The 127,934-nt window shown below is 35.4% G+C and overlaps 14 protein-coding genes, 1 long non-coding RNA gene and 2 other non-coding genes across 23 annotated transcripts; 11 read left to right on the plus strand and 6 right to left on the minus strand.

Annotated features, from left to right (window-relative positions):
* The first annotated feature begins 10,262 nt into the window (after window positions 1-10,262).
* Window positions 10,263-10,368, plus strand: LOC116107551. Its single transcript, XR_004124482.1, has one exon. It is a non-coding gene; the product is annotated as a small nucleolar RNA R71 (small nucleolar RNA).
* Window positions 10,369-17,325: 6,957 nt separating this feature from the next.
* Window positions 17,326-18,432, plus strand: LOC116107542. Its single transcript, XR_004124478.1, has 4 exons — window positions 17,326-17,793; window positions 17,865-17,956; window positions 18,059-18,179; window positions 18,261-18,432. It is a non-coding gene; the product is annotated as an uncharacterized LOC116107542 (long non-coding RNA).
* Window positions 18,433-19,848: 1,416 nt separating this feature from the next.
* On the plus strand, window positions 19,849-22,106 carry LOC116107502 (nascent polypeptide-associated complex subunit beta-like). The gene is made up of 6 exons (XM_031393769.1): window positions 19,849-19,976; window positions 20,698-20,765; window positions 21,240-21,388; window positions 21,486-21,542; window positions 21,774-21,812; window positions 21,912-22,106. The coding sequence occupies exons 2-6, from the start codon at window positions 20,698-20,700 to the stop codon at window positions 22,082-22,084; spliced, it is 486 nt and encodes a 161-aa protein (XP_031249629.1). The 5' UTR covers window positions 19,849-19,976; the 3' UTR covers window positions 22,085-22,106.
* A 4,409-nt stretch (window positions 22,107-26,515) lies between these two features.
* On the plus strand, window positions 26,516-28,647 carry LOC116107444 (zinc finger BED domain-containing protein RICESLEEPER 1-like). Its single transcript, XM_031393719.1, has 3 exons — window positions 26,516-27,457; window positions 27,578-28,525; window positions 28,639-28,647. The coding sequence occupies exons 1-3, from the start codon at window positions 26,516-26,518 to the stop codon at window positions 28,645-28,647; spliced, it is 1,899 nt and encodes a 632-aa protein (XP_031249579.1).
* Window positions 28,648-39,662: 11,015 nt separating this feature from the next.
* Window positions 39,663-40,550, plus strand: LOC116107539 (protein LURP-one-related 17-like). Its single transcript, XM_031393812.1, has 2 exons — window positions 39,663-39,963; window positions 40,061-40,550. Exons 1-2 carry the CDS (start codon window positions 39,700-39,702, stop codon window positions 40,439-40,441), a joined length of 645 nt encoding a protein of 214 aa, XP_031249672.1. The 5' UTR covers window positions 39,663-39,699; the 3' UTR covers window positions 40,442-40,550.
* Window positions 40,551-40,722: 172 nt separating this feature from the next.
* Window positions 40,723-40,795, minus strand: TRNAA-AGC. The gene has a single exon. It is a non-coding gene; the product is annotated as a tRNA-Ala (tRNA).
* Window positions 40,796-42,094: 1,299 nt separating this feature from the next.
* LOC116107497 lies at window positions 42,095-47,397 on the minus strand. Of its 3 annotated transcripts, XM_031393763.1 has the most exons (8): window positions 46,872-47,397; window positions 46,332-46,606; window positions 45,899-45,950; window positions 45,210-45,365; window positions 44,558-44,898; window positions 43,697-44,168; window positions 43,386-43,418; window positions 42,095-42,883 (listed from the first exon to the last, which is right to left on the minus strand). In XM_031393763.1, exons 1-8 carry the CDS (start codon window positions 47,050-47,052, stop codon window positions 42,363-42,365), a joined length of 2,031 nt encoding a protein of 676 aa, XP_031249623.1. In that variant the 5' UTR covers window positions 47,053-47,397; the 3' UTR covers window positions 42,095-42,362. The 3 variants fall into 3 exon arrangements, with proteins under 3 accessions (XP_031249623.1, XP_031249622.1, XP_031249624.1); XM_031393762.1 differs by lacking the exon at window positions 45,899-45,950 and having other exon boundaries at window positions 46,280-46,606; window positions 46,872-47,396; XM_031393764.1 differs by lacking the exons at window positions 46,332-46,606; window positions 46,872-47,397 and having other exon boundaries at window positions 45,899-45,995.
* Window positions 47,398-49,989: 2,592 nt separating this feature from the next.
* LOC116107475 (serine/threonine-protein phosphatase PP1) lies at window positions 49,990-54,649 on the plus strand. Its single transcript, XM_031393738.1, has 4 exons — window positions 49,990-50,435; window positions 52,609-53,168; window positions 53,411-53,623; window positions 54,225-54,649. The coding sequence occupies exons 1-4, from the start codon at window positions 50,258-50,260 to the stop codon at window positions 54,234-54,236; spliced, it is 963 nt and encodes a 320-aa protein (XP_031249598.1). The 5' UTR covers window positions 49,990-50,257; the 3' UTR covers window positions 54,237-54,649.
* Window positions 54,650-57,203: 2,554 nt separating this feature from the next.
* LOC116107438 (E4 SUMO-protein ligase PIAL2) lies at window positions 57,204-66,201 on the plus strand. Its single transcript, XM_031393711.1, is given in 16 exon segments — window positions 57,204-57,417; window positions 58,163-58,235; window positions 58,410-58,475; window positions 59,368-59,433; window positions 59,528-59,610; window positions 60,235-60,286; window positions 60,642-60,710; window positions 61,353-61,420; window positions 61,504-61,552; window positions 61,661-61,745; window positions 61,832-61,933; window positions 62,654-62,705; window positions 63,328-63,379; window positions 63,700-63,816; window positions 63,899-64,852; window positions 65,116-66,201. Coding segments are annotated over 16 exon segments (2,865 nt in total). The 5' UTR covers window positions 57,204-57,235; the 3' UTR covers window positions 65,911-66,201.
* Window positions 66,202-66,523: 322 nt separating this feature from the next.
* On the minus strand, window positions 66,524-69,900 carry LOC116107496 (protein SGT1 homolog A-like). Its single transcript, XM_031393761.1, has 10 exons — window positions 69,648-69,900; window positions 69,486-69,555; window positions 69,047-69,171; window positions 68,829-68,922; window positions 68,540-68,636; window positions 68,320-68,385; window positions 67,780-67,918; window positions 67,521-67,603; window positions 67,229-67,333; window positions 66,524-66,798 (listed from the first exon to the last, which is right to left on the minus strand). The coding sequence occupies exons 1-10, from the start codon at window positions 69,805-69,807 to the stop codon at window positions 66,697-66,699; spliced, it is 1,041 nt and encodes a 346-aa protein (XP_031249621.1). The 5' UTR covers window positions 69,808-69,900; the 3' UTR covers window positions 66,524-66,696.
* Window positions 69,901-76,944: 7,044 nt separating this feature from the next.
* LOC116107439 lies at window positions 76,945-83,986 on the plus strand. 2 transcript variants are annotated; one of them, XM_031393713.1, is made up of 9 exons: window positions 76,954-77,276; window positions 77,437-80,070; window positions 80,161-80,264; window positions 80,374-80,443; window positions 80,596-81,408; window positions 81,791-81,993; window positions 82,144-82,267; window positions 82,576-82,782; window positions 83,210-83,986. In XM_031393713.1, the coding sequence occupies exons 1-9, from the start codon at window positions 77,115-77,117 to the stop codon at window positions 83,351-83,353; spliced, it is 4,461 nt and encodes a 1,486-aa protein (XP_031249573.1). In that variant the 5' UTR covers window positions 76,954-77,114; the 3' UTR covers window positions 83,354-83,986. The 2 variants fall into 2 exon arrangements, 1 of the variants encoding a protein (XP_031249573.1); XR_004124467.1 differs by lacking the exons at window positions 82,576-82,782; window positions 83,210-83,986 and having other exon boundaries at window positions 76,945-77,276; window positions 81,783-81,993.
* A 2,515-nt stretch (window positions 83,987-86,501) lies between these two features.
* Window positions 86,502-88,981, plus strand: LOC116107440 (endoglucanase 20-like). Its single transcript, XM_031393714.1, has 8 exons — window positions 86,502-86,727; window positions 86,904-87,116; window positions 87,212-87,412; window positions 87,499-87,576; window positions 87,671-87,823; window positions 87,909-88,017; window positions 88,125-88,291; window positions 88,397-88,981. Exons 1-8 carry the CDS (start codon window positions 86,503-86,505, stop codon window positions 88,793-88,795), a joined length of 1,545 nt encoding a protein of 514 aa, XP_031249574.1. The 5' UTR covers window position 86,502; the 3' UTR covers window positions 88,796-88,981.
* A 4,507-nt stretch (window positions 88,982-93,488) lies between these two features.
* On the minus strand, window positions 93,489-94,922 carry LOC116107519 (WRKY transcription factor 22-like). 2 transcript variants are annotated; one of them, XM_031393791.1, is made up of 3 exons: window positions 94,498-94,922; window positions 94,290-94,403; window positions 93,489-94,188 (listed from the first exon to the last, which is right to left on the minus strand). In XM_031393791.1, the coding sequence occupies exons 1-3, from the start codon at window positions 94,842-94,844 to the stop codon at window positions 93,774-93,776; spliced, it is 876 nt and encodes a 291-aa protein (XP_031249651.1). In that variant the 5' UTR covers window positions 94,845-94,922; the 3' UTR covers window positions 93,489-93,773. The 2 variants fall into 2 exon arrangements, with proteins under 2 accessions (XP_031249651.1, XP_031249650.1); XM_031393790.1 differs by having other exon boundaries at window positions 94,290-94,406.
* A 6,394-nt stretch (window positions 94,923-101,316) lies between these two features.
* LOC116107516 (endoglucanase-like) lies at window positions 101,317-103,690 on the plus strand. Its single transcript, XM_031393788.1, has 8 exons — window positions 101,317-101,424; window positions 101,602-101,814; window positions 101,910-102,110; window positions 102,197-102,274; window positions 102,369-102,521; window positions 102,607-102,715; window positions 102,823-102,989; window positions 103,106-103,690. The coding sequence occupies exons 2-8, from the start codon at window positions 101,659-101,661 to the stop codon at window positions 103,502-103,504; spliced, it is 1,263 nt and encodes a 420-aa protein (XP_031249648.1). The 5' UTR covers window positions 101,317-101,424; window positions 101,602-101,658; the 3' UTR covers window positions 103,505-103,690.
* A 4,724-nt stretch (window positions 103,691-108,414) lies between these two features.
* LOC116107521 (WRKY transcription factor 22-like) lies at window positions 108,415-109,747 on the minus strand. 2 transcript variants are annotated; one of them, XM_031393795.1, is made up of 3 exons: window positions 109,246-109,747; window positions 109,038-109,151; window positions 108,415-108,936 (listed from the first exon to the last, which is right to left on the minus strand). In XM_031393795.1, exons 1-3 carry the CDS (start codon window positions 109,590-109,592, stop codon window positions 108,522-108,524), a joined length of 876 nt encoding a protein of 291 aa, XP_031249655.1. In that variant the 5' UTR covers window positions 109,593-109,747; the 3' UTR covers window positions 108,415-108,521. The 2 variants fall into 2 exon arrangements, with proteins under 2 accessions (XP_031249655.1, XP_031249654.1); XM_031393794.1 differs by having other exon boundaries at window positions 109,038-109,154.
* A 1,705-nt stretch (window positions 109,748-111,452) lies between these two features.
* LOC116107427 (meiotic recombination protein SPO11-2) lies at window positions 111,453-114,689 on the plus strand. 2 transcript variants are annotated; one of them, XM_031393702.1, is made up of 11 exons: window positions 111,453-111,582; window positions 111,647-111,730; window positions 111,951-112,080; window positions 112,170-112,307; window positions 112,382-112,470; window positions 113,486-113,614; window positions 113,713-113,807; window positions 113,940-114,002; window positions 114,080-114,156; window positions 114,245-114,377; window positions 114,536-114,689. In XM_031393702.1, exons 1-11 carry the CDS (start codon window positions 111,502-111,504, stop codon window positions 114,687-114,689), a joined length of 1,173 nt encoding a protein of 390 aa, XP_031249562.1. In that variant the 5' UTR covers window positions 111,453-111,501. The 2 variants fall into 2 exon arrangements, with proteins under 2 accessions (XP_031249562.1, XP_031249563.1); XM_031393703.1 differs by having other exon boundaries at window positions 114,245-114,372; window positions 114,555-114,689.
* Window positions 114,690-114,984: 295 nt separating this feature from the next.
* On the minus strand, window positions 114,985-118,939 carry LOC116107491. Its single transcript, XM_031393755.1, has 10 exons — window positions 118,766-118,939; window positions 118,592-118,676; window positions 118,273-118,353; window positions 117,980-118,070; window positions 117,812-117,878; window positions 117,511-117,607; window positions 116,667-116,848; window positions 116,123-116,365; window positions 115,937-116,053; window positions 114,985-115,355 (listed from the first exon to the last, which is right to left on the minus strand). The coding sequence occupies exons 1-10, from the start codon at window positions 118,841-118,843 to the stop codon at window positions 115,290-115,292; spliced, it is 1,107 nt and encodes a 368-aa protein (XP_031249615.1). The 5' UTR covers window positions 118,844-118,939; the 3' UTR covers window positions 114,985-115,289.
* Between the last annotated feature and the right edge of the window lie 8,995 nt (window positions 118,940-127,934).

Here is a 127,934-nt window from a genome sequence, read left to right on the forward strand (position 1 = left end):
AAGTCAATTAATATATTATTATATATATATATATATAATTATAATATATATATTATATATATAATAAATATATATATATATATTTAATATATATATAATATAATATCAATTAACATTTACAATAATGATAATTTAAATGTGTGTGAACACATATTTAACGTAATTTCACTTATTTAATTTTTCTAACAAATTAAATAAAGGCTACGACCTCAGCAAATTTAATTGCACTGTGAAATTACCAAATACCCTTTCGCCTTAAAAAAAGAAAACGCCCTTCTTCTTCTTGCATCTTAAATTGTCTTCTAGGTGTTGACCCTTAGGCTCCTCATCATATCGGCACTGTAAGAGTATTGCGATTAACACCAATTATCGTCTCACTAATACACAGACCAAGATTGGCCCCAGCAAGGCATCATGGCCACCCGATAGATTCGGATTCAACAAAGTAGCTCCCTGTCAACGATATGGTTACTGTGCAATCGATCCTTTCATCATTCGTTATCTCGACGAGACGAAGGCATAGAAATATTGTCAACCTTCGGTTACCTCGATATTTTATTCAGTTTCTAGACCAATAACCCGTATTATAAACTGGATAGAGCAACACTCATCCCACTGTGGCCACAGTTTTAGTGTCATTGCCATATACTGAATTGCGCCGTGAGATAACTTTCTCCCGTACCCGGAGTGATAAATCCTCTGTCAATCCACCAAGTCTTGATACACTCCTTGATGCAGCCAATCACCACCGTATTGACCTCTAAAAGAACTGCGTTAGGCTAGTGTCAAACTACACCATCGTGCACAAGGCGCTCCGGTGATCTCAAGTCTAAGGATCACATGCACCACCATTCGTTAGAGATTGTTCCATAGACACTGGGGTTACCATCCATATGAATCCTCTGGTGGGTCAGTCCTGAACTTGCTGTGGTGTAATCGCCTACAACAAACACCCATGTGTTGCACCAGGTTGTCACCAAACAACCTTGACAAGTGGATCAGTCATGTCCTTTCGACAGGGTCGTTCAACACTATGATAGCCTTATCGTATTATCTGTGCCCTTAGTTCAAATAATACTGGGCTACGGAATGTTTCTAGAATGGCCACCATATGTGCTCATAGGGTTCTCACTATCAAGATTTGAAACACTTGATACCCTCGTCACGGTTCTACCATTCTAAGGACATATATCAATACATATTGCAATAATAATGATTTACGCGATATAGAATAAAATGTCTTTTATTGATTAATGAACATTATTACAAAGAGTCAATTCTACAATAATTGATTGGCTCTAGGGCATCTACTCTAACAATAACTAAATTAAGCAAACAAATAATGTGAAGAACTTTACAGTATTAAAGAAGTTAGGGTACAGATTTCCCCCTACTTATGCTTGACAACTACTCTTAATACTTGTTTGTGCTATGAATGGGTAGGATTCTTCTCACAGGCCAATTATCCTTATTCAGGCATAATATTCAACTTAATACAAATCCCTATTCGATTACTCTAAAATTAAGAAGCATAAATTCATCAATCCCTTACAACTAATTCTCCCTATTCGGTTATGAATTTGGTCGACCACAAATTAATCCTAGAATCTCTATTTGATTACTTCAAGTTTTAATATACTATGCAATGTTATTCCAATAAAACAATTATGAATATGAATTAAGCAATAAACCCTGACTTCTCTATTCCAAACATCATCAAGGTAATTGAATCAATCCAACATTCATAAAGCATTAAACCTAAGCTCTTGCACAAATTCATAAACATAAATTTGGTATTAAGAATAAAAATTTTCAAAACATAATTAGGGTTCCATCCTCCCCTGACAAAAGAGATTTAGTCCATCCTAGGAACAAAGAAATAAACAGTGAAGAAAGAAACATATTCAAACTTGAAAATAAACAAAAATCAAACTCTTAAATCTGATCTTCAGTCTTCAAGCCCCAAGAATATGTCTTCTCCTCTAAAAAATATGCAAAATTCGTTCCTTTTCAATTAATCTCAATCATACTTAAATACCCTAAAGAGTCCTAAGTGAAAAATGAAAGCAAAATTGACAAAAATGCCCTAATAGTTTCCGCCATTGCCGTGGCCGTGGCAAAATTTAAGTCACCATAGCCTAGGCCGTGGTTCTCTCTGTCCTCTTAGTTGTATCTTAATTCCACCACCATGGCCATGGTGAACCACCAAGGCATGGCCATGGCCTTCAAGAATGTTAGGTAATCTCAATTTCTTCAAGCTTTAAGTCCCAATTTTATTCCAATGCTCAAATCTATTCAATCAAAGCCTTAAAAACACAAAAGCTATCCAAATCAATAACTAACCATTCATATCTCCAACTTAACAAAAACTAACATCAAAAAAAATAAAACAAACAAGAAATTAACTAAACTAATATCAAAACAACCCTAAAAACACCCAAATTATGCAACTTGTCAACTCCCCCAAACTTAATCCTTTGCTTGTCCTTGAATAAAGAAAATATCAGAAAAACAAACTCAACAATCATCAAGGATTTGTGGCATTCCAAAATCAAGGAAAGAAGGCAAACATGCTTTAAATAAGACTCATGCATCCAAACATACAACCTAGCTAGTTGTGCAACTCTAATCTTTCCCCAACCCAATCATGCCTCACCAAGACTTTATACTTAACCCCCTACTTATTTTATTTTTTTATTTTTTTCATAGGCTTCCTTAGATTGTCACATCACCTTTTTACGCAAATGCACACCATTTGTGATGGTTGTCCTTGGTTACTTAGTAATGTCACAACACCTAAAGTGTTTTGCATACTCATAGTTAAACATGGAGCTCATGAATACTCCTGGTTACTGAGCAACTCGAAACAGCAGAGTAGTTCATTAAAAAATAAACAAATAAGCATAGTCAATTTATTTTAAAACTGCATATTCAAGTTTTTTTTTTTTTTTTTCTATTTATTAAGGGAGTGAAGACAAGTTTCAGCTACTACACAACAAAGTCAAGTAATGAACCAAATTTTGAACAACCATCTAGAATCACATACTCTTCAATATTCCTAAAGATATGAGCATGTCTGAGTCCTTTCAATGACTTGATACTACCACGACTCCAAATGATTACAAAGTTCATAACAAAAAGCAATTTTTGGGGATATCACAAATTTTCACTTGGAATTGTATCAAAAGCACAAGCATAATAACCACCATGCAACAAATTCAAAATAAAACAAAATACAAACCAAAAAACACACAAATAAAATAAACACTTCCTTAAAAATGCACACCAAACCAAAGAAACACCAACCATCAACAACGCAACACAAACCAGACTGCCCACACCCCCAAACTTAAAGAATGCAATGTTCTCAATACATGAAAAACAAAGAGAAAAAAATAATGAAAATAAGAGATAGGAACTTCCCTTAAATGATTTTTTTTTTAACATGGCCACGGCTGTGTAACATACCACAAGTTACCTCGTGTGGAATGCTGGAATTCTTCAATCTTTTTATCCTTTAACATGGCCACGACTGTGTAAAATGACACGGGATATCCCATGTTGAATTCTACTTAAAGCTTTCTTTTTCTTCTATGACTTAAGTTTTTTCCAAACTTGTTCCTTGTTCTGACGATAGCAAAATAAAAACAAAAACAAAATTAAAATGCATCAAAGAATTGGAAAAAAAAATTGCAAAAAATTTAGCAAATAAAAATAAAATAATTGTACAAGAGAAAGAAAAAAATATAGTTCTAATTTAATGTCGTTAGCTTGACTTTCTCCGCTCCATTAAAAAAAAAAACTGGACAAACGCGGTGTTTGATCGAACCGTCCTCCAACATAGTGCTTCAAATGGTATCCATTAACTTTAAATGTCTCACTTGTCTTTCCATGGCGGATCTCAATTGCGCCAAAAGGTGTTACTTGAATTACCTCATATGGACCTATTCATCTTGACTTCAGCTTTCCCAGGAAAAGACGAAGATGACTATTATAAAGAAGAACTTGTTGTCCCAACTTGAAATCCTTTTTTACAATGTGCTTGTCATGCCATTTCTTTGTCTTCTCCTTGTACAAACTAGCACTCTCGTATGCCCAATGACAAAATTCATCTAGCTCACTCACTTGCAAAAGACTTTTAGCACCTACACTTTGCACATCAAAATTCAAAAATTTAGTAGCCCAATAAGCTTTGTGCTCTAACTCTACCGACAGTTGACATGCTTTTCCAAATACTAACCCATAAGGTAATGTAACTATAGGTGTTTTAAAGGATGTCATGTATGCCCACAAAGCATCTTCTAACTCTGTCACCCAATCTTTTCTAGAGGCACTAACAATCTTTTCTAAAATGCATTTTAGCAATCTATTAGAGACCTCTACTTGACCACTGGTTTGGGCATGGTAGGGAGTGGCTATCTTGTGTGTGACTCCATATTTCTTTAAGCGTGCATTAAATTGGTGGTTACAAAAAAGCTTCCCACTATCACTAATGATTGCCCTAAGAGTTTCATATCTAGTGAAAACATTCCGCTTAAGGAATCGGAGTACTATTCTAGAATCATAGTTTTGGTGGCAATTGCCTTCATCCATTTAGAAACGTAATCTACTGCCACAAGTATAAAAGTGCTCTCATACTATGATGGAAACGGTCCCATGAAATCAATACCCCAAATATAAAAAATTTCACATACCAATATATTATTTAAAGGCATCTCATCTTTCTTAGAAATATTACTCGTTCTTTGGCAACAATCACAAGAGGATACATACCTTTGAGCATCTTGAAACAAAGTGGGTCAATGACAACCTAATCATAAGACTTTTGTCATGTGCGATTTGCCATGAAATGCCCTCCAGTTTCTTTATCATGACAATGACTCAAAATATCTCCAATCTCTTCTTCTGGCACACATTTTCTAACAACTTGATCTGCACATAGTTTGTACAAGTAAGGGTCTTCCCACAAATAATATTTGACTTTAGTCAAAAATTTCTTCTTTTGCTGGAATATAAAATGCTTTGGGATCTAGCCTCCTACAAGAAAATTAGCCAAATTAGCTAACCATGGAGATTTAGAAAAGGAAGAGTTAAGAGATAGAGTCTACTCATCAGGAAATTCTGAAGTAATATCTCCCTCTTCAAGGATTGAATTATCTAGTCGGGATAAATGATCAGCAACTTAATTTTTTGTCCCCTTTCGATCTTTAATCTCTAAATTAAACTTTGAAGTAGAAGGACCCATCTAATAAGGTGTGGTTTGTCATCCTTCTTAACAAAGAGATGTCATAGAGCTGAGTGATCTGTGTAGACTATGGATTTCGTGCCTATGAGGCATGATCTAAACTTCTCAAATGCGAAAACCATTGATACAAATTCCTTCTCGGTTGTTGTGTAGTTCAGTTGTGGACCATTTAAGGTATGACTGGCATAGAATATGATCTGAAACATTTTGTCTTTCCTTTTACCCAAGGCGACGCCAATGGCATAGTCACTCATATCACACATACTTTCAAATGGGCTATTCCAATCCGGTGCGACCACTATTGGTGCTATCACTAGCTTCTCCTTTAGCAAATTAAAGGCCTGCAAACATTCAGAATCAAAGTTAAATTTTACATCCTTGGCAAAAAGATTAGATAAAGGTTTTGCAATTTTTGAGAAATCTTTAATGGATCTTCTATAAAATCTGGCATGGCCAAGGAAACTTTTGACTATTTAAACTATCACTGGATGAGATAATTTTTCAATCACTTCCACTTTTGCTTTATCAACCTCAATCCCTCACTCAGAGATCATGTGTCCAAGCATGATACCTTCTTGTACCATAAAATGGCACTTCTCCTAATTCAGCACAAGATTTGATTCCTCACAACACTGTAAAACTAATGAAAGATTATGCAAACAAGATTCAAAGGTTAGTCCATACAACGTAAAATCATTCATGAAAATTTCCACAAATATTTCACTCATGTCAGAGAAAACCGCCATCATGCAGCGTTGGAAAGCAGCCGGTGCATTACATAAACCAAATGGCATACATCGATAAGCAAACATGCCATAAGGACAAGTAAATGTTGTTTTCTCTTGCTCCTCTGAAGCAATAGGAATTTGATAATAACCAAAGTAACCATCAAGAAAATAATAAAATTTATTACCCACTAATTTCTCTAACATCTTATCAATAAATGGTAATGGGAAATGGTCTTTCCTGGTGGCAGAATTTAATTTTCTATAGTCTATACACACAAACCATCTAGTTACCATCCTAGTGGGATAAGCTCATTATCTTCATTTCTTCACTATAGTCATTCCCCCTTTCTTAGGCACTACTTGCACGGGACTAACCCAATTACTATAAAAGATAGGATAAATAATACCTGCATCAAGTAGTTTTACTGCTTCCTTTCTTACCACTTATTGCATGGTAGGATTTAATCTCCTTTGTGGTTATATTGTTGGCCTGAAATTTTCTTCCATGAGGATCTTATGCATGTAGATAGAAGGGCTTATTCCCTTGATATCAGCAATTGTCCATCCTATAGCCTTCTTGTGCTTCCTCAGAATGTCTAGCAGTGACTTCTTGTTAGGAAACGATCATACATGGCAGCGGAAACAAAAATTATTTAAACATTATAGATCGTTCCTTTGAACCAAGATCAGGGCACAAATTTACAGTTTATACAACATATTAAATCTGCAATAAAGCAGTTCAAGGTTAAGAAACCATACCCACGTTTGGAGGCTCCTCCAATTTGTCCCAGAATGGGTTTTGCTGCCGACCCAAGTGTAGGATCAAACCAATGTAGTCCACACGAAGACAACCTAAAGGAACTAAAGAGGTATTTGCTAGATCCTCTTTAGCCTTTAAGAACCAAGATGAAAAATCAAATGAAATATTTTCTTCAAGCAAAAGAAATTTGGCGTGAGAGAGAGAAGAAAAAGCGCTTGAATATTTTGCTTTCAATGAATGAATGAACTAACTTAAACAATTCACAAAGTGTTGCACTTATATACTACACACTTTGCCCTATTCCATCATGGAATGGGCTTGGGCTCCAACCCAAACACCCCTTGTATCCAATCAGCCCCTTTAAGATATTTTAATTTTAATTATTATTGTTATTTCAATTAAATCCAATTAATATATATATATATATATTTCATATATTAACATTTAACAATAACAATAATTTATTTAAATATATGCGAACACATATTTAAATATAATTTCACTTATTTAATTTAATTAACAAATTAAATAAAGGCTACGACCTCAACAAACTTAATTGCACTGTGAAATTACCAAAAGACCCTTTCCCCTAAAAAGACGAAAATGCCCTTCTTACAAACTGGTTCTTAACTTATCTTCTATGTGTGTGACCCGTAGGCTCCTTATCATACCGGTAGTGTGCAGTATCGCGATTAACACCAATTAATCGTCTCACTACACACAGACTAAGATTGGCCTCTAGCAAGGCATCATGGCCACCTGATAGATTCGGATTCAGCGAAATAGCTACCTGTCAATGGTATGGTTACCGTACAATCTAATCCTTTCATCAAGTGTTATCTCGATGAGACCGAGGCATAGAAATAGTGTCAACCTCAGTTACTCTTGATATGTATGTATTCAGTTACTAGACCAATGACCTGAATAATAATCTGGATAGAGCAACAACTCAATCCCACTGTGGCCACAATTTTAGTGTCACTGCCATTTACTAAATTGCGTTGTGAGATAACTTCTCCCGTACCCGGGAGTGATGAATCCTCTGTATATCAACCATAGTGTTGATACAATTCTTGATGTAGCCAATCACCACCGTATTGACAGCTCTGAATAGAACTACGTTAGGCTAGTGTCAAACTACACCAATCGGTGGACAAGGCGCTCTGGTGATCTCAAATCTAAGGATCACATGTACCACCATTCGTTAGAGGATTTGTTCCATAGAAACTAGGGTTACCATCTATATAGAATCCTCTGGTGGGTCAGTCCAGTGAACTTGGCTACAGCAAGCACCCATGTGCTGCACCAGGTTATCACCAAACAACCTTGACAAGTGAGATCAGTCACTGTCTTTCAACAGAGTTGTTCAACACTATGATAGTCTTACCATATTGTCTGTGCCCTTACTTCATAACAATACTGGGGCTATATACGTTTCTAGAATGGCCACCATATGTGCTCATAGGGTTCTCACTATCAAGATTTGAAACATTTGATACCCTCGTCACGGTTCTACCATTCTAAGGACATATATCAATACATACAATGATGATTTACGTGATATAGAATAAAATGCCTTTTATTGATCAATGAACATTATTACAAAGAGTCAATTCTACAATACTTGATTGGCTCTAGGGCATCTACTCTAACATTCTCCTCCAAATCTGTCAAAGATGCAAAAATAATCACAGGGTAAGCATCTTTATCTAGAAAAACATATTTCAAATGTGAAGGAAGAGGTTTAAGTTCAAGTTTATGAGCCTCATTAGGAGTTTATGCAAATCCTTCTTACCTCCATATTACTATTAGTCAGAGATTCCTTCTCTGACACTTCAAATTTTTCTCTCAAGCACGAGTCTTCATCTTCTATTGTGCTCGACTCCATTAGAAATCTCTCCAAAGAATCCTTTTGCAGAACTTCTTCTTTGTGATCACCTACAATCTCACCAAAATTGTCAAAGTGAGAACAAGATTCAATATAAAATGCAGCAGGACTTTTCATCGCTTTATGGACATCAAACACTATTACCTCATCTTTTAGTCTCAAGATTGATTTTCCTCGTTGCACATCTATCAGAACACGAGTTGTTGCAAAAAATGGACATCCCAAAATTAGAGGCACCTCACGGTCCTCCTCCATATCAAGAACTATGAAGTCCACCAGAAAGATAAACTTGTCGACCTTTAACAAAATGTCTTCAACAATGCCTTTAGGTCGCTTGATTGATCTATCAGCAAGCAGGAGTGACATGTTTGTTTCTTTCACTTCTCCAAGTCCTAGCTTCCTAAAAATTGATAAAGGCATTAAATTAATACTAGCACCTAAATCACACAATGCTTTATCAAAGAATGAATCTCCTAATGCACAAGGTATAGTAAAACCCCCTGGATCTCTTAGTTTAGGAGGTAATTTATTTTGTAGTATGGCACTGCATTCTTCAGTGAGCATAACTGTCCCATGCTCCTCGATCTTTTGTTTGTTAGAAAGGATGTCTTTTAAGAACTTCACATAGCTAGGCATCTATACTAAGGCTTCAGCAAATGGAATATATATCTAAAAACTTTGAAATTGTTGATCCAGTTTATCATTTCTAACTCTATCGGGATAAAGAAATTCAGATACATCTTTTTCAGCAACAACAAAGTCATAATTTGATGTACCTTTTCCTTTATCTCTTGCAATTTCCTTTACCTTAGTCTCTATCTCTTTTTCTGAATTCACGTTCTTTTCTTCAATAGAGACTAGTAACTTAGCTTCACTTTCCACCCTCTTTTGTGATTCTTCTTCACCAATCACCTTTCCATCCCTCAAGGTTATGGCCTTGCATTACTCCTTTGGGTTCTTTTCTGTGTCACTCTGTAAATGCCCTCGCTGTCTACCCAAAATGATATTGGTCAACTGGCCAATTTAAGCCTCTAAATTCTTGATGGAAGCCTCCTAATTCTGAATTCTTGTCTCTGTAGTACTTAGGAACTTCGCCATCATCTCCTTTAAATTTGATTTCTTCTCTTGAGATTGGAAACCTAACGGTGGAGGATTCACTTGATTGTTGTTACTCCAAGAGAAATTTGGGTGATTCCTCCACCCTGGATTATATGTTTCACTGTATGGATTGTTATTAGGCCTGCAAAAATTTGAAACATTGTTAGCTTGATTAGACATAGAATTAAGAGCAAACATGTTACCTGACTGACACTCATGGTTAGGGTGATCTTCACCACAAAAATCACACACAAAAGCAACTATAGCAAGTTTTTGCATTTGAAGTCCATCAATCTTCTTATTCAACATTTGCATTTGTGTTGCCAAAGCTGTGATAGCATCTATGTTATGAACACTTGACGTTCTTATCACAGGCTACCTCTCTTGTAGCCATTGATAGGAATTTGAAGCCATTTCCTCCAATAATTCATAAGCTTGGTCTGGTGTCTTCTTACCTAAAGTACCACCCGTAACAACATTAATCATATTCTGAACTTCACTATTAAGACCATTATAAAACGCTGGACTTGCAGCCAAACCAATAATTCATGGTGGGGGCATCTCTAAAGCATGTCCTTGAACCTTTCCCATGCTTTGTATAATGACTTTGCATCCACCTGCACAAACATAGTAATATCATTACACAACTATTTAGTCTATGTAGGAGGAAAATACCTACTTAGGAATTTTTGTGTCATCTGTTACTAGGTTGCAATCGAGCCTGCTGATAATGAGGTCAACCAATTCTTAGCTTGTAAAACCCCTCCCCAGTCAGGTACCCTCTAAATATCCCTCAATGAGAATCTAGAGAATTCATGTCTGAGGAACGAGCTGTATTTAGAAAACTTGTGCAAGAATAATAATAATGTCTGAAACATTACTGTAAGATGTACCGCAGGATCAAAATTTGTCCCTTCAAAGATAAAAATAAACACGTAGCCTAAAATAAAGTGGGTTGAACGACAGTTTGATAATGAACACGTAGCTTGATAGTTATGATGGAGTTAGAGCCCTAGGATTCTTTGTAGATAGTTAGATTTAGATTTACTTTAATGTTGTTTATGTGTTTTTCTTTATTTCATTCTTGTTACTTTTATTAAGGCATAGTTTCTAGGATCGCAAGAGCATCTCCAGTCTCTGTGGAATCGACCCTTACTCGTGCACTATGCTACGATTGTGACTCGTGCACTTGCGAAGGATTAAACTTTATATCTATCAAGGGGGCCAGTTAAATTTTTGTTGGACAAAAACCTGTAAAAAGGATTACTGGACACTCAAAGCTGCTAAGTGGCAGAAAGTGTTAAGAAACGATCAAGTCATGGCAGCGGAAAACAAAAATTATTTACAACATGGATTGTTCCTTCGAACCAAGATCAGGGCACAAATTTACAGTTTATACATTATATTAAAATCTGCAGAAAAATCAGTTTAGAGTTAAGAAATCATATGCACGTTTGGAGGCTCCTCCAACTTGTCTCTGAATGGATTTCGCTACCGACCCAAGGTAGGATTGAACTGTTAGAGTAGATGCCCTAGAGCCAATCAATTATTGTAGAATTGACTCTTTGTAATAATGCTCATTAATCAATAATAAAAGGCATTTTATCCTATATCGCGTAAATCATGATTATTGCAATATGTATTGATATATGTCCTTAGAATGGTAGAACTGTGACGAGAGTATCAAGTGTTTCAAATCTTGATAGTGAGAACCCTATGAGCACATATGGTGGCCATTCTAGAAACGTCCGTAGCCCAGTATTATTCTAAAGTAAGGGCACAGATAATACGGTAAGGCTATTATAGTGTTGAATGACCTTGTCGAAAGGCAGTGACTGATCTCACTTGTTAAGGTTGTTTGGTGACAACCTGGTGCAACACATGGGTGCTTGTTGTAGGCGGATACACCGCAGCAAGTTCACTGGACTGACCCACCAGAGGATTCCATATGGATGGTAACCCCAGTGTCTATGGAACAAATCCTCTAACGAATGGTGGTGCATTATCTTTAGACTTAAGATCACCATAGCGCCTTGTGCACCGATTGGTACAGTTTGACACTAGCCTAATGCAGTTCTATTCAGAGTTTTCAATACGGTGGTGATTGGCTGCATCGAGGAGTGTATCAAGACTATGGTGGATTGACAGAGGATTCATCACTCCCGGTACGGGAGAAGTTATCTCAAGGCGTAATTCAGTATATGCATGACACTAAAACTGTGGCCACAGTGGGATTGAGTTTTTGCTTTATCCATTATAATACGGGTCATGATCCAGAAACTTAATATATAATATCGAGAGTAACTGGGGTTGACACTATTTCTATGCCTTCATCTCGTCGAGATAACGTATGATGAAAGGATCAATTGTGCGGTAACCATTCGTTGATAGGTAGCTCTTTGCTAATCCGAATCTATCGGTGGCCATGATGCCTTGCTAGGGGCCAATCTTGTCTGTGCATAAGTGAGACGATTAATTGGTGTTAACGCGATACTAACACTACCGGTATGATGAGGGTCTATGGGTCCCACATATGAAGATAATTTAAGAGCCAAGAAGAAAGAAAGGCGTTTTCGTCTTTTTGGGCGAAAGGGTATTTTGGTAATTTCACGGTGCAATTAAATTTGCTGAGGTCGTAACCTTTATTTAATTTGTAGAAAAATTAAATAAGTGAAATTCCGTTTAAAATTTGTTCGCATATATTTAAATAAATTATCATATATATATATATATATATATATATTATTATATATATATATATATATATATATATATATTAAATATATATATAATTGATTTAATTGAAATAATGATGAAATAAATAAAATATCTAATTTGGGAGTGTTTGGCAACATGGGGTGTTTGGGTTGGAGCCCAAGCCCATCCCATGTGGGAATAGGGTATGAGGTTTTACTATAAAAGAAAAATGTTCATTTGTAAAACCTTAACCTTTTAGCTCATTTGTGATTGTAAAACCAAAAACACAGCAGCCCCATTTTTACTCTCACTCTCACGCCATTTTCACCTTTTGATTGAAAAATCAAATACTTCTTTCTTCTTGATTTCTTAAGGCCAAGGAGGATCTAGCAAATCCCTCATTGGTTCTTGGTGGTTGTCTTCGTGTGGACTTCTTGGTTCGATCCTATACTTGGATCGGTAGCAAACACGTTCAGAGACAATATTGGTAGAGCCTCCAACGTGGGTATGAATCTAAACTTTAGATTTATTTTATTTTCTGTAGATTCTTGATATTATACATAAACTGTAAAATTTGTGCCTTGATTTTGGGCTTTAAGGAACGATCTACGGATGTATAAAATTTTTGTTTTCCGTTGTGCAACTGGGTCGTTTCCTAACATGAACCAATGTAGTCTATACGAAAATAACCCCAAGGAACTAAAGAGGGATTTGCTAGATCCTCTTTAGCCTTAAGAACCAAGAACAAAATCAAAAGATATTTGATTCAACCCAAAGAGACAAACTGGCGTAGGAAGAAGAAAAGGGGGCTGGAATTTTAAGCTTAATGATTGAAAGAATTAATTTTTTAAATTCACAAAGTGTTGCACTTATATAGTGCATACTTTGCCCTATTCCATTATGGAATGGACTTGGGCACCAACCCAAACGCCCCTTGTATCCAAACAGCCCCATTTAGATATTTTAATTTTAATTATCAGTATCTCAGTTAAATTCAATTAATATATATAATATTAACATTTAACAATAATGATAATTTATTTAAATATATACGAACACATATTTAAACGTAATCTCACTTGTTTAATTTTAATATCAAATTAAATAAAGGCTACGACCTCAGCAAATTTAATTGCACTGTGAAATTATCAAAATACCCTTTCCCCGAAAAAGACGAAAATGTCGTTCTTATAAACTGGTTCTTAAATTATCTTCTATGTGTGTGACCCGTAGGCTCCTTATCATACTGGTAGTGTGTAGTATCGCGATTAACACCAATTAATCGTCTCACTACACACAGACCAAGATTGGCCCCTAGCAAGGCATCATGGCCACTCGATAGATTCGGATTCAGTGAAGTAGCTACCTGTCAACGATATGGTTACCATACAATCCAATCCTTTTAACGAGACCAAGGCATAGAAATAATGTCAACCTCAGTTACTCTCGATATGTATGTATTCAGTTACTGGACCAATGACCGGAATTATAAACTGGATAGAGCAACAACTCAATCCCACTGTGTCCATAGTTTTAGTGTCATTGTCATTTACTGAATTGCGCCATGAGATAACTTCCCCCATACCCGGGAGTGATGAATCCTCTGTCGATCCACCATAGTCTTGATACACTCCTTGATGCAGCCAATCACTACCGTATTGACAGCTCTAAATAGAACTGCATTGGGCTAGTGTCAAACTGCACCAATCGGTGCACAAGGCGCTCCGGTGATCTCAAGTCTAAGGATCACATGCACCACCATTCGTTAGAGGATTTTTTCCATAGACACTGGGGTTACCATCCATATGGAATCCTCTGGTGGGTCAGTCCAGTGAACTTGCCTACAGCAAGCACCCATATGTTGCACTAGGTTGTCACCAAACAATCTTGACAAGTGAGATCAGTCACTACCTTTCGACAGGGTCGTTCAACACTATGATAGCCTTACCATATTATTTGTGCCCTTACTTCAGAATAATACTAGGGCTACGGACGTTTCTAGAATGGCCACCATATGTGCTCATAGGGTTCTCACTATTAAGATTTGAAACATGATACCCTCATCACGGTTCTACCATTCTAAGGACATATATCAATATATTCAATGATGATTTACATGATATAGAATAAAATATCTTTTATTGATCAATGAACATTATGACAAAGAGCCAATTCTACAGTAATTGATTCGCTCTAGGACACCTACTCTAACAGAAAGCAAGAATACTAGTAAAAAATATTTGATAGATGCGAATGCAACTATAATTTTTGGTGCAAGAAAGTTTCATTGAAGTGGTAGTAGTCTCTAATAAATTGTACATGATTCTATCAAACGACTATTCAATTGTTGAATCTCAAATGAACTTGTATTGGATACATAAATTTTGAATTTACTGCAAGTGAAGGAGAGTTCCATAGCTAATGCTATATTATCTTAAAATGAAATCAAAAGCAATTTAAACCATTCACAAATCACAGCCTTTCAACTCCTTTTGTCTCAACATGTTTCTTTTCATTTTTCTGAAGAAAAACAATTGACCCCCTTGATTTAAACAACCAGGTTGCAGGCCCTCAACTTTCACAAGTAAATTCCTCAGAAGTCAAAGTCTTTTAGACTGATTGCTTTTTGCTTCATAAAAGGATTGACTCCTATTTATCTATTCACACTATTTATCAGTCATTCACCAAAGTTAAAAGGGTCTGTTTGGTTCGAGGTCATATAAGAATACAGGGATAACCTTCATTTAATTTTTAAAATTTCCTTATCTGGTTTGCAAGCAATAAAATATTACGGATATCATTTATTGCAAATAGTGTTTACTGTTGGCTAAACAGAGGGTAATCAGATACCCTCTCCAGGAGCTGTTATTAAAGGATTACCAAGTAATATTTTTATACCTATTTTGCCTTTAATTAAATACAATTTTGGGCACAATTGCCCTCAAATGTATACTAACTAACTATTAGCCTAGGCCCCCTACTTTGAGAATTTAGCTAAAACACCCTATCTACAAAAAAGTTTAAAGGTTAACAAAATACCCCCAACCACCCAGGACCATCGCCGACCGCCGACAGACAATTGTCGTAATGGCGCACAACCAGCGGGATCTGGTCGGTCGTGCGCTAATAAGGTCATTTCCAACCATGGATATGTGATCCATGGCCAGAAACGACCAGATCTGGTCGGAAACAACCTTACCGACGCACGATCGGTTAGATCCCGTCGGTCGTGCGCCATTACAGTGATTGCCAATGGTGGTGGTTGGTTGTCGGCAGTGGCTTAGAGTGGGTGGAGGTGACTTTGCTATAAATTAAAGTTTTGTATGGTTCGACTGTTTTAGCAAAATTTCAAATGTAGTGGTTAAAAGAAATAATTCAAAGAATAACGATAAAAATAATATTATATTAATATTTAAAAATGACGAAAAGTTTAAAAATCTATTTAATATATCCACTCATTTATCCTTCTAATCAAATATATTAATATAACCTAGTCACCAATATATTGAACCAACTAAACACACCCAAAGGATTATATTAAAAGGAGAATGTATTAATTTAAAGGAAAATGATAGAGTTACCGAAAAATATACACCGAATTTGTGCACCGAATGACGTGATAAAACCCTGACCGTTGATTAATATTAACTGATAATAAATCAACGGTTAGGATTTAGTCACGTCATTCGGTGCACAAATTCGGTACACACCCGTTGATAATCGTGGAATTACTCTAATTTAAAAGCCGAAGATTACCCTCCATTCCACATAGAGTGAGAAAGTGGCAATGGAGGAGTGTGTATTGGAGCTTCCATTAGCGAAGCAGCAGGAAAATTCGATCTAGAAACAGCAGGAAAATTCGATCTCGAAACAGCAGTCTGCAGCCATGGCTGTTCATGTTATCTCCCAGTCATTGGGACCCACTCACAGAGTCCCTCACTCGTCCTCTCCATCTCACTGTCCACTCAAACTCTCCTCCTCCGTCAATCACAGTCACCATTTCTCAACCCCGCCAAGACCCGCATTCTCTCCGAATCAAACTCCACAAAACCCCATCTGGCTCGCTCTCTAAGCACCAGCAAGATGCGTTGGTGCGTCAAGTTGCGAGAATGCTGCGCTTGTCGGAGAGTGATGAGAGGAATGTGAAAGAGTTCAAAAGGGTTGCTTCAGAAGTAGGTGAAGGCTGTGATTTTGTGAAGGATTTCAGTGGAAGAGTGTTTAGGTCTCCTACTTTGTTTAAAGATATGGTCAAGTGCATGCTCCTTTGCAATTGCCAGTTAGTTTCTATGCTCTGTTTCGAGGATTGTTTTTTGCTTATATAATGTTTGATAAAATGCTTCAGCCAGTTAAAGTTGCTTTGAATTTTATTTTATGTGCTATAGGCATTGCAACTATGCTTGCAAATTGTTCTGAATGTTTCTAATCGTGAATTTTTTTTTTTTTTTACGTTTTGTGATGGAGTATAAAAGCGTTGAAGCTTAGATTTTTGGTTAGAGTAGATGTTGAGAGCTTACAGAAACAAAATGTTGACAATATTAGCGTGTTTTGTGCAGAGAAAAATGAAAATTTACAACTTACGGAGTTAAAGATTATCTTTTTTGTGCTCTTAGACTACATGTTGGTATTCTTCTTGATTTTTAACAAAAAGTTGGTAAACTATATATTTAAATTTTAACAGGTGGCCGAGGACTTTGAGCATGGCTAGGGTACTTTGTGAGCTTCAGTTTGAGTTGCAGCATTGTTCATTCAGTAGCTCGGTTGCTGAAGTTAAGCAGGAGGATTACATTCCGAAGACACCAGCAGGAAAAGATTTGAAGAGGAGGAGGAAATTGTCGAAAGTTTCCACCTCATTAACTAACAAATTTGAGAGGTTAAAGCAAACTTGGAATAAGATTTGGATTCGAAACTGAATTGTGTTAGAAAATCAGAAGAGAATTTGAACCCAAGCTTTCCTCAGGATGACATTGAAGATGATTCATGTGCAGCGCATGAGCTGTCTACAAGTGATTTGTGTTTAGTGTCTGATCTTTAGTCTAAAGGGAAAGAAACATATGCTAGTGATAGGATTGGTAATTTTCCGAGTCTAGGAGAACTAGCAAATATTGATGAAAGTTTTCTGGCAAAGCGCTGCAATCTTGGCTACAGAGCAGGTCGTATAATAAAACTTGTCCTGGCTATTGTTGAAGGCAGGATTCAGTTAGAACAACTTGAAGAAATTTGCAGTAGTGAAGCAAGTTTAGCCAGCTATGATAAGCTGACTAAACAGTTGAGCAAGATTGATGGATTTGGTCCATTTACATGTGCCAATGTGCTTGTATGCATGGGAATTTACCATGTGATTCCATCAGATTCCTAAACAATCAGGCATTTAAAGCAGGTAATGTTTTGTTTCTCCTTTATGCATTGTGTGAAATTTTGTTTGGTATATCTGACAGTTTGCTAATGCAGGTCCATAAAAGAAATTGTACCATTAAAACAGTTCAAAATGACGTTAAAATGAACTATGGAAAGTATGCACCATTTCAGTTCTTGGCATACTGGTACAACATCTGAAATTCAGCTATTCTTTGATTTGCTCCTTTGATTCTCTGATTTGACCAAACCTGTCAATAGTATTCTCACTTGATCTTTTATGTGATTAGGTCAGAAGTATGGCACTTCTACGAGGGAAGGTTTGGGAAGCTAAGTGAAATGCCTTACTCCAGTTACAAACTTATAACAGCCAGTAATATGAGAACCTAAAAAACCAGAAAGTTAAGAGGGGTAAGACGTCCAGATCAACAGTGGCTTGATATCAACTACAATGGCAAAACCACGCTAAAAGATTGCTATTTATTTCTGCAGCTTCTATATATCTTTTGATGTGGAAACCATTCAGGCTTCAGCTATGGACTCCGGACTCTGCAGGCTGCAGGATGTGCTCAATTTCTTTGACTACCTCGCACATAGAGCTGTTGGTTCCCAGTTCCTGTACACACATCATTGCCAGTGTCCAAACTGATGGCAGGGATCAAGAATCTTTGATATATCGCAGTCATCAACTCTCTTAACATGTAGATTCCGAGTTCTATCGGATTTCATCAAATGCAAAGCTATAATCATCAATGTCTATTGTTAATTATCGAGTGGTGAAATATTTTGGATTCGAGTAGCGCTAATCATCAAATGCAAACTTTGTCAGCTTATCAAGTTTGATAGTTTGTCTTCTTGACATGATTATAGAAAAAAGTTGGTTTTTTAGGATTTGTTAACAATCTAAGTAAAATCGTATGATCGGACTCTGTAGTTTGCTTCCACAAAGTATGTCCAAAAATTAAACACCTTAATTGAATTATTAACACCTAATTAATAATTACAGTACTATTTGCTTAAGTTTTTAGGGTCTTTTTTATTAAGTTTAATACATTAACTAAATCCACAACATTATTAACCCCTAATTATAGCATTCTTTGCTTTAGACTAGACCTTGTTCAATTGGCAACGTTATCAATTGGGATGGGCATAAAACCTCGCCCAACAGGGACCTGCCCCGAACGGGGTAGGGTTTCTCCGAATCATTCTGGATTTGGGCCGGGATCGGGCTCAAAATCAGTCCCGAATTTCAAGAATGGGTCGGGGTCGGGATAGGTCTTGCCTCGCCCCGCCCCGGCTCGACCTCATTTTATCCCCGCCCCGAAATCCCTAGCCCGACCCATATATATATATATATATATATATATATAAAATATGTTAATGCTATGAAATAAAAGTTATACATTATACATTATACATTATATATGGTATATAAATATAATGTATATAACATATATATGTGTAATATGTACATATTATAATATATTATCAATTTAGTATGATGGTCTTTATGTTTAATGTGTACATTATAGATTTAATTTCTTTTTGAATAGTATATTATAATTTGGAAAAAATAGCAATAAGGATATAAAAAGACACAAAATTACAAAACCGCCAAACGGGGAATTCGGGAAATCCCCGTTTGGAGAACGGGCTTTATTCAGCGATTCTCCGCATGGACTACGGGTCGGGATGAGGGAATCCCTTTGAGCTTTTGGGTTAGGGCCAGAGACAGGGCACCCCGGCCCCACCCCGGCCTATGCCCATCCCTAATTATCAACTAGTTTTTACTATTAGATTCTTGGTCAGTCGGATTACTATTGAATCCAACGGTGGAGATTTGTGCCCTGGTACGTTACTGGCCTTATCAACTCCGGTAAGGTTTATGTTTTTTAATCGCCTCGTCCTGGAAAAAAGAAGTTAAAGAGCCGGATCGATTTGATCTATACCCAACTAAAATCGAACGGCAGAGGATGAGTTCACAGTTCAATAAAGCCAGCCAAACGCCATTAAGATTACGCCACGTGGATAACCTCACGACGAATCTTGACCGTCGGATTATAACTCATGTACAAGTACTCTGAGAAAGCTTTTTTATATCGAAGCAAAGCTAAACCAAAACCTTAAGCGCCGCCTGCGAACAAAAGAAGCCAAGTTCTCTCTGTTCTTCTCTTATCTTCTCCTTCCCCACTCAAAACCCTAGCCAAGGTAGTCCTAAAACACGTCTTTTTCTCTGTTCCCTTCTGGGTCTTCTTGTTTTTTCTCCTATATTCTAAAGACTATTTCTCTCTTATTCATTTATTCTTCGTTCTTGACTTTTTTTATGCTTTTTTGATTTTTGGTTTATGGGTTTGCTTTGTTATTCGTTTGTTATATTGTTAAGTTGTTTTCTATTGGATCCCTTTTGTAATTGTTGTTAATATATTTGCTTGTTTGAGCTAGGGTTTTTTTGGTTATTTTGTGGGATTAATTATGCGGGTTTGAGTTGAAATATATAGTAATGTTTTTGCACCATTGTGGATAACGAGTATTGCTCCTCTGCTTCAACTGCGCCCTTATTGTTACTCCTGGAACTGTTGTTAATTTGTTTTGGGATTAGGTTTTTTTAATTCAGCTGAAATCATTTATTGGTACTCTGTTTTGGCTCATATTTTGATATCTCGATATGTGCATGCTTATATGAATTTCATTTTTTGTTCCGTTCAGCTTACACTGATTATGTTTTGTCTTGTAGTGTTTATTGTGTGAACTTAAAACTCTTGCAATTATATTTAGGCCGCGTTTGGTTCTTGACACCTCGATTTTGTGGAGTTTTTAGCATCCTTTGCCTTTTGTTTTTCTATAGAGTCTTGATGTTTTGTTTTAGGTTTGCGTTGGCTGATTTTATCAATATATTTCGTTCTGATTGTTTTCTATCATGTTTATGCAGATGAATGTTGAGAGGCTAATGAAGATGGCTGGTGCAGTTCGCACCGGTGGAAAGGGTAGCATGAGAAGGTGTGGAAGTTTACCTTGCATTGAATTAATTGTGTGGTGTTAGTGTAACAATTTGTTTTCAATTAGGTTGATAACTAGATTATTGTTGTATTTTTTTGTTTGCTTTTGGGCCTTCATGATTGTTTTTATGCATCTTGTCCTCAAGTATCCAGTTTCAGTTTCTAGCCAAAAAACTTAATGTTTGAAATAAGGTTCTTTATTTATGATAAACTTAGTGTTTTGGGTAGTATAATTAAGAAATGTCCATGAGTGGATATGCTAACATGAGGCAGAAGAAACCAATACTTTGTGTAGTGCTTTATTTCCTTTGTAAAGATTCTGCACCTTTTGTTGCCTGTGGTCAGTGTGTGTGTTTAACTGTGTACTGATGAATTAGTTTTGCTTTCATTTGGAGAAGTGTTAGTTTCGTCATTAAGGTTGGGTTGTACTTGAAGTAAACTCTTTTTCTTTCTTAACATACTCTTTCACCCACAGAAAGAAGAAAGCTGTCCACAAGACAACCACCACTGATGACAAAAGACTTCAGAGCACCTTGAAGAGAATAGGAGTGAATGCTATTCCTGCAATTGAGGAAGTTAACATTTTCAAGGATGACGTAGTTATTCAGTTCATAAACCCCAAAGGTAAAGCCTATGTAAACACAAGTTATAAGCCTTTTATCTGTTAAATAAATTATAATCCTCTTTTTCAGACTTAATAACTTTTTTTCCCTATATTCAGTTCAAGCTTCCATTGCTGCCAATACATGGGTTGTTAGTGGCTCTCCGCAAACCAAGAGTAAGCTTATCTTTCATTTTTTATTTGGAAGAAAATCTATAATATATAAAACTGTGTCTACTTACTAAGAATTTGGTTCTGTCACAAAGTTATTTTGTATTTTTTTGGTTAATGTCTTTGAGCTATCCATAAAATATTGATTATCCTGGGTATTCTGTATTTGGGTTTTTGTTAAATTCTGATAAGTGTAATGTCATGAGAATTAACTTGTGGTTTTTTTCCATTTAACAGAGTTGCAGGATATTCTCCCAGGAATTATTAACCAATTGGGTATGTATTTTGTGTTGTTTTTTTCTCCTGAACAATTGATCAGTCAGTTAATTTGTGACTGGTGGCTGAACAACATTTTTGCTTTCAAATCATTTTCAGGACCAGATAACTTGGACAACTTGAGGAAGCTGGCAGAGCAGTTCCAGAAGCAATCGCCTGCTGCCGGTGCTGGTGCTGTCAACAATCACGAGGAAGATGATGATGAGGTCCCAGAGCTTGTGGCCGGTGAGACCTTTGAAGCTGCCGCAGAGGAGAAAACTGCTGCCTCTTAAGAGTTTTTTTTGTTTTTGTTTTTGTTTTTTTTTTTTGGTTTTTTTAAGACGGACTTTGGGTTATTCTATATATTTTCTATGTTTTTTCTTTTTTTTGGTGTTTCGAGTTTTAAGTTTTAACTTTGTGATGTTTAATCAGATGCTTCTTGTGACACTGGGTATTGTCCAATTTAATGTTTTGGTCCAAAGAAACTTCACTCTTTCTGGGAGTTGCTATTTTTGTTTGAACCTAGCAACAAGGTTACCCTAATTTACCAGGTTTAGCTTGAAGCCATTGCATGAGTAGAATTATTTTTGTAATAAACTTAAAATAAATCTACTCTATTCCCTCTTAAACTCTTAATCACTATTAGGGGTGCAGTCGAACCGAGTAGCTCGTGAGCTACTTGGGATCGACTCATGACGAACTCAGGCTCGATTCGTCGAAAATTGAGTAGTTTACGAGTTCGAGCTCATCTTTAAGCTCATGAAAAATGTCAAGCTTTTTGGGTTTGATTCGAACTACTCGCGAACTTTTGAAAAACTCAAGACGTCATTCGAGTAGGAGAGCTTGTGAGATCGATCAATTTGTTTTAGCTCGCGTATTCAGATTTGCCTTAAAATCTGAAACAAAGATATTCAGTTGTAAAATCCTTAAAACAAAGACCTTCTCCCTTCAATTGTATTTCACCTCTGTCAAATAACACTGTAAGATCTGAGACGCCATCGTTGTTCAGCCTTCATCCAACCTTCATTCAGCTACTACTGACCAGCGACCAGCCTTCAACTACTACTGTCCGTCGTCGTCTTCCCTTCTTCACTTCTATTACCCTGTTTGAGTTACAACTTCAAGGTGCAGCACGTATCAAAAGGTAGAAAACTTCCGTTACCATGAAATGATTAATGGTTGGTTACTATTGTGAATGATATGTTTGTTTCATTATTTATTGACTAGTAGACACAAGCAGTTCATGTGATTGAGATCATAACATTCACCTTTATAAAGTCATCGAAATTACACCTCCTCCCAAGAGCATTGGCGTTCGTTGCTTCCCTTCTGTAACTTCTCTCTAATCCATTTTTATGATTTATTTATGATTTACATGTGATTTTTAAATTCATCAAACACCTCTTAAAATCGACTGAATTTTGTTTGAAACTTTTCCCTTCGAATTAATTTATATAAAATCGACTGAATTTTGTTTGAAACTTTTCCCTTCGAATTAATNACACAATCACACAAAAACAAACACAAACACAAGGCTACAGGCTTCTACTGAAATATAACAATTACAGGAGAAAGAGGGTGTACTCACAGAGTCACAGATGGGAAACGAGATAAATCTGGCCGAAGTCTGGAGATCGCTAATTTCCCAAGGAGTCCGGAATCGAGTAGCAGAAGAGGGGGAATTCAGCGGCGCTGCGGCGGCAGACAGGAAATCAGGAATTTAGGTTTCAAGGTTTGGGCATTTGGCTGTTTGGATTTTGGATTTTGGAATTGGGTGTGCGCAATTTGTGGGTCCAATGGGTTTATATAGGCAAAGCTGTAAATATTTGAACATTTTCAGGGCAGTTTGTTAACAATTCAGATTTATTAATATCTTTTTTTTTTTAAATTATATAATAAATTTCTAAATAAAACCTAAAAGGAATTAATGGTTAGGGGCAAAAAAAAAAAAAAATATATATATATATATATAGTGCTGATTTATATAACATTTTATGTCAATTGTCATCTTTATATTATTTTATTATCTATATAAAATCGTAGCAATAATTTTTTTTTTTTTTAAAAGAAAGATATATTGTTCTAGTTAAACAAAAAGTACGACCAAACATAATTCATAAGAGATATTGTCATTTTTATGAGTTAGAGACACCATTTATTTGAGTAAAAATATTTGATCAAATATTTAAGGCAATATGAATGGTGATTTTAATAGACGTATTTGCATGTCTATATATAATCTATTTCAACAAAGTAAACATGTAATCAATTACTTTTAATATTAAAAAAATTAAATCTGCTCGGGGCAGGGCGGGTAAAACGCTCATCTTTACCGCTACTTTTATATTTTGGGAAAAAATATAGTCTTTCTCCTATTTGAAAGTATAAATTTGATTTTTAATTGAAATAGCAACAATGGACTTGACCTAATTAAATAATAATAAGGTCCATGGGTTTAAGCTAATTAAATAATAATAAGATCCACCATAACTAAGATTAAACAAATTATCATATTAATTAATCTTATAATTAGTAATGTATATAAATTATTTACATTTAAAAGATAAATTACATAAATTGTGATGAAGAAAATTAAATTCTACATATTTAAGAAAAATAATTTGAATAATATTTACATAGTGCGATTGTTACACAAACTATCTATAGTCTCATGTGATTCAATAAGTTCAATTTTTTATAAACAAACTTATATTGTGAATTAAATTGATACCTTGAGAACAGTTTATTAAATCACAAGGAGACGAGAGCCACTTAAATCCTATCATTGCTAAGCTCTGTAATGAATTCTTTTATTTCTTGTTCATAGACTGAACTTGCAAATTGATCTCCAACTTATTGATTACTGAGTTGAAACGTGTAGCAAGTGAGTACATGGAGTGGGCTGAGCATCAGACGCTCAAACGGATAGCAATATTTTGTTTTCATGAGTTCATATATCTATTTTTTTTTTAATCAATGTGTGGTTATAATAAGTTATTAAGTAGTTGAAGAAACATTTGTATAGGTTCATAAGAAAATTGAAGCGTTATATTCATAATAAAAGTCGACCAGAAGGTTCTATTGCAGAAGGGTATATTGTGGAAGAAAGTCTAATATTTTGCTCGAGATATTTAAATTGTATTGAAACTAAGTTTGATAAGTTGGGAAAAATTCTTTTAAGTTAGCTATTGGTTGAAGGTTCCAATTTATGATTGAGCTTAGCGGTGTGATTAACACTATGTTTGACAATAACTATTTAATTCATAAGTAAAAAAAGTATAATTACTCAGGGGATAAATTAGAATATCTATAGCTGCATACTATAAGGATTATAGCAAATTAATTTTCACATTCTTTATTTGCTACAAATTAAAATAATTTATAGCTAATACACACATACTAGCTATATATTTAAACTAGTAGCTAATAAGGATACTAAAATATTGTTACTACCATGAAAATAAAATTTGTATAGCTAGATACATTAATTAGCTACAAATTTAAATATTTTATAGCTAATGCACAAAAAATAGCTATATAGTTAAACTCGTAGCTAATAATGATACCATATGCCATGTACATAAAATGTTTATAGCTAAATACATTAATTAGTTACAAATTTCAATATTTTATAGCTAATGCACAAATAATAGCTATAGAGTTAAACTCGTAGCTAATAATGATACTATATGCTATGTAAATGAAATGTTTATAGCTAAATACATTAATTAGCTACAATGTTTTACTGTAGCTAATGCATTATAGCTAAATGACTAGTTATTGCCGCAATTTTAATAAGTTAAAGCAAAAGATGAATATTAGCTTCGAGGGAGAAAATCTTATCACTAAAATTATTTTAATTAGCTATAAATATTGACTTTTGTAGCTGTAAATATGTATTTGCTACATTTTTCCTTCTTGTAGCTAATTTTCGTAGCTATATGTGTATATTGTTGTAGTGCTTGTTTAAGTTGATTACAAATTTCTTTGTTTTCCTCTCTCTTTAGTTACGAATTATTCTGGGTTTATGTTGACTTTGCTGCGTATTTGGAAATTGGAAGATGGATGATATGAGTTGCATTAATTTTTGGAAGTTTGCAGAGAAGTTGTTATTTGTTTGATGAAATGCCTCTAAGAGAAGAGTTATTGCCAATATCACATGTTTGTTCAGCTGTTGCCTAAAATAAAATTGTTTTTGCTGTCAAGTTACAGAACAAATCACCTAATATTGTTTCAGTATTATTACTTTCATAATAGATTTGGGAAATGAGTAATGTATGTGCATGAGGTTAGTGTTGATAAAATATATGGAGCTACTTGTTGTGTTTGAGAACTAAATCCTCTGTTTATGAAGAAATCTGGTTATGACTGAAAATAAAAATCTCATATAAATGTCTCAGTGCAAAGCTGCAAAGGCCAGTGGTGAATGGTGATAGACTGTCTGGGATCATAATGACTTGTCTGAAAGAATTAAATAAACATAAATGGTCACACGTATCATAGATGTTAGTCAAAATGCTGCAATTTGACTACATATTATTAGCCTGTACTCTTATTTCACACACAAAGACATGAGAAAATTTTACGGAACAAGCTAAAACAATGTGCTGAATTAGTAACCATGTTATTCTATTCATCTATTGTATTAAAAGTTAACAAGTCAAAGTTAATTGATTTCGCATTTTGACTACATATTCTCTTTGCAGAGGGATTTGTTTATTCCAATGGAGCATCTGTCATTCATCCCCAATCCAACATACCCTTCCACTTCACAAATGCAACCAGAAGAAGATATCTTTGAAACCTGGTCTGATGACGATGCGACACCCACAGGCACACTCGGTGATGGTGTTGATACTTCTACCCCTAGTACTGAGGAGGAACAAGTTAATCCTTTTCAGAGGAAAAAACGACCAAAGACATCATCGGTTTGGAATGAATTTAAAGAGGTAGTTCTATCAGATGGTTCTACAAAGGGAGAGTGTATTCATTGTAAGGCAAAGCTTGCAATAACGGAGACCAAGATCACAATTCAGTTTGCAAGACATTTGAAATCATGTTTGAAGCGAATAGGTAGTCAGATGCAAACACAGTTGTTTTTTCGGCCACCCAGTTCAACGGATGATATCTCAATGCGATCTGCACTTGCATTTTCAGATGCCAAGTTTGATATGAATTTGATGCGGGAACTAGCTGCAAACTGGGTGCTCATGCATGAGCATTCATTTACAGTTGTGGAGGAGGAGGGTTTTAACATGATGCAAAAATGTGGTATGCCACTATGGGAGAATATAACGCGTACTGCTTTGAAACAACATTATATGACTGTATATGAGATACAAAAGAAGAAGTTGGTTAATCAGAAGCTTGAGTACATGGTTGTCACTGGACATGTTATTGATAATGATTGGAAGTTGCAGAAGCGTGTGCTCAATTTTGTTCATATACCGGCTCCTCGACCTGGTGTTGAGATTGCTGCTACTATTCATAAGTGTTTAATTGAATGGGGAATTGAGAACAAGGTGTTCAGTATCTCAGTTGACAATGCTTCAAGTAATGACGCGACAATCAAGATTTTGAAGTACAATTTGGGAAGAAACAAGAAGCTACTGTGTGGTGGGAAGTTGTTTCATGTGCGGTGCGCGGCACACATATTGAATCTCATGGTTTAGGATGGGCTTTCCCAGATTAAGCCCATCATTCAAGACATACGTGACTGTATTTTGTATGTCAAGCAATTAGAGACTAGAGCAATTATGTTTGTAGAGATTGTTCAAATGTTGCAGTTACCCAAACGGAAACTCATACTTGATTGCAAAACGAGGTGGAATTCTACTTATCAGATGTTGAAACTTGCAATTGATTACAGAGATGTGTTTCCAATGTTAGTTCAGTTGGATAATAACTTTACCTTTGCCCTAAAAGATGAAGATTGGGAAAATCTAAAGAAAGTGTGTGAGATTTTGGAAGCATTCAACTCGGCAACTAATGTCATATCGGGGAGTGAGTACCCCACTTCTAACTTATTTTTGCAAGAAATTGTTGACATAAAAGAGTTGCTAGATGAAAAGTGTTCTGATGATGATGATTTCATTCGGTCAATGGTGGGAAAGATGAAAGAAAAGTTTGACAAGTACTGGGGGGAATGCAATTTCGTAATGGCAATTGCAGCTGTATTGGTTCCGAGGATGAAAATGAGGATGTTGGAATTTGCCTACCCACAAATGTATCCTAATGAAGAAGCACAAGCCAAAATGGATGAAGTGCAAGATGCCTTGTATGAGCTTTATGAGGAATATGCAGCGAAAACTCAATCTGCCAATAGTGAACCACCTGTGCAAATCAGTCAAGTTCAACGAGACAATGTACAACGCCCTAAACATTCTAGTTCACGGTTCTGTCAATTTGTTAGGACAACTGAAACGATGCAACATGAGAAATCTGAGTTAGATCGTTATCTAGAGGAGAAATGTTTGTCATGGGACGAGGATAATACCTCATTTGATGCGTTACAGTGGTGGAAGGTAAATCAAACGAACTATCGCATTCTATCTAAGATGGCTCGTGAAATACTTGCTATTCCAAACATCACGGTTGCTTCAAAGGCAACTTTCAGTGCGGGGAGTCGAGTTATTAACACTTATCGATCATCGTTGTCTCTCGATACCTTGCAAATGCTACTCTGTGGTGGTGATTGGTGTCGCAATCTCTATGGATTCAAGAAAAGTTACAAAGTAAGTTTCATACNATACATCCCTAAACACAGCCCCTTGGTTCGCCCTTATCGGGCTACCCATAGGTGAGAAACTAGGGCATTTAATGAAAGCTTTGACTATTTATAATGTAGTACAACTAAGAAAACTAACAATTGGAATCAAATTCATATATATATATATCGACAGCTGGTCTTTATAACAACCTTATATATATATAGTCATTAATTATTTGATTAATTTGTTTTGAAGCTATTAAACTAACTTATACTAGTTTAGTTGAATTTAATACTAACAATGTGAAGATTACAGATGGGGTTTCTAGAACGAAAATGACTTGGCCCTAATTAACAAAGGAAACAATTAATTAACATAACAACATTACAATTCCAGAGAATATTGAAAGTGATCTGCATTATACTAATACGATAAATTAAATTGTATTCAAAATATGAACCTCTAGCAGCCAGGGCTGAACGTTTAAAATTGATGTAAAGTTTTTAAGTTCATGATTAAACTATATTGTTTGATTAATTCGTTCAAATCAAACGTGGTTTATATATATATATCACATTTGGAGTCGACCAGACCCGGTATTTCTTTCCAATCAGATATAACTTGTCCCGGAAGATATCTCTACAATATTCTAACTATTCTGGAGAAATTAAAGGAAGAAGAACAAAAGTTCATTGTCAACTTGACAGACATCATTCACCAACCGGACTAACTGATCAAATTTATTTGATTAATTAATGTCCACTGGATGGTAGCTGTTCCTCATACAAACTCAACAGTCCATTTCTTAAACAGATATTAACTCTGCTTATTAATAATTTACCAGTTACAGAGGAGATTACATAATCACTGATTCCTCCGATTTGGTAAAATCATTTTGGACCGCTGAGGAGCTTTCATGTGGGTTACTTCAATACATTCTAAAGATAATCTTCTTTAAGTCTCTACACCTTTTAACGATCTAGGGCAAGAAAGAAGAATGGATGGGCAAAGGTCTCAAAGTTCAAGCAGTTTACCCACCTGCTGAAGTTTTTATATTCTTCCACTCGGCCACCAAACTATTTCTGTTTGGGTTCTTCTGGTGCAAATCAATTGTGGCCATCAGCTTCAGGTCTTTACGTGACACATGGCTTGCATGCTTAATTGCCATTTGTATATGCTTTTAGAATGACGTGTCTCATCCTCATCAATATATACTCAAAACCACAGAGAATTTCAGCCACCATTAATTCTCTCCATCTTTACTTGAGTAGAGATTAGACTCCTTTCTCTGTAAAAACGTTTCCCATTCAACACGAGAAGACCATGTTGTAAAGCACTGAAGCACTAGTTTTGTTTGCTGAGAGTCAAATCTAATAGTTGTTATAAAATTCGTTTAAAAAATCATTTAAATCATATAAAAAAAATGTATTCAAAATGATAGGTTTTAGAATACAATTGTTGACCAGGAAATTAAAAATATTCAAAGAAATTAGGTCTAACTTATAATACACTTCATAATTAATTCCGTAACAAAATCTTTCTATATCAACTGTTGATTTCAAGTCATACAGTAAAAATTTGTTTGATAAATGAGGTTATAAAGGGCCAGGCAATCCTATCAACATGACAGATATCGAAGAACGAAAATAAAGACGTTCACGCATGGCAAAATAATATGACCCTAGCACATTTATATCGTGATGACTGTAGATATGCTTTTAAGTTTTAAAGGAGGATTTCGAGCATTTGATTCATTTCATTAAATTTTATTGAAAACTCCATTGACACATAAGGGAGCAACTGCAACAACCAACGCCTCATTTAAGCACTAGAATCGACAGAATTCCCTTTCATTTTCCTAAGGATTCACAGACAGATTAAATCCAACTAGATCTGATGTTCAATATAAGTGTCATTAAAAGAAGTGTTACTGATTGATGGACAGGTCAATTTGTCACTTCATATAGGCTAGCCAGGGAACATTACCCCTTCATTTAATCAGGGTATATTAATATAGATTAACGCCCATAATTATCAGAAATGAATATATTTTCATTTTCTTGAATTAGATTTGGAACAGTGAGATTGGTTTCTGATGAATAGTTAGGCTTCTAGAAGATGTTTTACGTATAAAGACCAGAGTTGCTATCCATGGGTCCGCCACCAAAGCTAAAGTCAATCACCCACCAACTCTTGTATCTGAATCACACTTGAAATGGGGTTTGTCTTTCATTAATGCCGCTGACAATTTCCTCCGCATGCAATCAGTTTTTGTTTTCTAGTATTTGTCCATTGGCCTCTCTAAAATGCAGTGGCTTTGATAATTACATTAGTCATTCCTTTCTTCTTGTAACTTTCCTCCAATAACACTATTATATATTCCCAATTTTTATATATATATATCTGGACCCATATACGTCCGAATAATGTGAGTTTTGATTTATAATTACCACTTATACATTAATATATTAAACTCGTTTTAAATGACTATTATTTTAAGAATTTTAGACTAATCTGGTTTATGGTATAGGCATATAGCAGCCTTAGAGATGTTCTGAAGTCGTTGGAATACAATATATTATATGTTTTTGTATATCTAGAATATTATATTATGGAACCCACTTGAATCATCAGCTTTCGGAGGGCATCTACTACAGTAAAATCTGAATAATACTTGGAAATTGGAATCGAATTGTGTAACACGTTCAGAAATTAGAACAAGTTAATTATATTCAAAAAGTAGGGGCCCTGAAGACAATATATACAAGAAAATGAGACATGCATGCCTCTTCACTATATTGAACTTTGAACGTCTAGCTAAAAAACATGAGAAGGACTTTGAGTCCTAGACGAAAAAAACTTTTATCGTTCAGTGGAAAATATATTTTTTTTGTTTGATCTTCAAAGCTGCAGTTGTTTTCAAAGTAAACTCCCTGTTTGATTTGGGTCCAATTTCTCTTAAACATATCTTGTTTCATGCGCTCCACAAGGTGTTTCTTTTTCATAAAGATCAATCATATGCGATGAAGAAAACTAAAGAATTTGATCAGGTCCAGAATTCAAAGGTTCAAAAATGCACCACATAAAAAGTTTCAGGCAAGGTATGCACCACGTCGTTGCCATGAGGTAAGCGAGTTCCACTAACAAAATAACCTTTGATTCCCTTACCACCATACCAACCATATAAATTCATTCTCTTTTTGACGTTTCCACAAGTGCTTCAGTCGCATCAAGACTAAAGATTTATAGCTTCATTTAGATCTTTCTTACAATGTTAATCGTTCAAGTTTAAGAAAATCCCATCTGTAATGTTAAAATCTTTGTAGTGGTTAAGAGTTTAGACCATAGAATTGATATTGATTTCATAACTTGTTTATTAGGTAAGAAAAAAATGTACATAGTAGAAAAAGATGTATCTATATATATATATATATAAAGCTGATTGCTTAGCCAGAAAGGAACTGTAGCCTTTCAATAGTAGAAAAAAATTAGACTTTTAGTTATGTGAATAATATCTTGAGTGATCAGAATATGCCAAATGATAATAATAATTGGTAGGGAGTTGATCGAAACAGAGAATGCTAGGACCCTCTAAGAAATTGACAAGTTTATTAGAAGAATGCACTACTGGTTCATGTCAACAGGCTGGTCATTGTCTCACCAGTTACAGCCATCAATTTTTCCCTTGGTAGTAGGTAGAGTTGGCTCCATTGAACCCAAAATAAGCTGTATTGACGACGGTTAGTTCGTCAATGGCATCACGTAAATGAATCAAACTGATTAATTCCATTTACTATATCTAATAAAGGGAAGCTTAATTTTCAATTTGCTGGTTCGTGGAGAGTAGGTAAAGACTGGTAAAAAATTCTAAGACAAGGTCACCCCATATCTCCTTGTTTATTTATGGAAACGTACTTGTTAAACTTAAACCCATCGAGGGTTTTAAGAGAAAAGTATGATCGAACTAGTTCCTTTTTGTGGACCAATATTCCTATTCTCGAATTCATGAATCTTGCTGAGTAGCATGAGATGCGGTTGGCTAAAAGCGTGTGCTTTGAATTCCTACTATCCTCATCCCTGTTTACACTGTACAAAGATGAGATGATGAACAGAAAATTATATCAGAGTTGATCGTTTGCTAATTCACATTTGAAGAAAAACAAAATAAAATCAAAAGGCTTCTCCTGCTAAATTGCTTCGACTTTACTTTTAATTTACACTTGCCGACTTTATTGGTATTGGATATAAATTATACCATACATTAGTCACTACGGTACTATATAGTTATTAGATATGGTATATACTTTTCTTAGCCTTAATATATTGTTTGTCTATGACGACTTATTCACAGTCAGCCCAATGTCTAATTAGGTTTAGAATTAGTTTACTAATATTTGGACCTGTGTCGGGTTAGATTCAGATAAACTCAAATGGGATTAGGTTTTTATTATGTATCTTTTGTAATATTGAAAAACTTAAGGTGAGAATAGAAAGAAGAGAGCATGAGTTATCGATACTGTTTATCTTTGTATAGTGTTTTATTATTATTTAATGTTTTTCTTGTATCGTGTTCAACAATAATATATGCTAAGTGAGTTTACAAATTAACAACCAATATGTATAATTATGCGACACAAACGTAGAATAATATATGGCTTTTTTTTGACTTTACACATTCCAATTAATAATCTCTGGAATATATATACATATTTAAGTGAAAATAGAAATCAGAAATGGCATTAAACAACGTCTAAAAGGAATTTAAAAGCTTCCTTTAATCATTTCGAAAGCAATACCAAAAGTAAATACATTGGACAAAGATATTGATCAGACAGCTTAATTTATGTTTAAGTACTATAAACAATCTTATCTATAATAATTCTTGCTTTGGTGTCAATGTAAACCAGCAGAATTTGGCATAAAAGACCCACATTATGTATAATTAGTGCTTTGAAAACTTTATATTATAAATTGAAAGTTCCTCGTTTGGAGACACGTGGCCTACACTTAGCCTCATAATTAATTGTCAATATGGCAGACAATTTGCTGTGGTTTTTGGTACATACTAGATACTACATCGTTTCATTTCGAGTTTCATGTGTGAATTATACAATCTTTTAATTGGGAAGTTTATAGAATGAGTTTGCTTTAATAAAGTGATGGAAATTGAGTCAAAGAAAGTTTGATTAGTGGTAGTGGAGGTCTAAATCTCGCAAATCCTTTCTGAAAAAATCTCGTTCACTTCACATGGAGCGAAACTTGGGCTTAATTCCAATGAGATCTTCACTTCTTTATGGTCTTCAATCTGCACAACAAAAGCTTCTAATCTTCTGGCCCAATGAAGCCCAAAGCTCCATTCCATGCCTCAAAAAAAAAAAAAAAAAAAAATTAACTCAAGTTTATATGTATATGGAATAAAATTCTATACACCATTATAAAAACACAACATACGTATTCATCCATCGTAGCCTTATCTTTGGTGGCGACATATCATTATGGTAAATCTTTTTTAATGAGAAATTTTATTTATAATTGCTTAATCATGTTGTTTTATGAATATTAATACAATCACAAAAATAACCTTCTTAATTAGTTGATGTATGCCGGATCGTTCGTAGAGATATTGCCGATCCAAACATATGGTAGGTGGATTACTAGAGATATTATCTGCTTTAAACCTTAGGGTCTACACGATTTTATCTTAAAAATATACCTCTAGATGATAAGAGTGTCTATATTCTATATAAACGGTCAAGACCCTTATCTTATAACTGATACGGGGCTTTGGCACCAACAACATATAAATTTTTTAAATAACTCAGCAAATTAATTTCATGTTTTGGGCCTTTTAGCTATATCTAGCTAGAATATGGTGTACTATATATATCGTATCATATCAAATTTTGTTCATACCTATAATAAAAGTAGCTAATTAACTTAATGCTTTTAATATAGGGTTCGTTCAATATCTGAGCTGTTCATCTAATTCAAGGTCTTCAAAATTCCTTCGGCCCTTTCAATCCACTGATGATACAGAATGGCAGAAAGAAAAAAATAATGTTCAAATATTTTGAAAATCAAACCTTGATTATAAGAACCACTTGTGAATCTTTGTGCCATGAATTAATCTGACTCTCTCTTTGCATATGAATTTATTTACAGTAGTTATATATATATAACAAAGAAATTAATGAATTTCTTTGTTATCTTGTACTTGTTTAAGAATAACTTGTTCCCTCGGGTTTAGAGTTTAGTGAATGATGTGGGAGACAAATGTCTCGGTCAATCTCGCCCAGAGCAATGAAGATGACTGTTATAGAATCATCTAAGTTATTCCAATTATTCCAAACAGTTCGAAATTACCACTTTTCTCAAAAAGAAGACTGGCTAAAAAACAAACATCAGATTTAGAGAATATCTGGCATAATATTGAAGAGTCAGAGATTTCCTGCAAATAGAGACATTTGATGCTCTTTAAAAAAAAAAAAATAATATTCACTCAATAGTATTTATGTGATGCTATAGTGAGATAAGATTTCTATAAATTAGGAGGACTTGTGAACCAAGCTTTACAAAGCCAATTCTAAAACTTTCTCTTTCACTCTCTTTGATGTAAACCTCTCAAAGCTCTCAAAAAAAAAAAGTTTTTATTGTAAATTCAATTTCTTTTAATCTTTCAATGTTTAATCTTTCAAGTTCTTTAATTATTCTCTTTTAATCTTTCAAGTTCTAGTTCTTTTATTAATCTTTTTATCATTCATCATGTTTGGTTTTAATGTTTATTTAAGTTTTTATTTGTGTTCTTTAAATTTTTGTTCATCACTTAATCTGGTTCCAGTGCGACACTGTCGCCGTTACTTGGTTAAGAATTAATCTCACCATTTAATATGATTTCAGTGTGGCTTTGCCGTCGTTGTCTTATTAAGTTGTAAGATTATTTAAATTAATGTTTATTTAAATTTATTTAAGTTTTATTTAATCTCTGCATATCTCCTCTTTGTGTGCAACAATCATGTGTTCCCTCTGGAGGTATTCTCAAACAAGTATAAGATAACAAAGAACAAGTTATCTAATTTACTTCCAAATTTTGGAATGAAACTCAATAAAAATACTCCACTATAAAAAAAGAGATTTTATCCATTGTCCTGTGCATTTCCAAATTTCAAAGTGATTTACTCAATCAAAAATTTTTACTTCGTATTGATTGTCAAACTGCTAAACATGTTTCATAAAAAGATGTTCAAAATATTGCATCAAAACAAATTTTTGTAAGATGACAAGCAATTTTATGTGTGTTTGATTTTGACATTGAATACATCAAAGGAGAAGCTAATTCCCTGTCTGACGTCCTCAATAGGGAATTCCTTCAGGGGAGATAACCATCATGCCTTCCAAAAAGACCAACCCTCAAATCACTCAAAAACAATCAAAGGCTTCTTATGCCCAAAAGCCCCAACCAAATCATGGTATGAACTCGTATGTGAAGAAGAAGCCCAAGAAAAGGCCCAACAATCAAAAGGAAAAGGCTAGCCTCAACAAGCTCTCAGAGCCCAACAAATACAGAGCAAATCCATAATTGGATCAGCTCTTTTCAGCAAAGTCCAAAAGCAGCCTTAGCTATGATTGGTTAACACCAAATTTACCAAAAAATGAGATTTTGAAATTCAAGAACCTCAAACTCTTCCAAAAATTCTTAAGAATTTTCCCAATGTGAAAAAATTTTACTAAGCACATTGCAAAAGGTACTCAAATTGTTCTTTAAAAAACAAAGAACTTGTTCTTGCGGCTAGACCATTAAAAGCCCTTAAACCAGGACAAAATTATATTCAAAAAGGAATTGCAACTAATCTTTTTGTTTTCGAAGAAGGATATGATTTTGAAAACTTTAAACAATTAGTTCAACAAATTTTTCCAAAAAAATTTCATTTTATCCCTGAAGATTTAAGGAAAACTAAAATTTTTTATGAATTTCTTCTTGTTGATTCTGACTCTTGTGAGTTTAAACACTGAGGATAAAAACCAACCAGGATTTATCACTCATTCAACCTTTCATATTATGAAAATCCTTAGTCCTTCTGATTGGGGATCCAACCCAAACCAATTCAAAAAAATTTCCCAAAATTTTGATCTGCCTGGATATAATTACTGGGACTATCAAAGGGCCTGGAACATATCACTCTTTCTCCAAAATAGTCATCATAGGCACTCCTGGATGATTTACTTCAAAAGGAACATTTTATTCAAATTTCCCAATTGGTTTTCCCAATGGTGGGATCATTTTGTATTAATTCCCAAAATCTTACCCCCAACTGTCCATGAAGAATTCAATGAGTTCAAGCTCAAGTTCAAAGTTTTCGAAGCAAATTCAAACCTCCATCACTTCATTTCTCAGCAAAGTTCCAACTCTCGTAGATTTTACAATGAGAATATGAAATTGTCCTATATATATACTTACACAATCAAATTAACCCCTAAAAAATGAATCTTGTTGGCGTAGGAAAGACATAATTTTTAAGCGTAAGAGTTAACTATTTTTTCCCACCCAAATAATGGCTTAATGACACTTTTCCACCTATGAACTTTTAAAATACCACTTTATTACCTACATTTATATTTCAATGGTGAACAAAGAGCAAATTCAGTCCAGGCTGTTGGGGCTTTTGAAGAGGGAAGGTCGATGAGTCTTTTGATGGTAGAATGTTGAATTTTGATGGTTGAAATTGATCGGAATTTAACTTGGGAGGGGTGACTGCACAAACCCTAATCGCTCGATTGCCAACATTGGCAGGGTCGATAGGAGTAGGGTTTGAAGGGTTTTAGTGAGTGATTATAAGAGAAAAGAATTGTGGTTATGTGAGGTCATAATGATGCTAAAATCGAAAATGAAATATAAATTTAGATAATAAAATGATATTTTAATAGTCTAAAATAGAAAAGTATCATTAAACTATTATTTGGGGGAGGGGGAAGTCGTTTACTCTTCAATGTAACGATCTTCTTCGTTACTACACAAGGCAACAAATTGAATAAATAAATCGGTTGTTAAGGCAAAGTTAAGAGAATTTAGTATAAGAGTCCGTTATCAAGAGTTATAAAATAAGAAGCTTCATATTTAATTATATTATAGCAAGAAGCTGATGCTGATGCTGATGAATGAGTCTCAAAGTAGATAGCAAAAAGATGATGCAGATGCAGATCACCATCACCATCACCGCTTATAGTAAAATGTGCACGTGGTTTGACAGTCAGACATCTTGTTCATAGTGCTGTAATCTTTTCTAAAATTAGCAAGGAATAATATCTCCAAGGGACCCGCCATATGTACACCTGGTTTAATCTTCTATGTTTTGGAAGAAGGCCGCGTGTCCAATGCTTCAGGAATCTGGAGAAGATAGAATTATCAAACTCAAAGCCGTATACAACTTAATTCCTTGTTTATTTTGTCTGGTGTTAGGTGTTTTGACTGACTCGACACTGGAAGATCTTCCAAGAATCTAACTCCTGTTAGGGAAAATATTTTGGCGATTTCTTAAATGCTTTCATCAACAGTAAAGTGAACTCCGAAGGGGGAACACTTTGGACTATAGCAATATAATATTCAGATGAACAGAAGAACTACTGAAGGTGACCTAAAGAACATAAATGGCGTGTTTAAGTAAGATTGGTTATGAATAATCACCTAAGTTAATTTCTTTTATTGTCAGATTAACTGTACACATGGAATGAAAGGAACCCGGAACCATAAGTTTGAAAAAAGAGGAAACTAAATGAAGAAGAAAGATTATACAAATGGTCATGGTCGGCTGCTGCAGATCAAAGCAAAATTAAGTAGAATTGACTGATGTTAAGAGAACCAATAGTAAGACTACCCGTACATCTGCTTCACTGTTTTCTTTCATAAGAATTACGTAAACGAATTCACTAACTCCATTTATGTTACTGTACAAATTATCTCTAGGCATTATATTAAAACCCTAGTCATTTGTCAGAATTATCAAAGGGGAGTTGAGGAGACTATTTGAAACCTGTAGAATTAATGGCAAGTTTATTCAACAACTAATTAGGTACTGAGGTTTAGAATTTGTGCCATCAATTGGTGGTTCAAATTAAGAAGAAGAACCTGTCGGTTGTCAGTCTGATCATGAATGTATAACTTTCCTTCTTCAATTTCAACTGTGGGAAGTCTCTCTCTATAGGCTGTTTTCAACGTGCCCTTTGGGACCATTTTACTCATCTCTTTAAATTTAAAAAAGAAAAACAAAAAAAAAGAGACGTGTTTGAAGAGAATTAACAAAAGCGACTCTATATTAATCGTTAATAAACATGTACATCAAGGTAATCATTCAATCCCAGCGTAGAAAACAAGTTCCAATATAACATGTGCTTTTTTCGTTTTTTTCCCTTTTTTTTTTTTAAGTACAGTAATTGGTCATCCTTTAATACAGCTCGAACTCAAGATCCGAAGAACGCTTTCAACCATGCATCCCTCTATACATCCCGTTCAAGCCGTTGTCTATCTAATGCTCTAGATGTGTTTATTATGATATAAGGACATTAACTTACATAAAAATTTCCAATTTGGGGTGGTAAAAATAGGCTTCTAAGCAAGGTAGCTACAAAATCATCGTACAAGTGAGAGACTTTTGTAAAGGGCATTCAATATATGACAAAAACAATATATACAAACATAAAAAAAAAAAAAAAAAGGACTGTGTTAATTAGTAAATTATATTTGTAAAGTAATTAAGGCGTTAATGGGGTTAAAAAAAGGACCAAACTGGCACCTAATATTGACGGAAACAACAACAGTAAAGCTCTCTTGGATTTCACCACCCCCCCCTCTCTCCCAATTTTTGTGCTTCTCTTTCTTGTCAACACTTTTCAAACAATGAAACACACCTAACCTAACCCATCCCATCTCACAATCAAAAGAAGAGAAATTTTGGAATCTTAGACTAGACACCTCAGATTATGGAAGCATACACGTGTCACATTTTCCAACATGAATTACTTGTTAATTATAATATTAAGAAATCAAGCTGCATCATTAACTTAATCTCCATCATCTAAAGTTCTCTAGAAGACTAGACATGACTAGTTAGGTAAAGGGCTTATATATAATTTGAAGATAGCTATAAATATGTGAATTATGTTCCCTATGTCCTCTTAAAATAAAAGGTTCAAACGGAGAGATAAAAATGTTTCTTTTCTTCAAGTCTCTGTCAAGATCAGTCCATGAAGAACAGCAAGAACCAGAGTTCAAGAATAATATTGAGCTGGATGGTCACTGCACATCGTTAACAGTGTGGAGAAAATCGCTTATAGCAAGCTGTAATGGATTTACAGTAATTGACAAAAATGGAAATCTTGCTTATCGAGTCGATAATTACATGGGACGTCCTGAAGAAGTTGTTCTCATGGACGGCTCTGGGAAATCTCTTCTCACATTGCGACGTCGTAAGGTAATATAATATAAGAACATGAATAGATGTATATGCATATATCTGATTTAGAATTTTAATCAATATTTTCTAAGTGGGTTAGTGTTTGATTTTGCAGAAGCTTACGATAGTTGATAGCTGGCTGGTTTATGAAGGAGATGTAGATGAAGAGTGTGGAAGAGATAAGTTATCGAAGAGACCAATTTGTAGTGTAAAGAAGCAGATGAGCATTCTTCAAGCGAAACGAAATGTACTAGCGCACGTGTATCGAGAAGCTTCAAATAAAAGATATGCGTATGCAGTTGAAGGTTCGTATGCACATAGATCATGCAAAGTGGTAGATGAATCAAGAAGAGTGGTGGCTGAAATCAAGAGGAAGGAAGCAACAATTGTAGGAATTTCTTTTGGAGTTGAGGTGTTTGTTTTGACGGTACAGCCTGGTTTTGATCCTGGATTTGCAATGGCTTTGGTCTTGTTATTGGATCAAATGTTTTCTTAGATTTTTAGCAGTTTCTTTGTTTGTTGTAAATTAATATATTTTTGTGATAATGAAAATATCTGCAATGATAATTAATTGAAGCTAACGCAAAGGATACTGTTGTTATGAATTAATCAGACAAGTAATATGAACTTGAAGATGTAGTTGCTTTGAGAAAAAGAGTTGATATTATTGGTGCAGATTTCGTTTAACTTGTTGGAGTTTCTCAGTATTGATCAAATAATACTTCATTGAAATTTGATTAAAGGAGGATGACGATAATTGAAAACTGAAAAAAAAAATGGAGATGCCGGGTATCGATCCCGGTACCTCTCGCATGCTAAGCGAGCGCTCTACCATCTGAGCTACATCCCCAGTTGACTGACAGCGTATTCATAATAAATTATTTAATAATAATATAGTACCAGAACAGAAAAGAAAAAGAATATGACACAATTTTTTCAATTTCTATCTAAAGTCTAAACTGGTCACCCCCTTCTTAATTGGAGAAATTGAAAGGAGATGAAAATTTTCTATTTTTTTTTTCTTATCACCTCAGGTAGGGGTGAGCATGAAAATTGGTTCTACCTGGAACTAGCAGGTACCCGAGGTCCCAGTTTCGGGTAGGAACCAGAATCGACCCTGACAGGGTAGGTTCTGATTCTAAAAAATAAGAACCGGGACCCCCCCAGTTTCAGTTCCTTCATTCCAAGCATCAGAAACTAGAACCGGAACCTGGAATAGGGTACCCTGCTAGGAACTGGTAACAGGGTACCCTGCAAGGAATCGGGAAAAGAACCGAGGTTTATACAAACTATTATACAACATTGGGGAGTTTTAACAAACTTTACCTCTAAACTAAACCTAACAATGAGATCCCCAAATCAATTTTAATTTGTGATAGACTATATATTGAACATTTTGGATTTTGGATATGAAGAAGCTATGCATAATTGTAATATATAGTCTTACACTATATATTAAAATTATTTGAAATATTGAAATTAATTAATAAGGAAAAAGTTATATTGTTATAGAATATTTAAACAAATGGGGGTGTATTTGAAAATTTATAGGCCTTTTTTGTCATTTTGTATAGTTATAGGGACCAATGTGATTATGCAGGGTCCCGGAACCGGAACCGAAATTGGAACCTATTTCATAGGTTCTGGTTCCAACAATTGAGGAACCAGAACCGATTGGTTCCAGTTACGGTTCTTAATTTTAGGAATCGACTAGTTCTGATTCCGATTCTTTCAAAAATCCTAAGGTATCTTGACCCGATCACCCTTAACCACGGGTATCTAAACTAGCTTGTGTGCATTTCAACTAATATTTTGAAACCCTAGAACTACCGACCGAGTAAAAACTCTAATAGTCATCTTTATTAATGCCTAGAGAAACTCAAAATCAAAAGTTTATAGAATCTCATTTGGCTGTTTTATCGATGCCGAGAGAGACTCAAAATTAAAGCTTATAAAATCTCATTTCTCTTTTACCATCACGTCATAATTTTCTATTTCAGCATAAGCAACCTGCAATTTTTCCTAAAAATAAAGGTCGTGTTGACGTACTCTGTTCAATAAAGTACATTTATGGATACAAGAAATTTCCGGACAAACTCATCAGGATATGCAAGTGTATTAATACACAGAGAAAGATAAAATACTGATTGCGTGAAATTTTCTATTGCCTCATCAAATGCTTTACACAAGGCAAAGAATTTTCTACTGTATTTCTACAACTCTCATTTAATGTTACAACATTGGAACCCTGTCTGTCTGTCTAAGGAGAACCCTTACAACAAATCTCCTTTCACCTCCAGCAAAATCCCTTAAAAAAATACTACTATTTCATTTCACCTACAGTCCAATATGTACAAACCAACCATTGTTGCTGATAACCTGTCCCGTATCACACAAATGTACCAAAACAGTATTCATCAATCCACCCTGTCCCTCCCCCTGTCCCAATCAGCCGGCATTATTGTTTGTATTTTCTGTTGACCGTTGCAAGTCTTATCCAAAACTCGGGAAGGTGGCGGCATCATGCATGACTGCCTCAAATTGTCGGCAGTGGAATGTTTTGTTTCTGCAATTGAGTCCCTAACTGATTTACTGGGTGATGATCTACTAGATCTTGGAGCAGACCAATTTGTTAGTCCTTTTCTGATACCATTGGTATGAGAGGGATTTTTTTTACTCTCCATCATGGAGAGCTTGGACCTCTTAGAGGGCGTTATCTTGTTGATACCACTTCTCACCAGATTGTCAGGTCCTGATTGTGAAAACCGTGTAATAAATACTCCAGGTTTCTCAAAGGATTTTGACTTCCGAGCCTTCATGGCCTTCTGTGACGGTTTCTTTAGCCACCCTAAGACTCCATCTGGCTTTTTTCTCGAGGATCGGGCTGCCATGTCACACAGAGTTTCAGCAGCAGCTACAATTCTTGGGCAGTGCCCAGCTGTGACAAACAATAAGACATCGTAAAACGACAGACAAAAGAAAGCCAGGGCAACATTTAATTTAAATGCGAATTAAGCTAAATCTTTCAAATTGTTGTATTACAGCATAAACAACATTGATTTCTCAAGGAATTCAGGTAAAAGGCCAGATAGAAAGCTCTATCAAAGCCATGACCATCGGTTTTATTACTCTCTTCAAGTAGGAAGCAAGTTTCATGCAGAACATGGCACACCCCCTGATCAAACTTAATCAGGCAAAACAACTTCCAGTAGATATAATTTTCATACCAGTCAGATTAAAGTTTATAACGCAAATCTACCAAGGGGAAATATACAAATTTTCATTTCAGAAAAAGAAAAAATATCATGCTTGCATACCCATACGCATGCCATGTAAAGAGAGAAAAAGAGGAATTGATAAACAGGTACATGCAAACAGAGGAAAGTTGGCAGTATTCAAGTTAAGATTTAAACAAAGATACTGGAAAGAGAAAATCATACCATTTACTGGATCCTTTTGCTCAGCTCCAGATTCTGCATTTTCACAAAAAGCAATGTCATTAAAGCCAAAATGATAAAAAAACGCACTCTGAATCAGAGGGGGGAATGACGTTGGGGAGAATCTACAAGCACAGACCTAATAATATAACAAATTTTCAGGTAGAGGGGAAAAAAAACACCGGCCTTCAAAAATTTAATAATTGGTTATTACTTCAAGAGGGTTTGGGTATAATATAGGCATGCACGAACATCCATACATGGAAACAACAAATCAAATTTCATTAGTGAAACTAGCCTCCAAGAAATCTTACCAGGATTAACAAGAGAAGATTTTGAACTTGTTACAATAGATGATGAACCCCACTCACACCAAGGAGTGCTAACAGATGTTGATGGGGGAACCAGACTCTGATCATAAGTGAGTAACTCCAAGTTTGTAAAACTGTCAGTTGAAGCCCCAAGAATTGCACTACTATTTATTCTTGCCCATCGACCTTGGCATGTACTTCTACTTGTTAAAAGCTTAACTGCATCAGAATTGGTTCTACAGTGCCCATTATAAGTATGTGACCAGGGAAACGGTGGCAAGCTAGCTCGGCGAGAAATGTGCTTGCCTGAACGTATATCAGAATTGTTTCTTGAAGGTGCAGAAGGCTTGGCTGCATCCAGAAGCAAGGCCTCCAAATCCTTGGGTCGAGGAAGTGCTAACCTTTCTAAAATATCTTTCGGTTGATACAATGGAAAATCAAGATTTTTAGTAGCTCCAGGCTTGCTACAAGACTCCTGGATGATCAAACATAGATGAAGATCACTATCAATGAATAGAAAAAATGATGGTTAACGGAAGGACAGATCTAAAGAGTCCCTGTTGGGAGAACCCAAGACACATCACTGAAATGGTGCATCCACTAACAAACATTTTTTTTTTTTTTTTTTTTTTTTTTTGGTTTAATAAACTATAAACGAATTATTAATCAATCCACTAATCGATTTATGGATTACAAAATGATTGTTATCAGACAACTAAAAATTTCACAAAGGTCAAAAACATTTTTAAGTTTCCTAGAATGCTCAAGTCAGATCAATGTGAATCATAATATTACTAATTATAGTCAATAAGAGAAAAGACTACACCACCCATCCAGGATCCCAGATCATTTCTTATGACAAACCTTGTTGCATGATGACAGACCAGGTGAGCAGGAATCTCCTTTATCAACATCAACACTGCTTGATACCGATGAAATGGAGCTCGAAGGGCAGGTGACCAGTTTCTTGTTGGTACAGCTATCCACCTCAGTAAAATTTTGGGACTGAGGAGGCTTTGCAAGTGGAAGAATAGAGCAAGCCTTTCTAACTGATTGCACAAAACTTTCATTCATATTTGTTGCTTTTTTCCCCTTGTCTTTGCCTAGACTAGGACACTTGTAAGTGCCATCAAGGAGGTCTCTCAATGACAAATCATCAACATGCTTTGTGATATCATCAATATCTGACTTCAGACCATATGCTCCTGACATTGATGCCCAATGGTGTACACATGAATTTCAGTAATAAGAAGCATATACAAGAACAATTTTTTTTTTTAAATAAATAAATTCTTATTAAAGAGAAATACTAAAGCTAAAATGCACAAAAGAATGTGTTTTTGTCCTAAAAGTCTTAGACCTTACAACAGAGTTGTTTCTACTATTAGCTTAAATATATCTTGCTTCTTTTTTTATTTTTGTTTTATTCATTTATTTATGTTATCCGATATGCAGCAATTGACAAATCCATACACAAAACGTTAACAAAAACAGTTTTTCTACATTAATGTCATACCAAAAAAGTTGTTCCCTCCAGCAGCTGAACTGAAGCTCATCAAACCAGCCCTCATGGAGAAGGAATCATATTTGGCTTTCATAGAAACTTTGAAATTTCTTTTATCACCTCGCTTGCCACTAACATGGCTCTTTTGCTTCACAGTTTGACTTTTCTCTATAACATATACAACAAAAGAAAAAAATGATGTATTAGTATAATTAGACACAAATGGCAAATAAGATACGAAATTTCCTTTAACATTTTAACGGACTCTGAATATTACAAAATATAGTGATTATAATTCTAGGAAAAAAACAAATCTGGACAGACAACTTATAAAACCAACTGATTCCCAACAAATTAAGTAACAAAACCCAATATGCCTAATAAGTCTGAAAATAAAGAGCAATAAGATAACATGGAAAACAGCACCTTAAAAAGAGAAAGCAAAAATAAAATAAAATCTATTTATATACGGCAGTGAGCAAATTTTTGCTTCTATGATGATTAGTTTAAAAATTAAAAGTTCCTCCATATATGCATACAGAATTATAGGAAAGTTTGTAAGTATGGAGATTACGGTAGTACTAAATCATGAAGATAATCCCTTGAAGAGGAATTAAACATTTTTTTTGCTCTATTCAACTAGATAATCATGTACTTCACATCAAATAGTTTTATTAATTCATAAAGAAGAAAATTATTACCCAGAGGATTGCATTTTGTAGTAGGATGAGGTCCTACATTATCAGATATATCCTTTATATCATTGACTCCAGCTGAACTCATGTTGTCTTCTAATTGCGCCAANACCTTAAAAAGAGAAAGCAAAAATAAAATAAAATCTATTTATATACGGCAGTGAGCAAATTTTTGCTTCTATGATGATTAGTTTAAAAATTAAAAGTTCCTCCATATATGCATACAGAATTGTAGGAAAGTTTGTAAGTATGGAGATTACGGTAGTACTAAATCATGAAGATAATCCCTTGAAGAGGAATTAAACTTTTTTTTTGCTCTATTCAACTAGATAATCATGTACTTCACATCAAATAGTTTTATTAATTAATAAAGAAGAAAATTATTACCCAGAGGATTGCATTTGTTAGTAGGATGAGGTCCTACATTATCAGATATATCCTTTATATCATTGACTCCAGCTGAACTCATGTTGTCTTCTAATTGCGCCAACCGTGGTCTCTTCGAACATCCACTACTACTTCTTGACACTTTCCCTGTTTTTCGTTGCACTTCGGACCTTGAAGTCGATGAAGGACAACTGGTGCTCCCACTTTTAAGCTGTGCAGATGAGTCTTCAACATGAAGACTGGGTAGCTGACTATCATGTTTCCGAGGTTCAGTTTTTTGAATCTTATCCCATGTTGACTCCAAATCATTAACAGTACTTGTCACATCTGCCGGATGGCATAACATATCAAGTATAATCACATTTCAGGAAAAAAAACACAATTAACAGTTAATTGAAACAGAAGAGTCATGAATACAATTATTAGAGTTAATCAACAAAGACAAGTACTTTTAACAATATAAAAAATGCGGAAAGATATTAAACAATACAATATCCATTAAATACGCTCTCCAATTTTAAATCTAACAACAATCAAGTTTAACCACAAAACCGAAAAACTACTGCAAAAATTAAAAGTTCAAAAGTTAAACCTTTTTGTCTAAGAAAAGTACTACAACGTTCAATCGGCGTGTTAACGATAATCGAAACGCGAGTGTTAGACTCGCAAGCGACGGCCTCGACCTCGTTGACTGTAACCCTAGCTCTACCGAAACCATCAGATCCCATGAGTTTCGGAACATCCACCGGATAGCCAAGTTCCACCGCATCCATCACCGTACAACACAGCTACAGCAACAATACGACAAACTACTATAATTAACATCAAATTGAGTGTAAGTAGCGAACATCTCCCGCGATCTATCACAACTTTTGAGTGTACAGATGCGAAGTACGGTGGGATATTGAGAAGGGAAGTGAGAGAGATTTATGAAACAGAAGGTGTTTGGAAACGAAGAGTTCGACGAGCATGGTTGTTGCGGCTATCAAATGGAGGCTAAATGGAAATTGAACTTTCTAGGGCACAAATTTCGTAAGAATGATAAGTATTTATAGTTTTCGGGAAAAGATAGATGTGTGTTTGTGAAATAGTCGTCGGCTTGGAATATTCCGGTGAGATAGGCGTCAGCCTAATCCAGAATGACTGAATAACTTGCCCTTTTGAGGTGTTGACCTGGCATTATCCCCCAAAAGAGGAGCAATCTGCTGCATTTCAATTTAGAAAAATGATAAAGTAAACCAATTAGATACCTCCACGTTTCACAAAGATGGTTGGTTATTGGATATGTATGAGTGCTGGCTTGCCTTAAATATCCTTCATGTCGACGTGTAAGATTCTAATGTGTCGATAAACGTAGGAGTCAGAGCAGGTGTACAAGTGGCCAGTTGGTCATTTCATTGTGCAATGACAGGTATGCCCCTTAACTATTGTAACACCGTCAGTTCCTACTGTTCGTGTCCAAAGTTAATCTGCCATCATAAAACATAAATTAATAAGGCGGAAAAAATATAAATTAAAAAATAAAATAAAAATAATGTTATAATGATATTGAATCACTGATGTGATATCCAGGAACTTAACGAGTTATTTATCAAGGCCTCTGTTTGGGAGCTGGGATGGGATTGGATTTTGGACTGGGTTATCGATAATCCGTCTCTTATNTTGGTTATTGGATATGTATGAGTGCTGGCTTGCCTTAAATATCCTTCATGTCGACGTGTAAGATTCTAATGTGTCGATAACCGTAGGAGTCAGAGCAGGTGTACAAGTGGCCAGTTGGTCATTTCATTGTGCAATGACAGGTATGCCCCTTAACTATTGTAACACCGTCAGTTCCTACTGTTCGTGTCCAAAGTTAATCTGCCATCATAAAACATAAATTAATAAGGCGGAAAAAATATAAATTAAAAAATAAAATAAAAATAATGTTATAATGATATTGAATCACTGATGTGATATCCAGGAACTTAACGAGTTATTTATCAAGGCCTCTGTTTGGGAGCTGGGATGGGATTGGATTTTGGACTGGTTATCGATATTCTGTCTCTTATGACACTGGATTGTGAATATATTAGTATATTTTCATTCTTTTTTATGTAAATATAAATTAACTTATGATTGAATTTTATAGTTAATTATTATTTAATAATAGTATTGTAACTTTTATTTACAATTAAATAACAATTTTTTTACCTTTTTATTTACAATTAAATTTAGACAATGATGTTTTAAATAAAATGAAAAAAATATTTATTTACGTTAGAATAATCAGAAACATTAATTTTTAAATTTAATATAACTGGAGTAATTGATTTAGGAGTTTTTTACTTCAATCTTGTATTATGATTAAATTTTGAATTTGTGATTACTAATTCAATCAATTGGAAGCCATCAAACATTGGACTGAGAATAAAATAGTCCAATACCTCAATTAATCTTCGGGGTTTATAGAATATCTTACAAACCTAATATACTTAAACACAAAACTTCTAAGTAACCCTATTTAGATGAATAAAGTCTTGTTATCTGGCTACAGGGCTAATGGTTAAGTTAATAATATAATTTTTAATTATTTATTATAGGAATCTTCCGTATAAAATAATATTTCCTAGGGTTATATCGGGTTTTGGTTTTACAATCATTTTATAAAAATAATTAATAGAAAAAGCTTATATATTGATATGAAAAATAACAATTAGTTGCATGATGTTACATCCCAATTATCTATGAACGATGCAATAATAATAGTTTCAATTAGATGTTCAGTATAGTCAAGTATATGATGTAATCAATGATGACTTCTAACCAGATTTTTTGACACCGCCATGAGAATTCAATTATTGATTTATTTTAGGACACGTGACCGTGGCAGAATTAAAATGATAACGTGTGATTTTGATTAATTAAAGTTAAACATGGTGTAAATTGATTGGGTTTAATGCCCCCAAGTCACGCCACTTTTTTCTTAATACAAGATCTGGCTCTAATGCTTTGCCTTGATACATGGCAGTCGTTTCTTAATATTGTCCACACGAAAAGTGGCCAGCAAAACTGTCGGTTGATTGAGCTAGTATTTTAGGATGAGTTTTATCCAAACTTAATATTATATTTCAAAATTAGGAGGTTGATTGAGCTAATATTATTATTGTCTAATTAGTATAATTAACCATGATATTACAATTCCATTGTTAATTACTTTGCTAAATTTTAATCGACACGATCCAATAAGCTACAACAAATTATTTTCTTCAGTGTATTTATTACCTTTTTAAGATCTAAAACTTTAATTAACACTGTAATTATGTGATGCCACATCACTAAAAGATAATATCATGACCTCACGGGGTATCAACTACTTTATTTTATAATATTTATTTTTTGTTGTTTTATCATCATAATTTTATAATACTTCTATGTAGTTACAAATTAATGTAACCGTTGGATTGATCCAAGTGTCCACAATAAAAAGAAACCAAGAATTATAATAAATAATTTACATTGATGATTGATCCACTTTAAAAGTAAAAAAAAAAGAAAAGAAAAAGAAAAAATCTAATCAAAAGAATACAATGATGACGGCATCATTTGGAACAGTAGGCAACACACGAGTTGGCCATAGTGGCGAGAGCCCGCGGAGACGCACGTGCAATGTGCATGCTTCCCTAATTTTGCAGATAGGGTTCTCAAAACACATTTGCTAGGGCTCTCTCTCTATATACGTCCCCACCCAACCCCACATAACAGCAAGTAGTACCTCATTATCTATCCTCCTCTTTTAACCCCGTCAATTCCACCGAGCGGGAAATGGCCGCCAGGCGCCAGTGATTCTCTCACTAAACTACCGCCCACTCCTTGTTCCGTTACCGGATTCTGTTAAATCCGATACGAGATAATCTTGTAACCGTTAGAAGCTGATCTATTTTTTGTAAAGTTGAAATTTTAGGGTTTTGAGTACTGTGTGATTGTTTGTGTTTCTTGATGGATGAGAGTGTGCTTGACGATATAATACGACGTCTCCTTGATGCGAAGAATGGGAGGACAACGAAGCAGGTGCAGCTTACAGAAGCTGAAATAAGGCAGCTTTGTGTCGCCTCCAAGGAGATCTTCCTTAGCCAACCTAATCTGCTTGAACTCGAAGCTCCTATAAAGATTTGTGGTAAAATTGAAAAATACTTTTTTGTTTAATTAAGTCATTATTTTTTTATGCGGTTTGACTAGTTAGTGTTTTTGGTTTAATGGTGTTTTTTCAGTTTTTCTTGTATATATTTTTTTATTTTTTATTTATTTTTGGAAATCTATGCATTTGAATTTCACAGGAAATTGCAGCATGTAAATATACCTATTAATTTATTAATTATATTTTGTGGGGTTATGTTAGAGTTGATGTGGTGACCTGATCTAGCAGGTGTTTGCTTTTGAGAAATTTCCTGTGTTAATAAGATTGGTTGAGCTGATTAGGTTCGAATTGCAAAGAGCAAATTAAAGAATCCCGAGATATAAAACTGGTGCATAGAATGCTAAAAGTAAAAACCCTTTTTTAGTTTTTTAAAGCCGATTATTGAAATGAAGTGATATTAAGTATGCTTTGAAAAGAGACGATGATTGAATTGGTTTGATTGGTACAAGAATTGGCTTGAGTTTTTTGAGTGCATATGTTAAAAAATCTTAAAATTTCAACATGTGGGTTATGTAGGACGGCTGATGTACATCGTTGATTATAATTTAGGTATTGTGTCCATTGTTTAACATTTTACTCATGCATCATTTGTACAGTCTCTTGTAATGACGTTTTTTATTTTAGTACCCATTACCAGGTATGTTTGGCTTGCAATCCCATTGTTGATTAAATTTTGGCAAATGGGGTTCCTATTAATGCATTTTGTTCTGAGATTTACCATCAAAGTTCTATATATGATATCTGTTTGCCTGATTCACGCTTGTTTAGGAAAATAATCCCCTATGCCTTGATATTCAACTTTTGTCTCTTAACATGCACCACGTGCAGTCGTGCACTTACACACAGAAGAATTAGGACAATGTCATCCATTCTGTGGCCCCTTTCTCCACAGCATGTATACAAATGGGTGAATCCATCCCTTGTTTTATGGGGAAAATCTTAAGAGGAATGCTAGCCTTACAAAGATGCATACAAAGAGGGGCATACAAAGATAAATCCTACCCTTGAAAGAAGGGAAAAAGAGAGAGAGAGAAAGATAATCATGAAGATTAAGGGTATGATTTGTCTTTGTATGCCCCTCTTTGTATGCATCTTTGTAAGGCTAGCATTTCTCAAATCTTAAACCTCTTTCTGAAAATTTATTTCCTCTGCTTGAACTACATTGTGCTAGGATGGTGCCTTGAATTCGTTTCTTTTCTAACAGTAAATAACTGAACTGGAAACACTTAAAAGGATGTAAGCCTAGTACATAGATAATATTACAGTATTGCTGCATTAAAGTAATACATAGAAGGGAAGAAGTAAATAAAAGTAAGCGACAATTGAAACATAAAAGACAAAGTGTCTCAGAAATTAAGGAAGAAGCTTTTTACCCTTTACTGGGAGCATCTATTACTAACAGTGCATATTTGAGCTATGTATGAACAGACTTGTTTTCTGCAAATCATGGTTCGATAAGGAGCTTGGCTTGGCTTGTTTGTTTGAAGCTAAACTTTAATAGGAAAATTGGGAGAACATATGATAAGTAGAGAGAGATTAAATTGAATGATACTAAAGGGGGAAGAGAAAGACTTGTGAACATTTAAAGAAGAAATTAAACAAGGAATTGTTTGATGAGTATTAAGTTCTATTATTACATTGACAGTAGAGGTGGCCATAGATATGGAAAATAAGCATTAATCGCAAACTAATTGAGGTTGGCACTGGAATGAATGGTTTTCCTTGTCCATTTTCTTATTGACAACTATGGAATTTCTACTTATGTTATGTGCATGATAAAGAATGAACCTGATTTCCAAGAATATGATCAGCGTAATAATGAAAACAGTTTTCTTTGCAAGATGGACATGCTCCTTTTATATGATATATTTCTGACAGGGCCTGTGGAGGACATTTAAAGACAATGACTATGCTACAAATTTTGTTCCCTTGGCCCAGAATTGTGTGAAAATTTATGTCTCACATTTGTTTGTGGGCCATAAATGGAGATTTTTTTTTTTTTTTGGGAGAGTGATTCTTTCTCTCTCTTTCTTATTTTTAAAGAGAATGTGATATGTGCACACATGTAACTTTATGAGAATATTGTTTCCATTGGCTTTCTCGAACTTCCATCTACTTCCGTGAATGATAAGGTTTGCAATTTATTTGGCAGGAGATGTCCATGGTCAATTTGGTGATCTTCTACGATTGTTTGAGTATGGTGGGTATCCACCTGCAGCAAATTATTTATTTTTAGGGGACTACGTTGATCGTGGTAAGCAGAGCATAGAGACTATATGCCTGCTTCTGGCATACAAGATCAAGTATAAGGAGAACTTCTTTCTTCTTAGGGGCAATCATGAATGTGCTTCTATCAACCGAATATACGGTTTCTATGATGAGTGCAAGAGGAGGTTTAATGTTCGTGTGTGGAAGACATTTACCGAGTGCTTTAATTGTTTGCCTGTTGCTGCTCTCATAGATGAAAAGATCCTTTGCATGCATGGTGGGTTATCTCCTGATTTGAAAAACTTAGATCAGATCAGGAATATTGCTCGCCCTGTTGATGTGCCGGATCAGGGCCTTCTCTGTGATCTCTTGTGGGCTGATCCTGATAAAGATATTGAGGGCTGGGGAGAGAATGACAGGGGTGTGTCATACACATTCGGCGCTGACAAAGTTGGTGAATTTCTTGAGAAGCACGACCTTGATCTTGTCTGTCGAGCTCATCAGGTAATGTAACTGGAGTCTTCTTTTCCAATTATGGTGCATGTTTTCTTGCATGGAAAGTGGACTTATGTTATCTGAATCCTATTATTAGTTAACATTAATTTCACATGTTATTACTCTTATCATCATCTCATCATAACCATCTTTTTCTCTCTCCCCCTATGCAAGCAACTACATCTCTGCATTTGCTGATTGTTGACCTAAAGTCTCTCCATTATGGTTCTTACATGGTCATGATTCATCAGGTTGTGGAAGATGGTTATGAGTTCTTTGCAAAACGGCAGCTGGTCACCATATTCTCTGCACCAAACTATTGTGGTGAATTTGATAATGCCGGTGCCATGATGAGTGTGGATGATACATTAACGTGTTCGTTTCAGATCCTTAAAGCTTCTGAGAAGAAAGGGAAAATTGGATTTGGCAACAACATGTTGAGACCAGGAACTCCACCTCATAAGGTAACAAAGATCTTATTTGCTATATAACTTGTAAATTGAACTTTGTTCACAGTAATGGCCTGTTTAATCAGGTTGGATGCTGAACATACTGTTCAGATTTTATGTAACCATACTAGGAACTAGTAACTTGTTCAAAGATTCACAATTAAAAGTTGAAAGTCATATCTCTGGGTATTTCCTTTGGAGATTTACGTGAACGATTATCACCCTAAACAATGATCCAAGACGTTAACTTAATAGTTATAGGTGTCGATCAATTTTGGAAACATAAGTTTCTGTCGCCTGAGCATTGGGTTTATTTCGTTCTGCTGCAATTTGTTTTTGTGACAATCGATGTTCCAAGAATTGGTTAGTTAGTTGGGTTGCTTATTATACACCAAAGCAGTGCCCCTAAAACAAATGATTGGCATCTGAAGATGCTAAATTATGTTATGGTTATTATTCTTACAGAACTTGCCCATTCAGAGCAGAATAATACATTCTTCAGTTCTTTCTAAAGTCCTTTTGTTTACCAATTTGTCTGCTCTTCACCTTGCAACCTGTGTTTGAATGTGTCAATTTTGGAAGAGTCGTAATTTTAACTCTTTTACTCTATTTTCAGGGAAAGGGATGATTTTACGTGCAGAAGCTGTAATCATATGATCCGAAGTGCATAACAAATGGGGTCATTATATTTCATGTCTGAGCTTGTATACATTTTTATCAATTCTGCTTGGCGTGGCTAGTCATAGAGTCAAACTATCAAGCTCTTTTGGGCACTAAAGGGGAAATGTGAAGGCAGAGAGTAACTGCAAGAGCTTGAAAATAGTTGATTCACGGATGACACTCCAACTTTGGGGTTTCTGTTTTCTATTATGTAAAATGGAATTCTGACTTTACTTTGCTGATTGGCAAAGGGCAATGGGTGTAGGGTACTCTTGGTTTTTTTTTTTTTTTGGTGGCAATACTTTTGATTTCTGTTTGCAGTACGGGTAATTTTCTTTCTGATCACATGAAAAAATTGTGATTACTAAAGTTTTAGCTGCATATGATATTCCATATTCCCTCGCATGATATTTAACATTTTGACACATTCGGGATTTTTCAATTGATTGGGCCTTACTTCTTGCCAGATATCCCGCTGTCAACTCATGTCTTGACAAGGGATGAACATCTTGAAATCTTTATGCTAAATACAGTTTCGACGGTGGTGCATGAATCTCTGTGTATTGGATTTTGGGGTTAATAGGTTAGATGGCATCACATGATGGATTGAATTTTTGGGGTGATTGGTAAACACTTAACGTGGAACATGTTCGAAGTTGTATCGAAGCAGATCTTTCATTTCATTTCCACGCCGTGTCGCTTTTTTGATCGGCTGGGATTGACCAAAGGTGAGTCGAATCTAGTGTCTTCTCATCTCTATACTAAGTGCCTGAAAAAAGTTCTATGAAGTGTGAATGGCATTGGCGCCAATCAAAGATAGGGATGGTCTCAACTGTCAAAGATGAATTAGATCAATTGTAGATCTTGGTATATGATAATGATATGATGAGTAATGCTACGGACACCGAAATTTTATATCGAATTTTTGTATTGAAGGATATAGCAATCAGTCAAATGCGACCACGTTGGAGTCTTTTGTGAATGAACGGTTGTCTAATATTCATGGATGTCCGTCCATATTTAATGGACTCTCGTTTATATTATATGTATGGGTGTCCATTTACTATGGATGGATGTCCGTCCAAAAAAATTTAAAAGAAAAATAATGGACGCCCGTTCATCTTATATGGACGGGTGTCTATTTACTATAGATGGGATGTCCGTCCAAAAAATTTTATATTCAGTGGGCATGCGTCCTTTTTAGATGGATGCTTGTCCAATGTTTAAATTAAGATGAAATAAAATAAAATAAAAAATTTAGATTTTAAGTAAAAGTATGACGTCAGTCTCATTATGATGGCCGTCCATTAATGAGTGGATTGGCGTCCATTTTTAATTTTTTATTTATTTATTTTTTTTTTTTTTTTTCCATTTATAAACAAAATGCAAAGCATGGGCTCTTCACTATGAATTCTAGATGTATTTGGTGGTTTTTATCTTGCAGATAGTCGAAGTCCTGACAGAATCTTTGACTCTTAAGGAGACCCCTATTCCAACCAAAGTTGCTGGGCTCATGCTCGGAGACCCCTATTCCAACCAAAGTTGCTGGGCTCATGCTCCTGTAAAAAATGCATCTGCTTACCGTACCAAATTTGAAGCAACATTACCTGACATAATGGAGAGCTTTTATGACTTGTATCGTAGTATAACTGGAAGGATTACTGCTGAGGCCCTAAAGGTGAGCAGTAATGGCAACTTTCATTTTGACTTCCTGTTGTATTTTTCATTTGTTCTGCTTCTGGTTTTGATGTGATAATTATTTGAGTTTCGGCAGGAACGAGTTTTAAAAGTACTGCAAGTATGGTCAGATTGGTTTATGTTTTCAAATGCATATGTGAATGGATTATGAGCTACGTTTCTTCGGTCCGGGAATTCAGGTGTGACTGCTTTTCATTCTATCAGTGGTGATGTTTCAAAAATAGAAAAGAAAACTAGCTCTGAAAATACAAGTGACGGTGGTATCCATCTGGTAAAAGCAAGTAATATCACGGGTCCAAAATTAAGGAACGGCCTTCAGAAACGGTGAATGAGTCATCCCTTCATTTTATTTAAAATTTTATTTTTTTTTAGTATGGGTGAGCGTCCATCTAAAAGGGACCTTTATCTATTAAATGTAAATTTTTTTAAATTTTTTTGGATAAAAATCCGTCCATAGTAAATAGATACCCTTTTATATAAGATGGATGAGCGTTCATTATTTTTCTTTTAAATTTTTTTGGACGGACATCTATCTGTAAATGGACACTCGTCCATACAATATGAACGGAAGTCCATTAAATATGGGCGGGCGTCCATTCACAAAAAATTATAGCGTGGTCGCGTCTGACTGATTGCCATATCCTTCCGTACAAAAATTCGATGTAAAATTTCGTTGTCCTTAGCATTATTCATGATATGATTGATGGATTGTATCAACGTTTAATGGCATTTTTATGATACATAAATCCTCTATGATGAATTCATGTCATTCTCTTTTATAAGAACAAGAATCAATGTACAGTATTTTTTTTTTTTAAAATTTAGGTTGTAGGTTAATATTTCAAGAGTTCGAACTAGCTGAAAAAAATGAATTAGTAAAAATAATATTTTATAGTATTAAATTAAATTAATTTGATTAAATTAATTAAACTGTTAATTTCTATTTATACAAAATACATGTTAGCACTTACTGAGATTGTATTTTCAAATTGCTTCTTCAAATTAATTTTTCTGCTGCCACGTAAGAATATTTTAGGGCTCATGGTAGCATCCATCACACCAGATTGCAGCTCTGTCGGTTATAACGCCGACTTTCATTCAATAAATGAGACATAACAAATGTGCTATTTACGATCTACCCTTCCTGGCAGTCCCGTAATTAAATAAAATTTATGTACCCTTGTAACTCCGAGCAACAAATTTCTAATTGATGCAAAAAGTGTGAAGAAACAAACAAAAAAACCCCACTATAAGATAAGAGAAAAAGATATGGGCATGGTGTCACGCTTTCCGAGTGAACTAAACATGGGTGTCGGACAGCAATTGTCGCCGTCGGTAATCAACTCGGTCAGAGTGACCGCCGTAGCCGAGCGACTGGCCTCTCACGCTCTTCATCCCGGCAGCAAATCTAGCATCCTGGAGTTCTTCCATCTCTGTCTCTCTCTTGCCAGGTACTTTTATGCTCATATCTTTTTACTTGCGTATTGTTCTAGAATTTTATTCTGTTTTGAAATCGCCAGAAAAATTTAATAGCTTTTTAATTACAAGGGGATTTTAGTTCAAGTTTTGGATTTTATTGGACAGTTAAACTTGATAAATTAATACTCGATAAGTCCCGACTTGCGACCAATGTGCTAAATTAATAATTCGCTAAATTTATAAGATAATACATTTTTTTTTTTTAAATAAATCATGTAGCTACCATTTGATATATAAATTAATAATCTCCATATACTCAATTAGGTGGCCTTTGTATAATATGACTCTAGTGTTACTTGTTTTCTCTTGAACTTGACCTCATTTCTAACTTTTCTTGGTGCATTAAGGAGCTCTGATGTAATGTTCTTGTATTGCAAGAGAAAATTATGACATATGATTGTTGTTTTGGGTGCATAAGACAGGCTCCAGTACAGAGCATCGTCTTCAACTTCATCTTCTTTTGTCATTTTTCATGATGTTTTCAATAATTTGCTCCTCACTCAACAACTCAGTTAACTCAATAAATTAATAATTTGTTAATTTATACGATTAAATAATAAATTTTCATGGTTTCAAAGATATTAATTTATCGAGGTTTAACTGTCATTTGTTTCTCTATTAAATTTTTTATATATAGTTTAGTTGAGCATGTTGTTTTTCTGTTCCATTCGTTAACTTTTTAGTTGTGCTTGACGATATTTAATTTGTAAAATGCAGGGGTATTGATTATGCTCTTGCACAAAATGAGATTCCTGCCAAAGCTCGAGAGTTACCTAAATTGTTGAAACAGGTTATTTCTTTTGTTATACTTGGTGACTTCTGAATCTTTTACCCCTACATGTTATGTAGATTTATGTCTGTGGGGATTGCAATTTAACTTTTTTTTTTTCTCTTTTTTGTATCAGTGTCTTTCTGTAATATTCAGAAGCCGTCATTTGTTATGTGCATTATTGTGTGTATGCAGGTATGCCAACGGAGGCATGATATCTTACTGCAAGCTGCTATTATGGTGCTGATGATCTCGGTTAAGGTACGTTTAAGTGCTGCAATTTGCAGTTTAAGACTGTGACACAGTTGAGATGCCACATCGTGCAATTTTTGAATTTCCACTTGATTTAATGCTGGCTGTCTTTTAGCATGTTTCACATAAAAAGAATGTTTTGGATTACAGTGATGGATTATTCTTCTGGGTCATTATATACATGACCAAGAAGGATGATATAGCATTTTGATTTTTGTGTTGTGATTTGGGCATATTGAATGGGTACCCTTTTGAAAATTCTAACAGTATGCATACTTCTATGGATTGAATGTTACATTTTCTATTTAGGTTTTTCTTTGGGGTTAATGACTTATATAATTGAATGCTTTTATTTTGCTTTTTGTGCTTCCTTTTTAAAAATATTTAATTTCTGCTATTGGATACTTAAAACTCTAGAAGAAATTAATTTAGTTAAAGTATTATATTTTTATCTTCCTCATGCTCAAGATATTTATTTAAAGAAAGACTTAATGCCATACATTGGGTATTCTAAATATCTATGGTAAGGGATTGATATTTAGATCACTTCTTCTTACTCTGATGCAAGAGATTTTTTTGGCAGCATTTTGAAGAACGATCTATTCCTTGTTTTTCTATTTTTCACTCTCTTCCTCTGCGTGTGAAGTGAACCATTGTTGGTGTGGGATGCATTTTTTATGTTCATTACTGTTGAATTATTCATTTATTTATTTTTTTGGTTGAAACGCATTACAGCGTATGTCTATATGTGTTTTTGTGTGCGCTACTACTCATATCTGTGACTGCCTGACATATGTGAAGCTGGTCTTTTATTGTTGGTGATATAAGTTGTTTCGTTATGCTTATACTTGCTGTAGTTAATTGGTGATGAATACTCCAACTGGTGTTGTTTTTGATGTAGAATGCTTGTAAGATTGGATGGTTTTCAGATATGGAGAGTCAAGATCTTCTTACTCTTGCTGATGAGGTTTGCTACTAATATTTCTTGTAAGTTTATGCTTTTAGTTAATGGCACATTTATTACATTGACATTGCTAATTGTTATCTTTCGGATTATTTAGATAGGGAGTGGCTTCTCAAGACTTGGAGATATTAACGCTGGACCAAGCAATTTGGTTTCCACTATCTCAACAATTATGATCAAGTAGGAGTCCTTTGTGCTCGTGTTTTATATTTTATAAGTCTATTACTGATTTGAGTTCTGTTAATTTTTCCTTGTAATTGATATCTGCCTAATAGTATCGGGCTTGTAGCTTAGGTCCAAGATAATTTTTCTTCCGATTTTGGAGCTCTAGTTTTGCTACAAGTAGGTATGCTCCCTTTTTCTGTAACCTTTAGGCCTAAGCAGCTTCTGTCAAATGTCTACGCTAGTTGAAAGTTGTTGTGTGACCCTCTTTAGGCTTCTAAATGGAGTATTTGGTTATTATTTCTGACAAGAATAATGACTTCAAGTCATAGGAATTAAAGATTTATCGTCTTTTTCCAATGTACCACATAAGCATGCCAGGTTCTAGCAGTATTTTTTGATTATGATGATATTTATATGCCCTTTGAACCGTTGTTAAAGCTATCTACTTTGACTTTATTCCTATTTCATTGGATGGGTGTGATAATTGAGGGTATTTTCAACAAGAAAGCTTAAAGTGCCAATTGAATCAATTATGAGTCCTAATATTGCTATTTCTTTTCACAATATAAATTGGATTATTTTGACATGTTTAGTATATTATTCGAAAGCTCTATCTTTCTCTCTGTCTCCTCTGCACAGGTTCTATCCAAAAATGAAGATGGGGCCGATACTTGCTTCTTTTGAAGTTAAGGTGGTTTCTCATGCCAATACAACTTATATATATTTAACTATTTATTTAATTTTTTTTGAAAAAGGGGGAGGGGGGCTTAATATCACTTACCTATGGTTGATTTTTCAGAGACCACTTAACCCCCTAATCCTAAAAGATAACACTCAACACGAATAAAGAACAGTTAAATTATATACAATAACAGAATCCTAAGTTATATGAACGAATAGGGAAGTTTTTATAAATTCTTTAGGTACTGATGGATAGAGAGAACCCAAAAGTTAGTCTGTACTCCACAGGAAATCATTTTCCTCCTTAGCTCCTTTAAAATCCTTTGTTTCCTTGAAGCACATATTAATTTTCGGTTGCTTTGCAGCCTGGATATGGGGCATACATGATCGATTTCGCTATCTCAAAGAACACAGTACATTCTCCTCCAGGAATTGTAAGCATATCTTATTTAAACTAGATTCTCAAAGCCTGGTATAGAATGCAGCAGCATGTCCTGTAAACTATATTGCATTTTGTGTGACAATCCAATTTAGCTTACTTTAAATTAAATGTTGATTGAGTCTTTACAGTTTTAGTGGATGAAATTATGCCTTATCTTTTGTTTATGTTCTGCCGTTTTGTGTCTGTCTCTAGAATTCCTGGTAAATGATTTCTTGTGCTTTTCCACTTAGAGTTTTGGGAGTTCTTCTGTCTGATACACTTTCTTCTTTTTTGACACGATACTCTTTTACTATTTTATAAGTTGAAGTTATCGACTTGTGTGCTACTGTTAGGTATGAAACAGTATGCAGCATGGATGTTCCTAGACGAAGAGAATTTTCTTCATTAAATGGAGCATTTAGATGCCATACCAGTATCCAGTATCATGGTATCTGACACTGTTTCTTCTTGATGAAGTGAAGATCCATGTAACAGAATGAATGTACTGTATCTTTATGAGTACTGGATGCAAACTATTATACAATTTTCAAATATCTACATGCAGATCTTTCACAGTTGGAGTATTTATGATTTTTGGTATCAGCATATATTTCACTCTTTCTTTTTTGTTCCCTCTTTTCCGTTTTGTCTGCAGCGGTTATTTGTAGCACAAACAGATAATATAGAGACTTCTGCTTGTATCATAAGTCCCCAAGAGGCAAAGTATGAATCATTCATTTAAATTCATTTTTGCCTTGTGGGTTTCTTTCATTTTATTCTGATCACTTTCTGTTTACCTTCTGTAGCTTTATTCTGAACGGAAAGGGAGTTGATAGAAGAACTAATGTGTTTATGGTTTGTTTTAGAACACTTCAGATACGTTTGTGTATATAACATCACCTGATGCGCATGTAACATAGACTTAATTGAACTTTTCTTTTTGTATTTATTGTCCTTTTTCAGGATTCAGGGCCACAGTTGCCAACAAATGTGACTGCAATGCTTAAATATGGAACAAATCTTCTTCAAGCAGTGGGTCAGTTCAATGGTATGCTTGACACAAGTTTCCTATGTCCATACATTTTTGTTTGGACGTGTGACACTGCTTTGACAGAGACTGTAATTGTTTTAAAGGTCATTATGTCGTGGTTGTTGCTTTTATGAGTATGGAATCATCGCTCGACTCTTCCTCACTACCAGATTATGTTCAGTCTGATATTGCTGTACAAGATTCAGGTATGCAAAAGTAAAAGAAAAAGAAATTAGACATTAGAACAAGATCAACATCTTAACTTTACTCATATTCTTACATCAAATTTAATCCTTTGGATTAAAAAATGATCTATGGGCTTAGATATAGTGACATGGACAAACTGATTTTGGAAGTGAAATTTAATGACATTGGAAAAGAAATACACACAATTACTATATTATTAGATGTAATGATTCTGTTCTTTGTCTCTCATCTTTACTTCCCTCTTAGTTCTCTCTCTCTCCTTGGACCTCAAAAGTCTTTCTTAACTTGATTTTTTTTTTTCGGTCGTTTTCATTACTGTTGAAATGAATTTCATAATAATAAATAATTTCTTCTTTTCCATGAATATTGAAATATGTTAGCATTGGTCTTATGCAAATTTGATGCAAATTTTTATTTAAAGTTGAACGAAGTTAGATGATGGTCATTTGGTTAGTAATTAATAGGGGGATAAGAGTGAATAATAAAACATAAAAAATCCTTGAACAAGCATTAAAGCAGATAATTTCTTGTCCTTACCCTTCGTTATTCTTTAATCGAAAGGTTTAAATTTGATGTAAAAATATGTTTAAAGTTAAGGGGCTGATATTGCCATGACATGCCATTGATCTTCTAATGTCATGAATTAGACATCTGCATGCATGCTATGAATTTTGATTTTTTTTTTCTGTTTCTTAAATTTATTTCTTTTGGTGCATTAGATTGTGACCTAATTGAGGGGCCATCAAGAGTTTCACTTAATTGTCCCATAAGGTATGCTATGATACAGCAACTTATTCTCATTTACCTTCTTTGAATTGCAAAAACCTACCAACATTATAACCTTGGTACTCTAGGGGAGGCACTTGCATCTGAAGATATCATATGATTCAATGGTCCAAGTTCTAGGACATCTATTGTGTTTCCAGTGTATGAATAAAAGTTAATTTTCAATTTTTTTTTTTTTTTTTTTTTAATACAACAATATACTAATATAATAAAATAAGAGGTGGATCAGGCATTTATTCAATCTGTGAAAAACCGATTTGATTGGGGTTGTTTATGTAAGATCTAAGCGGTAGCAGTATGGTACTGAATTTGGGGGTATCTTTGTTTTTGAAGGGAAAGTAATATATGTGCTGCCCCTCCCCCGTTCTCTCTGGAATGTCCATTACCCTGTTTTCCCCATCCTAGTGGGGTATAGGATGAGCTTAACTACCAATTATGTTTAATCAATTATGAGATGTCTACAGAAAATTGCATCTGGCTCTTTTTAAGCATTTTGTCTTAGTGTGTAAATTCTACTTTGTTAACAACTTTCACATGATGTTTTTTATTGTTCTTCTATAGGCTAAATTTGTTTATTCTGTTATTGACTGGTGCTCTGTCTTGACAGTTATACACGTATCAGAACTCCTGTCAAAGGAAAATCATGTAAACATCTTCAGGTGAGTGTGCCATATGTTATGACTATATCTCAAGAAGCCACAGCTATTCAGAAAACTGTAGTAATGTTAACAGTTCCACAATGATTTGGATCTGTGTTTTACAAAATGCTGGGCCTATCTTGTTTTACTGACAAAGCTTATGATTATGTAATTTTACGTATAATGCTCAAATTTAGAACTACTATAAATGTTAGCATTCTTTACGATAATTTTTAAAATTTTGTCATGTTTATTACTTTGACACCCCCCTCCCCCTTTCCCCTTTTTCCCTTCTCTCTATTTTTTTGTAGTAGTCAGTCTTTGATTTCTGTTTGCTGCAGTGTTTTGATTTTAGTAATTTTGTCAATATAAATTCAAGAAGACCATCCTGGCGCTGTCCGCATTGTAATCAGCATGTTTGCTACCCTGATATCCGTGTTGATCAAAATATGGTTCAGGCAAGTAGCTGTGAAGTTGCAATTTTCACACCGTTTGCTATTTTACCATTTTAACTGTTAAACCTGCTATCTTTTTTCCCAGGTCCTGAGAGAAGTAGGAAAAAACGTTGCTGATGTAATTATCTCCGCAGATGGATCATGGAAAGCTGTCCTGGAAAGTGATGACAACATGAATCAGGCACATGATAAGATCCCTAGTGGTGAGAACGAAGGATCAGAGCAGCAACAGCCTCCTGGCTTCCTGAATCCTGGTCCTAATGTTGTAGATCTCACAAAGTATGATGATGAGATGGATGCAATGATCCTTGGTGAAACTGAAGACAGGAAACCTATCCTCACTGATTTACAAAGTCAACCTGTTCCTATAAATATATCTAGGCCATCAGAGTTGAGCAATACTGTTGGAGTTAATCAAAATGCCGTTTCTCAAGGAGAGGATGACTTCTGGGCTGGAATTTTATCTTCACTTGGGCCTGCATCCTCTAGTGTTGATAGCATTTCTGTGCCTGCTTCTGCCAATTTTATGACATCTTCTCTGTTAGTTGATGCTATTTCTCCTGCAATAACTGATGCCATTTCTCATGCACTTAATCGGGAAACAGAGGCTCTTGGCTACAGTAATCTGACAACTTCTGTGATGCAAAGTCAATATTTGTCACCAAATGATCTACAGTTACAACAGTCACACTTTGTGAACCACCATGAATATGGGAGGTTATCACTAAACAGAAATATAAACCGAACTCCAATAGCAATTCAGGCTCTCCCAGCTCAATCCCAGACACCATCTCCGCAACAAAGATCAGGAACTAATTTTAATTTTGTTACCCCTAATGGATCTTCCCTTGCTTCTCAGAGTGCCCTGTCTGTTGGAAATGGTTATAATGGTTCTTCCCTTGCTTCTCAGACTGCCCTGTCTGTCGGAAATGGTTATAGTGATATGGAGCGACAGCAGCAGTTCTCTAGATCCCCATTAAATGCATTTTTGGGGCCAGATATAGCTTCATCTTCAGTGCAGCATCAGTCTGCAGCACAGGTTAGATTTATTTTCATTTATTCCTTGTAGTGTCTATTTTATTGCTGAAGTTAAATTCAAGACTCCAATTGACAACTATCCATTTTAGTTGATTTTTCTTAGACCTGTTGTTTTGTACTTTGAGCTCATTGAGCTGTTGGTTTTCCCTTTCTGTGTTTGCTGGAATAACGTTTCATTGTTCTACTTTCTTTCAAGTCTTCCATGTTTTATCATATCATCTTTCCTTACAGAATTGGAATAATCAAGATTTATCTGTTCAACAGGTTGTTGGCCTTCCAGCTCCAAGTATATATACAGGTGCTTACCGAGCCTCTTCTGGGCTTTCAACGGAAAACCAGAGTTTACACCAGCAGCAAGCTCCAAATATTAGGATGCCTCAATCCAGGAGCCAATCCCCAAGGATGATCCAGTCGCCATCACCTCTCTCAAGAACTCCAACTCAGCAAGGGAGTGCACCAGTTGGGGTTGGCCATATAGCAGGTAATGGGGGTACCCAACATGCCAGGGGTATGGTGTCTAGTCCTGTAGCTGGTAGAATTTCAAATCAGATGACTAGACAGCCACCAACTGTGCCAGTTCAAGTTCAAACATCCAGAAAAGGGCCTACATACCAGGCAAATACAGAGGGTGCTAGGGCATCAGCAGGGGAGCAATGAGTGAACACTGGAGGACTGTTGCAACAAATTAGGGCTGAAAATTCAGCAGAGTTGCCATCGGAGCAAAATTGGCAGCCCACAGGTCGAATGCGAGGAAGCCTTTCTGGTCGGGCGTATTCTGCTGCTCTTAGCCAGTTCATGATTCAGCCAACCCAACCAACTCAAGTAGCGAGGCCACTTTCCAATCCAACTTCCCAGTCCACTGCTCGGCCCCACCTGCAAGGGTCTTCTGCACCACACCTGCAAGGGTCTTCCCTGTCTACTGCTCCACCACACCTGCGAGGGTCTTCCCTGTCTACTGCTGCGCCACACCTGCAAGGGTATCTTTCAAATAGTAGGAGAGCTCATATTCCTCAAATGCAAAATAATCCAAATACTGAACCCGATCTGGGGATGAATTAATGCGTCTGGCTTGTAATGTTGTGAAGGGTTGACATCAGAAGGCTGTATACATCAATATATGTATATGGTATGGCCATTTTTGCTTCACACGGTCACTATGTAAAGCCACTAATTAGTTTGTGACTGGTTTTAATTTACTTGCCATGTTTATTAACGGTTTATATTCTGATATAACATATAGGGGTTAATCTAATTAGTTAATTATGGTGTGGAATGTGGATCTTCACTAGTTGCAGCTACGTTGTTATATCATATGTATATATCCCATGGGGCTCCTCTTTTTGGATTCAATTACAGCTCTTAAGCATGTGTTATTCCCCTTTTCTTTGATCTCTAAGTATTATAAGAGGTGTGTTTCGTGGCTTGAATGTGTTTTTCTTTCTTGGATAGGAGGTTGGCTATTTTGTTAAAATATTTGAATTTTCTGCGACTTGAAAAATGGTTTCTGAACCCTGATTAGATATAATTAACCCTTCAATAAATCATGATCCAGTAAACCTGATGGTGAGCCAGTCGTCCATTTGACATTAGTAAAAGACCATTTATTCACACCATTGCCAAGACATCACAGTAAAGAGAAGAGATCATTTGGACAAATCTTTGTTATCACTAGTAAAGGAAAACAAAAAGGCAGAAGCGTAATTTTTCATAAAATGTAATCCACTGGCAAATTGCAGTCAAATTAATTACCAAAACAACAAATTATGATGAATCCCAAGCACACCAAAATTTAATTCAAAAAAAAAAAAAAAAAAAATTGACTTGGCGCAACGGCACCTATTAGTACTACCATTTCTTCATCTCCATACCGTCAGGTGGACTACCTTCAATCTTCTTTGAACCCACATCTTTCCAGTCTGTTGAAAGCACTGTCCCATTTGACTCATACTGTAACATTGCAAAATTTTACTGAGATTTAGTATCCATGGAATTCAAACACAACAAATCCCACAAAGGAAAAATGTGGTAAAATTATGAACTGATCAAATTTTGTTTGGGAATTGGGCTTGATTAAAATAAGATACAGAGGGTGATAGCACATCTGATCAGCAACAAGTTGGCCAAGGTGAATTGAGTTATTAGCCAGCGTGAGTCAAGAACACCATGCTATGAATAATACTACCTATATAAAGTATGCATACAAAGATTTTCATACAAAGTAGTGTGGCATTACTCTTATATTGCCATGACATTCAACCTTTCTACTTTTATAAAAAGTGATTTCGTGCAACATTACTTTGTAAGGGGACTGTTCTCGAGCCAAATGACTTTAATACTACTAGAAAACAGGAAACACAAATGAATGGGGGAGACTTACAAAAGATTTTGTCATAGCTCTTCTCATGTCTTCATCTGCATTTTGGTAAATATCTCGGAAAAGTTTATTCAATCCAGCATCGCCATCCAGTTTCTCATCTTTTTCCTGAAATTCAAGCCATTGTCATTGTGTTAAAACCTTAAATGAAGAATTATTTGCTTTCAAGGGTATTATTTCAGATAGTAATTTGTTTGTTTTTTTGTTGTAAATTAAATTTTCTTTTTCCTGCTCTGCTTGTGAATCATCTTATATATGAATACTCGCAATATAATTCTAGCAGTTGCCAAATCACCTCCTTCTTCACTTGTGATTCCAGCTTGTCCCAGTCTATTGTTTTTGATTTTGAAGAGGGGTATGTGGGCCTCTGAGACACAACTGCAAATTCACAAACGAGAAGCAACCATCAAGAAAAGAATTGTTGTATCTTATCAACTAGATAATATGGATTATAAGGTATGTATCACCACAACAAAAAAATTTAAGGTTCATGAAGTTCAATGACCCATGTATAACGATGATAGTCATTCATTCATGAGAGTGTGTGGCCTTACCTGAAGGTACATTAGCTTTCTGAATAATAGTAATTTCCTTCCTATATTCAAGGGATGGCCAGGTAATTGGTTCAGCTTTTGCCAGATGGATTTCAACTTTGGTTGACATTACTTCATAATTGCACTTCTCAGGTATTATCTGTTTTTTTTTCCACAAAGCAAACGCAGGGGTTTAATCATACAAGAACAACTAAGATAAATCTAGTCCGATAAATCTTTTTTAAAGAGTGCAGTAGACCTGTGCATATCAACAATCTCATAGTGCGAGGGAAATAGTCAAATGGAGCAAAAGGTAATATAATACACAATAAAGAAAAGACAGCATCTTCCTATACACATAAAGGTGGAAAAATTACACTGGAGCCAAAAGCCAACATGAGCCTAAGATAATTCGGAGAACAGGAGAATGACAACTATTCATGGCAGGAACATTTAAGAATCTGTATAGCATGATTGTACATTCAAGAGAAATACACACACAATTCAACCAAGAAGATAATGAAGCAATAACCCGGCATCATGAAGATACAATATAAATACCTTTCCGAACAATCTAGGTTGAAAATGATAAGCATCTTCACCAGGGACATCAATAGTAACGCTCAACTGCAAGAATAAATGCACATTGAATTAAAATAAGCTCCATCAATTATTCAAAGAGAAACTAAGAGCCACCTGATTATTCAAACAGAATAGAACTAGAAGCATCAAGAAAGTTAAAAAAGGATAACTAGAACAAGAAATCAGAAAATAGACATACAATTTGTTCCCCAAAATCAACAGCTACATGTTTTGCTGGTATCCCCTTTGCAAATACAGTCAAAACAATTTGCTCGGGCTTCTGGTAGTATTCATGTCTGTAAAATAACCAATTTTCAGATATCTTAATATGACAGTAAAGATAAATATAATAAGTACATGCATTTCAAAACATTAAGATCTAGTTGTAGTAGTAGATTACTAATGTCTGAGAGAAGGTTACCAACCATAGAAATGCAGACTTCACAAGAAAAGAAACACAAACTAAGAGAAAGGAACAGTAAAAAAACCTGTATTTTGGTCCGACTGATGACATTGGCTCCAAAACAGATGAGGTGCTTGGAGGCAAATTTGATGTCGAGGGCTTAGCCTGAATAGTGGTCACTGTACAAGCATCCAAATTCCATCAATATAGCAGATTATAGACATATCAATCAGACTTCTTTTAAAGAACATGTAAAATATTAGTTAAATAAACATCCCAAAGAGCATCCGAACAAGTATAAACCTGCCATATGCTTATCACATTCTTCAATCAACCTGGTAAATCTTGAATCATTTTGTGCCAAAGAGGAACCTTTTTCAAGAGCTGCGTTAGCACTACCATATTTTCCAAGCTTCATAAAGGCAGCGCTGTCAAGTAAAATGCAAACTTCACCAAATCAGTATTATCAAGCAATTGATAATATTTCCCACAAAATTGCAATGATATCTGTAAAGCATGTTCTAAGTCCAAAGATAGAACCACGTAGACAACTTGCAAAACAATGATTGACAGTAACCCAACAACAATGTGCGTTTCTTATACTTCCAAAACGAACAAAAAAACAAGGATGAATCACCAAATCTAATCAAGTATTCCCGGAAGTTACATGTAATACAACAACCTAATAACAATTTCAATAAATTAACAGTTAATTAAGCCACAAGAGCACAAAAGCACGCACCCCTTACGCAAATATGCCTTGGCCATTGTTGGGTCCAGCTCAATAGCTTTATTTGCATCAGCAACAGCCTCTGCTCAAAATTAACTCCCATTAATCAACAAGTCCACGTGAAAGTATCAACTTTTAGCAAAGATAAAACAAAAACACAAAAGGAAATGTTACCAATGAAGCTGTTAAGTTTAGTTTGGGCTTGAGCTCGGTCGGCGAAAAGATCTGCGCTCTTGGGATTGAGGTCAATGGCTTTAGTATAGTAGTCAACGGCAAGTCCAAAGTCGTCATCAAAGAATGCTTCTTCAGCCTTCTTGGCGAAATCACTGGCCATTCTTACTGTTCACTCTCGTGCTTTAAGGATAAAGACGATCACAATCACGGAAACCCATCAAAAAAGCTTCAATAATAGATCCACAGAGTAAGCCTGAAGCTAAAAGCCTATGATTATAACTTTATGTATTTGTATTTATTTATTAGAGTAAACGACATGTCCACCCAAGGTTTGACGAAATCTCAGTTGGTACCACAGGTTTCATTTATTCCAGATTTTCACCCTTAAAGTAACGAGAAATGGTTAGATATAAAAACTCAGAGGTAAATTGGTCATTTCATAGAGGAGGTGCACATTAGCAGATCGCCGCCCTTACAAAAATCCGACGCACGTAGCAACATTGCCACATCGTTTTTCGCTCTTTTCTGGCAATTCTTCCACCCAAAATCACCCTTGTCACCACCATTCGAACCCTCATTCTTCCCTCTACAAAACCATACCTGTGACAACTTCTCATGCCCGCCGATCTCCAGCCATGACAACGCCCACATGCGACTGGTTTTCGTCGGTGTCCACCGACGAATGGCCACTAAACGATTGCTGGGACATAAGGGTTTTGTAGGTAGGAGACGCTGGTTGCAGTGGTGATGTCGAATTAGATTTTTGTCGTCGGAATCGATTGGAATCTGGCGAAGAAGGACGAAAACCTAAGCTTGACGGCACGGCGACGAAGGGCCCAATGAGTCGGGAAACAGAGGGGTTTTGGACGACAGATGATGGGGAAGGTGATGGAGGTGACCAGGGGTTTTGCCGGCATTGAAAATAGCCTAGATCCAGTGAAAACCGAGACGTTGCACAGTCATGAGGGTGTAATTGATGTAATTTTAAAATAAATGGTTAATTTATAATTTTAGTAATTTTAGTAATTTAGGGGTTAACATATAATTATAATTTAGGATTAAAAGGCATATGGTAATTGCATCCTTACATCTAAAAAATGTTAACGTGTTATTTTAAGGGTGGGAATCTAGAATAAATGGAACCTATGGTACCAATGGGGATTCGTCAAACCTTGGGTGGCAGTATGTCGTTTACTCTATTTATTATTTGTATACCTGAAAAGCCTTTGGCTTGATTTGAATAAGAGCTGCGTTGGGACTCCTCGGTTCCCACCAAACGTTTTTCATGTGTTCAACTGTTAAATATAGGAATTTTCATTTATTTGCTTTATAAATTAATTGTTTTAATATTATTTTTATGAGTTTCTCATATTCAACAAGATTATCAAATAAATAAATAAATAAATATAAATTCTACATAAATGATGATAATAATTTATATTTTAGGAATTCAAATAATTATCATTTATTTTAATATTTGAAATAGGTGTTAATAACTTAATTTTTACTTAAAATTGTCTTATTAAGTATTATTGTTTATTCTAAAATTAAGAAAATATTTATATCCCCTAAAGGTTGAATTTGGATAGTAAAACATTGTTTTATTAGTCAGGTTTTCGGCATGGGAATGTACTTTAATCACTCCATCGCTCGAAAAATATATAATATATAAATAAATAATTATATTATTGAATCAAATTTATAATAATATTCGATATTGTTTACTTTTTTTGTTCACAATTTGTTTGAATAATTTTGTGATGGAATTATTAAACTTTAAATATAAATTTTATATTGACATTAAAATTATTTTTATAATTTTGATTAATTTATTCAAAGAAAAGTATATATAATGTGTTAGATTTAATTTTTTATGTATATTAAAAAGGCTGAACGGCATGCAATCAGCCAGTGGCGGACCCAGGATTTTGTTGAGGGGGGGCCTCCGCGGCTCCGCCGTTGTTTGTTACACTATTGAAAACTTAAAAAAACACATTAAACCTTAAGCAAAGAAAATAATACAATATCAAGAAGCTGAAAGAAAATGATGCAATAACACATTACTTTCCTACTTAAATAAATCTACGAGAAATAAAACCTTGAAAGCAAATATGTAAAATCACATCAAATCACAAGGAAACACAAGAAAATTTTGATGTGGAAAAACCTCTTAAAGCGAAGAGAGCAAAAAATCACAATAACTAACAATTCACTTAAATCTAATATAATAAAAAAAGTTCACAGTCTACCAAAAATATTCCATACAAATTTAAAGTCCAATCACAATTCTAACACAAGTAAAATACATAAATGTTATAAAGAAATAATTAAAATCACAGAGAAGCAGTCAAACTTTAAGCTTTAAATCCAAATCCAACTATTAAAACAAAACTCAACCATCGAGATTAAAAATTTAGCAAAAAATTTGTCTCATTTACTCGTCAGTCAAACATACTACAAAAAATATACTTAAATAAAAAAATTTGAATTAGAGCAATATTACTAACGAAAAGGAGGTAAAAAAACCATAAAGTTTGCCTCATTTTCTCATCAATCTACCGACTAAAAACACCTTAATAAATAAAATAAACAAACCATGCATCAGAACAAAGTACAAAACAAAAAAACTGTCAAAAAAATGAACAAAACTTAGCATCATTTCTCATCAACCTAACATACTAAAAATAGCTTAATAAAATAAAATAAAAACTATAGAATTTAGAGAAAACTAAGAAAGATAAAGACAGTAAAAAAAAAAAAATAATGAACAAAACTTTGCCTCATTTTTCATCAAGAAAACACAGTTAAACGAAAAATAACTAAGAATTCAGAGCACAAAATAAAATAAAATAAAATAACACATTAAAAGAAAAAAGTGGAAATCAACCTCATTTTCTCGGTAACCAAACATGCAAAAAACAATTGAAAAGAGCGAATACCTTAGAATTAGAGGTTGAAGTTGAAGAGAAGAGCGAGCGTGAGTTGTGTTCAAAGGTAGGTCTTGTATAGTTGCACAAAATTGACAATTATTGGTTTTGAAATAATGATTATTCTTTCAATATCTGTAAAGTTTTTGCCTTTTTTTTTTATTTCAGAAAATTGGTAAAGGTCATTTGTAGAAGTGGGTTTTGATTAATTTATAAAGTTTACTCTTGATGAATTTTAGGAGAACTTTATGATAACTGTAAAACTTCAGGAGAATTATTATCAAAGTTGAATTTTTACTAAATTTCAAAGGACATCATGTTAGGAATGAGTACTTAAATTATTTCTGCAAAAGCTTATGGTTAAGAGGAAGAGATGGTGTATTGCAGAGGCGTTTTTGTATCATTAAAGTTGCGGTGGCTTTTGTTGCATAAAATATGGTAGTGAAAAATGAAAATGCCCTCTGTTCTTGGATTCTTCACACTCATGATTTGGGTATCCAAAAAATAAAAGTAAAAATTTTAAAATTTTATTTACTCATTTGAGGGTAGGCCAGGCCTACTCTCAAATGGCCTGGGTCCGCCCCTGCAATCAGCTATAGTTTGTCATAAAGACAATTTGGTACCCAAAATGTTTAAAAATAACAATTACCACTTTCTGTCCAAATCTATTAGTAAAGTCTGTGTAACTAAGGACCATATAGTAATTTTATATTATAATTTTAAATTAATCTATAAATCCATATTTTTTTCATTTCATTTTTCTTTCTCTTCTCTCTTTCTCGTTATCTCTCCTTTCTCTTCTTTCTTTGCTCCGTCCTTTCCCTCTTCCTTAACTTTTTTACTTTCTTCACTCTTCCCTTCACTTTCTTTCCTTTCTTCTCCGTCTTTTCCCTCCTCCCCTTCTCTTTTTTCCTTTCTTTCCTGTTTCCCAAATTCACAGATTCGCCAGAAAAAATCACCTCCCATAATAAAACACAATTGAAATTCATCTCCATCTTAACACCACATGCAAAATTCATTTCCATCTTAACTTCCTAATCAAATTCATTACATCTAACCTAAACAATCACGTAAGAAAAAAAAAAAAAATTCAAAATCAAACCATGTTGAAATCTATGAAAAAGAAAAATGAAATGTTCTTGTTCGTCGGGACTCTATTAGTCCAAACTCGCCACCAGAACCACCAATACAAGCATCACCACCGCCACAAACCACCACAAATTTCAAACACTCCAATCCAAATTGTACCATCTCCAACCACAACACCAAATATTACACCAAAAAGAATATCTTTGAATGTTCTTTTTTTTTTTATAATAATCAACAATTAACTATTTCACTCATTATTTGTGATATATTAATTAATATTGGGATGATATTTTATTAATAATAATTATTTTAAAAATTTACTTTAATAAAATTAAGCATTTATTTAATCAAATAAACAACATTTAATATAGAAAACATTACATCTAATATAAAATGAAAAAAAAAAAAAAAAACACAAACAAAGGTAAATTCTAATTGATAGTAATTTAATTTCCGAATAGCATATTCTTCCCACAAATGATCAATTAATGCATTTCGAAGAGCATGGTGAGCCTCTGTATTCTTGATTTGTTTATGTCGAGCAATAAATTTTGAAATCGGACATTCTCATCACGACAATTTCAACTTAGGAGTTGGCGCTTCCCTCTGATTCTCAATCGATGCATCAACATTACGTTCATACTCGATTATCATGTTGTGCATAATAATACACGCAGTCATATATCATGTAATAACATTTTATCCCAAAAACGTGTCGGTCTGCCAATTGCAAATTGCGATTGGAGAACTCCAAACGCACGTTCCACATCTTTTCTACATCCTTCCTGTTTCATGCAAATAATTTTTTTTGGGACACGTGGATCGTGAATAGTTTGTACGAGAGTTGACCACTTTGGGTATATACCATCAGCTAAATAATAACCCCTATTATAATTCTTTCCTTGAATGCTATAATGAGGCGGAGGAGCAATACTTGAGTTAGGTTGGAAACAAATGAGATGCCTCCAACACATTAATGTCATTGTTGGAACCTGGCAAACCAAAAAATGCATGCCATATCCAAGATCATAATCAGCTATAGCCTCGAGATAATAGTTGGGGATCCACTAAGACCAGCATATTTTCCTGCCCAAGCTGTTGGACAATTTTTCCACTTAGTGCATACAATCTAAACTACCCAAATTCCTGGAAAACCACGTTGTTCACCAATATGAAGTAGCCTTGCAACACTATTAGCATTAGGTGATCTTAGATATCGTTTTGCAAATACCTCAACAACAGCACGACAAAATCTCTCAAACTTCATGGTCGTAGACTCCCCTATTTTAATATCTCATTAGTAGCATCTATCGATAGACCATACGCCAAACTCCGGAATACTGCTGTTATTTTTTGAAAAGCAGACAATCTGAGCCTACCGAGCCCATCCCTTCGTTTGACAAAGTGTTATCATGACCATTCACCTGATCAACAATACGAATGATAAATTGCGAGACATTCGAAATCGTCGGCGAAACAGGAATCATTAAACCGTGGATTCTCGGCAAAATAATCTTTGAACAAATTGTGATCAGCAATGTCCCGGTTGAGATTGATGACTCTATGACCAGGAATGATCCTCTACGAATCAACTGGTTGTTCTATGATTGAGATAGTGAAGGAGGAGGAGGTGTTGTTAGCTCTCATGCGAAGGATGCTTCTTGCCCTGCATCAATTGCTTCAAGATCATTCATCAATTCCATCATCAATTTCATTGTCGGAAAGATGAGTGAATTAGAGATGATAATGAGATGGACCTCTAAAATTGAAATTCTCTTGTAGATATATTAGTTGAAGATTTGGAAGTTGATCTGCGAGGTTTTATAGTTGAAGAAAACACTATTCTAGATAAAAAATAATAATTCAAAAAGATGTATTGTCCATTCAAGCTTTTGAGATTTGTGACTTATTAAAAAAGATGTATTGTCCATTCAAGCTTTTGAGATTGTGACTTATTCAAAAAGATGTATTGTCCATTCAAGCTTTTGAGATTTGGACTTATTCAAAAAGATGTATTGTCCATTCAAGCTTTTGAGATATGTGGCTTATTCAAAAAGATGTGTTGTCCATTCAAGTTTTGAGATTTGTGGCTCATTCAAAAAGATGTGTTGTCCATTCAAGCTTTTGAGATTTGTGGCTCATTCAAAAAGATGTGTTGTCCATTAAAGTTTTGAGATTGTGGCTTATTCAAAAAGAATGTTGTCCATTCAAGCTTTTGAGATTTGTGACTTATTCAAAAAAGATGTTTATCCATTCAAGCTTTTGAGATTTGTGACTTATTAAAAAGATGTGTTGTCATTCAAGCTTTTGAGATTCGTGGCTTATTCAAAAAAAAAAGTGTTGTCATACAAATACTCAAATTAAGCATTTTTATAAATTATTATTATAAATAATAATCAAATTAATTAAATACAAATACTCAATTAGTGTGATTTTTGGTGTAAAATTTAATACTCAAATTAACTTAATAAATTAAAACAAAAAACAAAAAAAGCAAAATTTAAAAAATATATTTTTTTATTTGTGCTACAGTGTTAATTTGATGCAGCACTGTAGCACCACGACCAAATGGTGCAGTGTTTGGCGTGGGTTAATTTGATGTTTTTTACGCCAAAATGTGGGTTGGAGATGTCCTAAAAAATTATAAAAATTTGAAAAAAATTAAAATTAAAAAACTGAAGAGGAAAAGACCACTACATAACAACATCACCACCGCCACAAACCACCACAAATTTCAAACACTTCTAACCCAAACTGTAAAAAATTATAAAAATTTGAAAAAAATTAAAAATTAAAAAACTGAAGAGGAAAAGACTGGTTCTTGCCTGGCGACCAAAGGGAAAAGAGGGAGAAGAAAAGGAAAAAAGAGAAGGGGAGGAGGGAAAAGACGGAGAAGAAAGGAAAGAAAGAGAAGGGGAAAGAGGGAGGAAGAAAAGTAAAAAAAGAGAAGGGGAGGAGGGAAAAGACGGAGAAAACGAAAGAAAGAGAAGGGAGAGATGAAGAAGAAGAGAAAAAATGAAATAAAAAAACAGGATAAAAAAATTTAGAGATTTATGGATTAATTTAAAATTAATAGATATAAAATTATCATATTGTCTGCAGTTAAAGGGATTTTACTAATAAATTTAGACAGAAAGTGGGTAATTGTTATTTTCAAACCTTTTGGGTACCAAATTGGTTATATGGCAAATCGTTCGGCCAATATAAAAATTGATCAAATGTGATTATCCAAAGTTTTCCTATTGAAAATAACGGATTTGGGTATCCGTAAAAGAGGTAGGTGGGTCTTTTTAGTATTCAAGCCAACCTGCCCATTTACATCCCTATAGTAATTAACGGCACAATTACTAAGTCAGGTAACTTTTAACCGCTGATCAGAACATAATTCGGCCATACTAAGTCACTCACTGCAACTCTGGTCCTGAGTTACATGTGCTAACGAGTTCCGGCCATGAAGTGCCGATCCGTGGCGTGCATTTGGTCGGGCACGCCTCTGGCTCATCGAGTCACAGCCACCGCAGCACTCACTCAACCCCCGACTCTTTACACTGGTGGATCCGATGGCTCCATCTTCTGGTGGGCCGTCTCCTCCGACGACTCCAATTCCAACTTGGTAATTGAACTCACTCCCTTACATAACTATTTGTCTTTCTATATATAAATTGTATTATTTTATGTGCTTCCCACATGTTTGTTAGTTTTTCTGAATGAGAAGTGTTAACTGAATGTTTTGTCAAAGTTTGATTATTTATTATTATTTGTTTTAATTGAAGGAAATTAAACCGGTTGCTATGTTGTGTGGGCATGCTGCGCCAATAGCCGATCTTGGTATTTGTTATCCTACTGTAGTTCCAGGAGAAGATTCAAGTAATGTTGCGGCAAACTCTTGTTTAGATAATGGTGCATTAATAAGTGCGTGTGCTGATGGTGGGTTGTGTGTGTGGAGCAGAAGCAGTGGACATTGTAGACGTAGAAGAAAACTACCCCCCTGGGTTGGCAGTCCATCAATTGTTTGCACACTGCCCTTGACCCCACGATATGTATGTATTGGATGTTGTTTTGACGATGCTAGTCGATTATCTGACCATCATTCTTTTGATTCAGTTGAAGGGGACGAGGTTCAAAATAGGAAACCACCTAAGTGTGCCGTGGTTATTGTTGATACATATGGACTTACCATAGTTCAAACTGTTTTTCATGGCAATTTATCTATATGTAATTTGAAGTTTATGGCTGTAGTTTCAGTGGGTGAGGACAGGGAGAAGCATTCTGCACTCATGGTTGATTCATTTGGTAGGTTGCAATTGGTTCCAATATCAAAGGAGTCCCAACCAGATGGGGAGGGGGGGACTGGATTGCATAAAAGTTCTTCACAGTTGGATATGGCTGCTTGGGCAGATGGGGTTGTTGAGGGAGGACGGCTTGTGTCAGTTGCAACCTGTGGGAATATTATTGCTCTTGTATTTAAAGATCTCTGCATATTTAGGCTGTTGGAAAGTGGCAGTACAATTGGGGAGATTTCTTTTGTGGACAGTCACTTTTGTCTTGTAGGTGATTCTGCTCACTCATATGTTATAGGGTGCATGTTTCTTGAAAGTGGTGATGCTGAGAAAACTGTGGATACCAAAGAAGCCCACGAATCATTTTTGGAATATTTTGCTGTGTGGAATAATAGAGGATTTGTAGTTGTGTACGTCATATCATATATGATTGACAAATTTAAGTGTGATCTTCATTGTGAGATCCCAGCTGTTTCCTATCCCTCTGATGTCAGATATTCCATTTGTTTCATTCAAATTAACCTTTACCTTCTACGTATTGAATCCGTTTGCTTTCATGCTGAAGAACTTTCACAGTGGAGACCACATGTCACAGTTTGGTCCCTACATCAGAAACATGATGGCTATGGAAAGCTCTGCCCTCAGAGTAGAATGGTTGGGAAAGGCATTTCTTTTATTGACTGGATTTCTAAGTCTACTTTGCTTAGTGAAAACGAGGGCTTTGGCAGTGAGAAAACTAATTTAACTTCTTGGCAAAATAGTGGTCCTTGTGACGAAAATGCATATAATAGACCAGTGGATGGTGGAAGTGATGGTTTTGTGTCTAAGGAAAAGGTTGTATCTTCTTCTATGGTTATTTCTGAAAATTTATATGCTCCTTATGCTATTGTTTATGGCTTCTGTAGTGGTGAGATAGAAATTGTACAATTTGATTACTTTGAGGGACTTGATTCACCTGCTACAAGTCCTCGCCAAGGAGTGGATTCACCTGTATCCAGGCAAAGTTTGTCAGGACACTCAGGGGCTGTGCTATGTTTGGCTGCACATCGGCTGGTGGGCAGTGCCAAAGGATGGAGTTTCAATCAGGTTCTTGTTTCTGGAAGTACAGATTGCACGATTCGTATATGGGATCTTGGGACCGGCAATCTTATCACAGTCATGCACCACCATGTGTCTCGAGTTCGCCAAATAATTTTTTGCCCTCCACGAACTGAACATCCATGGAGTGACTGCTTCCTGTCTGTCAGTGAGGACTTTTGCGTTGCTCTTGCTTCTCTTGAGACTTTGCGGGTGGAGAGAATGTTTCCTGGACACCCAAATTACCCTGCAAAAGTTGTTTGGGATGGTCCAAGAGGTTATATTGCTTGCCTTTGTCGGGATCATTCAAGAACATCTGAAGCTATTGATGTTTTATACATATGGGATGTAAAGACAGGTGCTCGAGAGCGAGTCCTTCGTGGAACAGCTTCTCATTCAATGTTCGATCATTTCTGTAAAGGCATCAGTATGAATTCAGTTTCTGGCTCTGTGTTGAACGGGAATACCTCAGTTTCATCTTTACTTCTTCCAATACATGAAAATGAGAGAGGAATCACTTCGTCTAAAATAACTGAGTCCAATACTTCCCAAGCACATGTTACCAAAGGAAATTCAGGAAAAGTATCTGCAAATGTACCCTTTGTTCGTCAAAGGAAAAAGCAACTCATCAAGTGCTCTTCCCCATATCCTGGAATTGCTGCTTTGAGCTTTGATCTTGCGTCATTCATGTTTCCTTATCAGAATCATCAGTCCACCACGAAGAATATAGATAAGCAAGAATTTGTAAATGTGAAGGAACAGGAAACTGGGACACCAAGCCCCCACCATAGTAGTGATGATGGTTCTGATATGCGCGGTTCGTCAACCGTAACCACAGAAGAACATGCCTGGATTAGGTCACTTGATGAATACATGCTTCGTTTTAGCTTGTCATTTTTGCATTTGTGGAATGCAGATAGGGAACTTGATAAGTTGCTAATAAATGACATGAAGCTTAAGAGACCAGAAAACTTTATTGTAGCAGCTGGTTTGCAAGGTGAAAAGGGGTCTTTAACATTGACTTTTCCTGGTTTGAGAGCTATTCTTGAGGTACTTTGGATAAATCTTTTTGAATAGTGGATTTGTTTTCTTGTTTGACTTAAACTTCAACCTTCCCTGAGATTTTGATTGACATTTCAGCTTTGGAAATCATCATCAGAGTTTTGTGCAATGAGGTCATTGACTATGGTATCCCTTGCTCAACGTATGATTAGCTTGTCTCACTCCAGTTCTGCAGCTAGCAGGTTTTAAGATGTTTGCAGAATGAGCATTCCTGGTCTTTTCCATTGACTAAAATCATGTACCCCTTTATCACAAATATTGCTGACATTTTTTTCTGATTGGTTTTTGCAGTGCGTTAGCAGCCTTCTACACTCGTAATTTTGCTGAAAAATTTCCTGAAATAAAGCCGCCATTACTTCAGGTTGCATCTTGTTCTAGTGATGTCTTTGTTCTATGACCTAACTAAAGTCAGAAACTTATTTCATGCTTGATTGTTTTTGTAATCTACAACAACATTAGTTGTGGTTTAACTCTAGTTTATTTGTTGCCACTGTTTGCTTCTCTGTTTTACAGCTCTTTGTGAGTTTCTGGCAAGATGAAAGCGAACATGTACGTATGGCTGCACGCTCTTTATTCCACTGTGCTGCCTCTCGAGCAGTTCCTCTCCCGCTTCGTAGTCTAAAAGCAGCTGGTGATGCAAAACTTGTGAGGTCTCTGTCTACAGCTGGAGATGATGAACATTATATATCAAACAGAGAAGTAACATCTACTAATGGATCAGATTCTGAATTGACGCCGGAATCACAAAGGATTTCTCAGGTTGAGGAATCTAAATCACTTGCATGGCTGGAATCATATGAAGTGCAAGATTGGATTTCTTGCGTTGGAGGAACAAGTCAAGATGCAATGACTTCTCATATCATCGTTGCAGCAGCATTGGCTATTTGGTACCCTAGCCTTGTGAAGCCAACTCTTGCCATGCTGGTTGTACATCCATTGATGAAGCTGGTTATGGCAATGAATGAGAAATATAGTTCCACTGCAGCAGAGCTGCTTGCAGAAGGTATGGAGAGTACATGGAAGACATGCATTGTTTCTGAAATACCTCATCTAATTGGAGATATATTCTTCCAGATAGAGTGTGTAAGTAGTCCATCAGTTAACTCATCTGCAGAACATCCAGCTGTACCAGGATCAATTCGGGAGACCTTGGTTGGAACTCTTCTTCCAAGTCTGGCAATGGCTGATATTCTAGGTTTTTTTAATGTAGTAGAAAGCCAAATCTGGTCTACCGCATCTGATTCACCTGTTCACCTGGTATCTCTCATGACTGTTGTCAGGGTTGTGCGTGGTTCTCCAAGAAGCTTAGCTCAGTACCTTGATAAGGTCAGTAGAGCTAATTCATTTAAGCAACTCCTTGTCAGCCCTTGATATAAAATAAATATGAAAAAATATGTTTCAGTACCTTGAAGAAGGTCAGTTTGTCCATAGGATTCTTGTTTTTAATCAATTTGCCTTTCTTTCTTTTTTTTTTTTTTTTTTTTTTTTTTTAATTCATCCTATTAGTAGTTTTCTTGTGTATTTCCATACAATATGGGCATTGATTTGCTTCGTTCCCCAAAATTTTTATCTGCTTCCATTTCCTTTTGTTTTTGGATGAACCATCTTTTCATCTTTATAATTTGGTTGCAATACTGAGAAAATTATTTAAAGAACTCAAATCACATTTTACCTTTAATCTTTATGTGACATTTGGACAGATTTGCAGGTGGTTAACTTCATTTTACAAACTATGGACCCTGGAAACTCAGTCATGCGCAGAACTTGCCTTCAAAGTTCAATGACAGCATTAAAGGAAGTTGTACGTGTATTTCCTATGGTAGCCCTGAATGACACATCAACTAAATTGGCTGTTGGGGATGCAATTGGAGAGATTAAGAATGCAAGCATTCGAATATATGACGTGCAAAGGTATCAAAAGGTTTCCTTTAGAATCTGGTTTTGTTCAAATGTTATATCATTGAATTATTTTGACTGTCCTGCTTGTTTGCAACTTGCGTTTGGGATAACCAAAGAGGTAATTATTGCTTGAACTCAGTCTATTTTTGATTTTCAATGTAGTGTGACAAAATTAAAAGTCTTGGATGCAAGTGGACCTCCTGGACTTCCAAGTTTGCTTTCAGGAACATCAGAAACAATGGTAACTACTGCGATTTCAGCACTGAGCTTTTCACCAGATGGAGAGGTACATCTAATTAGTTTAAGGCCCCTTAAACACCAATACACCACGTTTTCTGATACCATGAGCAACCTTCTTGTTAACTTGTGAGATCATTTTCATGTGCACATGCATTCTGCGATTCGAAGTATGATATTATTCTTGTGCTAGTCAAATATGAAGTTCATTCCATGTTGTCAATCAACTTCTGCATGTTAACTTTGTCATGGATACTGTGGATAGTGAAAAGCTTCTGAGTTAATCATTAATATCTGTTGACTAGGGATGAATTCCAATTTGTTGGTCTGATGGTGTCTTTCTCTGACAAATCTCAGGGACTGGTTGCTTTTTCCGAGCATGGTTTGATGATTAGATGGTGGTCATTGGGAACTGTATGGTGGGAGAAACTGAGCAGAAACTTGGTTCCAGTTCAATGCACCAAACTTATATTTGTCCCTCCATGGGAGGGATTCTCACCGAATACTTCTAGGTCTAGCATAATGGCAAGCGTAATGGGACATGATAAAGAGGCCAGTTTGCAGGTAATTTTCTTTTGTTGACAGTAGCGTTAATAATCATATCCATTAGATATTAACTGCATACTATCTGCCTATCTGGTCTGTCTTGTTGGCCTTGATTCAATTATGCCACTGGTGAACAATTCAGCTATAATATTTACAAAACTGCATGGTATCTGGTTGGACATGGTGGTTTTGTTTATTAAAAAGATAAGGTAGAAATATTGAAGTATTTTCAAGCAATCTGCCCAAATAAATTGGAGAATCTTGTTTAACAGCAAAGACAATCTGTAATTATATATATGCATAATTAAATAGTGTTATAATACTCGCAAACAGCCTGTTCCTAGTTGATCAGTTGCTTTAGATGCTTTTAACTATATTAACCATGTAAAAACAGCACTCCTACTGTTCCTTCTGAAGCATAATATTTGCTTTCTTCTTTTTATAGGAGACCACAAAGAGTTTGAGCTATGCGGACAGCTTGAAATCATTGATTCATAATCTTGACCTCTCTTACCGGTTGGAATGGGTTGGTGAACGTAAGATACTTCTGACAAGACACGGTCTTGAATTAGGCACCTTCCAGTTATAAGCATCCTATCCTGTAGATTCTTATGGAGTGGATTGCAGACAGTCTTCTTTATGGTTTAAAGTTAAGAGGTCTTCTTAGGGTTGCATAGTTCCAGATGCAGTTTTCTCTAGAAGAGCATTGTTTTCAAGATTTATGTCTGTGCTGGTGCTGGTTTGGTAGACTGATAAGAAGTTTGCTACATGAAGCATGAACAATTCAACTCAATTCTTCTGTGTTTGCTACAAGTAGATATCAGCGCATAATAATGTAAGTTATGTAACTATTCATTTACCAAATTTTGAATTGGTTGGAGGGGAATCCGATTGCCCTGGTCCTTCCTATTCCTATATGCTCTGCCCTGCCGGAAGATTTCATGTACTTTTGTATGAATTCTAGCATTAGATTGCTAAATTAATGAGAATGCACATGCTGTTCATCAGCATTCATATTCTTTTACGCAAAAGCCTTTACCATGGAGGTCCATTAGCACACGTATATCATTATCATCCCAACATCATCACCTCGGAAATGGGCTCATTATCTCATTACCATTGATATTTTCCAAAACTAAAATATGGGATTTTCCTATCCCATGTTCATAATATTTGAGCATGTACTATAACAATGTAATTGACTGAAAATTGGCCTCATTTTTCAAAAGTCGATATTGGACAAAGTCTTAGCAGTGTTGGATATTATATCACAATAGATGCGTGTTTGGGCTGGTACAAGTAACTTGTAAAATAAACAACCAATTTGAACTACTTTTGCTCTATATGCGAAGAACTTTATGGTCATATCTCATAAACCCATGTCACATTCATTCATATGACATCAAATAATTGAATCCCATTGAACTTTACTGCACCAAAATTCATTCCCATTAAACCTTCAAAGAAAAACCTAACCCAGTTTGCCAATTAAAGAGTTGGCTTGTGACGAAAGAGAAAAGGCATGCATTCTCTGTTGCATACTTATTTCATTATTCGATAACTTCCTCATGGAAATGGGATGTCATCTACGAAAAGATTTATAAATGCAGCCAGCTTAAGACCTTGAGCATGTGAAATCAATAAAAAAGAGTTCAGAAAAATCTTGTACGTTATTCATTTTTTAATGTTTTTGAAAGGTAGGACCATCTTGCATACGCGTTAGTCACTTGGAACGGTTATAAGATCATCTCTAATCATAAATACCTAATTAGTGCAAGTTTCACATTAAATTATTGTGATTTTTGGTGTATTTCACTATTGCATCTCCATATATTAATAATTAACAATTAATTTATTTCACTAATTATTTATATATATATATTAATTAAATATTAGGAATGATATTTTTATTAACTAATAATTACTTTGAAAATTATACTAATTTAATAAAATTAAGTATTTATTTAATCAAATAAATATTACATTTAATATAGAAAAACATTACATTTAATATAAAATACCACAAAAAAAAAAAATAATAATAGCACAAAAGTAAAATTCTATATTGATAGTAATTTAATTTTTCGAATTAGTATATTCTTCCTACAAATGATCAATTAATGCATTTCGAAGAGCATGGTGAGCCTCTGTATCTTTGATTTGTCTTATATCGAACAAGAAAATTTTGAAATCGAACATTTTCATCTGTGACAATTTTAACTTCGAGAGTTGACGCTTCCATCTGATTCTCAATCGATGTATCAACATTACGATCATTTTTTTATTTTTCATCATTTTTTGAATTATATAATTATTATGAATTTATTATTATAAATATTAATATAAATAATAATCAAATTAACATAAATACAAATAACAAAAATAAGAAAATAAAATATATTTTATAGTATATGAACAGTCCCACATCAAGTTAGTGTAAGTGAACAATGTCATGTCAAATTTAACATGATACTGTTCACTTACACCAATTTAGTGTAGTGTTTGGCATTGGGTTGGAACACGTTTTCTACATCATTTTAGTGTTTTAGCGTTGGGTTGGAGATGCCTTAGGCAATACGTGAAGACAACGAATGTTTCTTAGCGCTAATTTAGGATTCTGATTGGAATATGGGAGTTGACACAATTGCAAAACCACCATTCCTGATTCTCCATACAATTATTCATCCAAAGAAAAGAAAAGACCAGCCTTAATAATTGCTATTGAAGTCTTGCTTTGAGTTCTCCTTTGAAGCATTAAACCAAACTATATATAAACTTATAATCGTCATATAAGTTCACGATGGTTTATGGTCATTTAAATTGAGATTTCAGAAATTATATGAGATGGGCTAGAGTATGTTAGGAAGAAGTGTTGTAAATGGAATTAAAATATAAGTTGGTGCAAAAGTGGACTAATTAAACCGAGTAAAAGATGGGGTTATTTAGTGTTTTAAGAGGAAAACCCGTTAACAAATAGAAGGAAATTGTTAGTGTGGATAAAGAGTTCCACCCGAACAAAAAAGACACGAACCTTGTGTGAACATGGAATAAGTTAATATAACTAGTTTTTTTCAATTTTCCCGTTCAAGAAAATCTCTTGTATGATGCATTCTAATCTCAACTCTTCCTTATCTTTTTTATTATTATTTTATGATCGGAGTATTCGAATTAGCTTATGCATACCTCAATTAATCTTTGGAGTCATTAATTTTTTAGACAATATGGTTCGAACTCAATAAATTAATGAATTGAACAAACATTCTTGATCGCCGAACCATTCTATCGGGGGTTTAACTCTTACTTCCTCTCAAATTGAACACTCTTAATCCACTAATTTCACCTCTAGAAAAACCTCCAAAATCTTAGAATCTTCAATTATTGTAGCCTAGATCGTGCAACAGTATGCGATAGCTCACTTAATTTGACTTTTGAATCCTCTTGCCGTCACTCAAAACTTCACGCAAAGCCCATCGGGCTATGTCACTTCATCAGATTCTCAAAAACATCCTGATATCCATAACAGTTTTTGCTTCAAAATTGTAAACTTTACCAAAGAATCTAATTCTAATTCAACATGTCATACCAAAAAGAAATAATGAAGCTGTTCCTTGTACATAATATTAATGGTAAATGTAATAACACCACCAACCAAGGGCATATCTAGCTTATATCTCTATAAATACCAACCAGCACAAATTAATGTAACTGGGAAATTATATAGAGAGCTACATGTTAATTATGGGAGGTGGTGAATGTTTTAGGCTGGCCTTATTTTTTCTCTTGGCTAGTTACAATGTTCTAGCCATAGAAAATAAAGGGTTGTGCTCATCAGCTTTTGATTATAAAGATGCACTTGAAAAAGCAATTCTGTTTTTTGAAGGGCAACGCTCAGGGAAGTTGCCGGCAAGCCAGAGAGTGGAGTGGAGGGGAAACTCTGCACTCTCTGATGGCGAGCCTGATAATGTATTAACTGTTAATTACTTAATGAAATGAACTGCTTCTAGTTCTAGATGGTTTGTTAGACAAAGACTATGAAAGTGATAAATAATCATTTCTTGATAATTTAAGTTAATTTATGTTAGTTTGACAGAAGTGAATTTCATAGCTTATAGCTAAGTTGGGGTTCAAATTTTTGGCAGGTTAATTTGAGAGGAGGCTATTATGATGCTGGAGATAATGTCAAATTCGGATGGCCCATGGCATTTACTGTCAGCTTGTTGAGTTGGACAGCCGTTGAGTACTCAAAAGAGATCTCCTCAATCAAGCAGCTTGACGACCTACGTAGAGCAATTCGATGGGGCACAAACTTCATACTGCGAGCTCATACTTCGCCCACCACGCTGTATACTCAGGTCCTTTTCATCTCCCTTTTTGTTATATGCTTCATAGATTATTTTTATTAGGATCATAATTGATTTGAGGTTTATACTTGAATTCGTTTTGATAGGTGGGAGATGGAAATGCGGATCACCAGTGTTGGGAGAGGCCAGAAGACATGGACACTGCTAGAACACTTTACAAGATAACTTCTGATTCACCAGGCTCTGAGGCAGCAGCTGAGGCTGCTGCTGCTCTTTCTGCTGCTTCAATTGTTTTCAAAACCGTTGATTCCAACTACTCTTCCAGTCTTTTAAGTCATTCAAAATCGGTAAAGTTGCAGCTTCATTACATTTATGCCCACCAAAATTAATTATGCGTTTCACTAACTTAATATTGAAGATGTTACGTACACAGCTGTTTGACTTTGCGGACAAATATAGGGGATCTTACAAGGATTCTTGCCCTTTCTACTGCTCTTACTCAGGATATCAGGTAAAGATGAAAACTACATGTTAAAATTTTTGTTAATTAAGCTTTTTGATCACTATTAGCTTCCTATATTGATGGCTTCTCAAACGTGAATAAGGATGAATTATTATGGGCTGCGGCGTGGCTATACAAGGCAACTGGTGATGAGACGTACTTGACCTATGTCTTGAGCAACCAAGGATGGAGTCAAGCAGTTTCTGAGTTTAGTTGGGACAATAAATTTGCTGGAGCTCAGATGTTACTAGCTAAGGTATATTTAGTCACATGGTATAATAAAAATTTTATCTTTTTCCTTAAGAAAACTGGTAAAGGAAGTAATAAAAGTTTCTGTTCAGGAATTTTACAGTGGAATGAATGATTTGTCTAAGTTTAAGACGGACATGGAATCATTTGTATGTGCATTGATGCCAGGAAGTAGCTCTCTGCAGATTAAAACAACTCCAGGTTCAATTCTCTAATAACTATCAAAATCGTTTAATCATATATATACAAGGTTTCCCACAGCTCAAAGAAATCAATTCTGATGAGAAACTTTTCTGGCATGTTTGTAGGTGGGCTTTTGTATATTAGAGATAGCAGTAATTTACAATATGTTACAAGCTCTTCCATGCTGCTATTTTTCTACTCCAAAACCTTGAATGCAACTCCTATTGGAGGAATCCAATGTGGTTCTGTGCATTTATCTGCCTCTGAAATCGGTGCCTTCGCAAAATCACAGGTAGAGATCTAACCTCTCTGTTAGTGTTAACAATATGAACACATAGCAGGGTCAGATGAACTTTATAATGCTCACAGAAGTCTCTACTTTATGTATGGTTTCCAGGTAGACTACATTCTTGGAAACAACCCCATGAAGATGTCATATATGGCAGGCTTCGGCAGCAAATTCCCATTGCAGGTTCACCACAGAGGTGCATCCATTCCCTCGATCCGAGTTCTCCCAGGAAAAGTAAATTGTAACGACGGCTACTCACGCTATTACAATTCTGGAAAACCAAATCCAAATATTCATGTAGGTGCAATTGTTGGTGGCCCAGATTCAAATGATCACTTTAATGATGCGAGATCAGACTACTCCCACGCTGAACCTACCACTTACATGAATGCTGCTTTTGTTGGTTCTGTGGCCGCTTTGCTTACTCAAACTCAAACTCAAACCGAACAAGAATGTTTGCAATTCTTGCGGGTTAACACTCCCGTCAGTCCCGTGCATACGGTTTAACCACATATTTATAGTTAGTACTAACAAAAATCGAGATCATAGAATCTCTAGTGTTGTAATATGTAAAGTTATGGGAAGTCCTAATGTTGAAGAAATAAAGATACATATATATGTAAAATAAATTAAATAATTATAAGACAAATATGCAGGGATGTTGTATAAGTTTATAGGGAATAATTTATATAAGTGGTGTGTATTTGTAGCATTAGTCTACTGAAAAGTGCAAATATCATTTGTGGACAAAATTTTAGAAAACTCAAAAAATAATACACTAAAGGGAAATAACAATGTAAAAAGGTAAGCATTTATAAGGGTAAAAATGTTATTTGACAATTTTGTAATATTTGATAATTATTTATAATTTTAAAAATATCTATCATTAAAAAAATAAATTAAAATAATAATAATAATTAATTAGTAAACATTTATAAAAAAAAAAAAAAAAAAGGCAACTGAATAACCTTTTGCCTTTTGGTGAATCTAACCCTAACAAGTATGTTGTGCCAAAAAAGTCACACTGATGTCAGCTCAACAAGTGCCTAAAAGACAAAGTGCTATTAAGCCTATACTGCCTCAAAGATATTTTATACCAACCCTATCTCATTTAAGATAAGGATGAATGAGAGCTCTCCAGGTGTCAAGGCAACTTGCAAAATCACTCATTACATTGATCTCAAAGGTGTATAAATGAACACCTCTCTTCGTAAAAGGAGAGGTTAGACATGTGAAAGTTAGACACATGAGAGCTTATTTTTCTCTATAAACAAAGTATTTCTCCATCTTTGTACGCCTTACAGGCAATATCATGGAAATCGTCAAAGAATAATAAAATAACAGTAGATGTAGGATTTGCTTTAAGCATCCGAACTATTGTAAAAACCTTTCTTGTCAATCTTTTATTTATGTTTTTGCAAACATATATCATCTCAACACTATAAACACTTCTTCATTTTCTATTCACGTGTAATTTTTAAGTTAGCTTAACATTTTGCACGTGCGAGTAGTTGGTGTAAAAAATCAAGCATCAACAGTTTGGCGCTAGAAAGAGGGCATGATTCACATCAGCTCTCCATGTTTTTCTAGCAAGCCTCAAAATCTTCACGTCATCTGATGTGGAGATCCGAGCAGGATAAAGTTTGAATCTGGCAATGTGATAAACACAAGAGTTGTAGCCCTTCGAGTTATCTTTCCAATGGTCCAAGAAACATCCAAATTCGAGATATACAGCTCAAGTTACTGTCAAAATACTGAAGCTTGTTCCGCATCAGAGCTCTCAGATCACGTGGTTAGATCGCAGATCGCACGCATTATAGCTCTCATATTGCGTGGCCAGATCACAGATCGCACACATTAGATTGTTTTGATCTTCAGCTTCAGATCACTAATCTTTAGCTTTAAATCGCAGATTGCACACTCAAATCTCTCTGATCTTTTAGCTTCAGATCGCGTGGCTAGATTGTAGATTACATGCATCAGAGCTCTCAAATCGCGTGGTCAAATCAAAGATCGCACGGTCAAATCAAAGATCGCATGCTCAGATCGCTCTGATCTTTAGCTTTAGATTGGTGGTCAAATCGCAGATCGCACGCTCAGATCGTTCTAATCTTTAACTACAAATCGCTGATCTTTAGCTTCAGATCGCATGGCCAGATCGCATGCTCAAATTGCTTTGATCTTCAGCTATAGATCGCTGATCTTAACCTTCATATCGCGTGGCCAGATCGAAGATCGCACACTCAGATCGCTTTGATCTTCATCTTCAGATCGCGTAGTCAGATCACAGATCGCATTATTATATCGCTCTAATTTTCAGCTCTCGGATCGTGTCGTCAGATCGCACACATCCGATTTCTCAGATCGCTCGTTCAAGATTGTTGAGATCACGCGTTCAGATAATTTAGATCGCGCTTAAATCGTTGATCTTACGTTCTCAAATCAAGCTTCGCGCTTTTTGATCGAACTTCCTATGTTCTCAGATTAAGCCTCGCGCTTTCTGATCGAACTCCTTGTGTTCTCATATCAAGCCTTGCGCTTTCTAATCGAGCATCTTGTGTTCTCAAATCAAGCCTTGAGCTTTCTGATCGAACTTCTTGTGTTCTCAGATCAAGCCTCGCGCTTTCTGATCGAACTCCTTGTGTTCTCAGATCAAGCCTCGCACTTTTTTATCGAACTTCTTGTGTTCTCAGATGAAGCTTTGCGCTTTCTGATCAAACTCCTTCTGTTTTTTTTATTGAACTCCTTAAACTCTTAGATCGCAAAGAGCTCTCAAGCTCTTAGATCGTAAAGAGCTTTTGAGTTCTCAGATCGAGCTCCTTATGATCTCAGATCAAGCTCCTTATGCTCTCTGATTGAGCTCATAAGCTCGCTCATTTGCTTGAGATCGTGTGCATCAGATAGTTTAGATCGCATGCCTTAGATTCTCAGGTCGAGCTCCTATCAGATCGCGATCAACTCCTAGCTCTCAAATTGTGATCAACTCTTAGCTCTGAGATTGTGAATAGCCTCAGGTCATGCTCTTAACTCTCAGATCACGATTAGTTCTCAGTTCTCAGTTGCGACTAGTTGCCAGCATTAGAAAAAATACGTAGAAAACTCAAAACAGCCCCAAAACATGCCAAAACGAAGGATTTTGGCCCTGAAATGGCCCCAACCAGGTTTTCAAGTTGTTAAGACGTAGAGCTTGGAATGAGCTTTATGTGGATATCTTTCAGGCTCCAAAACTCCTCCTGGATCAAAAGTTATGGTTGTTTTAAGTTGGCTTGTTCGTTTAAGGCCTCTAAGCCGTGCATTTTGGGCTTTTGACGTCAGCAATTTATCTACTAAAAATTTTATGTCTGTTATCAGATCGTGCTTAGATTGCAGTCATAGCTTTCAGCACCCGATTGCGTCAGGCATAGTTCGAGCTCTTTAGCTCGAGACTACAGCCTATAGTGCGACAATCATTCAGATCTAAGGAATGAGTTTTTGAAGTGCAATTACGCACTCCAAAAACTGGGGGGGGGGGGGGGGGGGGGGGAAGAGGGGGACACTGATGTCAGCTCAACAAATGCCTAAAAGACAAAGTGTAGTAGCTATCAAGCCCATACCGCCTCAAAGATATTTTATACCAACCCTATCTCATTTTAAAATAAGGATGAATGAGAACTCTCCATGTGTCAAGACAACTTGCAAAAGCACTCATTATATTAACCTTAAATGTGTATAAATGGGCACCTCTCTTCGTAAAAGGAGAGGTTAGACATATGAGAGTTAGACACATGAGAGCTAGACACATGAGAGCTTATTTTTCTCTGTAAACAAAGTATTTCTCCATCTTTGTATGCCTTATAGGCAATATCATGGAATAGTCAAAGAATAATAAAATAACAGTGGATGTAGGATTTACTTTAAGCATCAAAACCACTATAAAAACCTCTATTGTCAATCTTTTATTTATGTTTCTGCAAACATATATCATTTCAGCACCATAAATACTTCTTCATTTTCTATTTACGTGTAATTTCTAAGTTAACTTAGCACTTTGCACGTGCGAATAGTTGGTGTCAAAAATTAAGCATCAACAAAGTATTTAACTTTTTTTTTTAGTTTATGACATTTATATCTTTTAATTTAATATTTTCTCTTAAATTTAATGATATATAATTAATATTTTTTCTTAACATAAATTTTCTACAACTAATAGTGTTTTGTCCATTTCAAGCACTTAATTCAAATAAGTGTTTTTGCAGTTCTAGAAACATTATCGGCAAATTGATATTTGCTCTGTTGAATGACAAACCCTTTAGCTATTGAGGTTAATTATATCCAAAGGTCTTGTATTCAAGTTGCGGGAGAGTTACTTATCACATTTGTGTACTTACCTTGATTCATTGGGTTTGTAGATTAGGTAGGCTCGGCTGACACTTATGCCTGAATATCTCAATTATTTATTAAAAAAGAAAAGAGCAATGTTAGTTTTACAAAGACATGTACAAAGGAGGTATACAAAGACAATCTCCACACTTGATTTTCATGATTTCTTTCTCTCTCTCTTTCTCTTCTTTTATTTTTTCTTTATTTTTTTCTTCTGGCTGATGTCACTTTATAGCTCTCTTTGTATAAGTGTATGTAAGGATAATATTTTAAAAAAAAATAAAAACCACTAATGAAAGATCAAGTATGAACTAGTTATGATTCTCCTTTCTCCTATGACCTATCTCTGTTGAACTTCTAGACACATAATTACTTATAATAATATTAGTAAAAAATTAAGGGAAAGGATTCATCTGATTGGGTTTCAGAGGAACATCAGTTCCTTTCCGCTTCATTAATTTATGTAATTATCATTTGTCTCTGTCGGTGATGTAATAAGTTATAGGCATCAAACTAAAATAGAATATAACTGCAATCCCTGTACGTATAGCCTGAATTTAAAAATTTCCATCCTTTTGCAGATGAAATTGATATTATATTTGATACAACACTTGAAGTTGAAAGGCAATGACTTGACTGGTTGCAGGAAATATATGGCTAATTGTATAACATGGTGTTAGGTAGATAATTAAAGCTTATCCAGGATTTAATTAAATAACACTGGCTAGCTGTCGTTTTTGCTTACAGTTAGGGAGTCGGCGTGGGCAATAAGTATGCAGAAATCAATATTTAAATAAGAAAAAAGAAAAAATCCAAGTTTATTGAGGACAATTATACCAGCCATTCAAATTAAATTGCTTAATTCCTTGTGGGAGCTTCTGTTAAAAATAAGATCAGCAAGAAAACCTATCTTTGTCGGTATTCGGAAAACAATGAACTTGGAACCGACTTTCTTGACATTCAGTATTAACTATTGCCTACAATACAAGATATAAATTTGTCACGAGGATGATGAATTATACAAAACCAAGTTACGGAACAAGAAAAAGAAGTAATTTACTGTGTCAAAACTGCAAATTTGACCAATTACAAGATACTGCCACTTATGGTTTATCTGGTGAAATAATTAGGTGTCCGGAAACTGATCCAATAAAAGTCCTAAATCTTCCAGGCTTGAAAAAAATTCATCGTTAAAAATTGAATCGGGCATGGCAATTTCGTTTTCTTCTCCGTCTTCAGAAACGTGTTCATTCTCCTTTTTAAAGCTTTCCTGGTGTACAGACTCGTCTTCAGTGGATGTCAGCGAAGGAGTTACTGGGGAAAGACCTGATTGTACTTGATCTGTTTGCTCATTCTTGGCCGGAGTTCCTTGCGTTGAAGACTTGCTTCGGGTGCTTCCTGCGAGGGAGTTTCTCCGTGTTGGGTGGCCGTGGTTGTGCTCGGCACTGTACGTTATGATAAATATACTTGGATCTGTGCTGCTTCTTTCAACTTGTTTCCTTGCTAAACATCCTTTGGAACTGCTGCACCTGTAATAGCTCCTGCATGTTTTTAAACCAGAATTAGGTCTTCGTACATATTTATTCAAATATGACTTTCAAGATTGTTATAATGAACTTGTTGCAAAAGATCGTTGCTTTACCTTGGATGAGATGATCCCTTAATGGGTTTCTGTCCGTACTTACGCCAAGCCCACATATCAGACGAAAGACCATCGGCTGTTACCTGTTTCACTTCTCTTTTCTGTTGATTCTTCCTGCTGAAACAAAAGGATGAAATCAATAATTCTGATAAACCTGTACACGTCTCAAAACTAATATGCAGTTCATAAACTAAATGAATATACTAACCCTCTTTTCGGTTTGGCTGCTTGATCGGTATCACCAGTGCTATTTGAAGAACCAGAAAGAGACTGTTGCTTTCTCAGCTTCTTAGGCTTCTCAACTTCATCAGGAACCGAAATGGGACTGGTGGTGAGGATGGTTTGCGGATAGAAGGGCTTGTAAAGCTCATCTAATTCATTTATAATCGTTGTGGTTTCACAAATATCAGGAAATTTAAAAAGGGCATCTTGTTGAGGACTCAAAGGAGAAAAACAAGATGTTGTGTCGTCCATGGAGTTTGGGGCCTCACCGACGTTGCAGCCTCGCACTATTGCTTGCAAATCCCAGTCCATGCAAACAAACTCGTTCATCATCAAGCACAAAAACCGATCAGCTGTAGAATTATAAAGACAGATAGAAGAAGAGAAAATTACGCGGCTACAGTCTTTAGATTTTCAGAGAATCCAAGCATGGATGATATTAATGACCGATTTTGCTTATATATTGGAGAAAAGTTGAAAACAATATATTTTCTGTACTTGAAGCCGCTGTTTCGAAGTTTTGTTTCTTCCTTTTAAACCGGCTTTGTACCTCCATTCGGTTGACTTTTTGAAAAGTCAACCAGTGCCCAGCTTGGAAAACTATTAAAAAAAAAAGAAGAAGAAGAATTTAGATAAAATCTCGTCCCCCATAACACACTTCACGCGCATGGACTTCTTTAATTGGCCCATTTTTATTTTTAGTCAATTAATAAACAATATTAACAATAATATTATATGCATGACGTCCAATTGTTATCAATAAAACCTTATCATAAAAATTGCAATTGGGAAAATATCTAAATGAATATGCAGAGTTAACCCAACCGTCAGAATAGCGGTTAAGAAAATTTGTTCTTTTTTTTTTTTTTTTGTTTTTAGGTTCAAACCTTAGGATCACCTACCACAATAACATATGACTTACTTGATTTATTAAGTTTTTAGGGTGTTTAATGGACTCCAAAGATTAATTAAGGTACACACAAATTAGTTTGGATACCCCGATTACCATATATATATATTAAAGTTATGGGAGTCACAAGTCACAACTCAATTAATTCTTCTATTATTGATTTGGATTTTGAACGATGCAACTAGAGTGAGTATGGAACTGTTGGTCCCCGCTCCTCAAACCTATAAGAATGTATAGGATTTCTTATTCATGCTCTCCCATTCCCACTTTTTTGTCGTCAAATTGATCGGCTCTTTTGAGCTTTAGGAGAACAAAACCGTGTACTGACCAAAGATTTCAAGGTCGGAAAAGAGAAAATGATAATAGTAATAATAATCAAAGTCAAATTAATGCTACCAACTTGCAAATATGGACGTAGAATTCCTTTTGGCTTCTGTCTAGTGGAGCATGCATGAGCTTCTTCTGGGTGGAGCAAGTGATGACAGAGTGAGTTATAAATCACCACAGAGTGCATCCATTCCCTCGATCCGAGTTCTCCCAGGAAAAGTAAATTGTAACGACCGGCTACTCACGCTATTACAATTCTGGAAAACCAAATCCAAATATTCATGTAGGTGCAATTGTTGGTGGCCAGATTCAAATGATCTTTAATGATGCAGATCAGACTACTCCCACGCTGAACCTACCACTTACATGATGCTGCTTTTGTTGGTTCTGTGGCCGCTTTGCTTACTCAAACTCAAACCAAACGAACAAGAAGTTTGCAATTCTTGCGGGTTACTCCCGTCAGTCCCGTGCATACGGTTTAACCACAATTTATAGTTAGTACTAACAAAAATCGAGATCATGAATCTCTAGTGTTGTAATATGTAAGTTTGGGAAGTCCTAATGTTGAAGAAATAAAGATACATATCATGTAAATAAATTAATATTATAGACAAATATGCAGGGATGTTGTATAAGTTTATAGGGAATAATTTATATAAGGGGTGTGTATTTGTAGCATTATCTACTGAAAATGCAAATATCATTTGTGGACAAACTTTAGAAAACTCAAAAAATAATACACTAAAGGGAAATAACAATGTAAAAGGTAACATTTATAAGGGTAAAATGTTATTTGACAATTTTGTAATATTTGAAATTATTTATAATTTTAAAATATCTATCATTAAAAAATAAATTAAAATAATAATAATAATTAATTAGTAAACATTTATAAAAAAAAAAAAAAAAGGCAACTGAATACCTTTTGCCTTTTGGGCAATCTAACCCTAAAGTATGTTGTGCCAAAAAGTCACACTGATGTCAGCTCAACAAGTGCCTAAAAGACAAAGTGCTATTAAGCCTATACTGCCTCAAAGATATTTTATACAACCTATCTCATTTAGATAAGGATGAATGAAGCTCTCCAGTGTCAAGGCAACTTCAAAACACTCATTACATTGATCTCAAAGGTGTATATGAACACCTCTCTTCGTAAAGGAGAGGTGAGACATGTGAAGTTAGACACATGAGAGCTTATTTTTCTCTATAACAAAGTATTTCTCCATCTTTGTACGCCTACAGGCAATATCATGGAATCGAAAGAATAATAAAATAACAGTAATGTAGGATTTGCTTTAAGCATCCGAACTATGTAAAAACCTTTCTTGTCAATCTTTTATTTTGTTTTTGCAAATATATCATCTCAACACTATAACACTTCTTCATTTTCTATTCACGTGTAATTTTAAGTTAGCTTAACATTTGCACGTGCGAGTAGTTGGTGTAAAAATCAGCATCAACAGTTGCGCTAGAAAAGATGATTCACATCAGCTCTCCATGTTTTTCTAGCAAGCCTCAAAATCTTCACTCCTGATGTGGAGATCCGAGCAGGATAAAGTTTGAATCTGATGTGATAAACACAAGAGTTGTAGCCCTTGAGTTATCTTTCGCATGGTCCAAAACATCCAAATTCGAGATATACCTCAAGTACGTCAAAATACTGAAGCTTGTTCCGCATCAGAGCTCTAGATCACGTGGTTAATCGCAGATCGCACCATTATAGCTCTATATTGCGTGGCCAGATCACAGATCGCACACATTAGATTGTTTTGATCTTCAGCTTCAGATCACTATCCTTTGCTTAAATCGCAGATTGCACACTCAAATCTCTCGATCTTTTAGCTTCAGATCGCGTGCTAGATTGTAGATTACATGCATCAGAGCTCTCAAATCGCGTGGTCAAATCAAAGATCGCACGGTCAAATCAAAGATCGCATGCTCAGATCGCTCTGATCTTTAGCTTTAGATTGGTGTCAAATCGCAGATCGCACGCTCAGATCGTTCTAATCTTTAACTACAAATCGCTATCTTTAGTTCAGATCGCTGCCAGATCGCATGCTCAATTGCTTTTGATCTTCAGCTATAGATCGCTGATCTAACCTTCATATCGCGTGGCCAGATCGAAGATCGCACCTCAGATCGCTTTGATCTTCATCTTCAGATCGCGTAGTCAGATCACAGATCGCATTATTATATCGCTCTAATTTTCAGTCTCTATCGTGTCGTCAGTCGCACACATCCGATTTCTCAGATCGCTCGTTCAAGATTGTTGAGATCACGCGTCGATAATTTAGATCGCGCTTAAATCGTTGATCTTACGTTCTCAATCCTTCGCGCTTTTGATCGAACCTTCCTATGTTCTCAGATTAAGCCTCGCGCTTTCTGATCGAACTCCTTGTTTTCTCATATCAAGCCTTGCGCTTTTCTAATCGAGCATCTTGTGTTCTCAAATCAGCCTTGAGCTTTCTGATCGAACTTCTTGTGTTCTCAATCAAGCCTCGCGCTTTCTGATCGAACTCCTTGTGTTCTCAGATCAGCCTCGCACTTTTTTATCGAACTTCTTGTGTTCTCAGATAAAGCTTTGCGCTTTCTGATCAAACTCCTTCTGTTTTTTTTATTGAACTCCTAACTCTTAGATCGCAAGAGCTCATCTCTTAGATCTTAAAGAGCTTTTGAGTTCTCAGATCGAGCTCCTTATGATCTCAGATCAAGCTCCTTATCTCTCTGATTGAGCTCATAACTCGCTCATTTGCTTGAGATCGTGTGCATCAGATAGTTTAGATCGCAGCCTTAGATCTCAGGTCGAGCTCCTATCATCGCGATCAACTCCTAGCTCCAAATTGTGATCAACTCTTAGCTCTGAGATTGTGAATAGCCTCAGGTCATGCTCTTACTCTCAGATCACGATTAGTTCTCAGTCTCAGTTGCGACTAGTTGCAGCATTAGAAAAAAATACGTAGAAACTCAAACAGCCCCAAAACATGCCAAAAGGATTTTGGCCCTGAAATGGCCCCAACCAGGTTTCAATTTTTAGACGTAGAGCTTGGAATGAGCTTTATGTGGATTCTTTCAGTCCAAAACTCCTCTGGATCAAAAGTTTGGTTGTTTTAAGTTGGCTTGTTCGTTTAAGGCTCTAAGCCGTGCATTTTGGGCTTTGACGTCAGCAATTTATCTACTAAATTTTATGTCTTATCAAATCGTGCTTAGATTGCAGTCATAGCTTTCAGCACCCGATTGCGTCAGGCATAGTTCGAGCTCTTTAGCTCGAGACTACAGCCTATAGTGCGACAATCATTCAGATCTAAGGAATGAGTTTTTGAAGTGCAATTACGCACTCCAAAACTGGGGGGGGGGGGGGGGGGGGTGGAAGAGGGGGACACTGATGTCATAGTCAACAAATGCCTAAAAGACAAGTGTAGTAGCTATCAAGCCCATACCGCCTCAAAGATATTTTATACAACCCTATCTCTTTTAAAATAAATGAATGGAACTCTCCATGTGTCAAGACAACTTGCAAAAGCACTCATTATATAACCTTAAATGTGTATAAATGGGCACCTTCTTCGTAAAAGGAGAGTTAGACATATGAGAGTTAACACAGGAGAGCTAGACACATGAGAGCTTATTTTTCTCTGTAAACAAAGTATTTCTCCATCTTTGTATGCCTTAAGCAATACATGGAATAGTCAAGAATAATAAATAACAGTGGATGTAGGATTTACTTTAACATCAAACCACTATAAAAACCTCTATTGTCAATCTTTATTTATGTTTCTGCAAACATATATCATTTCAGCACCATAAATACTTCTTCATTTTATTTACGTGTAATTTCTAAGTAACTTAGCACTTGCACGTCGAATAGTGTTGTCAAAAATTAAGCATCAACAAAGTTTTAACTTTTTTTTTTAGTTTATGACATTTATATCTTTAATTTAATATTTTCTCTTAAATTTAATGTATAATAATTAATATTTTTTCTTAACTAAATTTTCTACATTAGTGTTTTGTCCATTTCAAGCACTTAATTCAAATAAGTGTTTTTGCAGTTCTAGAACATTATCGGCAAATTGATATTTGCTCTGTTGAATGACAAACCCTTTAGCTATTGAGGTTAATTATCCAAAGGTCTTGTATTCAGTTGCGGGAGAGTTACTTATCACATTGTGTACTTACCTTGATTCATTGGGTTTTAGATAGGTAGGCTCGCTGACACTTATGCCTGAATATCTCAATTATTTATTAAAAAGAAAAGAGCAATGTTAGTTTTACAAAGACATTCAAAGGATATACAAAGACATCTCCACACTTGATTTTCTGATTTCTTTCTCTCTCTCTTCTCTTCTTTTATTTTTTCTTTATTTTTTCTTCTGGCTGTGTCACTTTATAGCTCCTTTGTATAAGTGTATGTAGATATTTAAAAAAAATAAAAACCACTAATGAAAGATCAAGTATGAACTAGTTATGATTCTCCTTTCTCCTATGACTATCTCTGTTGAACTTCTAGACACATAATTACTTATATATTATTAGTAAAAAATTAAGGAAAGGATTCATCTGATTGGGTTTCAGAGGAACCTCAGTTCCTTTCCGCTTCATTATTTATGTAATTATCATTTGTCTCTGTCGGTGATGTAATAAGTTATAGCCATCAAACAAAATAGAATATACTGCAATCCCTGTACGTATAGCCTGAATTTAAAAATTTCCATCCTTTGCAGATGAATTGATTTATATTTGATACAACACTTGAAGTTGAAAGGCAATGACTTGACTGGTTGCAGAAATATATGCTATTGTAACATGTGTTAGGTAGATATTAAAGCTTATCCAGGATTTAATTAATAACACTGGCTAGCTGTCGTTTTGCTTACAGTTAGGGATCGGCGTGGCAATAAGTATGCAGAAACAATATTTAAATAAGAAAAAAAAAGTGGTTCGAACTCAATAAATTAATGAATTGAACAAACATTCTTGATCGCCGAACCATTCTATCGGGGGTTTAACTCTTACTTCCTCTCAAATTGAACACTCTTAATCCACTAATTTCACCTCTAGAAAAACCTCCAAAATCTTAGAATCCTCAATTATTGTAGCCTAGATCGTGCAACAGTATGCGATAGCTCACTTAATTTGACTTTTGAATCCTCTTGCCGTCACTCAAAACTTCACGCAAAGCCCATCGGGCTATGTCACTTCATCAGATTCTCAAAAACATCCTGATATCCATAACAGTTTTTGGCTTCAAAATTGTAAACTTTACCAAAGAATCTAATTCTAATTCAACATGTCATACCAAAAAGAAATAATGAAGCTGTTCCTTGTACATAATATTAATGGTAAATGTAATAACACCACCAACCAAGGGCATATCTAGCTTATATCTCTATAAATACCAACCAGCACAAATTAATGTAACTGGGAAATTATATAGAGAGCTACATGTTAATTATGGGAGGTGGTGAATGCTTTAGGCTGGCCTTATTTTTTCTCTTGGCTAGTCACAATGTTCTAGCCATAGAAAATAAAGGGTTGTGCTCATCAGCTTTTGATTATGAAGATGCACTTGGAAAAGCAATTCTGTTTTTTGAAGGGCAACGCTCAGGGAAGTTGCCGGCAAGCCAGAGAGTGGAGTGGAGGGGAAACTCTGCACTCTCTGATGGCGAGCCTGATAATGTATTAACTGTTAATTACTTAATGAAATGAACTGCTTCTAGTTCTAGATGGTTTGTTAGACAAAGACTATGAAAGTGATAAATAATCATTTCTTGATAATTGAAGTTAATTTATGCTTCGTTTGACAGAAGTGAATTTCAGAGCTTATAGCTAAGTTGAGGTTCAAATTTTTGGCAGGTTAATTTGACAGGAGGCTATTATGATGCTGGAGACAATGTCAAATTCGGATGGCCCATGGCATTTACTGTCAGCTTGTTGAGTTGGACAGCCGTTGAGTACCCAAAAGAGATCTCCTCAATCAAGCAGCTTAGCTACCTACGTAGAGCAATTCGATGGGGCACAAACTTCATACTGCAAGCTCATACTTCGCCCACGACGCTGTATACTCAGGTCCTTTTCATCTCCCTTTTTGTTATATGCTTGATAGATTATTTTTATTAGGATCATAATTGATTTGAGGTTTATACTTGAATTCGTTTTGATAGGTGGGAGATGGAAATGCGGATCACCAGTGTTGGGAGAGGCCAGAAGACATGGACACTGCTAGAACACTTTACAAGATAACTTCTGATTCACCAGGCTCTGAGGCAGCAGCTGAGGCTGCTGCTGCTCTTTCTGCTGCTTCAATTGTTTTCAAAACCGTTGATTCCAACTACTCTTCCAGGCTTTTAAATCATTCAAAATCGGTAAAGTTGCAGCTTCATTACATTTATGCCCACCAAAATTAATTATGCGTTTCACTAACTTAATATTGAAGATGTTACGTACACAGCTGTTTGACTTTGCGGACAAATATAGGGGATCTTACAAGGATTCTTGCCCTTTCTACTGCTCTTACTCAGGATATCAGGTAAAGATGAAAACTACATGTTAAAATTTTTGTTAATTAAGCTTTTTGATCACTATTAGCTTCCTATATTGATGGCTTCTCAAACGTGAATAAGGATGAATTATTATGGGCTGCGGCGTGGCTATACAAGGCAACTGGTGATACGACGTACTTGAGCTATGTCTTGAGCAACCAAGGATGGAGTCAAGCAGTTTCTGAGTTCAGTTGGGACAATAAATTTGCTGGAGCTCAGATGTTACTAGCTAAGGTATATTTAGTCACATGGTAAAATAAAAAATTTATCTTTTTCCTTCAGAAAACTGGTAAAGGAAGTAATAAAAGTTTCTGTTCAGGAATTTTACAGTGGAATGAATGATTTGTCTAAGTTTAAGACGGACATGGAATCATTTGTATGTGCATTGATGCCAGGAAGTAGCTCTCTGCAGATTAAAACAACTCCAGGTTCAATTCTCTAATAACTATCAAAATCGTTTAATCATATATATACAAGGTTTCCCACAGCTCAAAGAAATCAATTCTGATGAGAAACTTTTCTGGCATGTTTGTAGGTGGGCTTTTGTATACTAGAGATAGCAGTAATTTACAATATGTTACAAGCTCTTCCATGCTGCTATTTTTCTACTCCAAAACCTTGAATTCAACTCCTATTGGAGGAATCCAATGTGGTTCTGTGCATTTATCTGCCTCTGAAATCGGTGCCTTCGCAAAATCACAGGTAGAGATCTAACCTCTCAGTTAGTGTTTTAATCTATATAACAATATGAACACATAGCAGGGTCAGATGAACTTTATAATGCTTACAGAAATCTCTACTTTATGTATGGTTTCCAGGTAGACTACATTCTTGGAAACAACCCCATGAAGATGTCATATATGGCAGGCTTCGGCAGCAAATTCCCATTGCAGGTTCACCACAGAGGTGCATCCATTCCCTCGATCCGAGTTCTCCCAGGAAAAGTAAATTGTAACGACGGCTACTCACGCTATTACAATTCTGGAAAACCAAATCCAAATATTCATGTGGGTGCAATTGTTGGTGGTCCGGATTCAAATGATCATTTTAATGATGCGAGATCAGACTACTCCCACGCTGAACCTACCACTTACATGAATGCTGCTTTTGTTGGTTCTGTGGCCGCTTTGCTTACTCAAACTCAAACTCAAACCGAACAAGAATGTTTGCAATTCTTGCGGGTTAACACTCCCGTCAGTCCCGTGCATACGGTTTAACCACATATTTATAGTTAGTACTAACAAAAATCGAGATCATAGAATCTCTAGTGTTGTAATATGTAAAGTTATGGGAAGTCCTAATGTTGAAGAAATAAAGATACATATATATGTAAAATAAATTAAATAATTATAAGACAAATATGCAGGGATGTTGTATAAGTTTATAGGGAATAATTTATATAAGTGGTGTGTATTTGTAGCATTAGTCTACTGAAAAGTGCAAATATCATTTGTGGACAAAATTTTAGAAAACTCAAAAAATAATACACTAAAGGGAAATAACAATGTAAAAAGGTAAGCATTTATAAGGGTAAAAATGTTATTTGACAATTTTGTAATATTTGATAATTATTTATAATTTTAAAAATATCTATCATTAAAAAAATAAATTCAAATAATAATAATAATAACTAATTAGTAAACATTTTTTTTTTTTAAAAAAAAAAGGCAACTGAATAATCTTTTGCCTTTTGGCCAATCTAACACTTATAAGTATGTTGTGCCTAAAAAGTCCCACTGATGTCAGCTCAACAAGTGCCTAAAAGACAAAGTGTACTAGCTATCAAACCCATACCGTCTTAAAGATATTTTATATTAACCTTATCTCATTTTAAGATAAGGACGAATGAAAGTTCTTCACGTGTCAAGGCAACTTACAAAAGCACTGATTACATTGACCTCAAATGTGTATAAATTGACACCTCTTTTCGTAAAATGAGAGGTTGGACATATGAGAGTTAGACACATGAGAGCTTATTTTTCTCTATAAACAAAGTATTGATCCATCTTTGTACGCCGTACAGGCAATATCATGAAAATAATCAAAGAATAATAAAATAACAGTGGATGTATGATTTGCTTTAAGCATCCGAACCACTATAAAAACTTCTGTTGTCAATCCTTTATTTATGTTTCTGCAAATATATATCATCTCAGCACCATAAACATTTCTTTATTTTCCATTCACGTGTAATTTCTAAGTTAGCTTAACACTTTACACATGCGAGTAGTTGGTGTAAAAAATCAGGCATCAACAATTTGGCGCTAGAAAGAGGGCATGATTCACATCGGCTCTCCATGTTTTTCCAACAAGCCTCAAAATCTTCACATCCTGATGTGGAGATCCGAGCAGGATAAAGTCTGAATCTGATAATGTGATAAACACAAGAGTTGTAGCCATTTGAGTTAGCTTTTTGATGGTCCAAGAATCATCCAAATCCGAGGTCTATAACTCAAGTTATCGTCAAAATACTAAAGCTTGTTCCACATCAGAGCTCTCAGATTGCGTGGCTAGATCACAGATTGCACACGTTAGATCATTATGATCTTCAGCTTCAGATCGTACGCTCAGATCTTTCAGCTTTAGATCGCTGATCTTTAGCTTCAGATAGCGTGGCTAGATTGCAAATCGCACGCATCAGAGCTCTCAAATCATGTGGTTAGATCGTAAATCACATGCATCAAAGCTCTCAGATCGCGTGGTCAGATCACAAATCACATGCATCAGAGCTCTCAGATCGCGTGGTCAAATCGAAGATTGCACACTTAGATCGTTCTGATCTTCAACTTCAGATCGTGTGATTAGATCGAAAATCGCATGCTTAGATCGGTCAGATCTTCAGCTTCAGATCGCGTGGTCAAATCGCAAATCGTACGCTCAGATCGTTTTGATCTTCAGCTACAGATAGCTGATCTTTAGCTTTAGATAGCATGGCCAGATCGCAGATCGCACGCTCAAATCGCTCTGATCTTTAGCTTTAGATCGCATGGCTAGATCAAAGATCATACACTTAGATCTCTCTGATCTTCAACTTCAAATCGCGTGGTCAAATCACAGATCGCATGGTCAGATCACTCTAATCTTCAATTCTTGGATCTCGTGGTCAAATCGCAGATCGCACACATCCGATTTCTCAGATTGTGCGTTCAAGATCGTTGAGATCAAGCGTTTAGATCATTTAGATCAAGCTTCCGAGCACTTAGATCGATGTTCTTAGATCAAGCTTCGCGCTTTCTGATCGAACTTCCTGTGTTCTTAGATCAAGCCTCGCGCTTTCTGATCGAACTCCTTGTGTTCTCATATCAAGCCTCGCGCTTTCTGATCGAACTCCTTGTGTTCTCTGATCAAGCCTCGCGCTTTTTTATCAAACTTCCTGTGTTCTCAGATCAAGCTTTGCGCTTTCTGATCGAACTTCCTGTGTTCTCAGATCAAGCCTCACGCTTTCTGATCGAACTCTTTATGTTCTCATATCAAGCCTCGCGCTTTCTGATCGAACTTTTTGTGTTCTCAGATCAGGCTTCGCGCTTTCTGATCGAACTTCCTGTGTTCTCATATCAAGCCTCGCGCTTTTTGATCGAACTCCTTGTGTTCTCAGATCAAGCCTCATGTTTTCCAATCAAACTTCTTGTGTTCTTAGATCAACCTTCGCGCTTTTTGATCGAACTCTTTCTGTTTTCTTATTGAACTCCTTGAACTCTTAGATCGCAAAGAGCTCTCAGATCGTAAGGAGCTCTCGAGTTCTCAGATCGTAAGGAGCTCTCGAGTTCTCAGATGAGCTCCTTATGATCTCAGATCAAGGTCCTTATGCTCTTTGATTGAACTCATAAGCTCGCTCGTTTGCTTGAGATCGTGTGCATCAGATCGTTCAGATCGCATGCCTTAGACTCTCAGGTCGAGCTCCTATCAGATCTCGATCAGCTCCTAGCTCTCAAATCACGATAATCTCTTAGCTCTGAGATTGCGAACAGCCTTAGGTCATATTCTTAACTCTCAAATCACGATCAATTTTTAGTTCTCAGATCGCGACTAGCTGCCAACGTTAGAAAAAATGCGTAGAAAACTTAAAATAGCCCCAAAACATGCCGAAATGGAGGATTTTGGCCCCGAAAATGGCCCTAACCAAGTTTCCTAGTTGCCACGACGTAGAGCTCGGAACAAGCTTTCCGTGGATATCTTACAGGCTCCAAAACTCATCTCGGATCAAAAGTTATGACTGTTTTAAGTTGGTTTGTCCGTTTAAGGCTTCTAAGCTGTGCGTTTTGGGCTTCTGATGTCAGCAATTTGTATACTAGAGATTTTATGTCAATTATCAGATCGCGCTCAGCTTCGAATCACTCCAAGGGCTCATTGCAGTCCTAGCTCTCAGCACCCGATTGCGCTAGGCATAGTTCGAGCTCTTCAGTTCGAGACTGCAGCCTATAGTGCGACAACCATTCAGATCTAAGACATGAATTTTTTAAGTGCAATTACGCACTCCAAAAATTGGGGGGGGGGGATTATTATGCCTAAAAGGGGACACTAATGTTAGCTCAACAAGTGCTTAAAAGACAAAGTGTACTAGCTATCAAGCCCATACCGCCTCAAAGATATTTTATACCAACCCTATCATATTTTAAGATAAGGATGAATAAGAGTTCTACATGTGTCAAGACAACTTGCAAAAACACTCATTACATTGACCTCAAATGTGTATAAATAAGCACCTCTCTTCGTAAAAAGAGAGGCTAGGCACATGAAAGCTTATTTTTCTCTGTAAGCAAAGTATTTCTCCATCTTTGTACGTCTTATAAGCAATATCATGGAAATGGTCAGAGAATAATAAAATAACAGTGGATGTAGGATTTGCTTTAAGTATCCGAACCACCATAAAAACCTCTCTTGTTAATCATTTATTTATGTTTCTGCAAACATATATCATCTTAACACCATAAACACTTTTTCATTTTCCATTCACGTGTAATTTCTAAGTCAACTTAGTACTTTATAGTGCGAGTATGTGGTGTAAAAAATCAAACATCAACAAAGTATTTAACTTTTTTTTTTCAGTTTATGACATTTATATCTTTTAATTTAATATTTTCTCTTAAATTTAACGTTATATAATTAATATTTTTTCTTAACATAAATTTTCTATAATTAATAGTGTTTTGTCCATTTCAAGCACTTAATTCAAATAAGTGTTTTTGCAGTTTTAGAAACATTATCAGCAAATTGATATTTGCTTTGTTGAATGGCAAACTCTTTAACCATTGAGGTTAATTATATTCAAAGGTATTGTATTTAAGTTGTAAGAGAGTTATTTATCATATTTATATAATTATCTTGATTTATTGGATTTATAGATTAGACTGGGCTCGGCTGACACTTATCCCTTAATAACTCAGTTATTTATTAAAAAAAAAAAAAAAAACCGCTAAAAGATCAAGTATGAACTAGTTATGATTCTCCTGTCTCTGTTGAACTTCTAGACACATAATTACTTATAATAATATTAGTAAAAAATTAAGGGAAAGGATTCATCTTATTGGGTTTCAGAGGAACACCAGTTCCTTTCCACTTCATTAATTTATGTAATTATCATCTGTCTCTGTCGGTGATGTAATAAGTTACAGGCATCAAACTAAAATAGAATACAACTGCAATCCCCGTACGTATAGCCTGAATTTGAAAATTTCCATCCGTTTGCACATGAAATTGATATTATATTTGATATAACACTTGAAGTTGAAAGGCAATGACTTGACTGGTTGCAGGAAATATATAGCTAATTGTATAACATGGTGTTAGGTAGATAATTAAAGCTTATCCAGGATTTAATTAAATAACACTGGCTAGCTGTCGTTTTTGCTTACAGTTAGGGAGTCGGCGTGGGCAATAAGTATGCAGAAATTAATATTAAAAAAAGCAAAAAGAAAAAAATCCAAGTTTATTGAGGACGATTATACCAGCCATTCAAATTAAATTGCTTAATTCCTTGTAGGAGCTTCCGTTAAAAACAAGATCAGCAAGAAAACCTATCTTTGTCGGTATTCGGAAAACAATGAACTGGGAACCGACTTTCTTGACATTCAGTATTAACTATTGCCTACAATACAAGATACCAATTTGTCACGAGGATGATGAATTATACAAAACCAGGTTACGAAACAAGAAAAAGAAGTAATTTACTGTGTCAAAACTGCAAATTTGACCAATTACAAGATACTGCCACTTATGGTTTATCTGGTGAAATAATTAGGTGTCCGGAAACTGATCCAATAAAAGTCCTAAATCTTCCAGGCTTGAAAAAAATTCATCGTTAAAAATTGAATCGGGCATGGCAATTTCGTTTTCTTCTCCGTCTTCAGAAACGTGTTCATTCTCCTTTTTAAAGCTTTCCTGGTGTACAGACTCGTCTTCAGTGGATGTCAGCGAAGGAGTTACTGGGGAAAGACCTGATTGTACTTGATCTGTTTGCTCATTCTTGGCCGGAGTTCCTTGCGTTGAAGACTTGCTTCGGGTGCTTCCTGCGAGGGAGTTTCTCCGTGTTGGGTGGCCGTGGTTGTGCTCGGCACTGTACGTTATGATAAATATACTTGGATCTGTGCTGCTTCTTTCAACTTGTTTCCTTGCTAAACATCCTTTGGAACTGCTGCACCTGTAATAGCTCCTGCATGTTTTTAAACCAGAATTAGGTCTTCGTACATATTTATTCAAATATGACTTTCAAGATTGTTATAATGAACTTGTTGCAAAAGATCGTTGCTTTACCTTGGATGAGATGATCCCTTAATGGGTTTCTGTCCGTACTTACGCCAAGCCCACATATCAGACGAAAGACCATCGGCTGTTACCTGTTTCACTTCTCTTTTCTGTTGATTCTTCCTGCTGAAACAAAAGGATGAAATCAATAATTCTGATAAACCTGTACACGTCTCAAAACTAATATGCAGTTCATAAACTAAGTGAATATACTAACCCTCTTTTCGGTTTGGCTGCTTGAGCGGTATCACCAGTGCTATTTGAAGAACCAGAAAGAGACTGTTGCTTTCTCAGCTTCTTAGGCTTCTTAACTTCATCAGGAACCGAAATGGGACTGGTGGTGAGGATGGTTTGCGGATAGAAGGGCTTGTAAAGCTCATCTAATTCATTTATAATCGTTGTGGTCTCACAAATATCAGGAAATTTTAAAAGGGCATCTTGTTGAAGACTCAAAGGAGAAAAACAAGATGCGGTGTCGTCCATGGAGGTTGGGGCCTCACCGACGTTGCAGCCTCGCACTATTGCTTGCAAATCCCAGTCCATGCAAACAAACTCGTTCATCATCAAGTACAAAAACCGATCAGCTGTAGAATTATAAAGACAGATAGAAGAAGAGAAAATTACGCAGCTACAGTCTTTAGATTTTCAGAGAATCCAAGCATGGATGATATTAATGACCGACTTTGTTTATATATTGGAGAAAAGTTGAAAACAATATATTTTCTGTACTTGAAGCCGCTGTTTCGAAGTTTTGTTTCTTTCTTTTAAACCGGCTTTGTACCTCCATTCGGTTGACTTTTTGAAAAGTCAACCAGTGCCCAGCTTGGAAAACTATTAAAAAAAAAAGAAGAAGAAGAATTTAGATAAAATCTCGTCCCCCATAACACACTTCACGCGCATGGACTTCTTTAATTGGCCCATCTTTCTTTTTAGTCAATTAATAAACAATATTAACAATAATATTAGATGCATGCGTCCAATTGTTATCAATAAAACCTTATCATAAAAATTGCAATTGGGAAAATATCTAAATGAATATGTACAGTTAACCCAAAGGTTTAGACTAACGGTCAAGAAAGTTTGTTCATGTTTTTGAGTTTTTAGGTTTAAACATTGAAATCACTTACCATAATAACATATGGTTTATTTAGTTTATTGGATTTATAGGGTGTTCAATAGACTCCGAAAATTAATTGAGATACGCACAAACTGGTCTGGACACCCCTAGGGTTAGACTAGCGATTAAGAAAATTTACTCTTTTTTTTGAGTTTTTAAGTTCAAACATTGGGATCACCTACCATAATAACATATGGTTTACTTAGTTCATTGTACTTATATGATGTTTAATAGAACCAAATATTAGTTGAGGTACGTATAAACTAGTCTAAACAACTGACTGATATATATATATAAGCTATGGGAGTCACAAGTCACAACTCAATTAATTCTTCTATTATTGATTTGGATTTTGGACGAAGCAACCAGAGTGAGTATGGAACTGTTGGTCCCCGCTCCTCAAACCTATAAGAATGTATAGGATTTCTTATTCATGCTCTCCCATTCCCACTTTTTTGTCCTCAAATTGATCGGCTCTTTTGAGCTTTAGGAGAACAAAACCGTGTACTGACCAAAGATTTCAAGGTCGGAAAAGAGAAAATGATAATAGTAATAATAATCAAAGTCAAATTAATGCTACCAACTTGCAAATATGGACGTAGAATTCCTTTTGGCTTCTGTCTAGTGGAGCATGCATGAGCTTCTTCTGGGTGGAGCAAGTGATGACAGAGTGAGTTATAAATAAATAAATAAAAAGAAAAGGAAAGATGGAAAGAAACGTGAAGTACTGGAAACTAGGGATGGCGTATTCTGGACCACGCAGGCATGATTTTAGATGGATTCGTTATATTTGTTCATCCTCTCTTCTTCTTCTTAATTGCTTTACAGCATTTACCTATGCAGTGTAGAGTATAGGCAGGCAGCCACAGAGAGGTTTGAAAATTGAGATATGGATATGAAAGCTCTTGAATTCGGTTTGGGTGGCTGAGTGAATCACGCGGTGAGGAGAAATAATAGAATATAAACCGACTTCTCCTTATAAGTCTATGGTTTGATTTCTTCATTCAAATTTTCCACGATGGAGACGGACTTTCCATTATTATTATTATTTTATTAGAAACTGCTAATATCTTAGGAAAATAATTTTCATTGAAGTGAGCGGAATTTTCGCACTTCACGCACAAATATAGGCCCAATCAAGCCTCTAGACTCGGGCCTAAAATTTTTAATTCAAGCCCAGATTTAAGATAGTCGGCCTTGTCGTCGGTTATATTATACGACGTCGTTTTTATGATATAAAAATTGAAAAGGAATTCACTTTCTATATTCAAATTCACGGATGCTCTCGCGCCATTCTCCCAGTAACAGACACAGCTTTGTCAATATTTCCCCAATTCAAAAACAAAGAAACGAGAAATGGAAGATTTGAGCAGATCGTCTATGAAGTTTTACTCGGATCAACAACAATGCTATGCTGATATCCTAACTTCTCTTGAGGTAACTGTCGTAAATTTTTTGGTCTTTCTTTAAGTTTGAATTAAATTGAAATGTTTTGGTACAGGTTCGAGCGAGAATCGAAGTTTCAGTACTAAATTTTCTCAAGAATTTGAACTCTCCTGATCCTGCAATCTCCGATCTCCCTCTGGTATTATTATATGAGCTTTGGTAATGTTATTTCAAGTTTAATTTTATGGTGCGATGGATTAAATTAGTATATATTTGATTACAGTTGATCATTCAAATTCTGTTCTTAAGTTAATAAAACGATTAATATGCTTCCTCGCATATTTTCTCGGCGACCGAACAGAAAATTAGGTCACTAGCAATTGCTTATTTTTGAGAATCTAAATTGGTGAAATGGACAGATCAATAGAAGATTGAGTAACAGCCGTGTAAATCAGGGGATACTGACAGATATCTCCTCGATTTTCCTATCTCATTCGTTTTGTACGAGGTCCTTGATGAAAGCCAACGCAGCAAAAGCCTTCGTTAGAGGTATACTAATGAGTTTAACATTAATATTTTACCGTAGCTTCAACTTTAATCAGTTCAGCTAAAGTCTCTAATTTATTCTACTTATGAAGTTTGGAAGGTGATGGAGATGTGCTTTCACATTCTGGTTGAAGAAAAGCAAGTCACGCAGAGGGAACTCTTTTATAAGTTGCTTTGTGATTCACCAGAATATTTCACTTCTCAGTTGCAAGTCAATAGGACAATTCAAGGTCATTTTTGTTCTTTAAATTCTTAGCACTATCAATTGATTGATTGAATTGGTTGAGATTCTTTTGTGGTATAGATGTTGTAGCATTGCTTCGGTGTAGTCGTTACAGTCTTGGAATTATGGCATCTAGTAGAGGGCTTGTTGCTGGGCGATTGTTGCTTCAGGCACTTATCTTATCTCTTTTATCTCTTTTGATTGCATTTTTGCATTCTGTCTTATATGTATGGTTTAATTTGACACACAAAAGTCGGTTTCTAAGAGCTTGTGATGTGAGATTGAATGCACAGCTTCAAGTGTTTGGCAAGAGCAAAGTCGCTTGTTATTTTGTCATCTAACGAATTCAAAGAGTAAATATCACTGTTTTAAAAACCGGACCGGACCAGCCGGTCCAACCGGTTGGACCGGGACCCGGGGCCTTCTCCAGGTCGGGTCACTCTTTTTGACTATTTTAAGTTTAAAATATAACAAACACACCCCTGATTAATCTGCATCAGTCCCTGAAGGTTTCAAATCTAGCAAACACACCCTCTGGCCAATGCAAATCAACAATGACCTCCCCTTTTCCGGCGACCTTCCACCTTCCCTTACTGTTGGAAACCACCCTCTGAGTTCTGACTTACTCAGGCGATGTCACGCTTCATCTCCAGCCGCCGCGTGATGTTTTGTCATCCACCTTTGCCGCGTGATTTTTCTTCTATTTCCCGGCGTCGATCGGCCTTCTTAGGCATCGACAGGCTTCCTCAGCCACCGGTCTACCTTCTCCCAAGCGCCCTTGTCGTCGTTCACGAAGATCTAGTCATCTCACCATAAAAAGCCACCGCGATCATTGACTTCCACCACCGATCTGCCATTTTTAGGCGATGCCTCTACTTGCTAGCTACCGATTCGCCCTCCCCATCATCAGAGCGAATTGCCCTCCGGTTCGGTTTTAAAACAATGGTAAATATAACGCTAGTTGGGCCAAATGGGAATAATTGAGCGGGCAGATAGATCCTATTAATGATAACTTGGCCTTCCCTCTGAATCAAATTAACTGGAATGTTATTATTAAATTAAGTCAGTAGATAAGATAGTTAACTATATCCTGCTTCATCCAGTTACATTTTCTGGTTTTGTTTTATGCTGCATCTCGATGAAGTGCACTGGCTTATTCATGGTTTTGGTTTTGAAACGTGCCAGGAACCAAACCATGAGGTCGTTGATTGTTCAGCATGTGGATCTTCTGGTTATGCTATTTCTGGTGATCTGAACTTGTTAGAGAAGTTGGTTATGAAGACAGATGCGAGGTACATCATTTTGGTGGAAAAGGTAATGTCTCTCGTCAAAGTTCTTGATTAATACTTTCTAGTGGTTGCGGCTTTCCAATTATCAAACAACACCTCTCTTAGACATATGGGTTTGTGTAGCATGCAATATTCCATCGGCTGGCTGAGGATCGTGTATTCGATAAAATTCCAAGTATTCTTATCACAGCCAAAGGATACCCAGATATTGCCACAAGGTAACTCTGGAACATGTTAGGCTGATAGTATTTCAACTCAACAGTTTGATGAACCTTGCTGGCAAAAAAAGTGAATTCAGAGCGTCAAGTAACTCCTATATTAGCTCATGCTATTCTTTGGGTTCCCTATAGGTTTTTTCTTCACAAAATGACACGAGCTTTCCCAGACTTACCAATTTTAGCACTGGTTGACTGGTATGGATAACTTTTATTCCTTGTTCAGTGCAACTGATATGTTATCAGCGAACTCACGCATGCTGTAATCTTGTAAGGAATCCCGCTGGATTGGCTATACTATGCACCTTCAAGTTTGGAAGCATAGGGATGGGTTTGGAGGCATACAGATACGGTGCATGCCTGCTTATTACGCTAAATTATACTACTTTTCCCCCTTGTCCAGGAGATAGCTACTAAATTTTTTTTTTTGCACTATTCAGCTTGCAATGTCAAGTGGTTGGGACTACGAGGAGATGATCTACAGCTGATCCCTGAACAATCTTTAGCTCCATTGAAGCCACGAGACCTGCAAGTTGCGAGAAGTTTGATGTCTTCAAAGATATTACAGGTAAAGTTCATTACCAATAACCAAAAAGTCAAATTTCAATCCTCTCAATCAGTCAATCTGTCGTGTTCTCAACTCCTTGGATTCTTGGTATTTACTTCCAATTAAAGGTGAAAAGGACTAACGCTATCTTTGACAATTTCATTTCTAAAAAATAAAAATCTAGAATTAATGGTGTTTGCCAGGAAAATTACAAAGAAGAGTTGACATTGATGGTTCAGAGTGGTCAGAGAGCAGAGATTGAAGCTCTATACTTCCATGGATACGATTATTTGGAGAAGTATATAGAGAAGAAAATTGTTCAAGCTAATTACATCTAACGAGAAAACAAAGCGTGAAATGATATGCAGACAGATGGGAAAGAAGACATTCAGAACAATAACAAAACTCAAAATGGTAGGTTTGTCATAAAAAGTTAAAAACACACTTTAGATCTTCTTGATTTGCCTGTGAGTGGTTTTCTACATTTGCTGTGATTTAATGGCGTTTAGACTGACACATCAATCAGAATTCAGAGCATATAGCAATAATACTGATTTTAATCGGTGAATACTGCATCTGAAAAGTACTTTCTTGCTAGAACTGAATTAATGGACTGAACTAGACAACTAGTAATTTTCACAGTAAAGCTGTAAAGGTTCGCTATATATTTATTAATCTCACGCTTTGGTGACAAAATCGTAGCCACCATTTTTTAAGATACAAATCTAATAATACAATACAACCATTGACACTACTGGATCTTATATTTGATCAAGAAATAAAATGAGTAATAAATTAAAAATTAAAAATTCCTAGCACGTTACCACAACAAATCCAATAATTAGATGACATATAAATAACATATAGATGCGATGCTAATCCAGTCTCAGCTGCAATTTACAGACCGTTACAGGATCTCAGAAATCTAACAAAAATTTTCAGCCTCTCCTCGATGTGAGACTAACTCGCTTTCCCTCTACAGAGAACTTCGAACTACCATCTAACTGCAGCCAGAACCAAATATGTCATAAACAACTTTATATGCATACCAGCTACGTTCTTAAGGCTACATTCTTAAGTACAAATTAATTATGAAGCATCATCCTGTATAGAGAAAACATGACTCAGTGGCCCTTATTATAAACCAATAATGACTCATGCATGGGGCTACATTCTTAAGGCTTCCAACAGCGAAAATAAGAATCCACGTCAGATATGATGAGGGATTGATCGCACTTCTTTTGGTTCTATTTAAGATTTTTTTATGTTTATGTAGAACTGGTACAAAAATCATTCCTTTCATGAGGTTAAGGAGGGTTTGGCTCCATAGCACTGTACTATACACTAAGCCAAACTAGCTCTAAGACAAGTAGGGGCCCTCATTCCATTCCTACCTCCCCGCCCTTTGAAGTAAATTGGGATAAATTGATAGAGGCAACTATTTATTGAATATGAATATCAAAGGGATCCCCATAGTGATAGGAAAGAAAGATGCAATCCCTAATAGGGAACAAAAAGTAAAACGTGCCATTCTCCAATGCCAATAAATTGTATATGTTGCTCTGTAGTCACTAGATATTCATACCTTTCGTCTCAAGTAAGCAAGAGCATCTCTCTTGGATGAGAAGCTGGATAAGAACTGCGTGGAATGTTCATCAATAAGAACTTTCAGCTCTTTCAGCTTTAATGACTCTCCAGGTACCTGAAATAAGAATTAAATTAGAGACAACTACTAATACAAAGTGTACAGCCTGCAATTTCAGTGACAAACCTGTTGAAGAAGCTTTTTACACAACTTTTTCAACTTCATTTTGGGTTCATCAATCTTTTCCATCTCCGATGAGTCTTCACGTTTTCGTTTTGCTGATAAACCAAAATCAATGGATGGTTCCTCAGCAGACTCCTCATCATCACAATCATCAAAGGATGTCTTTTGTCCCTGAAAGCGGACACCAGCTATTTTCTTTGGCCGGTCCTTAATGCCCAGTCCTTGCTTACCAGTGGTGGATTTATCCTATAAATTTTGGCATAAAGCATCAATGATTTAGTTAGGATCAGGATTCTGTAAACATCAAAGAACATAGTTTCTGGTTGACAAGCAATGTAGAACTGAAGGAGAATTAAGCTTTATCAAGTGAAGTATCATTTATTTGCTTTTTTTTTTTCAAAAACATCAGTAGAACAAAAACAATTATAAAGTATGACACTGTATCTACTGTCAAAAAATAGCAAATTGCTAACTATATTCATTCCAAATGCACTATATTAAAGAAGGTGCACATATTGTAACTAACAAAATTAGCAAGAACACATACTTGAACAAGTTTGTAGAGATTCTCCTGGTCATCTTCACAAAATGAAGTCCTTTTGTTACTCTTTTGAGCATCTCCTGTTTTAAGGGATTTCCTTCTAGTAGAGCTTGCCCCAAGATAACCTCCAGAGATAAACCCATATTTAAAGCCCCACCAATCTGGTGATAATTCTTCAATTTTGTGTCCTGCTAGAATACGCTAAGGTTATTCAAGAAAACATCAATTGATAAAGTTTATGCTGAGATATTTGGACTAATGGACAAAATAATACAAGACCTATCTCATCCTTTATGAATATCAAATTTTCTTTCTTGAGTGATAACTTAATCAATCATCAAAAGAATAACCTTATGATAATTGTCAAGGAATTAAAACAAAAGGCCGTCACAAAGCATATTGAGTTGACAGCATGATTAAAACCAGTGCAATGTGCACCAACCACTCTTTTTGACAAAAAATAACAAATTATAACTGTTAACTTTTACAAAAAATAGTGTCAAAACAAAATATGCATTTTGTGAGTCACATTACCATGAAAGAATTGCAAGAGTATACATGTCAAGACAAGAAATTGCATTAAAGTGGATAAATGATAGACCAGATACACCCATAAACATTTGACGGCAAGAAACTCCTATTTGACTTTCTTTGAATAACAACATCAATACAAATAGCCAACAGATCTGATATAGTGTAAAATACTAATTACCATATGAATCTGATATATGTTACATGTTTCCAATAACAATTGAGATTGCGCAACATGCAACTTTCTTTAAAAATCTGATATTTGTTTTAAAAGCACACAATATAAACTTTACTGATTTCTATCAACATGTGGTATTACCTTCAGTACAAAAATCTTGATTCTCAGATCCCTCTGCAGATTCCAACACATCATCTTTACTGGGATCAATCTGTGGCTGCTCCTCAACCTTTTTGATCTACAGTACAGTTTAGCAGAGTAAATAAGCAGTGACCACAATCAACTTTCAGCAACTAATTCTTTTATATGTTCTACCACTGTTTACATATTGAAAATTTGCATGATAAAAGACGAAAGAATAAAAATTATATAATTGTAAAGAGTAACCAGATAGAATGTGACAGCAGAAAACAGAAAAGGTAGTAAATATATGAAAGCTTACAAGAATTCCTTCAAGATCCTTTGAAGAATATCCATGGACAAGCTTCCCTCGCTCTCTCTTCTTATATCTAAGAGAACAAACAAATAAAAGTTATAGTATAAGTGTTGTTTTTTGCGATGAGCATTTACAAAAATATTACACATTCGGTTGCAATACAATGGCACCAACCTTCCTCGTGCTCGAGTGGTCTTGACAACTTGATCTTCAGCATCATTAGAAACATTAGTCTCAGTTTCTGCTTGAGCTTCCTCCTTTTCAACTGTTAGATACAAAGACAAATTTTTCATACTATATTACATTATTATAATACTAAGCAAAAAAGTATTCGTTATTCATTATACATACCTTCAGCATTAATTTGTGATACCTGATGCCAACCAAACAAATAAGAAGAACAATGTCATAACTTACACAGACCATAAATCTACTGGCATAGAAGGAATTAATAAGAAACATAAAACATACCACTTTCAATCTTTTCAGTATACTATCAAATTGTGCCGTATCAAATGCCCATGGATTTGGCTTCTCTAGGCCAACACCTATCAGAAAAATCAAAATATTACATCTAAATACAATACAACTGACTCCATTTTAAGGAAAACATATTTCTTCTATCCAACTCAATTACTATTACTTAGAATATCTACAATTCAAATTCACAAAACATTTCTCCTATCCTACGTATTCTCAACAGCGAAACAGAGCATAAATTTAAACAAACATAACATTGAAAAATCCAAAACTACAAAAATAAATACAGTGAGAAAATAAACAAACCAGTAGTGTCCTGTTTGTTTTTTACTCTAATATGTCCTTTGATCCCTTGCTTGTCTTTCCCTAGCCCCTCTCCTTCTTCCCATCCCTACACACAACCATCACGTGATCAATCAAAACAAAAAGAGAAAAAAAAAATCAGCTCAACAGAAAGAGAAGTTGTGAGAGAGGAGGTACCATTTGTTTCATGAGACGGAACGCAGCGGATTGGCGAGCAACACCGACATAGCAGAGAGGGGCTTCTGGAGCGGCCATGCTTTGTTCTTCTTTTGAGCACGGCCGATGATCTAGAGCCGTTTTTTGCGTTTGAAGTTCAGGAGTAAAAAGAGAGTTTGAAAGAGCCAACTCCAAAAACCTAAGAGGGAGAGAGGAATTGTAAGATGTTTTGCAAGGGTTTTACGTTTGTGGGGACGCATTTATTTGGCGGTTGCGATTCCGTCGGCTATAAAGGGTGGGGCTTTTTTAAAATAAATCAAGCAATCTGACGGTTGCTATTGCTCCTAACTAGCTGATCCACATGATATGTTCCTGGGTTACTTTTACTAGGAAATGGAATTTATCACCTACTGCAAACAGTACACTAGTGCCAACGCAACATTTTTACTATTAAGTCCTCCAAAAACATTATGCTTGCTTATTTGTTTATCTTCACTCTTTGGTATTTCTAGTACCCGGCCCAGCCCGTCCTGAAAAAGACTAGGCTTTACCCGATGTTAACAAGCTTGGGCTTGGGCCTATAACTGATTTTAAGGCCCGCCCTAAGATACAGGCCGAGCATGGGTTTGTTTTTCGACCCGATCCAACCTGACCCGACATTTTATTATTAATTTTACTAAATTACTCTTATACTATATATCTAATTACAGAATTATCCAACATATATATAAAAAAATTGAAATTTATTAATATTTAAAAATTTACAGTATAAAAATAGACGGGCTTGAGCTGGGACTAAGATTACAAAAAGCTTGTCGCACCGGGCTTAGGCTTTACCCATCATCCCCATGACGAGCCCGGGCCTTTGTCATGGGGTCGACCTTGGGTCCGAGCGGCCGAGCCATTGCCATCTCTACTTCTCTCTAATATTTTTTTCTTGTCTTCTAATTCTATCCTTCTTCTGCAAAACCAAATAAAGAAAAAAAATATTAAATAACATTATTTGGAACAAAAATTGAGAAATAGCATTTTCTGGAAAGTGTTTCGAAAAATAGTATAATCCTAATTCAGACTAATTATACTATTTTTAGAATGAAATTGCCCTTGTATATATACAAAACTTGCACTATTCACCAGCTTTCTTCAACCTCAACCTACGCCTTTTTCTATTGCCAAAATTCAAACTTTCAACCCTAAACCGATACGCACCTCCTACTTGTGTCGAAATCGAGTGGAAATGCTAGTTTTTGTGCTGAAATCGAGTGGAAATCAAGGGTTTCAGTTGGATTCGACCAAAAAACATAAGGTCTATTGGAGAATATGAAGTATGTTTTTGGCTAAACACTTGGGGTTCAGTTGGATTCGTCTAGGACAAGTTTTGTTTAAACGGTCGAATCCAACCAAATGACATGGTTTCAGCCATATTAGGCCACCTTAGTATCAAATGGCAGACGTCGAATCTGGCTTAATTCTCGAGTGTTGGCCAAAACTTGTCTTCAACCTTCAACCAATTTTCTATCTAAAACATCTAACGTTGGTCAAAACCCATACCTAGATTATGTCTAAACCACCCATTTTCAACATATCTATTGAAATATAAGCTTAATCAACTATAATAACAACAAATCCTTTAAAAAATAACTTATTTAACATGTTTCCTACACATATATGCAACGTACGCAAAATATTAGATTTCAAATAACTTTCAAATACCAAAACTTACCTCTTCTCTCTTGTGAATTGTTTAATAAGCTAATATATCAAGAAATACATCAAAAAAGTGCTCCTCAAGATCACAAAATCAAGTCTTCAGTTAGGATTTTAGAGTGGAAGCATGTTTTCAATTAATGGTTAGGATTTTGTCATTAGGGGCAATTTCATCTGCCAAATTTATGCTTAATGGAAATATGCTATTTCTTGAGACATTTTAAAAAAAAGTGTTAGTTTTCAACTTACTCCCCCAATTTGTGCCATTTAACATATTTATTTAAAAAATATAAAAAAAAAGACACCAATGCGCGCGCACACACACATTACTGGATATCAATAATACTACGTTTACATCAGTTTCTCACATCACTCTCTCACATCATGAAGTGGTAGATGACGTGGCACTGCCATCTCATTTACCACCTCACCAAACTGCCACATCACTTCCCTCTAAAACTTAATTTTTTTTTTTTTTCAAAATACCCTAAAATTTGAGATCTCCACTTTCCCTCAAACAAATCAAATCAATTTCAATTTCCCTAAAATAGGGACCCAAAAAAATTCTCCCCAAATTTTCTTTCAATTTTGAAAACGCTAGCCACCACATTCTCCAATCTCAGCCGCACGTTGCCGCCACCTAGTCGCACCAGGTCGTCGCCATCCACCATCCCAAACACCCTTCACTCTACTGACAGAAGGTAGCATTTCAATTAACTCTACTAACACTCTGATTTGTGTTTTTGTTGCATGTCATCCTAAGAGCCACTCTTGGGGGGTTTGTCATTTATTAATAATGGAGTCAATTTGTTTGTCCTGCAAAAGTTATTTAAGGGTTAACAGTTGGAGTTCCTTGTCCAGGAGGCCACAGGTAGAGGCGAATAACCACCCCAAAAAAAGAGCCAATAACGTAAGATTCAGTTTGGTGTTTCTAACGGTTTGATTTTTGTTCTTGAAATATTATTTTCCATGTCTTATCTGTGTCTCTTCAGCCAAACAAATGGTGACACCATGTCATTTTTATTTTACAAATGGACTGAGTCATATCTGAATAATTGCAAGGATGACCAATTAAAGTGTAAATGTGTGTTGATGAGTTAAGAGTGTTGCCTTTTCCCGTTTGCTTTTGTCTTGTTTGCACATCTCAATGTATAGGAAGAGCTTGTGCTTTTTATCTTTTATTTTCTTTCTGTTAAAGTTCTCCAAAATTTCACTAGTCTATGTGTATATGTGCATTGCCCATTGACGCTTCCATTTTTTGTTCTGCATTGTTTTTCCAATTATAATTGTTATTTTCCATTCCCTTTTATGAAGATATTATTTGTTTGTTTCTTCTTTTTTCAAGGGTACTCTTAAATCACCATTGTCCCGTAGGAGAAGAAAAACATGCGCTCTTTGCCAAACAATGGAAGAGCTTATTTACACCAATGGAAGACTTATTGAAGGTGGTGTAATCCGTACTGGGGAATGTTATTAAAAATTTGATCAGACTTATATGTCGACTTATTCATTCCATATAATTTTCAATTGTGACCACTTTGTTTTAGATGCAAATACTTTTTAGTGGTGCCAATGCAGCTCACCAGAAGGCATTTACCAGTTGGAAAAATGTTTCACATAGGCATGGGGCTAAGTAGAATCTACAAATGGTAAATTTAATGCATGATTGCGGATGATGACTTGTAGTTAATATGAATGGAAATTTGTGCTATTATGGCTCTCATATCATAAGTACTATGTAATTGTATCTTGTTATGTTTGATGTTATCATTGAGATATTTGTATTTAGACTTTTTTTGTATTATATGCTGTGTATTTAATTTGATTACAAGATGGCTAATTCTAACTAAGGAGTACATTGTAAAAGAGATAACTCAATGAAATGTGCATCCAGCAAATTACAATTGTAAAAGGTACTTCTAACTCAAATGAAATGTGTTAAGGAGCACAATTGTAAAAGTAATTTGTACATTGAAAAGTAGTTTAACTCAATGAAATGTGTATCAGTAACTATACAATTGTAAAAGGTACTTAACTCAAATCAAAAGGTTAAAGGAGTACAATTGTAAAGGTACTTTAACTCAAATGAAATGTGTATCAACAAACTATATACTGCTGAAGGTTTTTAGATGTTGAACAACACTGCACAGTTGCAGAATGCAAACAATTGAGTGCAACTCCAAAAAAATCACTCTCGAAAACTGCAAGTCTAGAACAGCCGAGAACATCCAAGCAGCCTCCCCAGAATAAGCTTCACTTCCAGCAAACAAGAAACTACAAAACCTACAAAACTGTCCATGGAACAGCAGAAAAATGCAGCAATTAAGCTGCAGCTCACACCCACACCTTCCAAAATTCCTCTAGAAACACCATACAGGCACAAAAGAAGCAGTTTTGTTTGCAGCAACTTCAACATGCCCACACTTCACGGCCAACCAACCAAACACTACAATCACTGCATAACACTCCTGGAAACTCAAAAAAAATGCCCAAGCTTCATAATCAACAAAAAAGAACTGTACAAACTGCAAAGTTCTTCCGGAAACAACGAAAAAACATAAAGCACAAACTACACAAGCTGCAGAAAACCCTAACATTGTATAAACTGCAAGTGCAAGACACACAACTCTCAACAGTCCTACAAAAATCAAAATTCAGCCTTGATCTGCATTTAATTAGGAAATCGTTCAAATCTGGTATGATTCAAAAAATAAATCAGAAAAAAAAAAAAAAAAAAAAAAAAAAAGTTCACTCCAAAATTAAATTAACTTCTACCTATGATGGAAAGTTAGAGTAGGTGCCCTAGAGCCAATCAATTATTGTAGAATTGATTCTTTGTAATAAGTTCATTAATCAATAATAAAAGGCATTTTATTCTATATCGCGTAAATCATTATTATTGCAATATGTATTGATATATGTCCTTAGAATGGTAGAACCATGACGAGGGTATCAAGTGTTCAAATCTTGATAGTGAGAACCCTATGAGCACATATGGTGGCCATTCTAGAAACGTCCGTAGCTCCAGTATTATCTGAAGTAAGGGCACAGTAATACGTAAAGACCCTGTCGAAAGGCATTGATGATCTCACTTGTCAAGGTTGTTTGGTGACAACCTGGTGCAACACAGGATGCTTGTTGTAGGCGGATATACCGCAGCAAGTTCACTGGACTGACCCCAGAGGATTCCATATGGTGGTAACCCTAGTGTCTAGGAACAAATCCTCTAACGAATGGTGTGCATATGATCCTTAGACTTGAGATCACCAGAGCGCCTTGTGCACCGATTGGTACAGTTGACACTAGCCTAACGCAGTTCTTTCAGAGCTGTCAGTACGGTGGTGATTGGCTATATCAAGGAGTGTATCAAGACTGGTGGATTGACAGAGGTTCGTCACTCCGGGTACGGGAGAAGTTATCTCACGGCGCAATTCAGTATATGGCATGACACTAAAACTGTGGCCACAGTGGGATTGAGTTATTGCTCTATCCAGTTATAATACGAGTCATTGGTCAGAAACTGAATAATAATATAGAGAGTAACGAAGGTTGACACTTTCTATGCCTTTGTCTCGTAGAGATAACGTATGATGAAAGGACGAATTGTACGGTAACCATATCGTTAACAGGTAGCTACTTTGCTAAATCGAATCTATCGGGTGGCCATGATGCCTTGCTAGGGGCCAATCTTGGTCTGGTATAAGTGAGACGATTAATTGGTGTTAATCGCGATACTATACACTACTGTATGTGAGGAGCCTATGGGGCACACACATGAAAGATAATTTAAGACTCAGGAAGAAAGAAGGGTGTTTTCGTCTTTTTGGGCGAAAGGGTATTTTGGTAATTTCACAGTGCAATTAAATTTGCTGAGGTTGTAGCCTTTATTTAATTTGTTAGAAAAATTAAATAAGTGAAATTCCGTTTAAATAATGTTCGCTTATATTATAAATTATCATTATTGTTAAATGTTATATATATATATATATATAATTGATTTTAATTGAAATAGATGAATTAAATTAAAAAATATCTAATTGGAGGTGTTGGAACATGGGCTGTTTGGGTTGGAGCCCAAGCCCATTCCATGTGGGAATAGGACAACTTGGTTTGCCTATAAAAAGAATAGTGTTTGTGTGTTTAAAATAATTCATTTTGCCTTTTGAAAACAAAAGAAAACACAACACCATACACTCTCCCACGCCCCTTTCACTGTTCCATTGAAAAACAAACATTTTGTTTTCTCTTGATTTCTAAGGCACAGGAGGATCTAGCAAATCCCTCCTTGGTTCTTGGTGGTTGTCTTCGTGTGGACTTCTTGGTTCGATCCTATACTTGGATCGGTAGCAAACACGTTCAGAGACAACATTGGTGGAGCCTCCAAACGTGGGTATGAATCTAAACCTTTGGATTTATTTTTCTGCAGATTCTTATAAAATATAAACTGTAATTTTCTATGCCCTGATTTTTGGGTTCTAAGGAACGATCTATGGTTTTAATTTTTTTTGTTTTCCGCTGCGCAACCGGATCGTTTCCTAACAAGAAAATGGAGAAGAAACACTAGACCATAGTCAACTAAAGAAACTAAATTACAAAATAGAATCTAACACTAGTGTAATTTTCTTTTACAGCTTTCTTACAAAATATTTTCGTCAATTCAAATATATTTCCATACAGACCAAACAAAAGTGTATAGTTCTTTATATAACAAAGAATAACGAAAGTGAAAAATGTAGGAAGAAAAAATTAAAGTGAGAAATTGTAACACTCTCTAATTATAGTAAGTTAAAAATATGAGAGCCTTTAAGCCCATACCTATGCCAAAAAATATGCTAAGCCATAGCACACACCAAGCTAAATGGTATGAATCTTTCTGTTTTTTTTTTTTTTTTTTTCAATTCAGTTCCTAATTTGTGCCATGGAAGACATCAATAAACTGGAAACAAGGTAAGAGGATATAACAAGCCACACATTCTAGACAGGTTGCCATGTATCAAGAATTTCAAAGGACCACATTAACCTGAAGGCTATTAAAAAAATTTGAAACAAGCCCTATATAGAGAGAGAGAATTATGTCTAAATCAAACAAATAAATGTATCACATGCATGATTAAGGTTAAAAAACAATACATAAGCTTAAACATGAAAGAAGATTCTTATATTTCAAGGAGGAATGGCCAAACCTCTGCTCCAATACTTGGATCAACACCCTGCATTGCAGAATGAAGAATGAATACTCACAACAATATGAGAGAGAGAATGATAAAACAAAGTGGTCACAATTGAAAATTATATGGAATGAATAAGTTGACATATAAGTCTGATCAAATTTTTAATAACATACCTCAGTTCGGACTTACACCACCTTCAATAAGTCTCCCATTGGTGTAAATAAGCTCTTCCATTGTTTGGCAAGAAGCGCATGTTTTCTTCTCCTACAGGACAATGGTGATTTAAGAGTACCCTTGAAAAAAGAAAAAACAAAACAAATAAATATCTTCATAAAAGGGAATGAAAACTAACAATTATAATTGGAAAAACAATGCAGAACAAAAAATGGAAGCGTCAATGGGCAATGCACATATACACAATAGACTAGTGAAATTTTGAAGAACTTCATAATAGAAAGAAAATAAAAGATAAAAGCACAAGCTTCTTTCCATATACATTGAGATGTGCAAACAAGACAAAAGCAAACGGGAAAAGGCAACACTCTTAACTCATCAACACTAACACTTACACTTTAAATTTGTCATCCCTGCAATTATTTAGATATGACTCAGTTCATTTGTAAAATAAAAATGACAAGGTGCCACCATTTGTTTGGCTGAAGAGACACAAGATAAGACATGGAATAATAATATTTCAAGACAAAAATCAAACCGTTAGAAACACCAAACTGAATCTTGCATGTATCGGTCTCTTTTTTTGGGGTGGTTATTCGCCTCTACCTTGGCCTCCTGGACACAGGAACTCCAACTGTTAACCCTTAAATAACTTTTGCAGGACAAATAAATTGATTCCATTATCAATAACCCCCCCCCAACCCCCCCGAAAAAAAAAGTGGCTCTTAGGATCGACAAGCAACAAAAACACAAATCAAGAGTGTTAGTAGAGTTAATTGAAATGCAACCTTCTGTCAGTAGAGTGAAGGGTGTTTGGGATGGTGGATGGCGACGACCTGGTGCGACTATGGCGGCAGCTACGATGGTGGCTGAGATTGGAGAATGTGGTGGCTAGCGTTTTCAAAATTGAAAGAAAATTTGGGGAGAATTTTTTTGGGTCCCTATTTTAGGGAAATTGAAATTGATTTGATTTGTTTGAGGGAAAGTGGAGATCTCAAATTTTAGGGTATTTTGAAAAAAAAAAAATTTAAGTTTTAGGGCGAAGTGATGTGGCAGTTTGGTGAGGTGGCAGATGAGATGGTAGTGCCACATCATGATGTGAGAGAGTGATGTGAGAAACTGATGTAAACGTAGTATTATTGATATATATTAAATATATTGTTTATATTTGTTCAAGCTAAAAGTACATACACTCGATTGATTACATTTACTGCCAGAATAAAAATAGACAAGAAAATCATGCAATAAAAATCAATAATAGTACACTTTTTATTTTTAAAATCAAGGACCGATAGTACAAATTCAAATGTAGTTACATTTACAATGAAAATAATCAAAATTTAGATTTTAAATATCACGATATTAATGATTTAGTTATAACAAATCTGATTACATTACCTTAATACAAAATTACTATAATAATTTATAGTGTTTTGTTAGAATAGAAATACATATATCCGGTAAAAGTAATATACTTTCTAAAATTTAGATAATAGGTTAATGTATCTAACCAAAACATTAATTTATTAGATGGAGTAATTATATGGACAAATTTATGCAATTAGTACATGCTGAGTAAGTTTTTGGGATCATAGGATCAATTGTATTTGGGCCAAAATGGGTTAGCTCAAACTTAGATATGGTGGTGTATGTGAGATGAAGGATAGAGCCTCGCTACGCTATAAAAGTTTTTGGTACTTACAATTTTCTCATATAATCCTGAGGTGGTAGCTCGAGCTTAGTCAGATTGTATTTGACCAGATGAGACTCACTATGAGCTGACTAATCGCGAACTGTCACATCAAAGTTGTATGAAAAAATTGTAAGTGTAATGATGTTCATGAAAAAATAAACGATAATAGGGCAACTGGGTGTTTTAGTTGGCATGTTTTCTTTTACACTCAAATTAGTTTACAATCTTTCAAGTGTATATTCGTAATGAAAGAGATAATGTTGTTTAGTCTAAATGTTTTTATGTATTTTTTTTTGTTTTATTGATACTCGAGAAGTATCATGCGAGAGGTACACATGTTCATCGAGTTGTGGTCTTTCTTGTTCTTTTTTCCAATTAGGGTAGGATAATTATTTTGACTTCATGGGAATCACAAGCTGTCATTTCTATTCAAGTCATTTATAAT

The sequence above is a fragment of the Pistacia vera genome, unplaced genomic scaffold (assembly GCF_008641045.1).
Source record: "Pistacia vera cultivar Batoury unplaced genomic scaffold, PisVer_v2 Contig539, whole genome shotgun sequence".
In the NCBI taxonomy this organism is placed as follows: domain Eukaryota; kingdom Viridiplantae; phylum Streptophyta; class Magnoliopsida; order Sapindales; family Anacardiaceae; genus Pistacia; species Pistacia vera.

What these genes read in the sequence shown, in the direction of transcription:
- LOC116107502 (XM_031393769.1), top strand. Translation starts at nt 20,698, where the DNA reads ATGAATGTTGAGAGGCTAATGAAGATGGCTGGTGCAGTTCGCACCGGT. An exon ending in GGAAAGGGTAGCATGAGAAG is followed by an intron (nt 20,766 to 21,239) that starts GTGTGGAAGTTT and finishes TTTCACCCACAG; the next exon opens with AAAGAAGAAAGCTGTCCACA. An exon ending in TGGCTCTCCGCAAACCAAGA is followed by an intron (nt 21,543 to 21,773) that starts GTAAGCTTATCT and finishes TCCATTTAACAG; the next exon opens with AGTTGCAGGATATTCTCCCA.
- LOC116107444 (XM_031393719.1), top strand. Translation starts at nt 26,516, where the DNA reads ATGGAGCATCTGTCATTCATCCCCAATCCAACATACCCTTCCACTTCA. An exon ending in CACACATATTGAATCTCATG is followed by an intron (nt 27,458 to 27,577) that starts GTTTAGGATGGG and finishes CAAATGTTGCAG; the next exon opens with TTACCCAAACGGAAACTCAT.
- LOC116107539 (XM_031393812.1), top strand. Translation starts at nt 39,700, where the DNA reads ATGTTTCTTTTCTTCAAGTCTCTGTCAAGATCAGTCCATGAAGAACAG. An exon ending in TCACATTGCGACGTCGTAAG is followed by an intron (nt 39,964 to 40,060) that starts GTAATATAATAT and finishes TTGATTTTGCAG; the next exon opens with AAGCTTACGATAGTTGATAG.
- LOC116107497 (XM_031393763.1), bottom strand. Translation starts at nt 47,052, where the DNA reads ATGGATGCGGTGGAACTTGGCTATCCGGTGGATGTTCCGAAACTCATG. An exon ending in TACTTTTCTTAGACAAAAAG is followed by an intron (nt 46,607 to 46,871) that starts GTTTAACTTTTG and finishes GCCATCCGGCAG; the next exon opens with ATGTGACAAGTACTGTTAAT. An exon ending in TGGAGGGAACAACTTTTTTG is followed by an intron (nt 44,899 to 45,209) that starts GTATGACATTAA and finishes CATCAATGTCAG; the next exon opens with GAGCATATGGTCTGAAGTCA.
- LOC116107475 (XM_031393738.1), top strand. Translation starts at nt 50,258, where the DNA reads ATGGATGAGAGTGTGCTTGACGATATAATACGACGTCTCCTTGATGCG. An exon ending in AGCTCCTATAAAGATTTGTG is followed by an intron (nt 50,436 to 52,608) that starts GTAAAATTGAAA and finishes TTTATTTGGCAG; the next exon opens with GAGATGTCCATGGTCAATTT. An exon ending in TTGTCTGTCGAGCTCATCAG is followed by an intron (nt 53,169 to 53,410) that starts GTAATGTAACTG and finishes ATGATTCATCAG; the next exon opens with GTTGTGGAAGATGGTTATGA.
- LOC116107496 (XM_031393761.1), bottom strand. Translation starts at nt 69,807, where the DNA reads ATGGCCAGTGATTTCGCCAAGAAGGCTGAAGAAGCATTCTTTGATGAC. An exon ending in TCAGTCGGACCAAAATACAG is followed by an intron (nt 68,637 to 68,828) that starts GTTTTTTTACTG and finishes GTTATTTTACAG; the next exon opens with ACATGAATACTACCAGAAGC. An exon ending in AATCACAAGTGAAGAAGGAG is followed by an intron (nt 67,334 to 67,520) that starts GTGATTTGGCAA and finishes CTTGAATTTCAG; the next exon opens with GAAAAAGATGAGAAACTGGA.
- LOC116107439 (XM_031393713.1), top strand. Translation starts at nt 77,115, where the DNA reads ATGAAGTGCCGATCCGTGGCGTGCATTTGGTCGGGCACGCCTCTGGCT. An exon ending in TCCAGTTCTGCAGCTAGCAG is followed by an intron (nt 80,265 to 80,373) that starts GTTTTAAGATGT and finishes TGGTTTTTGCAG; the next exon opens with TGCGTTAGCAGCCTTCTACA. An exon ending in TAAAGCCGCCATTACTTCAG is followed by an intron (nt 80,444 to 80,595) that starts GTTGCATCTTGT and finishes TCTGTTTTACAG; the next exon opens with CTCTTTGTGAGTTTCTGGCA.
- LOC116107440 (XM_031393714.1), top strand. Translation starts at nt 86,503, where the DNA reads ATGGGAGGTGGTGAATGTTTTAGGCTGGCCTTATTTTTTCTCTTGGCT. An exon ending in CTGATGGCGAGCCTGATAAT is followed by an intron (nt 86,728 to 86,903) that starts GTATTAACTGTT and finishes AATTTTTGGCAG; the next exon opens with GTTAATTTGAGAGGAGGCTA. An exon ending in GTGCCTTCGCAAAATCACAG is followed by an intron (nt 88,292 to 88,396) that starts GTAGAGATCTAA and finishes TATGGTTTCCAG; the next exon opens with GTAGACTACATTCTTGGAAA.
- LOC116107519 (XM_031393790.1), bottom strand. Translation starts at nt 94,844, where the DNA reads ATGATGAACGAGTTTGTTTGCATGGACTGGGATTTGCAAGCAATAGTG. An exon ending in GCAGCCAAACCGAAAAGAGG is followed by an intron (nt 94,407 to 94,497) that starts GTTAGTATATTC and finishes CTTTTGTTTCAG; the next exon opens with CAGGAAGAATCAACAGAAAA. An exon ending in AAGGGATCATCTCATCCAAG is followed by an intron (nt 94,189 to 94,289) that starts GTAAAGCAACGA and finishes AAAAACATGCAG; the next exon opens with GAGCTATTACAGGTGCAGCA.
- LOC116107516 (XM_031393788.1), top strand. Translation starts at nt 101,659, where the DNA reads ATGGCATTTACTGTCAGCTTGTTGAGTTGGACAGCCGTTGAGTACCCA. An exon ending in GCTCTTACTCAGGATATCAG is followed by an intron (nt 102,275 to 102,368) that starts GTAAAGATGAAA and finishes AACGTGAATAAG; the next exon opens with GATGAATTATTATGGGCTGC. An exon ending in GCAGATTAAAACAACTCCAG is followed by an intron (nt 102,716 to 102,822) that starts GTTCAATTCTCT and finishes GCATGTTTGTAG; the next exon opens with GTGGGCTTTTGTATACTAGA.
- LOC116107521 (XM_031393794.1), bottom strand. Translation starts at nt 109,592, where the DNA reads ATGATGAACGAGTTTGTTTGCATGGACTGGGATTTGCAAGCAATAGTG. An exon ending in GCAGCCAAACCGAAAAGAGG is followed by an intron (nt 109,155 to 109,245) that starts GTTAGTATATTC and finishes CTTTTGTTTCAG; the next exon opens with CAGGAAGAATCAACAGAAAA. An exon ending in AAGGGATCATCTCATCCAAG is followed by an intron (nt 108,937 to 109,037) that starts GTAAAGCAACGA and finishes AAAAACATGCAG; the next exon opens with GAGCTATTACAGGTGCAGCA.
- LOC116107427 (XM_031393702.1), top strand. Translation starts at nt 111,502, where the DNA reads ATGGAAGATTTGAGCAGATCGTCTATGAAGTTTTACTCGGATCAACAA. An exon ending in AGTCAATAGGACAATTCAAG is followed by an intron (nt 112,308 to 112,381) that starts GTCATTTTTGTT and finishes TTTGTGGTATAG; the next exon opens with ATGTTGTAGCATTGCTTCGG. An exon ending in TCAAAGATATTACAGGTAAA is followed by an intron (nt 114,378 to 114,535) that starts GTTCATTACCAA and finishes ATAAAAATCTAG; the next exon opens with AATTAATGGTGTTTGCCAGG.
- LOC116107491 (XM_031393755.1), bottom strand. Translation starts at nt 118,843, where the DNA reads ATGGCCGCTCCAGAAGCCCCTCTCTGCTATGTCGGTGTTGCTCGCCAA. An exon ending in TCCGTCTCATGAAACAAATG is followed by an intron (nt 118,677 to 118,765) that starts GTACCTCCTCTC and finishes GGTTGTGTGTAG; the next exon opens with GGATGGGAAGAAGGAGAGGG. An exon ending in GTAAAAAGCTTCTTCAACAG is followed by an intron (nt 116,054 to 116,122) that starts GTTTGTCACTGA and finishes TTCTTATTTCAG; the next exon opens with GTACCTGGAGAGTCATTAAA.